Source organism: Ascaphus truei, chromosome 7, assembly GCF_040206685.1.
Source record: "Ascaphus truei isolate aAscTru1 chromosome 7, aAscTru1.hap1, whole genome shotgun sequence".
Taxonomy (NCBI): Eukaryota; Metazoa; Chordata; class Amphibia; order Anura; family Ascaphidae; genus Ascaphus; species Ascaphus truei.
Window position 1 is genome coordinate 30595099 of NC_134489.1, and position 144179 is coordinate 30739277.

A 144179-nucleotide genomic window follows, 5' to 3' on the forward strand; every position below is an offset into this window, starting at 1 on the left:
AAAATAAAAGGGGCCGCGGCTGTATGAACTTGGACTCTTTCAATAATTTCCTTCATTTAGCAACTATATATAGCAACTTATAAGGATTATACTGTCAAACAAGGCTTTAGGGCTCCAGTACCCTGGAGTCTCTTTAACCTCCTGGACTCTGATGACCCAGAACTTAGCTAAACTTTGTCAAACTTTGTCAAACCTGGACAGCATGGAGCCGAAAACTGCGCACCCCCTCATCTCCGGTTCACTAACCGGATAGTAACGAGCTCATTCTCTGCACCATTCTAGGGTAATGGCTTGTCACGAGCCTCAGGATGATGTCTCTTCTACATTTGTGGTCTTCAGATCTTGGGCCCAGAGCTCAGTGGGCACGGTCAATTTCAAGGTCCCTCTCTTGTAGTTCAGGGCTAAGTGTAGTTAGGAGATTGTGTAGATATGGCCTTATGGCGTTAGTGGTGAATGACTCTGGGACATTTATTATCTGCAGGTTTTGCCTTCTGTCCCAACTCCTGTTCCTCAAGGATATCTATAAGGTAACTTATTTCTTTACACAATCTCAGGATTTTGTCATCCGTGATACTCTGTATCTGGAGCACTTCATCCATTTTTGTTTCCAACTCAGATGTTCTGTGAGCAAGGGAGTTGATCTCTGCTTTTAGCTCAGTCACTGCACCTTTTAAAGCTGCAGTTCAGGCAATATCCTGCATGTGTGTTTTTTTTAAATAAATCAGTTCTGTAGTAAGAAAAAATACTTTTAGCATTTTCGGTTTAAAAAACAACAATTTTGGCTCCATCAAATGATGTGCCAAACTCCTGACCTACCTTTTGGGCAGAGGGGCTATCCTCGGGGGCTCCTGTTGTGCGCTAATGTATTTTGTTCACTCCTTTTTACATTTTCCCCTTTTTTATGCTGTTTTTTAACCCACGTTGTATCCCTCTTGTAGCTACCCTTGTTTTGTCTCCCTATCCCTCCTCTTCCCCCTCCCACGGACAATCGGAGCCCTTCAGACGGAACTAACTGGCATGAAAACTAAAAGCACAACAGACAGATCCACCAGAGATATGGTTAAAGGTGAGTATATGGGTCTTTACACTAGTTACTTCTTTCACCATTACACATGGCGTTAACCTTAATATCTCACAATGTAAAAGGCTTTAATAGTCCAATCAAAAGAAAATTAGCTTTTATGGACTACAAGACTTCAGTAGGAACAACCCACCTAAATTCTTAGACATGGGCTTCTCCCAATATTTCACTTCATTAGCCTCAGTCAAAAAAAGAGGGGTAGCCATTCTGTTCAGTAACCGAGTACCATTTGTCACCCAGACAATTAAACAAGATGCTGAAGGCCGCTTTATCATTTTATTAGGAATGATCCATGAACAGCCTATCACATTGGCCTCCCTCTACGCCCCCTGTATACAAGACGCAACTTTCTTTGATAAGTTTTTCAGAATACTAAATTCAGTAGCTAAAGGCTGCGTCATAGTGGCAGGGGATTGCAATATAACAATGCAATCAGCAATAGATAGGTCAGGGGGAGGTGACTCTGGTAATAAAAAGGCGCAAACCGCTCTTCACAGAGGCCTAAAAGATACCCAATTAGTGGATATATGGAGAGAGCTCCATCCATCTACCAGAGATTATACTTTTTATTCCCACCCACATACCTCATACAGCAGAATTGACTACCTCTTTGTTTCATGCCACCTGGTTCCTATGGTCATTCATACAGAGATCCATGATATTTCATGGTCTGACCACGCACCAATAGAGCTAAGGTGCAACAATATCCGGGCCAATCGGCCAGGTGCAAACTGGAAACTTAACGAGTCTATTCTTAAGATACCTGAAATATGTGACGCAATAGATCGAGAAATAGTTCAATTTTTCAAGATAAACACAGGCTCTGTGGAATCCCATATGGTTCTTTGGGAGGCTCATAAAGCAACCTTAAGGGGCATATTAATTAGCATCACAGCTAAGCGAAAACGAGAAAGAGACTCCAAAATTAAAATGCTCCAAACCAAACTACATTCTCTTCTTTTAAACCAAAAGACCAACCCTGATCCACAAACAACACAGGATCTAAAAGATACAAAAATTGAACTGAATATGATATTGACTTCCAGGGCGGATAACTCCCTAAGTTGGTCCAAGAGGAAGTTCTATGAAAAAGCTAACAGGCCGGATACGATGCTAGCACGAGCACTAAAAGATAGGCAATCTCAGTTTAACATCCAAGCTATACGCTTAAAATCGGGCATACAAACGGCCAACTACAAAAAGATAGTAGAAGAATTTGTTTCATTTTATGGTTTCCTGTACGACGGAAAGAAAGTGGCACATAATAACACGAGCAGAGCACTGAGAGACTTCTTGGCTAGCTCAAAGCTGGGGAGATTGACAGAGCAGGACAGAAAGGTTCTGGGCGCCGACTTCACATTAGAAGAAGTGTCACAGGGCATTAAAGAACTTAAACCATCAAAGGCACCAGGGCCAGATGGTTTCTCCGGGCTATACTATAAGAAGTTCTCTAATTCACTTGCCCCACGGCTGCTCCACATGTTCAACGCTATATTATCAGGAGCTTCAATCCCTGGGATATGCTGCGGGCGTCTATATCTCTAATACACAAGCCTGGCAAGGATCCGCTGAATTGTAAAAGCTATAGGCCAATTTCCTTAATCAATACCGATATAAAAATGTATGCTAAACTGTTGGCCAACAGATTAAGTCTAATCCTACCCAGACTAATACATCCAGATCAGGTCGGCTTCATCAAAGGGAGGCAGGCAGCGGATAACACCCGGCGATTTATTGATCTGCTAGAATTGGCAAATAAAAATAATGCTCAAACCATGTTCTTAAGTCTGGACGCCGAAAAAGCTTTTGATAGGATTGAGTGGCCATATCTAAAAGAGACGCTAGCAGCATTTGGCTTTGGGGATCGGGTGAGTGGAGCGATTATGTCACTGTACTCAGGCCCATCTGCCAAGGTTATACATCAGGGCTTCCCCTCACTCCCATTTCAAATTCAAAGTGGCACAAGACAGGGGTGCCCTTTATCTCCCCTCCTATTTGCCCTCTGTATCGAACCTCTGGCAGCACGCATTCGAGATAATCCGGATATCTCAGGGTTAAATGCATACGCTCAATTCCATAAAGCGGCCCTGTATGCAGACGATATCCTATTAATCATCTCAAAACCCCTCACCTCATTACCAAATCTATTTGACCTACTAGACAAATTCTCCAAGGTCTCTGGGTTTAAAATAAACCAATCCAAATCTGAAGCTCTGAATATCACTCTCCCTAGACATACAGAGAAACTACTGAAACTAAATTTCAAATTCAATTGGCAAAAGAAGTCTATAAAATATCTAGGGATTCATATCACCAAAGATGCAAAAAGCATCTATAATGCAAATTATCCCAACCTAATTTGGATTTTAAAACAAGACCTAATCAGGTGGTCTTCCAGGAAGATTTCTTGGATAGGTAGGATACATAGCGTTAAAATGAATCTACTTCCACGTATCCTATACCTCTTCCAGACACTACCAGTGGCACTCAAACTGAAGGATAGACTCTCACTTCAGTCTGCAATATCTAACTTTATCTGGGGAGGGAAAAAACCGAGAGTAAATAAATTAAATATGAAAAGACCTACCTTAGCTGGTGGCTTAGCGGTACCCTGCCTGTTATCATATTATAAAGCGGCTCAAGTAAGTCATATTATACAATGGCATTCAGACCCTACATTGAAGAGATGGGTGGAATTGGAAAGTGATGCTGTCTCCCCATTAGAGCTCAGCAGCCTGATTTGGTTACCTAAAACAGCGAGGAAACCCGCTACCCTGCTGCTCACCTCAATGACCAATTCTCTATTGGTTTGGGAAGCAACGAGAATTCAAAACTCACTCACATCAGGATGCTCTCTGATGTCCCCCATTTGGAACAACCCGAGTTTTGCACCTGGCCTAATTGGTGGCAGTATTTCTATCTGGAAACTAAAAGGATATAATAGATTCAAGGATATGGAAGGATATAATCTAAAAATCAAAACATTCGACCATATCAGACTAGAAAAAGACATTCCCCACACAGAATTTTATAAATACCTCCAGATTAGAGCATTCTATAACAAATCCGCCCCATACCCTCCCCTGACGAATTTCAAAAAGCTCTGCCGGGTAGAAACCGACACTAAGGGACTTATATCTACGATCTACGGAGAGGTAGTCGAGCCTGCTACATCCAAACAACAAACACCTTCATTCCAAAGCCAATGGGAGTTAGACTTAGGGGAAACCCTAGAGGATGAGGATTGGGACTCCATATTCTTAGCCACCGCAAAAAGTTCCATATGCACCACACTGAAGGAGAACACATATAAAGTCCTTATGAGATGGTACCTCACCCCACTCAAATTATCTAAGTTCGCTCCTGGGTCCTCCCCTTGTGTCCCAAACAATGTGGAGGAACAGCTGACCTGTTACATATGCTGTGGTCTTGCACGCTGATATCCCAAATCTGGGAAAAAATCAGAAATTGGATCCAGAGGATTTTTGACCTCTCTATTCCCCCAGACCCTTGGCTGTTTCTCTTGAATAGACCTTTGAAGGGACTATCAATGTCACATGACAAATTAATTGCACATTTCGCAATAGCAACACGGTGCGAGATCGCAGCATTATGGAAACGCCCCGATATTTCAACTATCCCAAATATTCGGAACCGTATTTGGTTTATTTGCCAGATGGAAAAGTTAACAAGTTTAGTTAATGACACTGGTGACAATTTCCTAAAAGTCTGGACACCTTGGTTGGCACAGACAGACATCCCCTGGGTAGAGCGTGACACAATTTGGCTATGATAGTAAGAGATGCGTTCTCCTTCGGAAAGGTAAAGCAATTAACCCCACACAATCGCTGAGATCAACTACTTAAAATGTAATAGGGCTTCAGATAGCACTACAATCCTTAGGTCATAGCTGCAACCTCAGGAAAAGTTTGCTCAGTCGTGTCCTCCCTACCTACTACCCATACCTCCTCTCTCCCTCCTACCCCCCCCCTTTTTTTTATTATTAATTGTTCCCCTTCACTCACACGGCCGAGTAGGGCTCGAAAAGCCATGAAAATATAATATGCGTGAATCAAGGACTACAGTACATATATTATTTTGAATGTTGTATACATATAATGTCTACTCTGTATATCATGTGTTTGTTCACTAATAAAATACAAGTTATAAAAAAAAAAAACAACTTTGAAAGACCAATTTTCTTGTATTCTATTTTTAAAAGCATGCTTGTTGCTATAGCAACCATTTACATTCCCAATATTTAAAGATGTCGCCAAACTTTGCCGATCAATACACGGAGAACGAATTGACCGGCAGCTATGCAGCTCTTTAGGTAAGTAGAGATTGCCCACATGAAAACTATTGAAGTAAAACTAAAAACTAAAAAAAAAAAAGACTGAACTGCAGCTTTAAGTCATCTTGAAATGACTGGTGCATTTTATCACACATCTTAGAAAGCAGATCCTCCAAGTATGCTCGCATTATTTCTTCACCTTCCAGGGTGCTTGAGTTCATCCATCCCTGCTCTTTGCTTTGAGGGGCTCCATGTGCTGTGCCTGTGCCATCTTGGGCTCCACCGCCCTTGTCTGACGGGCGTTGTTGTCCTCTGAAATACCGGAACACGTCTTGTGTCAGCTTTTTTAGTTTTCCAGCCATGCTGGGGAGGCTTTAATAGTTCTGCAGGTTGTTTTTTGTACTCATTGGAGGAGGGGAAAGTCCTATTTCGGATGCCCTCCCGATGCCACCGGAAGTGTCCTCTTTGGACATTTGTTATTAAATAAAGTCATAGTTTTAGTCAGATTTCGGCAGTGGTGATTATTGATTTTGAATCTTTCCCTTAGCTATATATATGAATAGCCACGCCCCCCCACCCCGCTCTAACAGATTTGCTGGACAGCCGAGGGAGACTTAGAATGTCCATAATTTGGGAGGTGAGTCACATTGGAAGCTCAAAATAGTTGTGTTGACCTACAAATCCGCAGCAGAATGTCCAGTGAAAGTTTTGTTGTGCTATCCGGTGCCGTTTCTGAGATTTCGATATTTCGGACATACAAACAAACAGACGGAATCCAACTTAGAATTATAGTATAGATTGTAAGGATATATGTTTACTCTTTGCCATTTAATCTCTTTTATTTGGGATCTTTGGGGTGGTGTCTTTCCACCCAAGGTCCTCTCTGGTGTCCTGGCCCCACTTTTCTGTAATGGGGGAATTTTGACTGTGAGTTTGCAGATTGTGATTCTCAGAATTTGTCCGTGGAGGTTATTAATTTTTAGTATGAGGTACCTTAGTCCAGATGACTCCACTTTGCCAAATGTTTTAAATTTAATCCGATGTCACCGGAAGTCTCTGTAATATGCTTTATTTAATATGTTGCATCTAGTGGTAAGTAATTCTGACCTTAAACAAGTCCATTTTAGTTTTTGTGTATGAGCTTTATATGGTGCCTGGTCCTTTAAATGGTGATGAGCTGATGACTTATCACTCACCCCGTTTCCCTCTATCTGCAGAGCAGATCTCTTCGGCAGATGTTTCTCCTCAGGGTTCTCTTGAGCCGGTGTCAGTTCCGGTAGACCCGTCGGCAGGAGCACAGACAAGTCAGCCTTTCTATGCAAGGGCTGGGCGCGCGCACGGCAGGGAGAGGGGAGCCGACAGACAGCGGCGAAGATTAGGAAATTCATATTTTCGTGCCGCAACCGGCTCTGAATGTATGTATATGTGCGTGTGTGTGTGTATATGTATGCATGTGTATGTATGTATACAGTATGTGTGTGTATGTATGTGTGTATGTATTTGTGTGTCTACACAAATGTAATAAATATATTTATACCAATATATATATATAATATAAATATATATATATACCAATGTTTTTTTTTTAATAAATAATAAATTACACATACATACACATACATACACATACATACACACATAAACATACATACACACATAAACACTCCCCTTAAGGGTGTCGCTGGTCTGTTTATCACATACAGCCAGTCTTCACACAAGTGTTTTTATTGCTATTTTTATTGCCATTTTCGATCGAAACGGAAAACGGGCGGGCACTTCCGGGACTACTATAGGGGGCCTCATTTGCCGCGCATGCGCACTACGCAGATCATCACGCCGACAAGCGTGTGAAGCAGAGACGCAGCGCAGCCTCTGAATACAGCCCCAGCGCGCGGGGCTTGTTCCTGAAGACTGAGATTACCCCCTTCTTCATCCCATTTGTTGCCCTACCAATAGAAGTGACGATTGTGATCTGGACCATTAAAGTTTTTATATATGTAAGTGCATATCTGTACCATATATGTTTGAGTAAACTTAGATTTAAGATTTCTTTGTGAGAAAAAATTACTTAGCTGCATAAGCAGCTGCAGTAAAATTAACATGAGCAGACAATTCACGGGCCACATCAAGACCATTCACAGGCCTAATTTGGCCACAATTCAAGAGCACTGCTATTGGCGTATGTACAGTAGTGGAAGGATGTTGCTGCCCTAACATATTTAAGGGGTGATTTCCTAAAGTCCCCAGTTGCTGATAAAAAAAACAGCACAAAATGTATCAAAGAAAAGGAATCCCATTAAAAGCAAAGGGAGTTTTTCATTTGATAAATCGACTGTGACGGTTGGGGTAGCCAGTTTCATAATAAAGATGAAGCCTGACTGGTTACCCCTGAAAATCATGGGTCCCCAGTAGCTTAGCAGCACCATAAGACCGGGTGTATTATACTGTTACCCTCATTCAATAAACCAGGGATTTTGGGAGTGGGAGTTTAATGGTGAGTATTTGGGTAAAAATTTATTTAAAACATGTGTGCAAAGTTGGGGGGCAAAGATACTGGTTGTCCCCCCATTTTACCTGCCAACTCCGTCTGGTCTGCGGGTACGCGTATGCATGTTGTCCCTGTTATATTTTCCCCTTAAAATATTGTATTTTCCCGCCCCATGATTAGTTTAACAATTTTATTCCCAAGCCCAGGTTAGAGGAAAAAATATGTACTTTTAAAATGTATGTTCATCTCTATACAGACAGTCCTGGTAATCCGATAAGTAGCCAGGATGTCTGCATAGAGATATGGGATCAAAGAGAAGGGAAGTCGAGAGGTGTCAAGACATTTGGTGAGCGGTGAAGGGCGGAGTACTGGGTTTGGAGACAAATGCTCCCCGCGGGGGAGACTCTTTGTTCTCCCAGACTCGGGGGAGCCTACCCAGCGGGAGGTATGGGGCTAGCAAGGGGAATCAATTGCCGGTCGGCACAGTTCCTATTGGCCAGTTCGAATCTCCCACTTGCCGGATTTCTAAGCCTCCTCGACACGCCCCCTCATCTGACGGGGACAGCAAGACGAGTCCCCGGCTCAGATGGCTGTTGCCATTACGATCCATTCTCTGATGGTCGCCAGCTCCTTCTCCATGTTGAACATAAGACAGCGAGGTCTATGTAAGGGGACTGGATACTCATGTAGAGTTTATCTCCCGGCTAGCCAATGAGTTCCCGGTGGGTATAGGTGTGCAAAACCCATATACACAGAGAGATGTTGGATCTACTTATCTGAGAGCAGTTCTACCAGAAGTGTATGCCCGATGTCGGTGAGTGGGTAATAGATCATAAACTCGGTGACTTTCACGGGGCTGCCATGATGGCAGATGAATTTGTGACATCCAAGCCACAGTGTAGGAAGAGAATCCTACTCCCTGCTGTGGTGCCCGCAGTCCGGGCACCAAAGCTGCTGATCCGTCCTCCGTTACCCCAACGTGGAGGACAAAGACACCTGCAATGGAGAGGGCAGAAATTGTGCATGACCGTCAGTGCTAACAATGCAACCGGACCGGGCATCTGCAGCTAGATTGCCCCAACCTTCACCGTACCAGCAACCCCAATCTGGGGCAACGTACCCCAGCAGCTAAACCAATTGCCTATGTGGGATTGGCACCAACAGCAGAGCAACAGGCAGCCGTGCAGCAGGTACCCAGGCGGCGATCCCTACAGTGGCAACCGGCAGAGAGGCGGAGGACGCAGACGGGCATCTTATTTCAGCAGTCGGGCTGCAGGTCAACAATGTGTGGTAGAGGCACTTGTGCCCGGTGACCATAGGAGATTGGCAGGTGGCCGTCTGATGGACACCGTGCTACGGTAAAACTCTTGTGCGATCTGATAAGGACAGCCAGAGCACCTGCTCCCAGAGACGGGATTGCAGGTGAGAATGTCGGATAGTTCGACCAGGTCTCTACAAGTTGCCTGATTGTTCTTCGACTGGGGTGCCGGTCGAGGGGTGAGGGATGTCTGTGTGTTACCTGGATTGGACACCGATATCTTGTTCGGCAATGACCCGGGGCACTTTATATGCAGAAGATGCTCCTGTGATGTAGTTACAAGGAGCCAAAGTCAGGCGGTTGCCCAGGCAGAGGAGCCTTTGGTACCTCTGCCCACTGAGTAGATCATCGCTCTCCAGCTTTTGGAGCCAGCGTATCTGGGGGTCCCGAGGAGACAAGGCAGGTAAGCCAGACCGAGTCCTTACAGTGCCTTGACATACCTTCCAACGTTTCCCTCGACTTAGTGACTGAGGGCGGGCTACCAGAGCTCAGTAAGCGGTTCAAGGAAGCTGTATTTTTAAATCCGATTTAGACTGTGGGCGTACTATTCTGCCACAGAGAGCGGTCGGAATGATTCCTCTGGCACCATGGGCTCTTCTACAGAGATGAAGCCGCTGAAGCTCCGGTCTGAGTGTGGACATATAGGAGACAGCTAGTTGTACCCAGGAAGTATAGGCAGCAGTTACTGAAGGTTACCCATTCCATCCCACTAGCGGGGCATATGGGGGTCACCTGCACCAGTGCCCGACTACGGATTTCTGGAATTATGGCCGGGGGCATCTCAGGAAATATCAGTGTTCTGCCGCACCTGTGATGCTTGCCAGTGGGTAATCAATTCGGGTGACAATGCGAAGGTCCCCCTGAGACCGCTACCGATCATTAACGAGCCCTTCCCGAGGGTAGCTGTAAATATAGTGGGTTCGCTTCTGATATCTAGTCGATAATTGAAGCGCTGCATCCTCACGGTGGTTGATTTTGCAACCAGGTACCCTGAGGCTGTGGCACTGTCCTCCATCGAGGCATGAAAAGTGGCAGAAGTTCTGACAGAGATTTTTTACTAGGGTAGGTTTCCCAAGTGAGATCCTACCCGATAAGGGGACGCAGTTCATGTCTGAACTGTTCCAGTGTCTCTGGGCTACATGCGGGGTGAAAGCCCTTCTGCCCTGCCCCTTACCACCCCCAAATGAATGGACTGTGTGAGCGGTTCAATGGGACATTGAAGCAAATGCTGTGAGCATTTGTAGAAGTTGAAAAGGGAGATAGGGAAGCTTGTCGTCTAGAGTACTTGCTATTTGCATACCGAGAGGTACCGCAAGAGTCTACCGGCTTTTCCCCTTTTGAGCTTCTGTATGGGCGCCATGTCCGGGGACTGTTTGACCTGTTCCATGAGGGATGGGAAGGGGAAACTACCAATACTGATGCTTCTGTGCTCCAATATGTGGTAGAGCTCAGAGACCGGCTAGAGAGACTTATGGGGTTAGCACAGGCTAACCTCCATGCAGCTCAGGCCAAGCAGAAGCATTGGTATGATAAAAGTGCCTGTAGCAGAGAATTCATCCCAGGGCAGCAAGTGCTTGTTCTGAAGCCCACTCGGCAGAATAAAATTGCTAGCTGCCTGAAATGGCCTGCATACATTATACTGGTGGATTAATGAGTGTAACAATGTAGTGAACTTCGATCCAGTAACAAATAGGCATAGGACTTATCATAAAAATATTCTGAAGGAATATCACACAAGTGAGCCGGCTGTGCTGGCTATCTGTAGTACCATTGGGGGATCCGGCAAAGCCAAGCTCTGCCCGATCTCCTGGGGGAAGCTCAACAGGGGAGCACAGTAGAGCAGGAAGAGATAAGTCCCCAGCTCGAAGCTCCCTAGCCGGAGCAAGCGAGAGCTATGCTAAAGGAGTACCAGGTCCTATTCACGGATAAGCTGGACAGGACCCATCTTACCAGTCACCCAGTCCACACCGGGGATCACAGACCTCTCCATAAAAATGCTTACAGGGTTTTAGCAGAGGTGAAGCGGAGCATAGAGAGGGGAGGTAGAAGAGATGCTATCCCAAGGGGAAATAGATTGGTCTCAAAGTCCTTAGGCTTCACCGGTAGTCCAAGTGCCCAACAAGGATGGGACCACTCAGTTCTGTGTGGACAACTGGCAGCTCAATGCTTAGAACATCAAATGCCTATCCCATGCACCGCATTGGATGAGCTCTTAGATAAGCTTGCCGGGGCAAGGTATCTGACTACCATGGATCTGTCTCGGGGGTACTGGCAGATCCCTTACCCAGGAGGAGCAGGAGAAGTCAGCTTTCATTACCCCGAGTGGCTTACATGAGTTCTCAGTTATGCCATTCGAGATGAAGAATGCCCCGGCTACCTTCCAGCGTCTGGTAAATCGCTTACTGGAAGGGATACAAGGTTTTGCAAGGGCATATCTGGATGATATAGCTGTGTTTAGTAATACTTGGGGGGCACATCTAGAGCATGGAGCGGTGGTGCTAGTGAGGATCAGGGAAGCCAGGTTAACACTCAAGTGCCTGGTCGGCATGGCGGAGGTATTGTACCTCGGTCACCGGGTGGAAGGGGGGTACCTCAAACCTAAACCTGCTAAAGTGGAGGCAATTGTTAACTGGCCAGTTCCCCATACCAAAAAGCAAGTGATGGCATTTGTAGGTACCGTCGCCTACTATAGAAAGTTTGTGATCCAGTATAGCACCCTGGCAAAAAACCTGACTTACTTGACTCAGAAAAAACTCTTGGTTCTGGTAGCCTGTCTTACGTGTGTGGGGAGGGATTTCTGGCTCTGAAGCCCGCTTTGCAAGTGCTCCATTATGGCAGCTCCCGATTACAGCAAGCGGTTCCTGGTGCAAACCGATGCCTCGGACTATGGCATCAGGCTGTCCTGAGCCAGGTAGGTGAGGACAGGGAGAAAACCTGGTCATCTACCCCAGCTGCAAGCTGCTGCCTCGGGAGGTGGCTTATTCCACAATCGAAAAAGAATGATTGGCCATTGTCTGGGCATTAAAGAAGCTCCAACCCTACGTCTATGGATGAGTCTTCACTGTTTTCACAGATCACAACCGCCTGAGTTGGTTACAGCGGGTGTCGGGGGAGAATTGAAAATTGCTCCGCTGGAGCCTTGCCCTGCAGGAAGAAGCATCTAGCTACGAAACGCGTAGGATTATTGCTTTTATTGGTACCTTTTATGTCTATTTAGCAGAGAAAGGGAATTCCCTAATAGGGTGCTCCAAAACAATGCCTGGTGGGGTTATGCAACAGTATTATTGCTTTACCCAGTGTGATTGTTGGGTAACAATGTCTATTTATCTCTAAACAGTTTGATAGTTACTAAGCTTCACTTCGTGTCACCTTGCACCTAAGCTATACCGCTCGGGTGTCTCCCGTCGGAGGTACGCCCCCTGTGTGACGTCACACGTATGCGCAAAGAGTAACGTCACTGTCAGCTGACGGACTACTAGGCGCAGACGCCAACATGCCATTGTGTCCTGCCAGGATCGATATACTCCTGAATGGACTGAGAGACTCGGTCTTAACGCACACATAGTGTGCCTATTTGGAGCAAAGACTTCCCTTCACCATCACGGAGGCTACGACGGAAGTGACCTGGAGACGACCTTTATGCTGGTGATTAACCGCAACCACAGAGCAAACGACATCTGGAGAGTGCGGAGGTTCACTTACCTGAGGCATCCCCTTCCATCGTTTATCCTGTTGTCAGCTGTGTGGTAACTTGTGTAATGTTACACGAAATGCTTATGTTCTATCTTTTTGATGTACAAGGAATACTTACCGTTTTTTAAACACTAAATATGTTTTGATATACTTCACTTTTTGCGTTTTGCGCTTGTTTTTTTGTCTTTTGCCCTGCAGGAGTTTGACTTTACTATCCAGCACAAGAAGGGCTGTGGGCATGGCAATATGGACATACCGAGTGACCAAAGAGCCACCAGGACATGCAGGCTTGGGAAGCCACCTGATGTGGTAATTGCCCAGAGCCTTCATCTTAAGGGGGGAGGTGTGACAGTAGGGGTAGCCAGTCTTCATAATAAACGTGAAGCCCGACTGGTTACCCCTGTATTGTATTGTATTGTATGTCTTTATTTATATAGCGCCATTAATGTACATAGCGCTTCACAGCAGTAATACATGTGGTAATCCAATAAATAACAGATAATATAAATAACAGATCATGGGAATAAGTGCTTTAGACATTAAGGAAGAGGAGTCCCTCCCCCTGAAAACCGTGGGTCCCCGGTAGCATAGAAGCACAATAAACCAGGGACACAGTGTGTGTTATAGACTTTCCTGTTGTGCTATAAACCTGGGATTTTGGGAGTGGGAGTTTAAGGGTGGATATTTGGGTGGAAATGTGCTTAAAACATATGTACATGGTCGGGGGGAAAAATTACCAGTTGTCCCCCCATTTTACCCGTAGACTGCATCTGGTTCGCAAGTACACGTCTGCATATTGTCCCCTTAATATCTTCCCTTTAGTACTGTATGTTCAGCCCGTAATTGTTAATATAACAGTTGGAGTCCTGAGCCCAGGTTAGAGTAAAAATTTAAATTTTAAATTGTGTATTCATCTATGTCTATACAGACAGTCCTGGTAATCCGTGAGGTAGCCAGGATGTCTGCATAGAGATCGGGGATCAAGGAGGAGAAGGGAAGTCAAGAGGTTTCAGAACATTTGGTTAGCAGGGCAGGGTGGAGTACCGGGTCTGGGAACAAGGAACCCCTGAAGGGTGACACTTTGATCGCCCAAACTCGGTGGAGCCTATCCAGTGGGCAGTATGGGGCTGCCTTTGGAAATCCGTTGCTGGTAGGCATTATTCCCATTGGCCAGTTTGAATTGTCCGCTTGCCGAACTCTTGACACACCTCCTCCTAAGATGCATACAGCCAGACGATCCCTCAGCTTTGATTGGCTGGTAAAGCTACGATCCGTGCTCTGATTGGTTGCCAGCCACTTCTCCATTTTGAATATAGAACAGGGAGGTCTATGTAAGGGGACTGGCCAATCAGAGAACCAGACTTCTTGGAGTTTGTGTCGGTGAGGCTCTGGTGGGCTTTTTAAACGTGCTATGCTTCAAATTGTAAAGCACTCGGCACGGAGTTGCCGGAAAACCTGCCTAACTGAGACCAAGTTCTGAGTTTGCGGCCAAGTTCCAGCTTTTGCCTTGCTCGCATTACCTGGTATAGCCAGATATCTTCCCCGAGGAGGGTACCTTGAAGTTTCTGGACATGTAGCGGACAGAGTAAGCCTTCCAAAGCTGGCGCTCTGCACCTAGTTGAGACTAGACTGACCCCATGCCCCAGTTAAGTGTGTATTCTACTGTATTTTGTGTATAATTGTGTGTCTGCTGGTTTCACCAGAATAAACCTCATTTTATTCCACTACCTTTTCCTGCCTAGTGATTTGATCCCGGAAGGTAAATGTGTTAAAAGTACTGATCTCCTGTGACACTGAACATGTATGTGTCCAGTATTACTTCTCTGTACATAGTGACCTCACCGGTTTGGGGGGCTGCAGGATTTCCCTGAGCAGGGCTGTTGCTAGGAGGCTGGGCAGATTCCTCTATCTTGATTGGCTGTTGCTTGGTAATGCAGCCAACCAGGAGGAAGTGTCAGAATCCTAGGAATCCTAGGATTGTTGACAAGGAAAGGAGGAAACAGCATGGAGTGGAGACAGGTGTGAGCAGTGGTCGATATGCTATTAGGCCCACTAGGCTGCAAAAATGATGGGGTTACAAATTTTCCCTGCTTCTATATGATGATGTCACGGTCTTCGGGCTCATTGCCTCCCACAAGCCTGGATTGGAGATGACGTCTTCATGGGCGGAAACTACTTATAAGCAACTGCACAGCGCTACAAAAACGTTTCAATTATTTTTGCACATGCTCTGCAGTTTCTTATGTGTGGAGGGCGGCAGGGAGAAAGCAGAAAGCAACCGAGCATCAGAGAACAGTACGGACCTCCACTAAGGTGAGTGGGGAGTGGATGGGGGGTGTCCCTGTGTCCCTGTGTCATGTACATGTACTGTGTGTCGGTGTTACTGTACCACTGCAAAGGGAATTCTCTCCTGGGCACAGGGTTGCCACCACTCCGGGTTTGACCCAGAGACAAGGTGTTTCGACCATGTATCTCTCGGATATGGGTTTATCTGGAAAATATACGTCTGGCAGCGGCATCTCTCCCTGCAAATCCAGTGAACATGGCTGCACAACGTTAAATGGCTCCGTGTTGCCATGACAACGAAACGCCATGTTGCAACGACAATGGGCTGTCACATGATGCCTCAGCGCCATAAGGCATCCTGTTGCCAGGGCAACTTGACGCTGATGCCAAAGGTAACAGAGATAAAATGAATAAAACATTTTTTTTAAATATTATTGCATAAAGTCTCTGGTCAGACTTCAATGGAAAGTGGCGTCTAGTTGCTGCCTCTCCTGCCGGTTCATACCGGAAGCTAAGCCCGATGTGCACGGGACCAGTGTGGGGGGCATCAGAGGCTTCCTACGGGCTTGTGTGGTGAGATTTGTGTGCACAGACCCAACAGAGCAGCAGCGTAATATTTTGTGTGTTTGTGTGTGGGATTCCGTTTTGTGTGTGGGATTATGTTTTGTGTATGTGGGAGGGGGTCTTCCGTTTTTTTGGCTGTGGGGGGGGGTAAATTCCGTATTGTGTGTGGGGGGTGGGGGGTCTGTGGGGGGGATTGTATGTGTGGTGGTGGTTTTCGTTTGGGGGGATTCCATTTTGTGTGTCTATGGGGGGTGGGGGGGAGAATACCGTATTGAGTGTGTGAGGGGATTATGATTCGTGTGGGGGGAATTGTATGTCTGGTGGGGGCTTCCATTGGGGGAGGGATTCTGTTTTGTGTGTCCTGCAGGGAGTAGGGGCATTTTGTGTGGGCTGCAGGGGGGGGTACCATCTTGTGTGTACTGCAAGTTCCGGTGCCATTGTGCCATTGCGTGTGCTGCAGGGAGGAGCATTTTGTGTGTGCTGCAGTAGCTGTGCCATTGTCTCTGCTGCGGGGGGGGGGGGGGGGCATTTTGTGTTTGCTGCAGGTGTGTTCCATTTTGTGTGTGCTGCAGGTGGGTGTCGTTATATGTGTACTTGCGGGGTGGGGGGTTACTGTATCTTGTGTGTGCTGAACGTGCGGATTCCAGTTTAGGGTTGGCAAAAAGGTATGGGCCTATGGACAGCAAAATTGTAAATCCACGTGTGTGTGTGTGTGTGTGTGTCGCAACTTTTATCATTGTGTCCAGTATTTTTGGAGAAGCCACCTGGCAACCTTAGCTACTGTACATAGACATGTTAAACATTCAGTGATAAAAAACAAAGTCAGTTTTATTATTTAGATACAGAAGAGACTATATTCTTCATTTCAAAATATTCAAGAATCACCTTCACAGTCTGTTAATAGCAGTTGTGGTTCTCCTGTCAGCCTACTTTTTCTGGGTTAGATAGGCTCTAGTGTTCATTTCAGGCCTGAGAAGTATAATGTAACATTTAGGAATAAATATACAACCCAGTAACCCAGCACTGGAAGCCAGGATGGCAAATATCTCTACAGCTACTGTGTATCTGCCCTTGCTGCTCATATAGGCTGGGATGAAGGAGATCCAGACACTGCAGAACACCAACATGCTGAATGTGATAAACAGGGCTTCATTAAAACTATCAGGCAAGTTTCTGGCTAAGAAAGCAACAATGAAACTAATAAAGGCCAGAAATCCCATGTATCCAAGTACACAATAGAATCCAATCAGTGACCCTTCATTACATGTAAGTAATATCTTCCCAATCTGATCTTCCATGTTATAATATGGGAAAGGAGGGGAGCTTCCCAGCCAAACAGCACATATTAGAACTTGAATCAGAGAACAGAAGAGGACGATAGAGTTAGACACTATGGATCCCATCCAGCCCCTGAACTTGCTGTCTGGCCTGGTGACATTAAAGGCAATGATTACAGTCACAGTTTTGGCTAGAATGGAAGAGACAGAAATGGAGAAGGTGACCCCAAACACTGTTTGTCGCAGAATACAGGTCACTTGGAGGGGGTGACCAATGAATATCAGGTTACAGAGGAAGCACATCTTGAGAGAGAGAAGTAGAATGTAGCTGAGGTCTCTGTTGTTGGCTTTCACAATGGGAGTGTTTTGGTATTTGATGAATATTCCCATAACTAAAGTGGTGAGAAGAAAGAACAGAACAGATATCAAAGCCAGAGATGTACCCAGGGGATCTTCATAGGACAAATAAATGTTTTCTTTATCAATGCAATCGTCTCTGTTACTATTTGGCCACTGAGTTGCTGGGCATTTGACACAGGTACTCATATCTAAAAATGGAAAAGCACAATTCCTTTAGTGAAAAGTGTATTCAGTACAAATTCACAACATTATTTAACACATTTCTAGTAACTTACAGAAGAGACATTCCCACCAAATATGAAATCATAGAGTTAAGACACATATGCCATTGAATACTTATACGATTCTTTGTTCATTATGAATACATCTGAAAGTTTTATGACTGGTCCATGAAGTATGGTGTGTATAGCGTGATTGAACAACATATTTATTTATATGCAGTTACCCTAATAGTTATACTCCTCTAACCCAGGAATTGCCAAAACAGTTGTTATCTGTGATTGATAGGGCAATTACAGTATTGTCAGTTTTATGCTTTGTCATTCTAAGATTTTGATTCAGTCCTTCTTTTCTATTTCTAACTTCAGGCATGAAAGAGTTAAAGGATCAGTTTCTCCTACAGAATCAACCTGATACCTGACCCTGAGTCTGCATTTGTTTATCTCCAAACAGATTTCATGAAAATCTGTGCTACCCATGCCCCACTACGCAGAATAAGAGTACAGGGGGCCAACCTTCAGTGTGTTACATCTGATCTTTTTGCACGTTACCATTTTTGGGATGCGATGTGGAAAAGATACAAAGTAAATTGCACCACTAAGGATTGAAATAACTACAGATGTCTATGGAATACATCCACAAGGCAAACAAGACTTACAAAAGCGCAATATTACTCTGACAATCTTTAGCAAACGTCACCAAACGCAGGAAACTTCTGGAAGGTCATCAACAATATATTCCAGCCTTCTAACAATCAACAACCATCTAATATCATAAATGATAACTCTACTCTGACAAATCCCCCTGATATTGCAAATGCATTCAATGAATACTTTGTGGGGTGTGCTACTTCTTTAATATCAAAGCACACCCCAACTACAATCATAAAGTTCAACCTGGGAGAACCCCCATAATCCCCTTCGCTACAGTGCTTACAATTTTCAATTTGTCAGAGTACCGTATTTGAAGATGAGATTTCACAGGTGCTCACAGTATTAAAATTAACCAGTTAATGTGGACCTGACCTACTGCAATCAAAGTTCCTATGACAGTGCCCCAGCCATTGCCATACAGCATACCTACATCGTCAACTCTATTTTGACTTCAGGCCATATCCCATAGACCTGAAAAACTCTAGAGTTGTCCCAATCTTCAAAAGTAGGACGTAAACAGTGTCTATAACTAAAGACCAATCTCCCTTCTCCCAATACTATTCAAAGTAATGGAAAAATGTGTCCACTCCCAATTAAGTGATTACTATACCAACACAAATTTCCTTAGCCAACTCCAGTCTGGCTTTCGCCTAAACCACTCCATGGTAATTACCCTCTTAAAAGTTTGCAATGAGATTCAGCGTGGAATGGAACTGGGACAACTACTGTAACTTGTACCATATTCCTAGATTTTGCAAAGGCTTTTGATACCGTTGATCATGTTATCGTGTTAAACGCTTCAGTACTCTGGAATAGGGGAGCATGCTTTAAATTGGTTTCACTCATACTTATTGGATGGATCCAAATTTATGTCTATTTCAGGCTCTAACTGCAGCCACTATAATATCACCTATGGGGTCCTGCAAGGCTTTGTTCTGGGGTCCCTACTCTTTTCAGTCTTCATTAATGATTTATCTACAATTTGTAAGGGAACTTCAATGCACATGTTTGCAAATGACACAATCTTATATGCACACAGCCCTTGCCTCACTGACCTTGGGCACGTAATTCAATCTAATTTTTCAATACATTAATTCTGGATTTTCTAAAAGAAAACGGTTTTTAAATACAGACAAAACTGTATCGATGGTATTTGGGACTAAGGCTACATTTCTAAAGCTTCCAACGACAGACCTACAGATCAGAAAAAACTCTAACACCATTCTTGCCCCTATCACTAGTTTTAAGTATCTGGGAATTTGGCTTGACATATATCATATTTATACTCGGACATCCAAAACATATGCCCAACTAGGTATACTTTATAGGAACATCTACCCCCTCTGTATCTAAAACTCTCTCCCGCCTTAAACCTTTCTCACTTTCTGCCCCGCACCTCTGGAATGCCCTTCCCCTCAATACCTGACTAGCACCCTCTCTATCCACCTTTAAGACCCTCCTTAAGACACATTTGCATAAAGAAGCATATGAATAGCACTGGATAATCCTAGACACATGATACATAAAGCTTGGCCCCCCGCAGACGCACTTATTAAAATTCCCTCCTACTGTCTCTTTATTTTCCCCTACCAATTAGATTGTAAGCTCCTCGGTGCAGGGACTCCTCTTCCTTAATGTTACTTTTATGTCTGAAGCACTTATTCCCATGACCTGTTATTTATATTATTTGTTATTTATATGATTACAACATGTACTGTATTACTACTGTGTAGCGCTATGTACATTTATGGCACATATAAATAAAGACATGCAATACAATACAGCTTCCCAAACTCACCTTACTAAACTAAACACCCTCTATAAATCAATATTCCCCTTTAATGAAAAGTTCAGTCCGCGCTCTGGCTCTTTAAACTTGGAGTGTTGGTCCCTCTCAGTTCTCTTGCTGCTTCTGTGTTTATGAGGTGTCTCCCCCACCTCCAAATGTGGTCTCCACCGGAACCCCGATGGTGATACCAATATCAGCAAAACAAGAAAAAACACAAAAGCGCACCAAGATGAGAGATAGATATTGTATTAGCAACAAATAATAAAATTAGTAACTTACATATAAAATTTCTTTAATAATCCCCGATTCTGGTGTCTATCACAGGAGTAGGGCATCACATAGGAAGTATGAAGGGTAATCTCAGTTCTGAGAGATCAGACCCGCGCGCTGTTGTGGCTGGCGGTTTTACTACCCACCACCAGTACACACTCAAGTGTACCGTTCCTGCTTATTTCCGATCGTTTCTATGCTATCAAAAACGGACAGGCATCCTAAGGACACCTATTGAAGGCCCCGGTTCCTGCACATGTGTGCTACACTCTGCACCACGCTACCACACGTGGAGGACAGGAGAGTGAACAGAGACAGCCCCAGCGCGCGGGTCTGATCTCTCAGAACTGAGATTACCCTTCATACTTCCTATGTGATGCCCTACTCCTGTGATAGACACCAGAATCGGGGATTATTAAAGAAATTTTATATGTAAGTTACTAATTTTATTATTTGTTGCTAATACAATATCTATCTCTCATCTTGGTGCGCTTTTGTGTTTTTTCTTGTTTTGTCAATATTCCCCTTTGTACTACAATGTAATTACAACAAACATCACTGCAAAATGATCAAAGAACTAGATTACGCAAAGAACATTTTTCCTGTCTTCAAATACTTTCTGGGAAAGATACCCACCTATCTGAACAAACTCCTGACCCATACTACACGCAGCACTTATACCTGAGATCTGACTACAAAAGACTGTTCATGGTCCCAAGATTCAAAAGGAATCCGACTGCTCCTCCTCCTCTTATCGTGCACGTGACGTCTGGAACAACCTACCTCATACTCTCAAACCCATCTCCAGTATAAGAAATTTGAAGACTTCAGCTGTCTCTCATTTTATTCTTGTCTGTAACTGTTCTATATGGCCATAATCATATTATCTCTAACTGTCCATGAAATGTCTGTAAATTGAATGTATAACCTCATTTCATGTTCATTTAAAGTAACCATGTATCTGTCACCATAACTCTGTGCCCAGGACATACCTGAAAACGAGAGGTTACTCTCAATGTATTATTTCCTGGTAAAACATAACAAAAATGTAAAAAATAAAATCAATACTTGTTTTTTACACCTCAAGGAAAATTAGGGGCTCCTGAGATTACCGGTGAAGTTACTAAATTAAACATCTATCAGAAAAAACAAAATGGCTGTCAAATCTTATCCTCACTCTGGTATCTTAGGCACAAACCTCGAATGAAACCTACTGCACCATGACCAGAATAGTCTCTGGAGCTGAAAAAGACAGCTCTTTACAAAGGCTCCCCATCTTCATAGGAAAGTATGGAAGACGAGGTGCCAACAAATCAACGCATGGATGCTTCGTCCGGACCAATACCAGAACGAATGCTCGTCTATAATGGGACAATCTGCTATGGGGGTGATGACAGTGTTTGGAAGACTGTACATGGGGAAGGCTTAAAAGGAATGGGAAATTCGAACTGGCCAATGAGAATCTTGCCGATGGGGACAATACCCAGCAATGGTTCTCAGAGCCAGCCCTGAATTATCTCCTGTAGAGATCAGCTCCTTTGAGACTGGATCAAACAAAGGTTCCGGTTTTTTTTTTTTAACAATCTTTTTTTCCTTCTCTTGGAGGCATATATAAAGAAAAAATACAAACAGTTGTTACAGTCGGGTCAAAACAGAGAATGTAGAAGTCATCGGCACATGACTGTTGGATAAATTAGATGCCCCAATAAATCCTTTTCCTGATTAAATAGTAGAAAGAGGGGGGGACACAGAGTGGGAAGATAGGTGGTGATGACTAGAAGAGGTAGGGGGGGTCTCTCCGATACTTCCAGGGCTATGGTTGTTTAGTTGTTGGCTAGGACCTGTAGCAGGGGTGGAGCTCCTGAATCGGGCCAGGGTTCCCAAGTGTTGTAAAATTGGGGCATTTTTTGTTTCAGCATAGCCGTGAGTCTTTCCATATTCATAACCGTGTTTATCCTGTTCACTACAGTCCTCCTTGATGGGGCCTTTATTTGCTTCCAGGCCGCCGCGACTGAGCATCTCGTCGCCGTTAGTATGGCGGAGGTCAGCCTGGTCATGGGGGCTGGGAGGTCCTCTATTGGTTTTCCCAGCACGTATGTCAGGGTGTCCAGGGGGATCTCCAGTCCTAGGGTATCATCTAGGAGTCTTTGGACTCTGGTCCAGAACTTCTGGATCTCCGGACATGACCACCAAATATGGGCCATGTCACCCTTTTGACCACATCCCCTCCAGCACAGGTCATCTGTGCCGGGGAAAATCTGGCTCAGTCTGCTCGGGGTCAGGTACCACTGAAATAGTATTTTATAGATATTTTCTTTTGTGACGGAACAAATTGAAGTTTTGGAAGTTGCTTCCCAAACTTCCTCCCAGTCCTCAACGTCTATTGGTGTGTTGAGGTCTGCACACCATTTTTGCATGTGGGCATGGGTGGGTGGGGGGAGGGAGGTCTCGGTTATTTTGTAAATTCCAGAAATTAGTCCTTTCTGGTATTCTCTTATTCAACAGAGGGACTCATATCTGGTCTGCGGGGGGAATTTCGAGGTCGGGGATAGAGCTCCAAGGAAATGCCTTACCTGTAGGAATTTGAAAATGGGGAGATTGGGGGCTGTAAATTTAGTTTTGAGCTCTTGGAAGGACAGAGCTTCGTCATTCTCCAGCAGATCCGCAACCATACTAATGTCTAGGTCCTGGAATTGACCGAACTGGGTTTGGGAGCACCCAGGAGGGAATTCTGGGTTTCTGAGCATGGGGATGAGTTGGGAGGGGGATGAAGTTAGGCCATATTTCTCTCTGTTCATGAACCAAGTGGACCACGTGCATTTCATTGCTCCGAGCTCAAGCTTCTGAGGTCTCTTTTCTTTGTACTCCTGGGACCATAGTAATACCGGGAGGGGGATGGGGGATGCGTGGTGGGACTCTATTGCTAGCCAGCAGTTGGAGCTCGGGGGTTATTCCAAACCACTACTTGCCTCAGCTGAGCCGCTTGGTAGTATCTAACTACAATAACTAGGTAGATCCCAAAGATCTTAGTAATGGCCTCTATGGCATAATTAAACACTGAATATAGTGCTACTAGGTTCAAAATTTTAACTGCAGAGGCACCAAAGCAAAGGTCGCTGTTAATACAAGCCTGGCGGTGAGATTCCTCTGCTTATCCTACATCTAGACGCTGCCACTTCTGATGGCGTCACCTATGACGTCATCACGTTAAGATTATATTTGAATAAAACTTTTTTGTTTTTCCTGGCTAGTTTGGTTCAGATGGGATCATTGGACCTATTTACTATATCATTTGATAGGCCAATGTTAGTCTGCTCACTATACCTTATACATTGAGTGCTCTACTGTGAGGGAACCTTTTTTGATCCTTCTTTGGGATCTACCTAGTTATTATAGTTACATATCCCTCTGAGCACCTTTGGTTTATTTACAATTACACCCACCACGTATTTGGATGAGCGGTTGTTTCTCCTCTATAGTATCTAACTACGTCAGGGACCCCCAGTCCTCCTCTTGTCTTTGCGGACAGGAGTACAACCTCGGGACCCTAGGTTTGCGTTGTCTCCATATGAAGCGTAGGATATGCGACTGTATGTTTCTTAATTCGGCTAGTGGAACTGGGACTGGGAGTGTTTGGAAATAATACAATAGGCGGGGGAGGATATTTATTTTAGCGGACACAATTCTGCCAAACCAGGAGATCTGGTATACGTTCCAAGCGTCTAGGTCTCTTTTGATTTGTTCAAATAGGGGTGGGTAGTTACCTCGGTACAATGAGCTGTATGAACTAGTAATTTTTATTCCCAAGTATTTTATGTGGGAGGTATTCCATTTGTACTTATAATATGACTGTAGGAGTTTCCAAATGTTATCTGGGAGGGAAAGGTTGAGCGCTTTGGATTTATCCGTGTTTATTTTATAGTCTGAGACCTGACTGAATTGGTCTAATAGTTTCTGTCGACTACGGAGGGAGATGTGTGGGTCAGCGAGGGTCAGAATAACGTCGTCCACAAAAAGGGATATTTTATAGTCTTTATCGGCGATTGATATGCCTTTGATGTTGGGTTCGGCTCTAATTTGGGATCTTAACGGTTCAATGGAGATTGCGAAAAGTAATGGGGAGAGGGGACAGCCCAGCCTGGTTCCATTTCTTATCTGGATTGGGTTTGAGTGTCCTCCTGGGAGTTTTAGATATGCGGTGGGGTTCTGATATAGGGCCCGGACAAACTCGAGGAAGGGGCCTGAGAAACCGAATTTAATCATGGTCTGGTCGAGAAAGGTCCATTTGATCCGATCGAAAGACTTTTCGGCATCCAGGCTTAGAATTATGGCCAGGAGTTTATTGTGATGCACGTGGTCAATAATATCAATGATTTTACGGGTGTTGTCAGAGGCCTGTCTTCCTGACACGAAGCCCACTTGGTCTATATGAATTAGTCTGGGGAGAATAGGGTTTAATCTGTTTGCGAGGATCTTGCTGAAGAGTTTAAGGTATGTGTTAAGCAGGGAGATCGGTCTGTAATTACCGCATTGAAGCGGGTCCCTTCCTTCTTTATGGATAATGGCAAAGTTGGCAGCTGAAATTGTGCCCGGGATCGGTTCTCCTTCTAGGAAGGAGTTGAACATGTCAATTAGGTAGGGGGAAAGGGACGCTATGAATTTTTTGTAGTAGACATTCGAAAAGCTGTCTGGGCCTGGGGTTTTGGCTATTTTGAGGGAGCTTATGGCTTGGGCCAGTTACTCCTGCGAGATTTAATGGTTCAGGGTTGCGAGCTCCTCTTCAGTGAGAGAGGGTAGATTGCATCACGCCAGGTATTGCGAGGCAATATCTGCGGTGTCTTTTTCTAGGTTGGGGGGGTGGAGATTGTAAAGATCTTCGTAGAAGGTCGCAAATTCCTGAGCAATTTCTTTCTCCACATAGGTAATCTGGCCACTTTTTGTGCGGATCCTCGAGATTTGGGCTTTTATCTTAATACCTCTTAATTTTGACGCTAGGAGTTTGTCTGCCATTTTGCCCCTGTCGTAGAACCTTTGGTTGGTCCATTTTAGCGCTCTCTCTACCTCTTCTAATTGGGATAGTTTTAGCTCTGATCTTGTTTTGTCAAGTATTCTAAATAGTCTTTTGGAGGGGGCCTTTTTGTGTTGTTGCTCGAGGGCTAGTATCTTATCCGTAAGTGCTTTTTGTAATTTTAGCTTCGTTTTTTTCTTGTGGGATGCTAATGAGATTAGGTCTCCTCTGATTGTCGCTTTGTGTGCTTCCCAGAGCGTTGACGCTGCTGACACTGACCCTCTATTTATTTCAAAGAATGAGGCCAATTTTCGCTTAATTGATTCCACTACCTGCGGGTCATTGAGGAGGGAGTCATTAAGTTTCCATTTATACGTGGAGCTCTTGAAAAAAGGCAGAGAGAGGGTCAATTCGACAGGGGCATGGTCAGACCACATAATTGGGCCTATGTTGGAGTGGGAGGCTGCCTGGAGAACGTTGGTGGTACCTAGCAAATAGTCGATCCGCGAGTAGGACCGATGTGGGGCTGAAAAGAATGTGTAGTCCCTCTGGTCTATGTGCTGGGCCCTCCAAATGTCTGTGAGGGAAAAGTTATGTATAATCTCTCTGAACGTTTTCGCTTTTTTCTGAGTCTGGGCTGTGTGGGTGGTAGTGGGCATATTAGATTTGTCTTGGTCTGGCGAGAGAACCATATTAAGGTCCCCGACCACTAGCAGGGAGGCGAGTACTGATTTGTCTAAGGAGTCCAGAAGGTCCTGTAGGAAGTGGACCTGGTTTTCGTTGGGGGCATATACAGTATAGTAATGATAGAGATTGGAGTTCCTGACAGGGAGCCTTGTAGGAGTAGGTACCTTCCCACCGGGTCTCTAGTTATGCTAGCGGGGACAAAGGGGACATTGTTTTTTATTAGTACAGAAACTCCTCTTTTTTTATTGGGGGAGGAGGCATAGAAGGCCTGAGGAAAGGCGTGTTTGAACGTATTAGGGGGGTCGTTTGAATTAAAGTGGGTTTCGTGAATACAGATAATATCGCCCTTGGTTTTTCTAAGTTCCTGTAGTGCTAATTTGCGTTTCTTAACTGAGTTGAGGCCCTTAACATTAAGGGAGATAATTTTAATTGACGACATTATTTGGGGGGATTGTTCCCAGAATTGAGTGCTCTGGGCCTCGTGTGTTTCCCATGATGGGGGTGATTTGGTTCCTTAAGGGGGGAGGGTGGCCATGTTTCCTGCCTCCTGGTCCTCACAGATGAGAAAGATCGGGGAGTGGGGGAGAGGGCTTGGAGGGGGAGGGGGGGGGGAAGACCCACATGGGGAGAAAAAAAAGCGGGCTTTCGGGGAGCCCAATAGAAATTTCCTTTGGCACCGTGGTGGCAAAGGAAGGGGGTTCAGAACCCCTGGAGATCCTTCCGGGGCGCCAATCATGGGGCACTGCCAGGCTGGGAGGTCCGACACCCTCCATAACTGGGTTAAATGGGGAGTCTACCTGTGGCCGTGGTGGGGGTAATAACTCGGGAGAACTACGAACATTCCCAATGGTGGGACAGTGTGATGCTGGGGGGGGGGAGGTAGCTCTTTGAGCCATTGGCTTTTGGTAACCTTAGTGTTGGGGGCTGGTTGGAGGGATAGTGCTTGGGGGGAGGGGTGGGGGGGGGAGGGTTGGGGAAGGGGGAGGGGGGAGGGGGGAGAGGGGAGGACGCGGGGGAGGGGGAAGGGAGGGAAAGGGGAGGGGGGAGAGGAAGGGGGGGAGAAGAGGGGGGAAGAGGGGGAGGGGGATGTGTGGACATGGGGGGCTAGCCTTGGCACAAGAGCAACCCGTTATCTTTACACCATTTACAACTGAGGTTGGGCGCAGGAGGCCCCTGGTGGTAGATAGATTTACAGTGGCGGGCTTAGATTGCCCTTTAAATGCTGTAGATCATGCTCGGACAGTTCAGGGACCAGGTTGAGAAAAAGTTTTTTAAGGTAAGGCTGGATGATTCTGGCGGGACTGATTCAGGTATTCCTCTGAATCGTAGGTTCTGCCTATGGTCCCGATTTTCGTGGTCCTCGAGGGCATTCTTGAGGTCCGCAATCTCATGGCCCATCCTTGCCATGTCGTCCTATGTATTAGAGTGGGCTTTCGAGGTAGTGTATATTTGTGTCTCAATTGCCTCGGTTCTTGCCGTTACGGTGCCCAGGTCCGCCCTGATATCGCGTAGGATGTCTCTAAGTCCTCCAGATATCCCCTCCTCATCCTGAGGAGCAGCGACTCAAAGAATTCTTTGTTAAGTTCCTGCTGAGCTGGGACAAGTTGGCCGAGCATTGCGGCCTCCGCGGCGTGCTCGTGCTCCTCGCCGCCATCTTGTGAGTCTGAAGACGGCTCCATCTGTCGCTGAGCCGGCTGAAAAAACTTCGTGACGGGGTTCAGTGTTTTTTTTTGCTGCTTCCCTGTCATGACCAAGGTCTTGGGGAGGGTGCTGGCCACTTTTGGGGGGTAATTTCACCGTTTGGGGTGCTATTTTGATTAGCTTTGTGGGGAGGGTGTCGGGAGCTCTTTGACTACCCTGCCATTCACGGTGACGTCACCGGAAGTCTCGGTTCCGGTCTTTTTAATCATTGTCCACAGAAAAAGTCAGCAGCCCTTACCACTGCACAATTTCTGAAGCACTTCAACTCCCACATTTGAATAGCAGGCCAGGTCTGTTTGTGTGCAGGCTGATTAAGTGAATTACCAGCGCTGAACACAGAGAAGACTGAAAATAACAGCATAACAAAAGTTGGATAGACGTTACAGAGCACATTAACAAGATGGATACTAGTTTAACCCCTGAGTAGCCATCTAGACACATAGGGGCAATGGCAGGGCTTAACCTTTATTATAATAGCCGCATTGCCCCCACCGTCACAAGAATCTCAGGAACCTATGGGTCCCCAGAGTTGAAAATAGTGATGTTCATCTCTGGAGGACCCCCGGTTCCAATCCTTTAAAGGTTAGATGGGATGCACGGCTCCTTTAATATGCAGCAAGATGACAAAAATGCAGCTAATAAGAGAACTGGACCATAACTAGTTTTCAATGTAAATTTTTTATAAAAATGTATATTCCAGGACAACTCAGAAATACAAAGTGTGTGTATATGTGTGTATATGTATGTATGTATGTATGTATGTATGTATGTATGTATGTATGTATGTATGTATATGTATACTGCTGCGGCAGACTTTATTCTAACAAATCACCGTTTTTTACCTGTCTGGTTCCTGGAATGCGACGCTGTTCACCTGGCGCATGCCGCGTTCATTTTGCGCTCCCAGCCACGGGTCATGCCCGGCTGACGCGCGGTTGATGGGTTTATTGATAATGGTTCGGATTTTAATAGGCTGCAATGCTTCGAGTGTCCGCCAGATGGCAGAAATTCCTGAATTGTAATGCGCCGAATCAGTAATGTGCCGGCTTGCAGGTGTTTCGTTTAAAAAAGATACTGTACCACAGTGTACTATTGTAACTTGGCCTTGGCCTTGAGACTGAAGGAAGAGTTGCAAAAATGTATCAATTTAGGCTTTTCATATTAAAGAAAGACAAAGACCAATTTTGGTTACAGTATTCTCCAGAGACCCGCCCGCCATGAGTGTTCAAGTGCAGCCCGCTTTCCAAAAACCCGATATGGGCTGCGATTAATGCAACAGATGATAAGATGGCAACAGTAGCTCAAATTTATCCGGATTTTATCGAAAACTATGACTTTTACAATTTTTTGCCAACTCCTCATACGTGGAAGCGTGCAGTAAGGAAAAGGTTATGTAGCGATCCCTGTTTTCATCGTATTGAGTCCCAATTTGTTGGAGGGTATTGGTGTGTATCACCGGATTTTTCCCGTATCTATGATCATGGAGGCGGCAAAAGGCGAAGGGTCATGTTAAAACCAACTAAGAAGCGACAGTCGCTGCCAATCAATGCACCAGCACCAGCACCAGCATCGGCTTCCAATGACGGTCCCACCGTCAGTGACAACCCTGAGCCTGAGCCGGATTTCGAATTCAGTTTTGATGAAACTTGCATGTATCTAAGCGATTTCCAGCCTCACCTGCTGACTACAGGTGGACTAGTCCCGCTGCAAACTATCGACGTGGATGATGAAGAAAGCTGGACTGGCAGTGGACCGGTGCCGGCACCAGCTGAATGGGAAATTCTATGGTGAGTACTGTATTGTTGCCGTATTATTTTGGTGGGGCTGGCTGGGTACTTCTTTAGGGGGCTCACCATTACTGTACATTAAAACTTTTCTTTTTGAAAAGAAAACGGCTAATGGGGGGATTTTGATGGATAATAATGTACTGTATGCTGATGTTTTCCGTCCGTACAGTATACTGTGTAATAAAACCGAACAAATAAAACTATGCATTTATTCTACATGTTCAGTATCGTTTCATTATGTGTCTTCCACAGTATACTGTACAGTTGTATACAGTACCTAACATCTGGGGGCAAAAATAATTTTATTTCTAGGTGCCCTAGAACAAAAGTTCCCACGCCAATTGACCGTGAACTTGACCGAGGCCCTAAGTAGTTCCCACGCCAATTGCGCAAATATAATGTAAAATAACCCGTTCTGTGGGTCTGAGCGGGTTGAAAGTCGCCTGGTCCTCATGAGGAAGGACCCTTGCCATAGTGGCAAAATATCAGCCTTGCACGACCCACGGAACCGGAGATACCAAAAATACAGTTTAAAAGCACATTACCAAAGTGGCTTTTTTTTCTGCCATGCAAGTCAATGGCAGAAACCTGAACTTTAACATTACCCTGACTCCGTTCTGTTGCCACGAGAGGGTCGCAATTTGCCATGCAATCCTGCCGCAGCTAGGACTACACGGTGACCGAATCTGAGCCTTCTAGGTTGAATAGAAACGGAGTTGTGGATTCCAGGTTTCTGCTCATTCTGACTTAGCCGGTTCAAAGCTTTGTCCGCCATTACGTTCAATGGTAGGACCCTCCTCGCTGGCGTGACCCTTTCTCGTCGCCATTACTGCTTGGATCCTGTTGGGGTCAAGTGAGGGGGTTCCTAACATCTGGGGGCAAAAATAATTTTATTTCTAGGTGCCCTAGAACAGAAGTTCCCACGCCAATTGACCTAGTTCCCACGCCAATTGACCTAGTTCCCACGCCAATTGCGCGACCAGGCAGTAAAAAAACAGTGCAGCAAGCCTCGACATTTGTTACTCTGTATTTTGTTATACAGTACAGTACTATCAAAGGAGCGCATGGAAACAATGCACAGTACAGTAAGACAAATCAACATGTTCTTTTATTGGTGCAGTCAGTTCAAAAACATTTAGTTACAAATACAGTACAATGTTGAAGCATTTTAAGTAACATCTCCTTTATTAAAGAAACACAGTACTGTATACAGTACAGTACAGTGGGATGGTGCGCAACACTGTCAGTCAGACCTGCACCAGTTCAGTCCTAGAGGGCAGCAAACATGGCAGGTTTTCAGGGCAACATTGAAAACCGTGCCTGTTTGCGGCCCTCAGGGACTGGAGTTGTGCATGTCCTGTGTAAAAAAACACACAAGATCTCCTTTGTTTAAGTACAGCAGGTACTGTAGGGCAAAACATGTGCAGTACAATACAGTTCAGCACAACAGTATGGTCTCACTGAAAGTCCTCCACATTGTCCAGCCATGGCCGATTCCATGCATGGCGCAAAACGCCATTAATGCAGTCTCTAACACCTTTCATTACAGGATCTGTAACTGGATAAAAGCGCCGCATTTCTTCCACAATTTTTTTCCTTAAATTGACAGGAAGCGCCTTTTTTTGGCGATTCCCATCGTAGTTCACTTTGAACACCCACTCGCAGTACAACGAGTAGGGAACATGGTGCTTAAAAATGATCAAGGCATACTTGTGGGGTACACCAGCACTCCTCACCCTATACTTTTCCCTGAGCGCCGGTGGCAGATCGCACAAGGTGATGTCGGGCACGGTTTCGATGCGAGCGGGTGTAGGTCTTTTGGGAACGGGTGTGCTTGAGGCGATGGGCGATGGTAGGTTGTCTGGGAGGAAGCTTTCCTCCGGTCGTGGTTGCCGGGTTGTCTCCTGGCGTGGTCTTGACGGGGTTGTCATGTCCTCCTCAATGGCATACATGTACACTGCATCTTCTGGTGGAGGGGGTGCGCTTGGTGATGGAAGGGGGACGAAGGTCCCATTCATCACATCCATGTCACCCCCCTGCTCCGGCGTCGGGGAAACAGGGGCATTAACACCGAGCAAATAATGTATGACCGCTATGTCAGCCTCTATATTCTCCATCCGTCGATCCATCCGTTGTTCCATTTGTAGCATCCGCTGCTCCACATTTAGCATTGTCTCCAGAAGCAGATCTATCTTTGCTAGCACAATAGAGTTCCCGGGGAGATCCACACTTATCCCATTCAGGATCCGGTCTAATGAGCTGCTTGTGCATGGCATTTGGACATCTGGGGGGATGGGTGCAACGGAGGATGAGATGGGGGTTCCATAGAGAGAAGCGGCATTGATGGAGAGTGGAGGAGGGGACCTGTGGATACCCGGTAGAGGAGAAGCGGCATCGTCGTCGAAGAGGGATGGAGAAGGTGATCTTTGGATTTCCGGGCGAGAAGCAGAGTCGTCTAAGCGCAAAGGAGACAGTGACCCGTGGATTTCAGAGGCGGCAGCGTCATCAGATGGAAACGGAGAAGATGGGGGTGAAGATTTCCGGGACAGCTACAGCAGAGTCGTCGAAGCATATGTGAGGAAGTGGTCTGCGGATTCGATGGGTTGGCTGCCATTCGTTTTGCGTAGAGAGCACATCACCGTATATCTTCTTCACATATTAAGGCTGACGTCTAAGAAAACCCTTAGCCTTTGGGGTCAGCAGAAGGTTTTCTTTATTGGCCTTAGCCTGTCGCTTTGCCCTTGGCGTGGAAACGGCAACCGCCTTTCGCTTTTTCAGCATGACAGGCACGGCAGAGGTGAGTGGGTTCTTGTGTCCATAGAACCGGGGATGCTCCATGGAAGCAGGTGGCACAATGCAGTAGAGAATCTGGACAAGGGCAAGTTCAGATAATGATCATCAAGTGGTGGGCTACGCAAAGTGTGTGACCATTTATGCATGGCGACCAGGTACAGGTGTTGAAAGTGGGCGTACTCTAATGTGAGTCATTAACGTATAAATACACCATCCATTTTGTGGATTCACTGCACATAGAATACACATCGACTAAACATCGAATATACATTCTTGTGTTTGTATTTCTTTCTACTCGCAGCAATGCCTGTTAAAAAGATTTCAAAGGATCTCAGCATGCGAATTAAAGAGATGTACATGAGCGGACACCGAATTGCAGATATCCAATGCTGGTTAGCTACTTCTGGCCTCGTTGTGCTATCAACCACCGCGATCTATCATGCATACGGAAAAAACAGAGACCGCAAAAGGGCACCAAGGGTAACTAACGCATAAGTAAATTTATAAAACTTAAAAAAAAAAATATAGAAAACTGTACTGTACATCTACAGTACAGTTCTGTATCTACTGTAATACTGTTGTTATTTCTGTTGATTTATATTACAACATACAGTAGTTTGTCTATTTATATTTGTAGTACAGCAGTATACATTTTTTGAATATTTCAATTAATCTTACAACGGTATACAGTATATAGGATGTATATTTATATTTATATTACAACAGTATATTTATATTGTATATTTATATTTATAGTACAACAGTATATATATTTTGTCTATTTATATTTATAGTACAGCAGTATACATTTTTTGTATATTTCAATTAATCTTACAACGGTATATACTGTATAGGATGTATATTTATATTTATATGACAACAGTATATTTATTTTGTATATTTATATTTATAGTACAACAGTATACATTTTTTGTATATTTATATTTGCTGTATATTACAACATTACATTTATATACATTTTATATTGCTGCATATTAATAAAACAATATAATTTCTTTACATTGTAGGGAGACAACTCTTCTGGTGGACAAAATAAGTGAGGAGAATGATGAGAGGAGTGCATTAAGGGTTAAAAACACTCTGCAGGAAAAGCACAATCTGACTGTATCCGAGAGCAGCATAAAGAAGATGAGACGCATCATTGGATGGAAATATGGACGTGTGAGGTTAGTACTGGACAGTACAGGAGGTAAAAGTGTTGTTTCGCAAACTGTACTGCACTGTGCCGCTAAATTTTTTTATTCCTTGTCATTACAGAGCGTACCCCATGATACGGTACACAAACAAAATCAAAAGAGTGCTCCAGGCCCAGGCATGGATCGACAGCGGGGAGACTTTCCAGGATTGCATCTTCACTGATGAGTCTACTGTGTCGCTGGAGAGATTTGCAAGCTTTGCGTTCCACAAAAAAGGCCGCATATCTTTGAAGCCGCGGCCAAAACACCCTGTGAAGCTGCATGTATGGGGTGCCATCTCTAGGCGTGGACTGGGATGCATTGTCATCTTTGAAGGTAAAATTTATCAAATATAATGTCGCCTAATGCACTGTACTTGACTAGTGTTGCCTTACCGTATGCACTGTACTGTACTATTGTGCAGTTTTTTGAGCACTTTTCTTTTCTTGCTATAGGAATCATGAATAAAGCTTTCTTCCAAGACAACATTGTGCCCGAGAATACATCACACGCGACTTCCCCAATGGTCACCGCTTCTACCAGGACAACGATCCCAAGCACACCGCGTCAACGGCGCATATCCTTGAGCGCGGCATCAACTGGGTGAAGACGCCAGCGGAGTAAGTGCAGTAGACCGTGTCCCATTTTTGTTCCCCACTGTTTTTAGCTCTTAAACCAAATGTCCTTTCTTTCCAATGACAGATCGCCAGACCTCAATCCGATCGAAATGGTCTGGCATCAGCTGAAGGACCATATCCGGAAAGTGGCGTAACCCTCCAAAAAGGACGAGTTGTTGAAAGGCATAATCAGTTTTTGGAATGATGTACTCACCGTGGAACGCTGCAATAAATATATAGACCATATTGCCACTGTGTTGGCCATTGTCATCGCACGTAATGGGCAAGCATCAGGAAAGTAGTACAGTGCTGTAGTATTGTAAGTACAGTATGATACAGGTAAGTATGGCACAGATTTTTTCTTTCCAGATAGTCAGAGTATACAGTAGTTAGTTTTTTCTTTACAGAGAGAGCAGCACCAGCCATCAGGTTACAGTACATAGAATTTAACAGTAGTCAGAGTATACAGTAGTTCCAGTATACAGTAGACTAGTTTGACAGTACTACAGTAACTGCCTACTAACTGCTCCATTTTTTTCTTTCCAGAGAAAGCAGCACCAGCCACCTACAGTAGTTCTGCCATAATACAGTACAGTACGCACATACAGTACAGTACAGTAACTGAACTAAGTTTTTGTTTTCTTGTCGTTCCAGGAAAAAGGGTGGCCTAGGGCGAGATGGGGGCGTTGTGTCTCGTTAAATCTGCTTGTACAGTCAAATGTACAGTATATAAACAGCAGTAATGATGTACACAAAACCTCTCCTCTCTCAATGAACTACTGTACTGCAGACAGAATGAGGAAAAGATAAAGGAAAAAATAATATTACTATACAGTATTTACAGCAGTATATATTATACAGTACATTACAGAACTGTATATAGTATTAAATAATATTCTTATAAATGTGCATTACTCATGTTTCCCCATGTTTTACAAATGTTTTCCAAATGGTTATCCAATTTCAAGCTGCCAAAAGAACTTAATAAAGACTGCATTATGTATTATTCTCTGGAGGTGTGTGGCTGAAAGAGTTAGAAGCACTGTAATTTCAAAAGGCAGTTCATCATAAAAAATAATTTAATAAAGGCTGCAGTATGTATTATTGTGTGTTGATGGTTAGAATTGCTTTGCACTTGAAATGTTTCAACATTGTACAGTATTTGTAAATAAATGTTTTTGTACTGACTCCACCAATAAAAGAACATGTTGAATTGCCTCACATTGTTTCCATTTGCTCCTTTGATAGTACTGGGGGGGACTTTCAACCCGCTCAGACCCACAGAACGGGTTATTTTAAATTATATTTACATCTCACATCTCTCCAAAACCCCTCACATCTCTCCCAGCCCCCCTCACATCTCACATCTCTCCCAGCCCCCCTCACATCTCACCGAGCCCCCCCCTCACATCTCACCCAGCCCCCCCCTCACATCTCACCCAGCCCCCCTCACATCTCTCTCAGCCCTCCTCACATCTCTCCCAGCCCCCCTCACATCTCTCCCAGCCCCCCACATATCTCTCCCAGCCCCCCTTTCATATCTCTCCCAGCCCCCCTCACATATCTCTCCCAGCTCCCCTCACATATCTCTCCCAGCCCACCTCACATATCTCTCCCAGCACCTCACATCTCACCCAGCCGCCCCTCACATCTCACCCAGCCGCCCCTCACATCTCACCCAGCCCGCCTTTACATCACTCCCAGCCTCACTCACCTATCTCTCCCAGCCCCCCTCAAATATCTCTCCCAGCCCACCTCACATATCTCCCAGCCCACCTCACATCTCACCCAGCCCCCCCTCACATCTCACCCAGCCCCCCTCACAGTCCTCCCTCCCCCTCATGCCTACCTGGGTGGAAACAGGCACGGGGAGGGCTCCCCGGTAGTAGAATCTCTTGAATCATATCATGAGTGAGGAGCGCTCTATAGTAGCAGGAGACAGGAAGTTCTGGGTCAGGCTGCTAGATGGTGCACCTCCCCTGCAGTCCTGCTATGACTCTCACTCAAGTGATTCTACTACGGCTAATACTTGAAGGCAGCGCATTCCATCTCCGCCGCTGCCATATACCATCTCCCCCTGCCGCTTGTTAAGCACCGGTTGGCCAACATCAGAAATCCAAAGAACAGGTTCGGCTGAATCCCACTCACGACCCCTCCCTTAGTAGCCACGCCCCCCGCCCCCTGCTCCCTGTCTAAGATTATTGCTGAACAGCCGAGGGAAACTTAGGATGTCCATTATTTGTGAGGTGAGTGACATTGGAAGCTCAAAATATTTGCGTTGACCTTCAAATCCGCAGGAGAATGTAGTTTTGTTGTGCTACGTGGTGCCGTTTGTGATATTTCGATGCTTCTGACATACAAACAAACAAACAGACGGAATCCAACTTAAAATTATAGTATGTATATATGTATATATATATATATATATATATATATATATATATATATATATATATATATATATATATTTATATATATAGAGAGAGAAGTACAGAGAGTGCACGTCCCATAGTGTAAATCAGTAATTTAATCAATAAAAAGAAAGAAGATTACTGATTTACACTATGGGACGTGCGCTCTCTGTTCTTCTTTTTCTATAGTTTTCCTGTTGGAATTGGTTATTCCTTTTGAGAGCAGCCGTGGATCCCTGATCATCATTTCTAATTCACCTGGACTTTTATTGGACTTGTACTAAGGGCTGGACTTTTTTCAATTTTTTGTTCTCCCCCCCCCCTCCCCCTCCCCCTTTTTTTCCCTGTTTGATATATGTTATTATATTTTTATCTGCATGTTTTTTAATATTTTTTATATTTTTTCACTTTCATGGTTTTTGTTATATTGTTAGATTGTTAATCACATTGAATTTGTATCATAATTATACACATTATTTACACGTTTAATTTGTTACCTAGTTTCACGAGTGGCGCTACAGAAATTTTTATTTTATATATATATATATACTAAGTTAAGTTATGGTGGGTAAAAAAAGTGACAAAAACCTCCACAGCAAAGCATATAACAAATGGAAATATTCCTGTATGCTCATTTGCATGTCTTAGACATGTCTGCAACCCTGCCTTTTACCATTATCACCCAGCACACAGCACTTCCACTGCAGTAAAGGATTCTGGGAAATGACATACAAATGGCCACACAGTGTCACCTTTTGCTTCAAAACCATTTTAACATGGTTCCCTATAGGCTTAAGCTTGCTGCATGGTCACAGCTTTAAGCACAGTCAAGGTTAAAGCAAGCTTAAGCCTATAAGGAACCATGTTAAAAATGGTTTTGAAGCAAAAGGTGACACTGTGTGTCTATTTGCATGTCGTTTCCCAGAATCCCTTGCTGCAGTGGAAGTGTTGTGTGCTGGGTGATAATGGTGAAAGGTGGGGTTGCAGACCTGTCTAAGACATGCAAATGAGCATACAGGAATATTTCCATTTATTATATATATATTTCCATTTATTATTCTATATATATATATATATATATATATATAATTTGTACATTTATTTACTTATAATATTGCATCTATAGCATTTTTTTTATATAAGGTCATGTGTCACAAAGTTTAAGCTTAAGCTACCACATTCATTCACTCAAATTCTTGGAGGCACTGCACCTACAGTACAGAATATGGAAAATGGGTTTGAAAGCATATCCGGCATCATGAGGAAGTGGGTATGATTACTTGAGCATACTCTATCCTACATGTACAACACTTTGACAGCAATAAGAACATTGAATATTATAGTTATTACTTTGGGGGACATAGCGTAAACTGAATGTTTCTCTTACCTGTTTGATTGGAGAACTCTCCCTCTGGGCAGGGAATACAGTCATAGCAGCAGGAGGGCTGTCCTATCCGTGATGACTTTCTGTATCCAGGAAGGCAGCTTTCACTGCAGACAGAGCGTGGGGTCTGTGTGACAAACAGGAGAAGCCAAATCAGTTTGCACTAGTTCACTAAATGTTTATCACCATATCATTGAGTCTGACCATACAATGCTTGCCAATCACCGAATCATGCTTTCTAACTATCGTCAGGTCACTGCTGTGGTGCAGTCCTGGTATTGTAATCCCAGTTGCAGGTCTGTTGGTACAGTATGCTACATTTAAAGACTGTGTAGTGTGTGTGTCACACAAGGGACCTAGAATCATTTGGCAGGTTTATTTCAGGTATTTTTTACCATCTCAATAGCTAGACACTGGGGAAAGTATATATGGAAAGCAGACACGTACACTGCTTTGTCATAATTTTGTGTGAACTGCTCTAAACACATACAAAATGCATCTATCTATATGTTCTAGTTACCTAGTAGAACTAAAGACAATTTCTCCATGCAGTGCAATTTTGCAACTGTATCCCCTCCTTCTAAAGGGATACTAACATGGGTATTGTTTGCTGGTCCACACTTGGGTTGCTATGGGGGAACCAGATGTCACGAAGGGGTATATAAGAAGGTGGGACTATTCTAGAAGGTGAGGTTCCAGGAGGACATGAGGAGAGGAGCCTTGAGGAGAGTGATAAGTAATGTTTATAAAGTAATAGTATATACTAGGCCCCCTTGTTAATTATGTTGCAGATAGGCACAGTACACGTTAAAGGATTCCCAAAAGTTGGAATGGAGTCCTGAATAAGTAATTAAAAGGCATTTGGCACCCCATAGAGAGCCTCAAGAAAAGAGGGATCTCCGGTGGTGCCGGCAGATCAGTTCTAACCACAGATCAGCACTAATATTCCTCATCAGTCTGTGTGGAAGTGGCCGTTCCAAATTAGGTACCGGGTAGAGGAGAAAGACTAAGAGTTAGAACCAGAAAAACCCCAGGTGGCGCTCAACGCTCAGTGATTACAATCAGTGAATAAATGTGAGAAAAAAATCTGGGCTGAAAATTCACCCTCTTCATAAATGTGCAATAACAAGTCATGATATCTATAAGTGAATAAATACTAGGAGGCTAAGGGGCCTATTCACAAAGCAGTGATAAGTGGTCTAATGCACGATAAATGCCCTTATTGCACGATCCTGCCTGCTTTCCAATTCACTAAACCATGATAACAGTGCAGTATCATGCTATAATGGCTTTTTAACAACCATTAAAAGCCTGGGGTCAAAAAGTCGTCCGACAAGCCAAAAAAAGACAAAATAGCTATATTTTTTGCCAGTAAGAGCTATTCACTCAACCGTGATAAGCTTATCGTACTTTAAATCCTGCAATATTATGTCGCCAGCTAAAGGCTGGCGCTAAACATTTGCAAGATGCATAGAAGCGTTTTCTTTCTTTTTTGCTGCACGGGATTGATATCAGAGACTGGCGGGGTCTCCGGGTGATCCCCACGGGTGTCCAGGGGCCTACGGATGGTCCCTGTGGGTGTCAAGGGGTCTCTTGGCTGCCCCCATGGGTCCGCGCCGGCCTCCGGGGGTGCCCACTGGCATCTGGGTTCAATCTTGTGCAGAAAAACTAATTGCAGCCAGTTTCATTACCTTAGCGCCTAACCACTAAGGTAATGAAAGGGTTAAAAATCAGGCACTGCATTGTTGTTGGTACAGGGGGTGGGTAAAGCTTTTAGTGGCCCCGGGGCGGGTGTTTAGGCTTTGTGGGAGGGTGGCAGTAGAAGTTAACCCCTTCATTACCTTAGTGGTTACAACCGCTAAGATCATGAAGGGGTTAACCCCTCTCGCTACCCTGCTGCAAGGCCTAAACACCCACCGGGGCCACTATCACATTCATCCACCCCCTGTAACAATAATAGGAATGGGTAAAAGGGCTATTAACCAAAAATGGCTAATAGCACTTTTACCCATTACATTTTTTTTACAGTGAAATACATTAAAATAAATACAACCTCCCCAATCTCAACACATACAGTACAGTAATGGGCAAAAATACTATTATATGGATAATAGCGCATTTCCCCATTAAAATAAAAAATAAATAGAATAAAGTAAATAAAACTTGCACTTACCCCTGCCAGGATGAAGGCCATCCTCATCACTGTCCTTGTCGTCCGTTGGCAGCAATATAATAAAAAGTACAATCTAATGGCCACTAAACCCTTAATCACTTTGGTGGTTAGTAACCGCTATAATAATAAAGAGATTACCCCCCCTCCTCCGCTACCCACCCAGGAGGCCTAACCACCCTCCCCGGGGCAACTACGCCCACCCTCTACCATTGATTGGCACAGTGGTACATCATGCCCATATAATACGGGCATGATTTGCCACTGTAGCAATAAATGGGCATGCTAAAAAATAAACAACCACCAAAAATATTACATTAAATCAAAGCAATCACCATAAGAAACACACCAAAAATAATTAAAATGCAAAACAGCTCAAAAATACCAGAAATAAATAAAAGCAAACACCAAAAAATAATTAAAAAGCAAAACATCAACAAAATACCAGAAATAAAAGCAAAAAATAAAAAAAAACATAATTCATAAGCAAAACACAGAAATAAACAATAATTACAAAAACAAATCAACAAAGAAACATAAGAATGATACAAAGCCATCTACAAAAATACATATCAAAGAAATAAAAGCAAGCATTGGCCAAAAAAATGCATTGCTTGTCACTGTATTTATCTATAGTCTTAAGGGGGCATAGATAAATACATGGGCAATCAATGGGCAATCAAAAAATGTAAAATTAAAAAATACAATCAAAATACCTGAAAAATAAAAATTACATGCATTCAATGTTTTTCTTACCTCTAGAATTCTTCACCCTCTGAATCCCGGTGTATCAGAAAGCTCTTGATGCGTGACGCAATGATCCTTAACTTCAAGTAAGTTTTTTCTTCCTTTCTTCTGTTCTCTTCCTTCTTCAGTCTTATTGCTTTGTAATCAATTCAAGGGGGTGGATGTTGTCCTGTCGTCTTCTTGAGGTCAAATGAGATGGAACAGGCCTTATATAAGGCCTGTGACATCACATTTTACTGTCAAATGACACACCTCCAATCTGATTGGATGGTGTACAATATAACAGAACTTCTTTTCTTGGGAAAATGATGTGATGTCATGTGAAGAGAGGGAAGCCAGCCAATAAGGCAGGCCGTGCTTCCCTCCCTTTAACATGATGTCACCAAAACAAGATGGCTACCATAACATGTTAATCCAACCAATCGGATTGTGAGATACACCTCACGTTATATATCCCCAATCTGATTAGTTGTAGTACACCATGTGACAGATTCCATTTTTTTCAGGATGTATCATCACTCCCTTTTGATGATGTCACATCCTTTAAAATAATGGAATATATCACATGGTTTACTACAACCAATCAGATTGGGGATATACCATGCGAGGTATATCTCACAATCCGATTGGTTGGAGTAACATGTGATGGCAGCCATCTTGTTTTTAACGATGTCATCTTAAATGGAGGGAAGCACAGCCTTCCTGATTGGCTGGTTTCACTCCCTTTACATGACGTCTCATACTTTACCCAAAAAAAGAGGTTCGGTTACATGGTACACCATCCAATTGGATTGGAGGTGTGTCAATTGACAGTCAAATGTGACGTCACAGGCCTTATACATGGCCTGTTTCATCTCATTTGACCTCAAGAAGACGAAGGGACAACATGCACCCCCTGGAATGGATTACCAAGCAAAAAGAGAAAACTGAAGAAAGAAGAGGATAGAAGAAAAGAAGAAAGAACTTACTTCAAGCTGAAGATCATTGTGCCATGGATGGAGAGCTTCCTGATACTCCAGGATTCGGAGAGTGAAGACATTTATAAAGGTAAGAAAAACATTGAATGTATGTCATTTTTATTTTTCATGTATTTTGATTGTATTTTTTTTATTGGCCATTGATTGCCAATGTATTTATAGCCTTAGGGCTATAAATAAATACATTGACAAGAAATGCATTTTTTGGCACATTCTTGCTTTATTTCTTTTATATGTATTTTTGTTGATGGATTTGTATCAATTGTGTTTATTGTTTTTGTAATTATTGTTTTTTTTTGGTGTTTTGCTTTCTAATTGTTGTTTATTTTTGGCTTGTTAATTTGGTGGTTGTTTTGATTTAATTTTATATTTTTGGCGTATTTATTTTTTAGCTTGCCCATTTACTGTAATAGTGGTAAATGGGCATGATGACCACTGTGCCAATCAATTGGTTTCTTGGCATTTGTAATTTGTATTTTTTTCTGTAATTTGTTTTATTTTGTGCCTGTTCTTTTTTTAGTTGCCCATTTATTGCTATAGTGGCAAAGCATGTTTTAACACTGTGCCAATCAATGGGTAACGGGGGTAGCGGTAGGGGGTAGATTCCCCAGGGAGGGTGGTTGGGCCTTGCGGGTGGGTAGAAGGGGGATGATGGGTTAACTCCTTAATTACTACAGTGGTTACTAACCACTAAGGTGATTAAGGGGTTAGGGGGCCATACGTTTGTATTTTTATTGCACTGTTGTTGCCAACAGAAGACAAGGACGGTGATGAGGATGAGGACAGCCTTCATCCTTGCACACCCACTCTGCCCCCAATAAGCCTGCTATTGTGCCTTAATCCCTTCATTGCCTTAGCGGATAGCCGCTAAGTTAATGAAGCTGCTTTAATTTTATTTTTACTAATAGTATTGGTGAGCAGATGTCCTGATCTGAACCTCATTGAATTCATCCTCGGGGACCCCATGCTTCCTGTGATACAGGTCCCGGTATGTGGTGACGGTATCCCCGCAATGTTTAAATTCTCCCACGCCATGCTGTAGTTTTAAACGCACAGGGGATACCGGCATCCCATACTGGGGCTGTTTCTGGGAAAGCAGGGGGTCCCCGAGGCTGAAATTAAAGCAGTTCAGCTCAGGAGATCCCCAGCTCACGTACACTATTAGTAAAAAATAAAATTAAAGCTGCTTCATTACCTTAGCGGCTAGCCGCTATGGTAATTATATGTTTGGGGGTTTTGATACCAGTGTGCAGGAGCAGGGGGTCTCCTGAGCTGAACCACATTGATTCCAGCCTCGGGGACCCCTACTTCCCGAGATACAGGACCCGTTATAGGGTATTGGTATACCATGCAGGATTTAAATCCCCAGGTCAAGTGATATGGAGGATTTAAACATGGGTGGGATACCGGCACCCGGGTCTGTGTCTCGGGAAGTACGGGTTCCCGAGGCTGAAATCAATGCGGTTCACCTCAGGAGGCCCCGCTCCCGCACACGTATTAAAATTAATATTGAAACTGTACGATTGCCTGGAAGAGCCGTGCATAGAGACGCAGCGTCTCCATGCAGCTCTTCCGAGCTGCAGTTTCAACTATCAGTTGCCGTTCGCCAGGATTATAAAACGATAGAATTTAGAAGAATAAAAAAGCTGTTCGATGGTGCATTTTTTAAATCAAACTTTTAAAAAACTTGAATTTTTTTCTAGGTGAATACCATTTTTACGAACATGTTTTATTGCACGATAAATCAATGCAAAGTCGCATGGCAATGCACTGATTTTATCAATGATTTTATAAATAAATGGATACTATTCTCCTCCATTCAAACCCACAGCAATAGAGACAAGTTCCCATTGTCTCTTCTAACTGAATTCTCAAAGATCGCGACTCACCCGACCCCCTGGGAATTACTAAAACATCTGTCTTTATGCCCAAAAGATTGCATTTCATGTACGCCTCGAATGTAGAGGGTTGCTTTTTACCATAAAGTGTATTTGTATAACATATACCATCTGCACTATTTCTATTCCTCTTTTCTTGTTGAGTAAACTTGGATTTCCTGGTATCACAGCTACCGAATTGCAACTGATCTGGGATATGTTTCATTACACCACGCCATTGTGAGTATAACTTGGAGAGCATCACACTGCATGGATATCACCTGGCACATATAATATTGCCCAAAGTAGTTTCTCCCTGGATACAGTTCCCTGTTCCCCAGGATTTATTGGAGAACAAGTAAGAGTATCAGGATTCTCATAGGCACCTAGAGTAATTGGGTTCTGAAGCAATTAGGGGGGCTGGATCCACACTTACTCAGAGCAACTAAGTCAAAGAAACTTCCTTTGAGTGTTAACAGTGGGCACTAATGTAAGAACTGTATTCATGTATGTCTATTATGAAATCCAGTACAACATTGATAACGTGTATGATCGGTCCCTGCCTATGGGGACACGTATAAATGATTGCGGTACTACAAAGATTCCTGGCGTCCATTATTCTACAACCTTGCTACCGCATTGCAAAGCCACCTGAAACCAGCCCCTGAGTCAAAGTATCCCATGTGGAGTATATACCAAAGTAATCTCCCTAGAATTCTGGGAGGGAGGGTTACACAACTATTTGATGTCAATGTTTGTGCACTAGGCATATCTCAAGTTGTCAACATCTGCAGCTTCGCACATACACTGTGTTTAAAAAAAATCAACCGTGTGGGTAATTAGTTGATCAATCAGGGCTGTAAAATTACCATGGTAAATCCGCTACCCCACTGGATTGTCTTCTCATGAAGTATGAATTGCTCTTCTGCAGAAGTCTGCGTGTTAATTCCCCCGACTCTTGTACCAATCAAAGTCTCATCAGGGAAAACAATCCAGTTGATAATATCAAAGCCAGAAGTCAAGTCTCCGTTTTCATCAAAAAACACTTCATCTCCTGCACTGTTTGTAAAACGGACCTTCCTCAGGTACTTATTGAGCTTAAGAAATAAAAAATAAATAAAAACAGAAGAAGCATTATATAAATATTGATAACCTCAGTGTGCAAAATGTAGTGTAAATTAAAACTAAATGAGTCTGAAATGTAAGAGACATGAGAGAGAAGATGATTTAGACAAAAAAAATTGTTAGATTATTATTTAACCAACAAAAGATCAGTCACAAAACGAATAATGGGTCTATGTATTTACGTAATTAATTTTGGTGCAAGGACAAAGGATTTTCACCCTGCTCCTATGCATCAAAGCATTTTGTTCCAATGTTATTTCATCAGCCCTAGCTTGCACATTAGGGAATAGTGACAAAAAAATAAGGGTGCAAATTTCATCCATGATCATAAAAGGGAATAAAAAACAGTAATAGTGCAACACTGCATTGCAATTTAAATAGAGTTCAGATTATTCTTTAGATGTTAAACTCACGTGTTCCACGTGACAATCATGCAGTGGGGTTATTTTGAGTAACCAACAAGTAGACCATCAAGGTGATTGCTTCACATCTCATGGGATGATAAAGGGAGGAGAATCTCACATATAAGGAAAAAAAGCACATATAGTGTAAATTGCTTTAATTATTAAACAAACACAAAGTAATGCACTTACAAAAGGGTCTTTGAAGTGACCATTCGGACCACCCTGGGTCAAAACATAGGAACTGGACAGACATCACTCCCAAGACAGCCCTTGATCCTGCTGCATGGCTGATAAGCAGTCACTGGGCTGGATAGTTAGAACCTATTCTAGGCTGAAGTCCACCAGCTGTCAATGAATGCCCTACAAAGTTTCTGTAATGCAAGAAGCTGCCCTACATGTTTCGGCCACAATAGACTTCCTCACGGGCTAATCTAATGGAATATGTGGTCCCACTCCTTTTTAAATGTTCCGCCGCAGCCGAGATGCACATGCATCGCGTCATAAATGCTGTCACGACGCTCTTCGGTGTCCAGCGCGTCATTGCAAGTTGACATTCAGTGATGTCACGACGTTGCCTGGAGGCGTGGGCATAATCCCTCGGCGGTTCCCTCGTAACAATGTTAGTTGTTTGTGCTAGTGTCATGGAGACTATCACTAACCCCCAAAAGGCTACCGTACACTGCATCATCAGCCATTATCAAGGTTACTATCCTCTAATACAGCGGTGCGCAAACTGGGGGGTCGTGACCCCCAGGGGGGGCACGAGACTGCCTGCGGTGTGGCGCGGGGTTTACAGAGGTCCCGCACTTCCCAAAGGCACTTAAATTAAGTGCCGGGGGAGCTGCAGAGCCACTGTAAGCCTTTACTTACCTTGGCTCTGGCGGCTTCCTTCCCGCGTCGCCATGGCAACGCGGCGTCAAATGATGCTGGAAGGTCCTGTGACATCACGTTGCTATGGCAACGTGATGTCATGACGCTGGAGCGGAGGTAAGTAGGGGTGAGGGGGGGCGCGGGGGTGAGAAGACCGTCGGCAGGGGGGCGCAGGGCAAAAAGTTTGCGCACCACTGCTCTAATACACGCTATGATATCCATATATAATAATGCAATACAGATTATACAGATATCTAAGAGCAACACCATTAAAAATACAGCAACATAATAAACACAGTTTTACCATTTGTACTTAATACAAATGAATCGGCAACCCCACCCACTGGAATGTTAATGAGCCATGGGGACACAAAGAAAAGATCTTTTTGTTCACCGATGCATCAGATTCAACCTCACCCACTCCAGCGCACAGCCTTTGGCTCAGCCGAAGGGCAGTCAAAGGGCGTGAGCTGTTTGCTGCCGTTCGCTGATGTTAGTTGATGTTAAAGCTGCTCTATTTCTATCTGAAACTCCCAAGCCATTTATCCCCTGTATCCAATTTTCCTACTGTATCTGTCCATGAAATGTCTGTGAATTGACTTTATAACCCTCTTCTTTTATTGTAACCATGTATTTTTTATAACTCTGTGCCCAGGACATACTTGAAAACGAGAGGTATCTCACAATGTATTACTTCCTGGTAACACATTTTTATAAATAAATAAATAAAATAAAAAAAATAATACATATTTAAGATAATGGTAGCATCTAAAATACAAAAAAAAAAATCAGTGTTAAAACACAATAGATGCCACATATTAAAAATTGCAAATTTTACAACAAATCTATTGTCATTGATTCTTAAAGACAATTAATATATATTGACCATAATTTTAAAAGTTATAAATATAGCTTACCACTAAAATTACTTAGCAAACAAAAAAGTAAAATCAATCAAAATGTCTTCACAACAATATCTAAACATGCTAATTACTAAAAAAAGCAATATATTGATAAAAAGATAAAAATGTTTAATAATGGTAGTATATATTTTAAACCAAAAAGGCATTTATGTCAAAATCGACGTTTAGGTCTTCCAGTTGCAGGGTCTTAAGACGATAGATCCAAAAGGATTCTCTCTTAGACAGTGCTATTGTACTATTCCCACCCCTCCAGTGGGGAAGCACCTGTTCAATACCCATATATTTCAGACCAGAGGGATCAAAACGATGATATTTTTTTAAATGTAGGGACACATTATATCTCTAGTCCTATACTTATGTTGTGTATGTTTTCTAAAATTCTGACCCTAAGTGGGTGAATGGTACAGCCCACGTACTGATTTCCACAGGACAGAAAAGAACATACTTCACATATGAACTTTTACAATTAATGAAACTCCCTATTTTAGATGTTTCCTTAGTTACATTAGAGATAAAGGAATCGGTCTTCTCCACCCGAACCTACAGGCCTTACATTTATCACATTTAAAAAAACATGTGGTTTAGTTGGTAACCATATTCCATCTTTTACTGCCACTTCTTTTTTTATAGCACTTGGTGCCAGATAGTCTTTACTAAAGCAAGAAACCTCAAAGACAAATTGAGGAATATCCAGTAAATAGTCTTTAAGAATATCATCCTGTTTCAAGACATGCCAATGTAAACGTATTATTTTCTGTATTTGATAGGACCCTATTATATTGTGTTATAAATGGAATAAAATTTGTCTTATACTCTCTTTTTTTAGGGATACCTAACAGGCAATCATGGTCTAAGTTTGAGGCTCTATTTTTGGCTTCTTTAATTAGTAAAGGATTGTACTTTTTCTCTAGAAACCTATTTTCTAGTACCTGTGCTTGCTCCTGGAACATATTAATCTTTGAACAATTTCTTTCAATATGCCTGTATTGGCCATAAGGTACATTTTTAAGCCAATTCCCATGATGACAACTCGTATTTAGAATAAAATTGTTACAGTCTACACTCAAAGTGAGTCATGGTATGTATAACATTCACTTCTATATATATGACTAAATCTAAAAATGGAATTGAACTGGTACTGTGGATCCCAATAAATTTAAGGATCCGATCATTAGAATTAAGATAATCTAAAAATTCTAATAAAAGTGCCTCAGGTCCATTCCAAATGAAAATAATATCGTCTATGTAACCCCGTGTAAGGAATCCACACCCCAGTTTACTGCTTACCTTGCCTCACAGACCTGTGCAGTCCTTGAACACTCCCTCTGGTATCTACTGCAGCTGTGCTAGCTATCACTGCAACCTAGCCTTGAACTCACTCATTGGAGCAGTGCCTTCACACCCTCCTCCGGGGATTGGCTCGCTGGCCTTTAAGTACTGCATCCCCACAATCCTCCTCGGCCGAGCATAGTCCTTCCTGGATGTCACTGAGTGTTCTGCCACAAGCCCCTGGCTTGTTATCTTGTTACTCTCTGTTTTGTCCTAGTTCCTGTCTCCTGTGCTGAAGTGGAGTACTCTCCTTGTTTGACTTCAGCTCCCTGTTTCCTGAGACCGGCTGATAGTCTCACACAGCAGTCAGTTCCTGTATCCTGTGCTGAAGCAGAGTACTCTCCTTGTTGACTTCAGCTCCTGGTTTCCTGAGACCGGCTGCTAGTGTCACGCAGCGGTCTGTTCCTGTCTCCTGTGCTGAAGAGGAGGTTTCCCCAATGTTGTCTTCAGCTCCCTGGTTCCTGGGGCCTGCTGCTCATTCTCTATTTCAGGGGCCGTGTCCAGGTTCCGGCGCTGTAGCGGAGGATTCTCCAGCCCGCTCAGGACTCTTGCGCTGAAGCACTGATCTACCACTGCTGCCAGGCGGTGTGCCCACTCCGGTCTACCTATCACTTCCTGAGACCAGTACCATGGGCCATGGTCGCCGCACGTGCAGAGTCCACTCCTGCGCTCACGCTCTAAGCTGAAGCGGGGAACTCCTGACTACCTGTTGCCGAACTCCTGCTTGAACAACGCTTACCCTGATGTCTCCAGTCCTGACCCTGGCTTGTCCACTGACGATGCTGCCTTCTCCAGTCCTGACCCTGCTATGTACGACTACGAACTGCGTAATCCGGATCAGCCTGCGCGGTCTAAGGTCAGTGCTTTTACAACCCCAACCCAGCCACGCGGTCCGACCCAGGTTTGTGGCGAGCATTACCGTGACACCCCGCCATAGGACCAGGTTTGCCCCATACGGATTGTGATGGAAAATAACATCCTCCTCCCAAATACCTTGGAAGAGGTTCGGGTAACTTGACGCAAACCTGAGCACCATGGCGGTGCCATATTCCTGCAAATAAAAACTACCATTAAACCAAAAAAAAATTGTGTGTTAAGATATAATTAATACTGTCTGAAATGAAATTAATTTGAGCTAGATCCAATTTCTGTTTAGCAATAAGGATCCTCTTAATTGCATCAGAGCCTTTAGGGTGGTCTATAACTGTGCATAAAAAAGACACATCCAACGTACACAGAATATATTCTTCTTTCCACTCTATCTCTTTGAGCAAATGAATTGTGTCGTATCCTTCAGACGGTAGATTTATCACATATCCTTGAAGGAATGTGTCTATATATTCGGATAGGTTTGATGTTGCTGAACCAATACCCGATGTTATAGTTCTACTTGGTGGGCGTGTTGGATCCTCATGCAGCTTAGGCAAAAAAATAAAAACTGGAACTTTAGGAAAAGGGATTCATTTTTGCCTCTGTTAAGCAAAATTTCCAAATCTTGCAAGAATACTCTAGACAGCAACTTGTTAACCGTTTATATGTTTCTGAATCACCTAAAAGTCGAAGTGATTCCTCAATATAGTATGTTCTATCCATAATTACCGTCACCGCCTTTATCTGCTGTTTTAATTCTATATCTGTGTTTTCTGATAAATTTTAAAGAACCGGATTATGTTTCTGGCTTAAATTATTATTACTTTTAGTTGTTTTTTTAGCCATGGATTCAAAATAATTTATAATAAGGTGATAAAAAGTGTCAACAAAATTACCCTTATCTTGATAAGGGAAAAACATTGATTTCTGCTTGAGGCTTGTATGTACAAACTAATCCCTAGTTCCAGTAATTGGAACATTACGTGGATCTGGTGAGTCAAAAATGTCTTTTTACAGTAAGGTTCCTTAAAAATTTGTTTGCATCAATAAACAAATTGAACAAACTAAAATTGGCAGTGGGCGCAAACTTTAAGCCATTAGATAGGACAATTAATTCGTCCTTTGAAAGTATGGTCTTACTAATGTTACAGATTCCTTCTGAATTAATTACTTTGCCCTTTTTAGCAGAGTTTGTACCTCCTCTAGCTCGGGACACTGCGCCTCCAGGCAACGTCATGACGTCACTGAACGTCAACTCGCGATGACGCGCTGGACGCCAGAGAGCGTTGTGATGTCATTGATGACACGACGCATGTGCATCTCGAGTGACGGCGGAACATTTAAAAAGAAGGGGGACCGCATATTCATATATAATCAATGAACATGATGGAGACAGTGACAAACTTACCTTTATTGGTATCGAGCCCTTCCTTGGGGCCCAAAAAAAGGAGATTGAGGCAAGAAGTTATTACAAAAATAATGTAATGGATTTACAGTATACACTTAAAACACTCAGTCTCATGGGTTTGAATGAAGGGTTTATCTTTTCTCCATTCACGTAGAAGTGGCATTTTCAGCAGACATTTAAGATATGTCACTATATACTACTGTAGCAGGAGGGGATCCAGGTATATAGTGTAAACTTAGATGTCCGTTTTGACCTACGGGGTGGACAGATCAGGTTAGTTCATTTCTACATTATACACACTGTATATATGTCGGTTGAACATGCTAGTTTTTTACCAATCTAATAATATGTGAGTATATCTTATCTTTGTATGAAATCCCCATATAAGTACATCATAGCCCTATATGTATCTCCTATATCAGATCATGATATGAGATACTATAGCATTGTTCTGGATTATATATATGCCCTTTATGCTTGAATATTATTAAACACTCTGTTATGTTGGATAATGATAGTCTATTTATTGGGCACCTTTTAAATCTCACCTGGATGGTTATGGTCACCTCTAGCTTTAAATATGGTTATTTCCCCGTTTATTAATGTTTATTGATTTTAGTGCATGGAGCACCTTTCAATTGGCTATGATTCCCTGAACTACGGTGATTGGGTACATTTAGAAAGACTCCCATTGGGGAGGTATAAAGGACACCTATGCCGTTACAATGTATGCCTCCTACCTTGAGAAAGCGCGAGTCCCGAGCTCGAAGCGTACGTCGGGCATGACGTCATCTCATTGACGTCTTGGAGGATGTGGGCAGACTCGTTCATGGTCGTCAGGAAACAGGTTGTATAGCGCTATGCATTTTTAAGCAACTGTGGAACACATTTCTATGTGGCTAGCTGGTGATAAACACGAGTAGACAATTTGTAACTATACAATCTACTTAGCTACCCAATAGTGCGCTATTGACTCAATAGACTAACATTTTACATATTGTGTTACTACACTTATTATTTGGGTACTATTTGCCACATGTTGCTTTATGAGCTCTTAAATGTATCAACATTATACCACTATATATGCGATCTAAGCATAGTACTGCTATTTTTGATTACAACTATACAGTGTGCTCTGTCTGGTTAATTGTGGGTTGATGTGGCTATATAAACAGATGAACATTATCCATCATCCACATTACTACATAAATGTGAGCTGGGCACATTATTGGCATTACTAGTGACAACTATTTAAATTGTTATGTGTGGATAATGTGGCAACACACAGAGGTATATACCATCTATTACCCCTGATACACTAAGATATACTGAATATCTGTACTCACATGTTTCTAACTATACACAGGACGATTCTGTTGCTATAAGTAAATACATTAATTATAATAAGAGAAGATTATCCTACTCTAGTTCTTATCACAATAGCAATAATGACCACTTATTAGAGATTTTATTTCATCCCACACATTGTACCTATTCACATTATTGCATCGATTATTAATATCAATTAATAAAACTTTAATATTTTGGCCATTTGTAGGCTTTTATTAGCAATTGTCCTCCTACAATGCTGGGAGCATTTGCTATCTGGAACTTTGTACTCCAGTAGCCACTTTAGACAATTTTGTCTGGGAGTATTTAACCCCACAACATTATGTCAGTCCTGTGAGTGCAGCAAATAGGGATCTTTCGGAGATCTTGTGATCTCCTCTCTTTGTGTTTTTGTTCAGAATATTTGTCCCTATGTGCACTAGCTGTGTATACTAGTCTTTGATTACTATATAATTAGGTGAGCGGTTTACCAATTTGTTGTGTAAGGGACCCCATATTCCATTAGATTAGCCCCTGAGGAAGTTTACTGTGGACGAAACGTGTAGGGCAGCATCTTGCATTACAGAAACTTTGTAGGGCATTCATTTACAGTTGGTGGACTTCAGCCTAGAATAGGTTCCAACTATCCAGCCCAGTGACTGCTTATCAGCCATGCAGCAAGATCAAGGGCTGTCAAGAGAGTGCTGTCTGTCCAGTTCCTGTGTTTTGATCCAGGGTGGTCCGAAGACTCACTCCAAAGACACTTTTGTAAGTGCATTACTTTGTGTGTTTTTTTTTTAACAATTAAAGCAATTTACTCTATATGTGCTTTTTATCCTTATATGTGGGTTCCCCTGCATTTTTCATCTCTGGAGGTGTGAAGCAATCATCTTGATGGTCTACGAGTTGGTTACTCAAAATAACCCCACTGCCTGATTGTCACGTGGAACACGTGAGTTTAACATCTAAGGAATAACCTGAACTCTATTTAAACTGCTATACAGTGCTGCACTATTACTGGTTTTTATTCCTTTTATGTTTCTGGATGAAATTTGCACCTTTATTTTTTTGCCACTATTCTGTCTAAATTGGGTTTGAGTCCTGTTTGGGAGCTGCATTTTCTATTAAGGATAGTATATATTTACTTGATTATCACTATTCACTTTGGAATTTATGTTTGTTTAGTGTTTTTCAAATATAGAAGCGTTATTTGCGCTTGAATTCTTTTTCTGCACTTTAGGGAATGTCAGTAGGAGGAGTCAGAGAGAGAGCTACATGGTGCACATATTACAATGAGATGTATCGCAGTCTGCGTCTCTGTAACATTCTAATGCATTTTATTTGCCCACAAAAATCCTCCAAGTCAGAAGTGGTATAAATCTAACTTTGTGCAGCACGTGTTCTTACATATGACACAGCTCTGCTGCAAAAGTCCCGTATACATTGCACAGCCTCCAAAATGATTTGCTGAAGTTTAGACAATGGGCGAGAGAGAGACACCTGCAGCAGCTTCTAAGGATAGACTGAAGGGTGCACTAGGGGAAGAATTATTGGCAGAAAAAAACAGGGTCAAAGCCAGATGACCTCTCCATGGAGGAGTGTTGGCAGAAATAAAATGCACTCACTAGGCTATCTAATGAAGAGTAACTGTGAGGAGCTAAGGATTCGTAGTCTAGTAGGTAGCCAGCATGTGATAGGTGTATCAAGTGAAAATACTACAATGAACTTAGTGGCTAGCTCCAGACATGAAAATATGAGTAAGCCAGGAGGCTAAAGTGAGTAACTAAAATGTAATACAGGTAGTTCTCGCTATCCAACATTTAACTTTACAACGAATTGCATATCCAGCGCTTTACAATGCAACCCTAAGGGCCTTTTTTCAACGCCGGAATGCGTTACCTGACGCTGGAATGCGTTATCTAACGCTCACCGCCACTGATTAACATGGGACTCACATTACAGCGGTTTCACTATTCAACGCTACTTCAGAACGGATTCCGTTGGATAACCGAGGACTGACTCTACTTTAATAGGTCCTACTGACAAAATTAAAATAAAAAGGGGACACGGAATGACACATACAAACAGGGCATGTAAATAGAGATGGGCGAATTCGCCCAAATCCATTTCCCAGGTTTTCTCACATTTTTCACCCACAATCTGTTTCGCGGTGTAAAATCTGCAAACAGATTTGGTCAGTTTAAATACAGGCGGATTCATCAAAAACCACCATTGATCTTACAACCTGTTGACGGATTTGTAGAATCTAATCCGTGGATTCAGCAATCCGTTTGTGGATTCTTAAGAATTGCAGAATCCACGGATTTGATTCTACAAATCTGACCATGGGTTGTGGAATCCGTGGAGTGTATTGGTAATAATAATTTAACAATCTGTGAGACGCTAATCGAACTTTTGGAGATTGAGCTGCTGAAATCTGTGGACCAAAGGAACCGGCCGATCCACTGCGGATCCAAATCTGCCCCCAAAATTTGCCCACCTGTTCATGTAATATACAGTGCATACTGGTAGAGTTGATACCTAAAATGTAATTGTACTGCACCCTTCTCTGAGTGACCCCGGAAAGGGTGTGACACTAGGAATTATCCGTGAGGTAAACAGACCTGAGCAAATAAGGGTCTATATGACTTCTACAAACTCACAGGGTAGTGTAGCGGCAGGTACGATGTTGAACAATCTCCTGCACCACAACTAATGTCAACCTGTTTTTTCTGCCTTTGCTGAAGTTTGCAATGATTGAAAGTGATGGAAATTAACCCACAGTTTTGTGAATTGAAGGCCAAGACATTATCTATTGAGCAAGGCCGCCTATTGAGCAAGGCCGCCTTCCTTTGATGGAATGGAAAAGAAATAAAGAAAATATAAAGAAGAGGTGAAAAATCCGGAAGAACTATAGGAATTCTCATTCTATTAACAATTAGACTACTTCAAAACTTCCTGTGCAACATATCTGCTCTTGTTTAGCATATACTGCAGAATTTGGTTGGGTTGTGTCTACTTAAAAAACAAAAAACTATTAACCTCTTATAGATCACTAGGTAGAGAGGTTCATGTCATCTTAGACGTAGGAAATATTTTTGACAGAGTGAAAATGGAGAAAAAATAACAAGATACAGTACTTAATACATATTGTTAACATACTGTACAGTATGTGCTTTAAGTAATTCCTATTCTAACTACTTTATTTACACATTCCTCATATCAGTCACTGGTGCACTGCAGTCAAATAGAAGAGAATTTCATTGATACTTTAATGCAGCTCTATCCTAAACGCTGCTGCCAGAATCACTCTACTATTTCCTAAATCTATCTCGGTGCCTCACTGTTGAAATCCCTCTACTGGCTTCCTATCAAATCCTGTATCACACATTCAATTTTCCTCCTCACTTTTAAAGCTTTAATTTAATTTCTCGCTATGCACCATTGTCACGGTAAGACCAGCTTATTACAAATTTTAATTACCGGGATCATTAATTGAGCAAGCAGAGAGATAAAAATAAATGGCATTTATTCACCTAATGAATGCAGACAACAATGTTACACAAAAATACAGTAAAAAGACACACTTACGTTTGAAAACTGGGATAACAAAACTAATCTTTTCTAATTGCAAACCCACAGCAAAATATTCCAGGCCACTTCTGAAAAACGGGCTGCAGGGGGTGGGTGGGTGTTTGTGAAAAACGGGCTGCAGGTTGTGAAAAACAGGCTGCAGGTTGTGTGTGAAAAACGGACTGCAGGTTGTGAAAAACGGGCTGCAGGGGGTGGGTGGGTGGATGTGAAAAACGGGCTGCAGGGGGTGGGTGGGTGTGGGTGAAAAACGGGCAGCAGGGGTTGATTGGTGGGTGGGTGTGAAAAACGGGCTGCGGTGGGTGGGTGGGTGATTGTGAAAAACAGGCTGCAGGGGGTGGGTGGGTGTGAAAAACGGGCTGCAGGAGGGTTGTGAAAAACGGGCTGCAGGGGGTGTGTGGGTGGTTGTGAAAAATGGGCTGCAGGGGGTGGGTGGGTGTGTTGCGCTGCCCCCGTGGGGGGGGAGGTGTTGTGTCCCGGAGCAGTGATGGCAGCAAGGTGGTGTGTGTGATTATATATATGTGTGTGATTATATATATATGTGTGTGTGTGTGTGTGTGTGTGTGTGAGAGTGTGTGTGTGTGTATATATATGTGTGGTATATATATATATATATATATATATATATATATATATATATATATATATATATATATATATATATATATATATGTGGTGTACGTGTGGTGTATATATATATATATATATATATATATATATATATATATATATATATATATATATGTGTGTGTGTGTGGTGTATATATGTATATGTGTGTGTGTGATGTGTGTGATGTGTGTGGTGTGTGTGTGTGGTGTGTGTGTGTGTGAATATATTTATCAAAGTTGCACAATGTTAATAAATAATTTATTCTCACAACATGTCTTTTTTTTAATTTTTTTTAAATATTATATAATATATACACACTGTGACATAGTCCAAAGATGTTAGGCAGCTTTCTGCCCCATTTTAGAGCAGAAAGTGCAGGAATAGTTAATGATCCGTTCCACAGCTTCCCATTAACTCAGGCAGCTGGATGGAAAATCCAGACCACAGATTACAATGGCTCTAGTTCTCCCTCACCTGCTCTTCTAATCACATGCACAGGTACTTAGAGCAGAGAGGTTTTGCATTTCACTCTCTCTCCTTAGAGCCTGGAGGCTGGGGGTATCGCTGCTCCCCTGTTTCCAGTTTCGGGGTTGACGGCCCCTCCAAGTATCACAGTACCAGAGGATTTGCCTGGACACGGGACCGAGTTCCCACCACGAACAGATAAGACAAAACAAATGTTTACTGCTGTTGCTAAAAGACTGTGCTGTATCTAAGTGACCCTAAATGAGAGGGCATTGTTTTAAGCTGGGGAACCAGGTTAGTTGGCTAGCAGCTGTTAGAGAGACTGATTTTGATGTGTAGTTAGATCCCTGAAAGGGATAGGATTTTGTTTATATAATTTGGTTTCTTTTTACTTGAAATAACAGTGTGGGAAATACTGTAACAATGAAATGAGTGAACTGCTGAATGAAAGTATCTGAGTACCTCTAACCTACACATGTTAAAGCTGCAGTACCTTACTTGGATGAAAATAAAGCAGGCAGAAGCCTGAGTTAAGCAGCTTAATACTTTGCATGATCCTGTTTTTGTATTAAATAACCCTAGAAGACTGTGTCGGGAAGAACCCAGACAGACATCAGCACTACAAAAGAGGGGCGTTTGTCACATATGGTGGAGAATGCGGGCAGACACTAAAAAAGTCTGTGGGTTTGCAAATAAATGCGGGGGTTTAAAATGGCCGCCGAGCTGAACTAAAGTACAGATGCTATGAGTGAAGTCTGTCCCACTGTGTATATCAGTTGTGCTTCTAGCATACACAGAGAATGTGCGAAGTGTGGATGCAATAGCACCCTGAACCCAAACAGAAAACCAAAATGTTTTGCTGAAAAAGAAAAAAAAAAAATTGCATCTAGCAAGTGCTGTTTGTAAAGCTAATGCCTTTTGCTGGAGTGAGTGAATTTGCAGCTAGCAAGTGCTGTATGCAAGTTGCTGAAGTGAGTGAAATTGCAGCTAGCAAATTGTCCCTGCCGGGTTTCTAAAATGGCCGACGTGAAATGTTTGTTTTGTAATGTACATAATCATGAAAAACAGTGTCCCTTCAGGCCATACGATGATGATGATGACGACTCGTATGTGGCCCCTGGAGGAGAGTCGTACCCACAGATGAATTTAGTATGCTGGGCCTGTCATAAAGTAGGTCACATGGAAGATGTGTGCCCCAAAATTTTCAAAGACAAACAGCTGCAAAAGCAAGCAACGCCCTATGAGTGCAAGCAAGATGTGGAAGCTGATACCAGTGAGCGTGTGCCCAGTACCACTGATATCTCTGGAGCTAATAAAGCAAAAAGAAAGAAGAAGAAAAAGAAAACTGTTCCTCAAGTCACAGGGGAAGTGACCGAGCCACTTGAACCTGCGCTGTCAGGACATGCGTCAGAAAGGCGCCGAGATGTGCTGCAGACCGGAGTGACCGGCAGAATTGTCACGGGAACAGTGGCAAAGGAAAAGGAGGAACAAAGGGAAGCTGAATCCTTGAACCAGGATAAAGAGGCTTTGGTTTCTGCACTCCAAGCTGCCCGCCATAATTATGAAGTCCTGTGGCAGGATTTGGTGAAGGAGCGAGAATGGAGCAAGAAGGAGCGAGAATGTTGGATGGAAGAGCGAGAATCGAACGCCGAATTACAGAGGTGTATACTTCCAGCTTTACAGGAGTACGAGGCTTTGAAGAAAACAGAGTCTCTCTTACGGAGTGAGCTGGAAGAGGTGACGACTAGGCTGGAAAAGGCCAACACCGTAATGGCTATCCTAAAACAGAAATACGGGAAGGCTCTACAAGAGGTTCACGCGCTCAGCACAGAGGTGCAAAACTCACGCCTGGAGGGCCACGGTCTGAACACAGAGCTGGGAATGTTGAAGCAAACCCATGAGATTGCCCTGAGTGAGTTAGAGACTGTAAAGCAAGAAAATGAGACTCTGAAATTGGAAAATTCAGATTTGACTGACCAAGCAGAAAAAGTAAAGAAACAGTTGACTCAGGAAAAATTAGAAGTGCAGGAAGCACTACAGAATGCATTGATGCACACTCAGAGCCAGCACCAGGAAGAAATGGACGCTCTGAGAACAGAATTGCGACATATATGCACAAAACAGAATTCTCTCGTGGAGGAACTTAACGTTTTGAAAAAGGAGAAAAGCGTTAGAATAATTCAGAAGCACTGCACAGCTCTTATCCAAGGAAGAAGGGAAAGAGAAAATTATCGGCGTAAACGCGCCGCAACTATCATCCTACAGGCTGCCTACAGAGGGATGAAAATTCGTCAGTTTAATCGCCGGAATAAAGCAGCCTGTGTACTTCAATCATTCTATCGTGCCCGCATGGTACGAAACAGGTTCCTCATTATGAAAGGAGCAACTATAAAGATCCAGTCTCTGACTAGGATGACACAGAACAGGATTCACTATCAAACCCTGAGAAATGCGTCACTGGTTATACAGCGGTATTTCCGCCTTTATAAATGTAGGCCTCAGGAAAGAGAGGCCCAACACTACATGCCTGCCGGCTGCAAAGGTAAAATGCCACAGGGTACAGCCGGAGTTAGTGAGAAACCCATCAAGGTAATCAGTGCTTCATCTTCTAAATACCATATAATTGCCCCAGAGGGGAAATCCCAAATCTCTGAGAGTGATGGTCTTGAGAAAATACATGGCAGTAAGAAGTACCATAAAGGTTCAAAGGTTGCAAAGCAAAAGCGACGAAGGTCAACGCTGGCCTTGAATTTTTCCGGATCTCGCCACTCTGGGCCACAATATAAAGACAAAGACTATCCGGCCCCAGAGTTCTGTCAGAGGCTAAAGAAACAGTCCAGTCATTTGCAGGTTGCAGCAGCCTATGAAATAAAGTCAGGAAATGTAATGGACTGGAAGTCAAAGAAAAAAAAAAAAAAAAAAAATATGTGTTTGGGGAATTGACCGATATTTATTTTTGTTATTACATGTGTGGACTATGTCACGGACACTTAACTATGCAAATAAGCTATTGTAGTTAAGGTATATTAGGCCTCTAGCTAGAATAAGCATTTTGTCAATAGTACAATGTTATATTGGTTCTCTGTGTTGAAAATGTAGCTAAACTACAAATTAATATACAGGGTTGATGGCCCTTTCAGTTGGTAAATTATATAATGAGGTTCATATTCTAGAGTAGAACAACCCAGAGAGGTAATAGAAATTGTCTGGTTTTCTGAATATATTTAGCATATCCTGGGTTGTAAGAATGTGTGCTAGACACTTATTTTTCAAAATAGTTCCCTAATAGAGAGCAACAAAATATGTTTGCCAAATATAGTCTCTTATGACGAAACCTATTGTCCATAATTGCCGTGGGAAAAGTTCATATTCGTGTCATGTGAATACTTAATGTTGTACTGAGGAGTTAGCTCAAGTATTTCAGGTAGGACGCTCACCCCAGTGAGGTCCATGGCCGCTCACCCCAGTAGGTGTGAGCTGGGGAGGGGGATATGTGACATAGTCCAAAGATGTTAGGCAGCTTTCTGCCCCATTTTAGAGCAGAAAGTGCAGGAATAGTTAATGATCCGTTCCACAGCTTCCCATTAACTCAGGCAGCTGGATGGAAAATCCAGACCACAGATTACAATGGCTCTAGTTCTCCCTCACCTGCTCTTCTAATCACATGCACAGGTACTTAGAGCAGAGAGGTTTTGCATTTCACTCTCTCTCCTTAGAGCCTGGAGGCTGGGGGTATCGCTGCTCCCCTGTTTCCAGTTTCGGGGTTGACGGCCCCTCCAAGTATCACAGTACCAGAGGATTTGCCTGGACACGGGACCGAGTTCCCACCACGAACAGATAAGACAAAACAAATGTTTACTGCTGTTGCTAAAAGACTGTGCTGTATCTAAGTGACCCTAAATGAGAGGGCATTGTTTTAAGCTGGGGAACCAGGTTAGTTGGCCAGCAGCTGTTAGAGAGACTGATTTTGATGTGTAGTTAGATCCCTGAAAGGGATAGGATTTTGTTTATATAATTTGGTTTCTTTTTACTTGAAATAACAGTGTGGGAAATACTGTAACAATGAAATGAGTGAACTGCTGAATGAAAGTATCTGAGTACCTCTAACCTACACATGTTAAAGCTGCAGTACCTTACTTGGATGAAAATAAAGCAGGCAGAAGCCTGAGTTAAGCAGCTTAATACTTTGCATGATCCTGATTTTGTATTAAATAACCCTAGAAGACTGTGTCGGGAAGAACCCAGACAGACGTCAGCACTACAAAAGAGGGGCGTTTGTCACAACACACACACACACGCACACACACAGCTACCAAGTGACACACACACACACACACACACAGTGATACCCGCCTCCCAAGCGCGCTTGCTGTCTCCTCTGACAGGACAGCAAAAAGCTCCTGGTAGAGCGAGCGGCAGCAAGCGAGAGCGAGCAGCAGCACCTAAGCGCTTACTATGTCCCAGGCCTTCGATGGAACTCTTAGAACACCAAGAATCTGACCTGTGTCAGGATTTTTCAAACCTCTGGTGTCCAGGTCCCAGACAACCTGCAGTCCAATCAAAAAACCTTAGCAACCGCATAACAACCAATCTAAAACACTCATACAGGGTTTCCCACCCCTGAGCCTTTTCCCCGGGCAGCTGAAATAGCCCCCTCTGCCCCTTCTCCCCCCCACGGTGCGAGGCTCCACAGCGGCTGGCTGTTTAGCAAAGGGTGTTAGGTTGCCTTGTTTCATGCCAGGATATGGGTGCTCTATAATAATGGCAGGGCCCATATGGCCTCACACCTAGGCATCTCTGAGCCCTTTCAAGTATGGCCCCTGGACAGACACACCGGAGCCGAGCTTGGTAACCATCTGTGCCTTCCAGAGTCTATAACTTAGAAAGCCCTCAGCTCATATACAGGTCAGCAATATCTATACATATTAAACTATTCCCGTTTAATAAAAGATTTGGTGTCCTGTCTGCTGCATGCAAAAAGTTGAGAGTTCCTATTCTGGTGTCATGCATGGAGTGAGTGTAAATATTCCTCTACAAATCACTAGCCTCATTCCTGGCACACATTAGAAATATACTTTTAGACACTGCAAATCTGCTCAGCTTCATAACCTTAGCGTGAGCATATTCCTGAACCCCTACTCTAGGCTCAGGATACCTGGGCATGTACAGTATGGGGGTACCTCTGCTATTCTGGGGTGTCCCATGCTATACTAAGGCCTCTGTGTATACTGTACCTGCAGATATCTTTTAACCCCTTCATACCCATTTACCTTGTCTGGAAGATGCTGCAGCAGGGACTCTGGCAGTGAGTCGTAAGAGCGTTTTCAGGGTACAAGTTTGGCGGAGTAATGCGCTTAGCAGTATCAGAGGATATCACTCAATCTCAGTATATAACTTTTGGGGTATCCCATAACCCGGAACCCCGCTACATAGACGCATTCTGCAAAGACTTTCTCCGCCAAACCCACCCTGAAACTTACAGCCTAGAAATCTCCCGATCCCAGCATCCCCGGAGAGGAAATAAAATCACATCATTCTTTAATGTCGCAAAATCAGTATACAGTTCCAGTAATAAATTTTTGACATCTGGGTCCCAGAGCTGACACTCTAAGACCCTAACACACGGGTCAGGGTTTACCAAGTGGGCCTGAACTTTATTACAAGCCCAGTTAACCTCTTCCCTGCCACACCTCCCCTACTCAATTGCAGGCTGTGTTACAATCGCCTCGTCTGGCGGTTTAACTGGCCTGTGTCTTGAGTATATTAGTTTGTGAGGATTGTCCTGGTGGGAAAGTCCATCGGCATTGCCGTGCGCACTGCCTTCCTTATGCTGGATGGTGAAGTCACACTCCTGCAATGCAAGAGTCCAGCATAGCAACTTGCCCCTCTGATGGAGTACAGCACCGAGAACATAGTCAGAGGCATTGGTCTGTATCAGGAACATTGTGCTGTAGGCGGGTGCAGCAAGCATGGGTGCACTAGCCAGTGTTGCCTCCAGTGCTTGACATGCTGTGTCACAGGCAGAGACCAGGCTACCAGAACTGAGAGTCGCTTTTGGGTCAAGTCAGTCAAGGGTTTAGCCAAAGCACTGTACTTGGGAACAACCTTCGTGTGGTACACTGCAGTGCCTGCAACCCCCATAACCTGCTCTATTGCCTTTCCCCCTTCTGGTTCTGGCTTTGCGTGCCCTCCACCCACTCTGTGCCCCAGATACAGTACCTCTGCAATACCCCCTACACACTTTGTATACTTCAGTGTCAGCCCTGCCTCCCTGATCCTCTGCAGCACTGCAGCTACAGAAACAAAATGTAAGTCCCATGACTTACCAACTCCATCAATGTTATCCATATATGCCCTTGCAAACCGTTGCATCCCTTTCAGTACCCTACTGACTTGGCGTTGGAAGGTAACCAGGGTATTTCTCAGTCCAAATGGCATCACCAAAAATGCATAGAGACCACTGGGAAGTATAAATGCTGACTTCTCCCTAGCCTTGACTTGCACTGAGCTTGGTCCCTGTTCCTACCCGCTCCCCTGTGCCCCCCTGCCTAGATTCCCCCAGGAGGCAGGCAGAGCATTGCTTGCCAGGTCCCCCATCAGTGTGCTACAAATAGCCACACTCTGCTGGAAATACTCCTTACACATGTTAACATGATAAGCCCTATTTCTCTCTGTCTCACCATCTTCCTGTACACCAGGCCTGCACAACATACAGCCCTGGCCTCTCTGCGCGGCCCGTGATGACTCTGGCCGGGCGCCAGTTAATTAAATAAATTTAAAAAAAAACAAGTTTAAAAAAATGGCGGCGATTCCTCATCCCTCCCCCTCCCTCTCCCTCCTAGCCCTCCCTCTCCCTCCCAGCCCCCTCCCTCTCCCTCCCAGCCCCTGGTTTTGCGGTGCGCGGGGGCAGCAGCAGCATGAGGAGGATGCGGCAGCCGTGTGCTTTTTTTCTTCAATAGTAGGCTGCCGGGGAGGTCAGAGCATGCCGGGGGCGGGGCTTAGTCCCGGGGAGAGAGGATGTGCTGAGCTTATCTAAGAGAGATGTGTGTGTGTGTGTGTGTGGGTGTGTGGGGTGTGTGGGGTGTGTGGTCTGTGTGGGGTGTGGGGTGTGGTGTGTGGCGTGTGGCGCGTGTGTGTGGTGTGTGTGTGTGTGTGTGTGTGTGTGTGTGTGTGTGTGTGTGTGTGTGTGTGTGTGTGTGTGTGTGTGTGTGTTAGAGAAAACCGGGCTGGTGGGGGGTGGGTGTGAAAACCGGGCTGGTGGGGGGGTGGGCTGCTGACATGTGAGGGGGGGGTGGGCTGCTGACATGTGAGGGGGTGGGCTGCTGACATGTGAAGGGCAGGGGGGGAAGTGATGTGAGGTGCAGGGGGGGGGAGAGAGTGATGTGCGGTGCAGGGGGGGAGAGAGTGATGTGAGTTGCAGGGGGAGGGTGAGAGTGATGTGAGTTGCAGGGCAGGAGAGAGTGTCATATTGAGGGGAGGGGGAAAGAGTGTCATATTGAGGGGAGGGGGAAAGAGTGTCATATTGAGGGGAGGGGGAGAGTTTCATATTGAGGGGTGGGAGAGAGTGTCATATTGAGGGGAGGGGGAGAGTCATATTGAGGGGAGGGAGAGAGTCATATTGAGGGGAGGGGGAGAGTCATATTGAGGGAAGGGGGAGTGTGTCATATTGAGGGGAGGGGGAGAGTGTCATATTGAGGGGAGGGGGAGAGAGTGTCATTAAGGGGAGGGGAGGGAGTGTCATATTGAGGGAAGAGAGACATGGGGGGATGCTGACTTGTGTGGGGGGATGCTGACATGGAATGGGCTGGGGGGATGTACAGTAGAGGGGGGTATTGTATGTTTCATGTGGAGGGGGTATTGTGTGTTTGATGTGGAGGGGGTATTGTGTGTTTGATGTGGAGGGGGGTATTGTGTGGGTGAGGGGGAGAGATGGGGGTATGAGAGATAGATGGGGAGTATCGTAAAGATTGATAGTGAGGGGTTCTGTGGGAGATATGATGATGATGATGATGATGATGATGATGATGATGATGATGATGATGATGATGATGATGATGATGATGATGATGATGATGATGATGATGATGATGATGATGATGATGATTATTTAACCCGTGCAGCCCAAATTTTTTTTCCTTGGAGCAGTTCGGCCCTTCTCATTTTACGAGTTGGGCAGGCGCCTGCTGTACACCATAGGTGTACTCATTCATTTTCCTGAAAACCGGGTACGGTCCAGACCAGACAGCCTTTAATTTGTTCTGCGGAGTGGGCTGCAGAACAAGTCCCTTCTGTCCTGGAATTAATAAGCTGCTAGGGGCATTGTAATCACACCAAGTCTCCCTGAGATCAGCCTGTGCCAACCCCATAAGCATTTCTAACTGGTCTCTGAGAGCTGCCACAGACTGTCGCACAGATGCATCAGTCTGGGTAATGTTCCCCTTCCACCCCTCACAGAGTAAGTCAGGAGGTTCCTGGACCCTGCGGCCATATAGCAGCTTGAAGGGAGAGACCCTGGTAGATTCTGGCAGTACCTCTCGGTATGCAAAAAGCAAGTGCTGTAAGTGAATCTCCCACTCTGTTCCTTCAATCCCTATACCTGCCGGAAGCAACTGCTTCAGGGTCCCATTGAATCTCTCACATAAACCGTTTGCCTGGGGGTAATAAGGGATGGTGTGCTGGTGCTTTACCCCGCACACACCCCAGAGACCCTGTAACAATTCACGCCTGAATTGTGACCCTTGATCAGTTAGAATCTCACTAGGGCAACCTACTCTAGGAAAAAGCTCTAACAATGCTTCTGCCCCTGCCCTCGCATTGATGGTGGCAAGCGTCACAGCCTCAGGATCCTGGGTAGACAAATCTACCCCCATGAGCGTGTAACACTGATTATATCATATGATATAATCAGTCTCCATCCAGTCAGCACCTCACTGTGGTTAGCATAAGCTGTGCGGGTTTTTCTTGTGTGTAGCATGTAACACTGGCCAGACCAACTGTGGATCATGAGGGGTCCCACTATGTCTATAGCTACCTCTTGGCAAGGTTCCAATATTACCTGTAACGAGTTCAGGGCTGGCCTCGCATGATCACCCACCTTCCCTACCTGCTGCCAGACATCCCTGGCATGGTAAAACTCTGCCACAGCCCCTGATGCCCGCAGCCCGTAGCAAGGCTGCAACTGCTGAACTCTCTTGAGAGTGGCCCCCTGATGCTCTGCTAGTGGTATGAAATGGACCCCGTGTAACAACGGTTGCCTACACTCCCTCTGTACCCTTGATGTCTTCTACCAGTCCAAACCCTATCTAAACTGGTAGACCCCAGCTCTGCACACAAGAGCCCGCGGTGCCAGGAGTCCCGGTCTGACCCACTGGCCGAGTCAGACTCGGACACCTGAAGCCTCCTGCACTCCTCTCTGGGCTCAGACCGCACCGCACCCCTAAACTGTGTCCCTAATTCTGCCCCCCCACACTTAGTCTCAAAGTCAGGGAACCCAGGAACATGTAAAGGGCAAGGTAAGTCAGTATACTGTCGCGACTCAGTCTGGCTTACCTGTCTGGTCTCCACAGAGACCCTTGGAACTGTTGGTCCCAAATGCAGGGGGATGGTGGATCCTTCAGGTGCAACTCCTGATCGCTGGCTCCTTGTAATCGTTGCAACAAGAGCCAGTTCTGCCGTAAAAACGCATGTAATATGTCCCAGGTCATTGTCAAGGCGGACCTCAGCATCTAACCCAGGCAATACCCCCTCCTCCATGCACCCCAATCGAAAAAGACCCGGGCAACCGGTGTGAGCCGCAGCCCATCACCTGGCAGGAGCATCTGCACCCCCGGTCCGGGGAGCAGATCCTCTTGTCTCGCCATATCAGGTCGGACCAGAGTAACAGGGACACTGGAGTCATGCAAGCCAGCTGCTTGGCAAACTCCCATGGTCACTTGGCACAACGGTGCCCACTGGACATCGCTGGGTGGCACCTGGACTGGTGAAAACTGATGTCCCTCCATCTCTGCTGCTGTTTCCTGGGGGCCAAGCGCAGATCTCTCTGTGGACATCCCTCTGTGGGTTGATTCCATGGCTGGACATGACTCCTCTGTGTGTGCCAGCCGCACACGGGCGACCGGCCTCGCAGCTTGAGAACGTTGCCCCTGATGGGGTACACTGGAGCTTCCCTGGTCCTGACAGATTGGGTTTGACTGACTAATCTGGTGGGACTGAGAGCACCCCCTCCCCAGGATAACCTCTGCAACTTTGGGTGCACTTCCAATGACTGCAGACTGTACTGTAGAATCCTTTGAGGTGTGCTTTTTGCTGCCCTGGCCAGTGTGGCCAAGTCGCGGGCAGCCCTCTGTCCCCACAGGGTGAGCAGAGTGGCAATTCTGGGCGTAGAGAGACCGCTAGCCATTGGGGCTACAGCGGTTGCACTCTCTATCAATGGCCCCCCAACAGTGCCCATGTGGTGACCCGCTCCCTCCCCTTGTTCTTTCATGCTCACCAGTGCTGAATTAACCTCTTGCATCCTGGCTGTCCCGGTGGGCTCTGCAACTGCAGATGAGCTGGGGGCTACCCGGGTCCATGTGACCCCTGTCTGGGTAACCCTTCTCCTCCATGAGGGAAAAAGTGCGGCAAGTCCTGGGGTGCCAATTCCCTCCCCATGTCTTTCTGTCTCTACCAGGGCTGGATTAACCTCCTGTTCCCTGGTTTTCTGAGAGACTGTTGCCACTGCAGTTGTGAGTGTCAACTCCTCTTTTGAAGCTGTAACTGCTTTGTGAGATTCCAAGTCCTCCAGATGTGTCTCTGACCGACCGTCTGTCGGTAAACTGCAGCTTTTACACTGGTTAACAATCCTGGTGCATTGCTTGTCCATGTTCGCCCGCAGGCACTAAGCTAAGTGACAGGGAGAACCTGTGCTTTTTTCTGCTTTGTGTAACGTGTGTACGCTATCTCTTGCTTTGGGAGCTCGCAATCTTCGAGTTTCCCCCTATGGTATAAGACCCCGCAGGATTTTATAACATAGGCTCAATCTATGCCACACACTGCCACCATTAAATAACGCTTGTCACAGTAAGACCAGCTTATTACAACTTTTAATTACCGGGATCATTGATTGAGCAAGCAGAGAGATAAAAATAAATTGCGTTTATTCACCTAATGAACGCACACAACAATGTTACACAAAAATACAGTAAAAAGACACACTTACTTTGGAAAACTGGGATAACAAAACTAATCTTTCCTAATTGCAAACACACAGCAAAATATTCCAGGCCACTTCTCCAATTGGACTGAATCTCAGGTGAATCACACAAGACGGAACCGATGAAACTCTTAGATGGAACTCTTAGAACACCAAGAATCTGACCTGTGTCAGGACTTTTCAAACCTCTGGTGTCCAGGTCCCAGACAACCTACAGCCCAATCAAAAAACCTTAGCAACCGCATAACGACCAATCTAAAACACTCATACAGGGTTTCCCACCCCTGAGCCTTTTCCCCGGGCAGGTGAAATAGCCCCCTCTGCCCCTTCGTCCCCCCACGGTGCAAGGCTCCACAGCGGCTGGCTATTTAGCAAAGGGTGTTAGGTTGCCTTGTTTCATGCCAGGATATGGGTGCTCTACAATAATGGCAGGGCCCATATGGCCTCACACCTAGGCATCTCTGAGCCCTTTCATGTATGGTCCCTGGACAGACACACCGGAGCCGAGCTTGGTAACCATCTGTGCCTTCCAGAGTCTATAACTTAGAAAACCCTCAGCTCATATACAGGTCAGCAATATCTATACATATTAAACTATTCCCGTTTAATAAAAGATGTGGTGTCCTGTCTGCTGCATACAAAAAGTTGAGAGTTCCTATTCTGGTGTCATGCATGGAGTGAGTGTAAATATTCCTCTACAAATCACTAGCCTCATTCCTGGCACACATTAGAAATATACTTTTAGACACTGCAAATCTGCTTAGCTTCATAACCTTAGCGTGAGCATCTTACTGAACCCCTACTCTAGGCTCAGGATACCTGGGCATGTACAGTATGGGGGTACCTCTGCTATACTGGGGAGTCCCATGCTATACTAAGGACTCTGTGTATATCTGCAGATATCTTTTAACCCCTTCATACCCATTTACCTTGTCTGGAAGTTGCTGCAGCACGGACTCTGGCAGTGAGTCGTAAGAGCGTTTTCAGGGTACAAGGTTGGTGGAGTAATGCGCTTAGCAGTATCAGAGGATATCACTCAATCTCCATATACAACTTTTGGGGTATCCCATAACCCGGAACCCCACTACATAGACGCATTCTGCAAAGACTTTCTCCGCCAAACCCACCCTGAAACTTACAGCCTCCCCGGAGAGGAAATAAAATCACATCATTCTTTAATGTCGCAAAATCAGTATACAGTTGCAGTAATACAGTTTTGACATCTGGGTCCCAGAGCTGACAATTTAAGACCCTAACACACGGGTCAGGGTTAACCAAGTGGGTCTGAACTTTATTACAAGCCCAGTTAACCTCTTCCCCGCCACAACCATCCCGACTCTTTTACACTTACTGACCCGCACCTCTGGAATGCCCTTCCACTCAATACCCGACTAGCACCCTCTCTAACCACCTTTAAGACCCACCTTAAAACACACCTGCTTAACAAAGCATATGAGTAGCTCTGTGGCTAACACAATACATTTGATACATAAAGCTTGGCCCCTTGCAGACACACTTAACAGAATGCCCTCCTACTGTCTCTGTACATCCTTACTACCTACCAATTAGATTGTAAGCTCTTTGGAGCAGGAATTCCTCTTCCTAAATGTCACTTTTATGTCTGAAGCACTTCTTCCCATTATGTGTTATTTATATTATTTGTTATTTATATGATTGTCGTGTGTATTACTACTGTGAAGCACTATGTACATTAATGGTGCTATATAAATAAAGACATACATACATCTCTAAACTTACTTTTGGGATCAATTTACCAGCTTTCAAATTAAATAGGTTCCTGCTACAGCATATATCTGCAAAGCCAACGGACTGTTTACATTTCCTGGTTGTGGTTAGACATTTGTTAAAGTGCGATTGTACTTGGTGTACTAAACATTGCTCCTATATTATTGGGTAACAAAACTCAAAGTGTTCTAAGTTTCTGGTGTATAAACATTTTGAAAGTGAGGTCCAAAGAGATTTGTTCCAATGCTAAACATGGTTTTAATTCAATGAGATCAAACAGTCTATGAGGCATTCTATCTGTACCCTGTATACAGAAATTATAATAGATGCATTAGCCTGTATATCAAAGCTAGCTTACCTCCCAGGGCTGCACATCACTTAGAGTCAGGGTTTTTCCTTGTTCGTTGTTGTAAGAGTACATATTGTGCAAGGCGTGTGCTAAAGCATACACAGCATTATATATACTGTAGCTATAGACTGAGATATCTGTGAGAAAATTCGGATAGGAGGAGTTCTCAATCTTCTCATTGCGAGTGCATCTGTCAGGATCATACATGGGTTTAATTATCCAATTACATGAATGCAATTCAAACCATGCGTCTAAAGTCAAATTGTGTTCTGGCAAAAGGTCAGGGTTGAAGGTTACAAGGAATTGCTCAAATCCTGGGATACCTTTATAATGGGGAGTAAAAGCCAGGCTCCCATTAAAAGGTGCAAGGGATAGAAATTTAAAAAACAACCCAGAGGACACATCCCATTCAGATGCGATGATCCAAACCTTTTCTGGGAAAGGGTAAGAATTGATATACATGATTAGGTTTATAGAAGACATGTAATCGGAATTACCATAAACTATAATCACTTGGGATGTAGACTTTTCCATACTATTGATGATCTGTATCCTCCTGCTGTGCTCTAAGTTCTTATAAAGAGGTACAAACTCATTGAATTCAACACAGCCCCCATTCTGTGTGATCTGTTTCTGTAGCATCTGACTGGCCTTTACACCAGACTCATCGTCTGAAGCAGTATTCAACCCAGGTCCAGCCAAAATGCTTTAATAATTTGACAATGCCCAGGAATTGGGCTGATTCACTTGGGACCGTGCGGTAGACAGAAGGAAACTGAACTTTATCGCTCAGGATCGGATCCAACGTGGCGTAGCTGATCTGGAAAATAATGTGGTGGTCAGTGGTCAGAATCCGTTAGTGAGAACCTGCAGGTGAAAGATGTTCTGCAAAGTGCAAACAGATCTGTTGATGTAATCCATATAATTGTTCGTTTTGGTGTGTCTTAGAGCAAACGTGAATCTCTCTCTCAACTTCGCATGCTCTATAGCGGAAATATGGCATGGGGCATATCTGTATGTGGGTAAGGGTATTAAAAAGGTAGAATAGTCAGAAGCTTTTCCTGACATTCTGTAGCCTATTGGGGGGGTTTGAGGACCGGAGTTGAGCACTCTTGCCTTAGAGAACACTGTATATACTGTATTACCGCAATACCATGGGGTGTGTGCGTGGGTGAGTAAAACAACATATCCACAATATGTGCCACCATACAGTATGCCAGAGAAAGCTTCTTACTATTCTACATTTTTAAAACCCTTACCCACATACTGATATGACCCATATATTTCCTCTTTAGCTTGTGAAGTTGTGAAACACTATTCCAGCAAAACAAGGAGAGAGAGAGAGAGAGAGAGAGAGAGAGAGAGAGAGAGAGAGAGAGAGAGAGAGAGAGAGAGAGAGAGAGAGAGAGAGAGAGAGAGAGAGAGAGAGAGAGAGAGAGAGAGAGGAGAGAGAGAGAGAGAGAGAGAGAGAGAGAGAGAGAGAGAGAGAGAGAGAGAGAGAGAGAGAGAGAGAGAGAGCGCGCTCCCCAATAGGTCAGGTTTTCAGGATGTCCCAGCTTCAACACAGGTGGCTAATTCTTTGACTGAGTCACCTGTGCTGAAGCAGGGATATCTGGAAAACCTGACCTGTTGGACTGAAGTTGAGAACCCCTGTATTAATTGGAAAATATGACAGAAAAATAAAAGGATGAGTTATACAGTGGAAGATTATCGACTGTATACTCATCAATACAGTATGTTTGGATTGTTTTGCATATCTTTTTTAACTTTACCTGTGGTATCTTGTACATCCCGAATATTCTGGCCAGGTCGAGTGTAACTTTGGAAGAAAGTCATCAACAAAAGCCACAATGTTTCGTGAGTGCTCACACCTAAAGTTGGGTATGGAGCTTGACTTTCCAAATAACATGTTAATCGCACCCAATGTTGACTTTTCTTCATTTAAACAAGTGTCACTGATATAGAAACCAATGGAAGTGTTTGCAAGGAGCTCAGGATCCCTGTTAATTTCATTGATTGCAAACACAAAGGCCAAAAGATTCTGGTAGTTCTTCAGCTTTAATCTACAATAAGAGGAGGACCAATATAAGTGAGTGGAGTTCACTAGTTACTATTACCAATACAAGTGATCATACTGTACTTTGATCATGGTGCCAGTGGTAGCATGGAAGTAGTGGGCACTAGAGATGGGCAGAACACCGATATTTCACAGATATTTTAGGCCAAATCCGTCTCCCCACACCAAACAGCCCACGGACTTGGCATAAAAAAATCTGTATCAAAAAATAGAGAAGGGGGGAAAGGGGAGTGCTTTTGGGTCAGCCTGTTTAAATAGAAATAAGGTGCAAGCCAGGTTAATTTATGGGTAAATACGGAGAGGAAAGAACCTTTCACAACTAGCACTCTTTAAACTATGGGTTTGACGGTAAATGGAGTTAAAACTTAACCTTTAATAAAATAGCTTATAAAATGTAAAGTCCCAATGTAGCTACTGTATGGAGTATATCCCTGATAGTAATGGAGACGGACTGACAAACATGAATCCTACACACTCATAACAGTAAGCATGACACAGCTACTAAGTATCAAAACTAGGAGTCCCAGGGTACCCAATTTTGATACAGTAGCTTTTGACTAAAACACTTTTGTACCATAGGATTATGTTACAAAAAAATATTTTAAGTCCATACTGTATGTACAATATATGTTGCCAACATCCCACCCTCTCCTGAATACTTTAATATTGTGAAACCATAAATAAAGAGATTTAAATTAAACACATGGCAGAAATGTCTTTAACCCCTTTGATTATTAAATTTACTAAAGAATTGAAAGAGAATGTCTTGAGGCACTTATTCTAGGTTGGCCAATTTCATCATCTGTGTAGTATTTATGTAGTGGCCATTATACACATAGACAAGACAGGCTTAACACCAGCCTGGGGTAGGTGATAACGTTTAGTAATATGTTGCTTTTTCCTTTATAATTACTTTATGCTAACAGATCATCTCTAAATGTACCAGATTTATCAAAGATGCAATAGGACTTTTACTTTTAATAAACACAGTAGGTGTTATGCACTGGTTTGCCCCAGTTGTGCAGTTGGGGAAACTTTGATAAAAAGACTGCTAAACATTATTGATTAAAGAGCAATGCATCTCTGCTGTGAAATAACGGATTCCAGGCATAGAAATGAATTTTGCTGATGTTATCAGATTCTGCAGTGAAGATAATACAGGGAAAGATGATGGGATCTAATGATGCAGTGATATTGATATAGACATGATGAGAGCACGTCAACTTATATCATGTACATGTATTAGAAATTTAATTCTATGTAACAAATACCAGTGAAAACAATCCTAGGGTCTTTTCCATGATCTGTAACAGAAATTGCCTGTCTTTTTTAATTAGTGGCATTTGGAATCTTCCTCCTCAGTGTTTTTTTAAGGTTCTGTGTCTTAGTTAGTGTCAGCCTCTTAGTGGGAATAAAAGAGGGATAGAAAAGGAGTTATTACCAGTACATTGAGTCTGGATTTTTTTGTCAAATATTAGTATATATTTGAAAAAAAATTGTGCTATTTCTCAGGTCCTCTGGAGCATCATTTGTTAACACACTGCACTGTACATATGCACTGTACTGTACGTGAATGAAATCCGTTTATAGGTCGCCTGGACTCTCGAATATTATTAATGTGCAACTGTCAAAAATTTTATACATACCGTATGATAAATAAGCCGAGGTTTGTACATGTGGAACTTTGAGGGCAACTGCAATATTTACATCATGGAAAGGAAACACTTAGCTTGAAAAGAAAAACACAGTATACTCACACACGACATAACTTGTTATATTCAGGTGGGATATCAAATGGGTTCGTGTTATCCATGGTCGAAATACGCACAGTGACGAGTCCTCCGATGATGACGTCTCCGTCCTTGAAATGTTGGTCTAATGTCTGAATTCTGAGAGCGCAGTCTGAGTTGACAAACATGCCGACCACATAGGGAAGTATTAACAGCACCAACACAAGAAAGAGAACTAGGAACATCTCTGATGATGTGCGCTGTTGACGCCTGGTGGGTGCCATTTCCATATAAGAATTAGCAATCACCAAGGCAGAAATCTTAGAGAGTACTGTATGTTAATCCATTTACAATATAATAATAAATGAATGCTGCTGGAGTTAGACTTAAATCTGTAATATCTAAACTCTATTTAATACGCAGTTACACACACAGTATTGGAAGCAATAACATGACCTACCATAGCAGGCAGTTTCACTGAAAATAAGAGTTCCTTATATATCTTTTTAAACTGTTCAGATGGGACAGGTCTGATGCAAGGGTATATTTTTCTTGTACATTATAATTAGGGGCAATTACATACCAGTGGTGACATTATGCATCTTGCTGACATAACCTATTAATTAAATGCAGAGCTGCATGTCACTCACAACCACAGAGGGAAATACATGGCTATGTCCAATAGCCTTCTTGTAAACAGTCCATAGTGAAAAGTCTCAGGCAGGACAACATCTCCCAGAAGAGATGCTGACAGAGGAATAATACACACCTGAGCTCTAAGCTTAAAATATTTCCCAAATTACAAAGTTTAATGCTTCATTCACGTTGCAGAGAAACAAAAGAATGAGGTTGATCAACTTGGTACCACAATTATATAAATATGAGGAAGCAATAATAATGTGGGTGCAATGCTTGATTAGAGGGCTTATCTGAATACAAATCGGAGTATAAAGAGGTGTCCCCCAAAAGAAAACCAGTTGTACTGTATGCACACCACTATGCTAAAATATAACTTTTATTAATACTAAATAAAACTACAATCAATAACCTAAAATGAGTACATATAGTGTTGCTGCACAGAAGTTTACACGAGACACAGATAACAGAATAATGGCTAAATATGCTTAAAAATAAATCAGTATGTCTCAAAAGTAAGCACTGTAGACAGCCTGCATAGCCATACAAGGCTGTGATAGCTAGAAATAAATAGGGACGTTTCTTTTATTTTTTTTAATTTGTTTGCTACATATTGCAAATGGTTCCAATATTGAGTACCCGTTGAACCTATTATTGATGCACTGTAGGGACTAGCTAAAGTCATGTTAGTCAGTTTAGAATGCAGGTGCAGTGCCTATGAATCACACTTGCCATTTCTATCTGTGCATTTTGGTATCTTTGATTCTGGGTTAACTGTAACTCGTTTAGCAGCACTCGGAGCCTCTCTCACTATGGGAACTATGATCTGTTAAATGTCCGGTACACACTGTTATTTACACTGTGGGTATTAAGTATTTTTCACTCTGATGCAGTTTTACTGGCTGTAGCAGGATTTAGGGCCGATTCGGCTAATTCAACTGAACCCCTGCATTCTATCATAGTGATAGCCCCTGTGTTTCTTGTTGGAGTTTCCTCTGTTTTCAAACCAAAGGCCTGTCAACTTGACCTAAAGAATGTCCCACCTTAGAGGAAGCTTCTGTATCATTGGAATTATCATGTCATCAGGCCCAGTCATCAAGGAGACAGTGCCACTAATAGTGTCAACAACTCAGGCCAAAAAGCTGTTTTGCTCACAGCTCTTGTGTCCTGAAAAAACCTTCTGTTAAACCAGTGGTTCCCAAACTTTTTCGGTTCAAGGCTCCCCAAGGCGATCAGGATTTTTCCGCGGCGCCCAAAGTAAAAACAAAGTTGTATATACATACCTAACCATTGCAGTGCGCAGTTGGTGTCTCTCTCAGACACTCTCACACACTCTCTCTCTCTCTGACCTCACCCTCTCTCTCTGACCTCACTCTCTCTCTCTCAGACCTCACTCTCTCTCAGACCTCACTCTCTCTCAGACCTCAGACCTCACTCTCTCTCAGACCTCACTCTCTCTCAGACCTCACTCTCTCTCAGACCTCTATCTCTCTCAGACCTCTCTCTCTCTCTCTCTCTCTCTCTCAGACCTCACTCTCTCTCTCAGACCTCACTCTCTCTCAGACCTCACTCTCTCAGACCTCACTCTCTCTCTCAGACCTCACTCTCTCTCTCTCTCTCTCTCCGACCTCACACTCTCTCTCTCAGACCTCACTCTCTCTCTCACACATTCTCACTCTCACACACTCTCTCTCTCTCACACACACTCTCACTCTCAAACACTCTCTCTCTCACACACACTCACCCTCTCACACACACTCACCCTCTCACACCCTCTCACCCTCTCAGACACTCTCACCCTCTCAGACACTCTCACCCTCTCAGACACTCTCACCCTCTCAGAAACTCTCACCCTCTCACAGACACTCTCACCCTCTCACAGACACTCTCACCCTCTCACAGACACTCTCACCCTCTCACAGACACTTTCACCCTCTCACAGACACTCTCACCCTCTCACAGACACTCTCACCCTCTCACAGACACTCTCACCCTCTCACAGACACTCACCCTCTCAGACACTCTCACCCTCTCACAGACACTCTCACCCGCTCACAGACACTCTCTCTCTGACACTCTCTCTCTCTCTCAGACACTCTCTCTCTTTCAGACACTCTCTCTCACACAGACACACTCCCTCTCTCACAGACACTCTCTCTCACAGACACTCTCTCTCTCTCTCACAGACCTTCTCTCACAGACACTCTCTCTCACACACACACTCCCATATATACACACACACACACACACCCATATACACACACACACCCATACACACACACACACACACACACACATACACACCCATATATACACACACACACACACACCCATATAGACACACACACACGCGACCAGCAAAACCACCCGCTCCCCCCCCTCCTCCCGTGCAGGCAGCGGGAGTGCCAGGGACAGTGGTGGGGAGAAGAAACCCCCCACTACCACCTCCATGCAGGCAGCGGGAGCACCGGGCACGTGGGGGGATCAGAGGTAAGCGGGGACCTGAGGGACACCCCCGCTCCCATATCCTACCCCGCAGGCTGACACGCGGTGACAGGGGGAAGCGGGGACCTGAGGGACATCCCCGCTCCCATCTTCTGCCCCGCGGGCTGTCACGTGCTGACAGGGGGAAGCGGGAACCCGAGGGACATCCCCGCTTCCATCTCCTGCCCCGCGGGGTGAGGGTTGCTGCGGGGGTAGGGTGATGATGCGCCGATGCTGCTGGGGGGTGGCGGTTTTGGCCGGGGGGGTGGGGTGTTATTGCTGCTGGGAGACATGTCTCCCGGCGCTGCTCCTCCAGCGCGCGCAGGGAGAGCCGGCGCCGGGTTCAGCGTTTTTGTTTTTTTAATTTGCTGGCCCTTGTTTCCCGCTGCTGGCGGCCCTGATCGCGGCACCCCTCTAGCCAAGCCACGGCGCACCAGGGAAAATGAAAGAACTTCTTTCTAGCCAGTATTGGTTGGCCATGATGTAAAAGAGTATGTCCAGTCATGTTAGGTCAACAAGGCAACAAGACACTTTGTGCTAAATCCTGTGGTCTTTTGCCACCACTACCTATCCCAAAGAAGTCATAGAGTTCTTTACCTATGGACTTTATTGTGAAGCTCCCACATTTTCAGGGTTACAAAACCATGTTAGTAGTTGTCGACCAATTTCACTTAGATGGCACACTTCATACCTATAACTGGGCTTGTCTTAGATCAGGAAGCATGCTTTCAGGGCTGAGGGAGCATATATTCACCGACCAGAGCCAAGAAATAGAGTCCTGTAAGGCCTCGGTCCCACTGCGCTCGTTGGCGCGGGCGGCTAAGTCGCGTGTTCCCCACCAGCAGGGGAATCCTCGCGAGCCGGTCCCGGTCCCCCCTGGCTGCACAGCTGACTACACGCTGTGGCGCGTCAGCCGCTGGAGACACCAGAGAATGGTGTTTCCTAGCGTTGACGCGTGATGTGTGTAGCTGTGAGCCAATGGGGAGGGGAGGCTGAGGGAGGAGGAGAGGCTTCGGGAAGCGGGGAGGAGTGTGGAGTGAAAGCAGGTGAGTGCCTGTCTGTGTGTGTGTCTGAGTGCGTGCGTGCCTGTCTGTGTCTGTGTGTGTATGTGTGTGTCTGAGTGCGTGCGTGCCTGTCTCTGTCTGTGTGTGTGTGTGTATGAGTGCGTGAGTGCCTGCCTGTGTGTGTGTGTGCGCGTGTGTGTGTGTGTGTGTGTATGAATGAGTGCCTGCGTGTGTGTGTTTAAACTTACTTTCCACCTCCAGCCCGAGTCCGTGGAGGGAGGGGGGGAGAGTAGCGGGTCCCTCCGCTCAAGCCACGCCCCCCCTCCCTGTCAAACCGCCCACCACCCGCCCACCTCCCGCTCCGGCTCCCGCTCCCTACAGACCGCATATCGCGGTCTGTGTATCTCAGCGCACCGCCTGTCAGCAGTGCGGGTGCGCTGACTCTGGGAGCGGGGCCTTAGCCTTAGAGTTAATGTAGTAAGATTGCAGGCAGATGATCAGATCAGTAGGTGGCAGAAGTGCAATCTGGGTCACAGGCTAAGGTCAAGGCAGGCGGCAAAGGTGCAGAGCCGGGGTCACAGGCAGGTCAGCCACAAACAAGAGTATAGAAGTGTAAGGATCCACGCTGCGGGTATACCCGCTTCCAACGCCTCCTTACCTTTTTTACAGGCCGTCCGGGCCCCCCTGGCAGCGTCCCTCGCTACTGGCGGTTTTCTCCGTGGCTGCCCCCACACTTCCGGGTCCCGCACATCACCCTTACGGGCGCGCGCGTTCCCAGGCTTCCATTAGTTGGCGCCGGGTGCCCGAATTCGCCTCCTCTGACGCGGTGCATGCACCTTGCGTGTCCCTGCCCCTGCCCCATCAGCTACGCCTCCCAGGTCCTTCTTCCCTATCTGATCCTTGCCCTGTCCGTCCCTCCGCTCCTCCCCTTGCTCAGACCTCTCCCAAATCCTCTGGTACTTCTATCCTATCTGGGTCTTACTCGGGCCGCTCCGCTGTCCCTCCCCTCACTCTGATTGGTCCAAAACTCCCACACTTTGCCCTCCTATCAGGTCCTTCTTTGGGCCGCTCCTCCGTTACTCCCCTTCCGCTGATTGGTCCCAGTCCCCTATTTTGTCTCCCTTCACCATTTCCTCTTTGCTCTGCATAGCTTCTGTACTGTACCTTGGTGCTGTCTGCTGTTGCCTGGCCTCTCTTGTCTTACAGTGTCTGTTCCTGTCCCTGGAAATACTGCTGACCTCCCTGGATTTGACCTTTTGCTTTGGACTCTACTACGCTGACCTTTGGAACCCTTTGGACTTCGCTTTGGACTTTCTACGCTGCAGATTTCTACAATCCCTGGACACGGCTCACGGACAATCTACTACGCTGCTCTCTCCACTCCACGACCCAGGCTTACGGACACTCAACTACGCTGCTCTCTCCAACCCACAACCATTTGCTTACAAACTTTACCCTTCTTCGCTGGAGCTGCCAAGTATGGTATCATTTCTATTTTTGTTACCCGGACCATCTATGCTACTTCACACTCCGGCCGTGCCCCCGTTTACTGTTAGGTGTGAGGTATTACTCCTTTCCACCTCAGTCCCAGGGTCTCATCTGGCTTGTGGGCAGGCCGAGCGTTACATTATGCAGAGCCCAACAGACCCAGACCCTCCTGACATGGAAGATACATTAACCACCATTTCCAAACACTTTAACTTTTTGGATAACCAAGTCTCTTCCCTTAACCAGCAAGTTAATACCCTCTCTCTTCAGATTGCCCAGGGCAATGTCCCCACTTCCTCTCCCATAGTATCCCGTGAAGGAACAGGGTCCTCGGAGTTGTGGATTCCTACGCCCAGTAAATACGCTGGGGATCCGCTCGCATGCCGCGGTTTCTTAAACCTGTGTGAGACACAATTCGAACGTCACCTTCTCGCTTCCCCACGGATCGTACTAAGGTAGCTTATGTATATTCCCTTCTCACCGGGGATGCCTTGGCCTGGGCTTCACCAATCTATGAGTTGAAACCTGAACTCACTTACATCTTTTCTAATTTCAAAAGAGAATTTCGTTTAGTCTTTGACACCCCAGGATGCAGTGATATGGCAGCGTCATCCTTGTTCCATATTTCGCAGGGTCGGAGATCAGTGGCACGTTACGCTCTGGAGTTCCGGAGTATCGCAACAGAGACTGATTGGAATGATGGGGCTCTCTCTGCCGCCTTCTGGCAGGGGCTTTCGGAAACCTTAAAGGACGAGTTGGAGGCTTCTGAGAGGCCATCCTCACTGGAGGCCTTAATCGCTTTGTGCGTTCGGGTGGATCAAAGACTTCTGGAGGGGCGGGCTGAACATCAACGTCCTCGTACTGCTATCTCTTTGATTTCTAATTCCAGATCTCCTCTCCCTGTTCTGCCCGCATTGGAAGCTCCGGAACCAATGCAACTGTGCACTCATCACCTTCCTTCTACGGAGCGACTACGTCGGAGAAATGAGGGCCTGTGCTTCTATTGTGGTTCTTCTGGGCACATCCTGCCACGTTGTCCTTTGAGGCTGGGAAATGCCAACGCCCAGTGAGGTATGGGGGAATCTCACTGGGTATCATCTCTGCTTCTCCCTCTCCTTCAGAGCGTCTTCCTAAACGTCTTCTATTATCGGTCCTCCTAAAGCACGCCAACATTCAGACCCCTGCTCGGGCCTTCCTTGATTCCGGTTCTGGAGGGAATTTCATAAATCAGGCGTTTGCTACCCAGCACAACATTCCACTCCGGGAGAAGGCCTTTCCGGTCGGATTAGAGGCTATTGATGATCGACCCCTGCAGCCAGCTTTCATTACCTTGGAGACACTTCCCCTAGAACTTTCCATGAATTATGGACATTTTGAACTTATTTCTTTTGATGTCATCCATTCTCCATCGGTTCAAATCATCCTGGGCTTACCATGGCTGCAATTACACAATCCCATCATCAATTGGACTGCCAAAGTTCCTGTTCTATGGAGGTACTCCCAAGTAGAAGTGTCTGCTCCACCCGCTGCGGTACTGGTTGACTTGGAGACCTCGACCCCACAAGACGTCACCCTTCCGGACGTCTATTCGGAGTTCCTGGATGTCTTCAGTAAGGCCAAATCCGAGGAGCTTCCCCCTCATCGCCCTTTCGCCTGCCCGATAGACTTAATTCCGGGTGCCCCATTTCCCAATGCCAGGTCTTATCCATTATCATTACCTGAGACTGAGGCCATGTCCGAGTATATCTCTGAAAAACTTTTAAAGGGCTTCATTCGGAAATCTAGTTCTCCCGCAGGAGCAGGATTCTTTTTTGTAAAGAAGAAGGATGGAACGCTTCACCCGTGCATCGATTTCCGTGGCCAGACAAAATTACCATCAAAAATCGCTACCCTTTGCTTCTCATTCCAGAGCTCTTCGATAGGCTGCAAGGCACAACCATTTTCTCCAAACTTGACCAACGAAGAGCATACAACCTGATTTGCATCCGCAGTGGAGACGAGTGGAAGACCGCGTTCAACACACGCAGCGGTTATTATGAGTACCTGGTGATGCTGTTCGGGTTGTGCAATGCTCCTGCAGTCTTCCAAGATTTTATGAGTGAGATTTTTCGTGACCTATTGAACTCTTTTGTGATTATCTACTTGGATGATATCCTCATTTTTTCAAAGACCCTCGAAGATCACATTCTTCATACCAAGATGGTGCTCTCTCGTTTACGGGCCAACAAGCTCTATACCAAGATGGAGAAGTGTGTCTTTCACCAATCCTCAACTACCTTCCTGGGATACATTGTTTCAGATCAAAGCTTCACCATGGATCCGGAGAAGCTCAATTCCGTACTCAAATGGCCTCAACCTAACTCCTCTAAAGCGATTCAGCGCTTCCTCGGCTTTGCAAACTATTACAGGAAATTTATTGCTGGGTTTTCTACCTTGGTGGCACCCATTACGGCCCTTACCAAAAAAGGGGCCGATCCGTCCTCATGGCCATTGGAGGCCACTTGGGCCTTTGAATCTCTTAAAAAAGCCTTTGTCTCGGCTTCTGTTCTGTGACATCCCGTTCCCACCTTCCCCTTTACTTTGGAAGTTGACGCCTCCGACGTAGGAGCTGGTCGGCTCTCTCTCAAAGGACCACCCCCGAAGCAAATTACACCCCTGTGGGTTTTTTTCTAAAAAAAATTCTTCTGCAGAAAGAAATTACGACATGGGGAAAAGGGAATTGTTAGCCATCAAGATGGCTTTACAAGAGTGGAGACATCTCCTGAAAGGAACCAAGGAACCCATTTCAATCCTGATGGACCACAAAAATCTTTCTTACATTGAAGGTGCTCATCGTCTTGGCCCTCGTCAAGCTCGTTGGGCGCTGTTCTTTTCAAGATTTAACTTCACCATCTCTTAAATTCCTGGGACAAAGAATATCAAAGCGGATGCATTGTCCCGCCAGTTTATCACTGAGGAAAAGTCACAAGAAATACCGGAGAATATTCTCCCCCCCCCCAATTTTTTTATCTCTGCCGCTTCCTTTGACATTTTAGATACGATTCTGGAATCTCAAACACAGGTCCCCGAAAGGCTGGAAGTCCCCGATGGTCGTCTTTATGCGGCTCCACGTTTTCATCTCAAAATTCTGGAAAGGGGCCGTTCCTCCAGATCTGTTGGCCATCCCGGGTTTAAGAAGACCAATGATTTGATTCGGCGTACCTTTTGGTGGCCCAACATGTCAAAGGACATCAGAGCCTTCACCTCATCGTGCCCAGTCTGGGCACAAAATAAGTCTGTCTGTCAAAAATCTTCCGGTCTTCTACAACCTCTCCCGGTTCCGGACCGTCCTTGGAGTCACATTTCTATGGACTTCATCATGGATCTTCCCCCATCTAATGGTATGACTACCATTCTTGTAATTGTCGACAGATTCTCCAAGCAAGCTCATTTTTTCCCCCTCAAGTGTCTTCCAATTTCAGTACTTTGGCCGACATTTTTATAAAGAAATTTTCCGCATTCATGGTGTCCCGTGGTCCATTGTCTCAGATAGGGGTACTCAATTTGTTTCTAAATTATGGGGTGCATTTTCCCAGAGGTTGGGCATTACCCTTCTCTTTTCCTCAGTCTATCACCCCCAAACGAATGGGCAGACTGAACGTATGAACCAGTCCCTTGAACAGTATTTGCGTTGTTTTTCTTCGGACTCTCTGGATAATTGGGCTGAGTTACCTCCTTGGGCAGAATTCGCAATCAACTCTCTCAAGAACGAGTCTACTCAAGAATCACCATTTTTTGTAAACTACAGATTTCACCCTACTCGTATTCCCATGCGTCCTTCCAGGTTCCAGGTAATGTTCGCATCTTTGCAAATAATTTTTCAAACCGGGATTTCTGTGCAAGTGTTGTGATGTATCCAGTGTTGGATATAAAAAAAAAATGCCACCTGTAGGCACTTACCTGGTGCCGACCTCATCCCCCGGCGCTGCACCATCCCATTGCCATGGCAACATGATGCCGTCTGACGTCACATTGCCAGCCGCGCATGCTCAATCGGCACTTGCCGCCCCCAAATGTTGCCGCCTTAGGCTCGGGCCAAATGGGAGATCTGCAACTGGGTGTGTCCTAACAGATTATACAGCATATCAAAAGTTGAATTTGAAACTAGTCTTGGTCCCATGTGCAAAAAGTTGGTTACTACAGTAGACCTCACCAATCTTATTAGTATGCAACAAAAAAAAGGAATCATTTTTTTAAACTTTGTAGTGCAGTATGTAGTATGGCTATCCAAATATAGTCTGAAGAAGCTATGTTAGACACCATAACATTTATGTTTATTTTGTCTACCTTTAGAAAAATATAACATTTTCATAGATTTCCATCTGCTTAGCTCTTTTTTTACATACAAAATGGCATAGGGTTCCAAAGTAGCATTAGACAAGTTTTGATGCACCACTTTTCTCATGTAATCACAGTAATACACCCAGACACCGTTTCTATGTTATGAAAGTAGACAATTTCTTGATTGGGCCACTTTAAAATGTCATATAAAGGTCACTGTTGATTTGCCCCTTCCTATAACAGAGAAACATGTTGTGATATATTTCTATCAATCCAAATTAGTAGCAGGGAACTACAGATTTCTGCAAAAACAAAACTACTTCTTTAGCCAATGTTCTGATGTTTCGGCAGATACAACTGCCTTTTCTCAAATGTAGCTGGCATAATAACACCCCTCAGTGTCTCTTATTTATAGCGCAAACAAAGTCCACAGGTGTCCCTCATTCTTTATCAGCCCCCTACTGTCCTCCGCGACCATCTGGTCTTGCCGCCATCTTGTGGTTGGCTAAAGACGTCCTCATGATATCCTCCTAGCCTCTGCGCGCCTGGTTAGCACGTGACGTCATCACGGCATCCCTCCATCGTCTGCGCTGTTTGGGCCTCTCCAAATCCTATAATCCCGCGATTCTTTGGTGCGTGTGACGTCATCCTGTGGGTGGGTCTGTATTCATGGAACTCCTCGTCCAATCGCAAAGTTGTCCTCTTTGTGCATGCATCCATTCACTCCACGGGTGTCATAGATGCGCAGTTGTTCTCCTTCTCAAATAGGTGGAAGTCTACAGCAGCTTCACTGACATCAAAATTTGGAGGACAAAGATGTGATTTATAAGGTTGATTCTAAATCTCATATAGCACAGACAATCACTTAATGTGATGAACAATATTAATAAAAAATGTTACTTTTAAAAAGAAGGTTTATCAATTATGGCGAATATTTTTTGTGAATTTGAATCCGCCTCGGATCGGCCGGTTCCTTTGGTCGACAGATTTCCGCAAATCAGTTTAAAAAAGGCCAATTTTTTTTTTATCATTGACAATCCAGTTTGCAGACTCCACAATCTTAAAAATCCTCTCACAGATTGCTGAATCTGCAGATTGGATTCTACAAATCCGTCAACGGATTGTATCCAATAGCGTTTTTCTATTAATCCGCACAAATTGAAACTGGCACAATCTGTCGACAAATTTTACATCATGGAACGGATTATAAAAGGAAACTTGGGAAATTCGCAAAACTTATTTTTACAGTTTCGTCCATCTCTGTAATTCTTCTTCTGTTGGAGGAGATTTCAAACTAGGATGAAGGTGGGAAGGACAAGCAAAAAGTATTAGACTAGACAGAATAGATAACAATGGTGAAATAGCAATGTGTCATGGATGTGGAGTGTGGGGGAAGTGTGAGTTTAGCAAGCAGGTAATCACCCATCTTAAATGCAGATATTACTCATAAACATCTAAAGACAAAATACTTGGAGTAGAAAGGCAGGAGCAGATAAGATAACAATAGAACAGACTGTTAAACCCCTTAAATGCATGCTTGCTAATGCAAGAAGCCTGACAGATAAAATAGGGGCTCTTGAGTTAATAGCTAGAAGGGAGCAATATGATATCATAGGTTAAACCGGATTTAAAACCCATTATAAGGGAAGATGTTTATGAAGGGATTCATGGAAAATGTGATGACTTTGTGAATAGAAATTAGCAGTCGAGGTAAAAGAACAAAGAAAACGTTTGTAGGGATATGTTATAAACCATAAAATATCAGTGAGATTGAGGAAGTGAAAATACTTTTGTAAATGGAGAAGGCAGCAAAACTAGATCATGTTTTCATTATGGGTGATTTTAATTACCCACACAAAGACTGGAGCTATGAGATTAGCATTACAACTAAAAGAAACCGGTTGTTAGTAGTGCCCAATTTCTTGACATGAAAACAAAGAGGCAATGGGGGAGCAAGGGATTAGGAAAGCATATACAATCACTTTTAGAAGTTGATGGAAGTCTTGATTGATTACATGCAATGGTGGGTTATTCAGATACACATAAATACTTACACGGCCATGTGTAAGCAGACACAATGTTTGGTAACTTTCATAGGGCAAAATCTCTCTCTCCCAACAGTGACAAATGATTTGTATGGTGACTGGGTATAAAAAAGTGTACAACACTGTACTCACACGGCCCAGTGTGAGCAATTGCAGGGATTTGGTATCTTTTTAGGTTGGCATTAACCCGTCCGTATCTGGTAATCAGCACAATAGGAGCTGTATTCAGGTTCCAAACTGGTGCAGGACTCTCTTATTGTCAGGTTGGCTCTCCCCCCGGTGTTGTGATGTATAGATTACAGGTGGACCCCTGGCCTCCTTACGTGGTCCAGGATCAGGTGTTGTGCACAGCTATCACAGCCGGTCCCGCGTCCGGGATCAGGAAGGGAGACTCTCCTGCTCGGCTGGAAATGCTGCACAGTGATCTGACTACGGAAGCCTCGGTGGGTCAGTTTCAGCAGATGATTTAGAGCAACGTGTTTCGCCGACGGATCGGCTTCCTCAGGCTCAAATGTTGACGTGGATGGGGTCTCTAAGCTTTATATAGACCCTCTGATCAGTTAAAATGCTAATAAAGATAAGCTGTGTGTCATTTAATCACTTAGGTATTGGGTGCAGCTTGGCTATGTAATTACCAATGGCCGCATCTATACTCATGCTTAAAATCAAGTGTAATCCTATTGCAAAACATGTGTAAACTCCTAGCAAACATGTATAACAAATAAATACCTCCAAAGCTGGGAGGGGTCTTTAAATAGGGGTTATAATAGTTTGGAACCATGACTATATCTTAATTCATGATAAAACACCTCTTAACTGATGTTTCTATATAGTGCCTCCTTGGGTCCATCTCTTTGATCTTTATACATACTGTATCCATCAAAATTACAATTTTAAACAATCACCAATAAAATCTTTAAACAGTCTCTACTTAAAAACTCAGTAGGGTCTTTTCATTCATGTAGATATTTCCATACTATCCACATATTTTGGTTATTCAAATTTATTAGACATTTATATGACAAAAATCATATTTTATTCATAAATATTTAAATTACTCCTTTCTGAAAAATGGTCTAAAACATCCTTTAAAATTTATTAATACAAACTTGCAATAAATACTTTATAAAAATACTATACAAAAATACAAATAAAAAATCACAAATAAAAAATCAAAAATACATAAGCTTAGTGTGATTATGGTCTGTGTGCTATATAGCAAAATTATTATTAATATGTTAAAAATGAAATCATCGTAAATTGATAAGATTGATACAAGTGCGAATGTTCACTGTGCAGCATTTCCAGCCGAGCAGGAGAGTCTCCCTTCCTGATCCCGGACGCGGGACCGGCTGTGATAGCTGTGCACAACACCTGATCCTGGACCACGTAAGGAGACCAGGGGTCCACCTGTAATCTATACATCACAACACCGGGGGGAGAGCCAACCTGACAATAAGAGAGTCCTGCACCAGTTTGGAACCTGAATACAGCTCCTATTGTGCTGATTACCAGATACGGACGGGTTAATGCCAACCTAAAAAGATACCAAATCCCTGCAATTGCTCACACTGGGCCGTGTGAGTACAGTGTTGTACACTTTTTTATACCCATTCACCATACAAATCATTTGTCACTGTTGGGAGAGAGAGATTTTGCCCTATGAAAGTTACCAAACATTGTGTCTGCTTACACATGCCCGTGTAAGTATTTATGTGTATCTGAATAACCCACCATTGCATGTAATCAATCAAGACTTCCATCAACTTCTAAAAGTGATTGTATATGCTTTCCTAATCCCTTGCTCCCCCATTGCCTGTTTGTTTTCACGTCTCTTTAAGGGCTCTGGATTAACCCTTTTTTCTGGGGTGGAAGCAGAAGGGATTCTGTTGCTGGCTCAGAGAATTAGTGAGCCACAGTTGGTTTGACGGTTCTATTGTAAGCCTATCAGTGTTAAATAAACTCAAGGTAAGCGCCTGGTCTTTTTTGCACCAATTTCTTGACAAACTGGAAAAAGGATTAGCAGAATATATTTCAAAGAATGAGACAAGAACAAAAGACGCAACGAAAAAAGAATCAAAACTACCCATGAATATTCTAGAGATCAGAACGATGTTCAGAGGACTGACATCGTTTTCCCAAACAATGAAGACCTCAGCAGTAAAGTTTCACTCAGACAACATGAATACAGTGTGCAAAGTTGTGGGGAAGATCAGTGTCACAGGAGACCAGGTTATTTACATATTTTTACCGGGATCATTCATTGAGCAAAACAAGGTAATTAAATAATTGTAATTTATTTGGTAGAAATTCGCTTACACACAATGATACAAAAAATACAGACAAAAAGACACACTTACTTTGGGACTGGGGTTGAAAGCTAGACTTTCTGGGGGGCAGGGAACTTTTGGGGTGAGTTTTACCCTGACAGGGACTTAGCCCGGAATCTCCTGGAACCCAAATCAGCATAAAGTTTCACATGCCACCGCTACGTTCTTTTTTGAGAATTTGGTCCCTCCTGACCATGAGTTACTCCAAATCTCCTGGAACTCAACCATAAAACTCAACTTGGCATAAAATCCCAGCCGCGTCCGCTTCGATCGTTTTTGAGAATTTGGGCTTAAAAGTCGGGACTTAGACTTTAGCAGGCAGGCTTTTCTGGCTTGAAATCTAAGCCGGTTGCTTTGCTATTCGCGCAGAAGCAACTTTGAAAAGTCTGCCAGCGCTCTTACTACCGAAGAACTACAATATGATTGGCTCAGAGATTGTTATAGTATTCTGAGTTTCATTCACAAAACTCAGCAGCCAATCAATGCGTGGGAAAATTCCCAAGCGACCAATCAGACCCAAGCCGGCTAGAAAAGCCGAGTCAACAGGAAATCTGAAATAGCCTAGGAACAAGCGCAAACTTGCCACTTTTCTCCCTGGCTATCTCAATGCCACCCGCTGGACAGGCTACTCCAGGTCTGGCTGAGAAAGTGGCATCGGTTCTGAAAGTGGGTTTAATACATTACTAAGTCTCTGGGTATGGGGAATAGTATAAGAAAGATGTACTTTTATTCCTATCAGCCTTATTCCCCTTACACTATCTCTTGGGACTTTATCTGGAATCTGAGAGTCCTCCCTCAACCTTGCATACGGTTGGGGCACCCACAAAACCGATACAGGTTCTGGGTCACCTGGGCATTCGCTGGGGTACTCCCCTTAACCTAGGGATCCCCTCAGCTACAGGGACCCTTGTACATCCCTTTGCCCCATTCACCTTTCTCGGCTATGTTGAAACAGGGTACCCTAGTGGTGAGTCGCGCTTGTGTTTTCAAGGGGAGATATTGCAGGGACAATTTGCCTACATATATCCGAGAATCAGGCATGATTTCCGGGTACATTTTTAGGGGAACCGACAACTCCGGACCCCAACTACCTAGACACATTCTGACAACAGTTCATTCGCAAAATCCCCTTTGAAACTCATCCCCTAGCAACCTTTGCTCGCTGGCATGCCCGGAAAGGTAAAAACACAAAATATACTTTTTAATACAGGTGAAACATTGAAACAATGCAATGTTACTGGGTCCAACAGCTAACTCTCTTGAACCCTTATACACAGATCAGGGGTAACCTAAACAGGCTTAGCCTTTATTTGAAAGCCTGGTTACCCCCTACCATCACACCTCCCCTCTCAAGATGAAGGCTCTGTGGCAGTCCCCTCATCAGGTGGCTCTGCAAGCCTGAAAGTCCTTGAGGCTCTTGGATTTCTGGGGATGTCCTGTTGGGAGAATCCATCGGCAGTACCATGCTTAATACCCATCTTGTGCTGTTTGGTAAAGTCAAACTCCTGAAGGGCAAGGCTCCAGCGAAGTAACTTACCGGCGCCTATCGGTTAGCTCGGACAGTCTGTTTGGACATTAGTTCTGAATGTAAAGAACGCATTATGTTTAATAAAGTATATTTCACTATACTTCTGAGTCTTGGGGAACAGAGGACAGAAAGGGAAAAAAGTAGTTTTATTTGTATCTGCCTTATTCCCCACACACTTCAGTGTGTCAGTCAGTGTGTGTGTCTCTCTCTGTGTGTGGTGTGTGTATGACTCTCTCTGTGTCCTGCCCCACTCTCTCCTGATTCTCCCCACCCCCGGTGGAGCTGTGGGCATGGGGGGGGAGGGGGCTCTGTCTGAGTCTCCCCCTGGTGGAGCTATGGACATGGCTGTGTGTCCTGCTGCAGCCAGGCCCCTGGCGGAGGTACGGGGACACGAAGGGGGGGGATGCTCGGCAGCTCACTGGGGGGGGGTGCTGTTATGATAGGGGTAGCAGGGGGACTTAATAAAGAGAAATCCCAGCTATTACTGATGGACTGTTTCAGTCAGAAAGACTTTGTTACCCTAAGAACCTCAACTTCTGTCAGGTCTGCGGAGCCACCTGCGGAGCCCCAGAACCTTTATCTTGAGGGGGGAGGTGTGATGGTAGGGGTAGCAGGGGGACTTAATAAAGAGAGATCCAGCTATTTACCCCTAAATCCATGTAACTTGGCCAGCTATGTAAGGCTTATTTCAGCCAAATGTAATTTAATATCAGAGGAAGAACAGTGAATGTATTATGCACCATGTCTGTAAGAATGCATATCAAAGCATGTATTCTGTCTTCCCTGTGACAATTCTTTCCCCAATCAACATTGTTCTGTGATGTGATTTGGGCGAGCTGTATGTCTTTTACATAATTACCTTATGTCTGTATTTATGTCTGTGTTACCAATTCTCCCCCCAGCTAGATACAATAGTTTGGTATTGTATGGTGATGGAATTAACATGTTAACATTGCAAATATAAATTAAGTTATGTGGCTCTCATTTGTATGGAGGGAGTTTCTGTAAATCAACTCAGTTGAAGTTCTCCTTAGAAATAGATCAGAACAAAGGTAGGAGATTAGTTAAATTAATCAGTTACCAGGTCTGAGCCCCAAGCACTGTTTCTCTTGGCTGGCTGCTTTTCTCAATGTTAAAAGATAGCCATCAAGGGGTATATAAGGGGTGCTGCTGGACAGAGCATTAGTTACCCTCAGAGGGAGAGACACTCTGGGAGGGAGTGTGGAGATTCCCTCAGAAGTCCACCAGAAGTCCACCTCTGGGAAGAAGTGTGGAGTTTACTGAAGTCCATCTCTGGGAAGGAGTGTGGAGATACATTTCAGAGAGGCTGCTGTGTGCAGCACTTTGATAGCCTGGAGCAGAGAAGCGGACAGGTTAAACCCATTTGAAGTGGGTCCTTGCACCTAGGAAAGGTAGATTTCATCCCCCAGGCTCCTGTAAATAAGTATATTTTTGTATTTTGTATTTTTGTGTTTTTCTGAGGATTTATCCAAAATAAACCTCATTTTATTTAATTACTGTGTTTTTCCCTGTCACTGATCCATTAAATATACATGGTGGTACAAGTCCTGGTCTACCGTGACACCTTTTTCTAGTGGCAGCGTGTGGGATTATAGGGCTTTGCATTATAACTTCCTGCGGCGAATTATAGGACAAAGTGAGCTTGGAGATTGCAAGCTCTCAAAACTAGTAGTGTCGGAAAACACGTTTTTACAAAATCAGGAATCACACTCTGTTCTGTGTCACTTAAGTTTACTGCCACAAGGCGAAGATGGCTTCCAGATCAGAACGGTATCGGTCCTGGAGTCAAGAAGCAATCGTTGCCAAGTGTGAGACCTTTGGTCTGCAAAAGGAGGGCCGCAGCAGAGCTGAGCTGATAGCCATACTGGAGGAGCATGAAGATGCTGTGAGGATTCGCCATCCTGGTGGCTGGAGCCCATCTTCTCATCTTACCCCGTCAGCCATGACAGGCACTCAGGATGTGCAAAATCGCGAGGGTCCGGCTGCACGCACATGCGCGGTTGGCGCTTGGTCTGCCCCTCCGTTGGCTCTGCCTTCGGTCTCTGCCCCTGCACTGACATGCGTCGCGTCCGTTCAGCCAGTCTACCCTCCAGGGATGTTCCCAGGTACCAACCCCGTTCTAGTGATGGGCATGCGTGGTGCGCGAGTGACACGCGGTCTAGTGGCCGCCATCTGATCCCGATAACATGCGCAGGACAGCTCTTCTCTGGACCCGCCTCCAGACTCCGTTCTCGCTTGGCGGATGGGCATGCGCAGTGCACGAGTGGTGCGCGATCGGGTCGCATCCCCTGATGTCGGTGACGCATGCGGGATGTAGCTCCGCCCCCGAGTCTAATCTGGCTGCACAATAGGGCGCACCTGCGCGACCAGCAACCTATCAGTTTTCCTCTGCTTGCTCTGCCCTGGCTCACCATTGGAGGAAGGCTCCTTCTATACCTGCTTTGCTCATTCACTCATTGCTGAGCATAACCTTGTGGGTCCGCCGTGCCTTGCTTTGCTTGCCGTGCCTTGCTGCATTCTGCCTGTGCCTTGCTGCATTCTGCCTTGTCCTTTGCTGTTCCTGCCTACCTGCTGCTGCCTGGCCCTGCTACCTTTACTGGACTTCTGCTCTTCAACTCTCCTGACATGGCTTACGTATGACCATTCTACCATTTCCACTCCTGACCTTGGCAAAGTACTCCAACGACCCGCTACTCTCCAATCCTGATCCGGAAAGTATAATGACTATTCTAACTTCTGTACTCCTGATTCGGCTTGCAAGACCATTCAACGCCCTCGCAGTTGTGGGTTGGCGTTTTATACTATTCCCTACCTCAGCCTTGCGGTCGTGTCTAGTTTGTGGTGAGCTACAGTACGCATTACAGATGCCCTTGCCAGTGCTAACCCAGCAGAAGCTGTTGCCTTTGCGGAGAGCAGAAGAATGGAGCCAGGGGGACCAGTCCAGGTCGCCCTGGTGGCTCAAGGCGTACCTGTGGTCTCAGGGACCCCAGTTCGTCGTTCACCTGAGGATATGGCGGCTATAGTAGCCATCCTCGGGCCAGGAGCTACTGTTGCAGACAAAATACAGTTGTTGCAGTCCATGGTGCATCGCCCGGCAGCTTCCATGCCCAGCACCCCTTGGGACGATACTCAGTACCGTCCCACCAAGATAACTCAACAAAGTTTTGAGAAATTTATTGATGGGGTCACGGATATCGATGGGTACCTCCAGAGCTTTGAGAAGCAGTGCCGGTGGTACTCTCTCCCACCAGCTGAGTGGGTCAAGTTCCTGCCCCCCCAGCTGACCGGCCGGGCACAGGAGGCATACAAGGAAAGCAACTCAGATGCTAGTGAGGATTATGAGTACGTGAAGACGGTCCTGCTACGGCAGTACCGCATTACTCTCGATACCTATCGGGAGCGGTTCCGGTCAGAGGACAAAACTTGCAAGGACACTCATGGACTATATGGCCCGGATCGTTCACCAGGATAATCGGTGGGTAGAGGGGTACAATGCCCGTACCTACGCAAAGCTGCTCAACCTGATGTTCCGTAAGCAGTTCTACCACAGATGCTTGCCAGATGCCCGGGAGTGATGCCTTGACCACAAGCCGCAAACTGCGAGGAAGCAGCCACCCTGACAGATGAGTTTGTGACCACCCGACCCAGCATAGGACGCGGGTGGCACCACCGACTACGGCTACTGCCAATCAGGCAGGTAAGCCAGCAGCCACTTAAAATGCTGTCCAACTTGGAGGTCCCAGCCTAGCCAAGCCTGCAGGCTTCACGCATGAGACGCGGTGCATCTTTGTAACCGGACAGGGCACATGAAGCCTCAGTGCCCCGACCTGCGGCATTCCAGTTATTTCCCTCAGGGGCCACGCACTCCAGCTGCCTATCCAGTCACCTATGTGGGACTGGCACTTACAGCGGAGCAGCGTGCAGGCATCCAGCAAGTTCGGCATTGGACTCAGACGTAATTTCTACCCTTTCAACGCATGGGTGAACAAAGGCAGTGCACTGCCTGCAAAAAAATGGAGGAGGCTAATGGTAGTAAAAAAAACTTATTTAATAAATAAAAGGATCAAACATGACCCCTGGAGCACCCAGAGAACACACACCTATGCGTTTCGGGCCGTGCGCCCTTTATCAAGGTGTATACATGCATTCCAATCTACAGCCACTAGAGGATGCTACTCCGCCATTGATTGAGTGTACTATACTCGAGTAGGATTAGGTAGCCAATGTTAATGCTACAGATTTAGCTACCCTACATGTCTTTTTGAACGTATGTGTTATTCTTTTAAAGGCAATACCACAAGGAGTGGTTTAATGGTCACTGATGCATTTTCTATGCATTTATCTCCATGTACTAACTTTATACGTTTTTGAGTGCTGACATTTAGATCAGTTAGGTGTTTTAATAACTGTTTAATAACTGTTTCCAGTCATATCAGCATGTGATTATGTCTGTGGTACTATAGGTAGTAATTGCAGCTGCTATTCTAGCATTGGGAAAGGTTTTTAACATATGGATTGCAAGGCAACTTTATTGAAGGGGTTAATAGCATTAATTAAGTCAGCCCTATAAAGGCAAGGTCTTCCAGGTATGAAGGATCAATCGATCCGAAACACGTTGTGCATGCAGAGACCTGGACCGAAAGTGCTGTTTGTCTGCACAAGGACACCGTAGCTGGCGCCTGCATCAAGGGATAGCAACCCTGCACACCGGACGCGGTGAGCAGGAACAAACTGCACCGGAGAGCGGGAGGCTGGCGTCGTGTGCCTAGAGCAGCAATTTAATGTGTGAGTTTCATGTTACCTCACTTTTGTTTCTAATAAATGTTTTTTAAATAATTTTGTGTGGCGCTGTTACCCACTTTGTGCCCTGAGTGGCTTTCAGTGACCAACGGAGGGAACAAGAGTGGGACTGACTGCCAAGGAGGAGCAGCTTAAAGATACCTATAGCAACACCCAGTACCACACAGGCCCGTGTGAGTACATTTTTTCTGCGCATTCCCCATCACCTCTGTGCTAATGTATTTGTTTAAATTTGTCTGATAATGATTTTGACCCTCGTCTGCGCCCCCCTATTTTCTCTCTTCCACAGGGCACCGGTACCCATGGACAGGGAAACAGGTAAACGTACCTAAGGAGGATACTCTTGTGACCCCATCACAGAGAGCCACAGTTAGGCAGTTGCCCAGGCAAAGGTGCAGTTGGCACCGATGCCCACCAAGGTGGTTTGTGCTACCCAGCTTACGAAGCCCACCCCACTGATCATCACTCCTTTACCATTAGAGCCCCCATCCACTGAGGACCTTGGAGAGAGCAAGAATCCTCAGCAGACTGATGGACTGTTTCAGTCAGAAAGACTTTGGGCTCTATGCAGTAAGCCCCGATAAAATATTTTTGGGAAGGGTGGCGGATAGGTGGCGGATTGTGTTTTTTTTGGCGATTTGCCCTCGCAGTATTCAGTAAGGGCCGAATCCATGCCTATCCCTGCCGAATCACTGCGAAAGCAAAGCTGCCGATGAACTGTGCCGATACAGCCTGGCTCCCAATATGCCTTCCGATAGGCCTTTTCTGGCGATAGATGTTTGCAGCAGAGAGAAACAAGCCGCTCTCTAAGCACAAACATCAGCAACAAATAAAGTATTTATAAACAACTTTTATTCATAGTGTACATGTGCAGGAGGTCTCCGGAGCTGAACCGCACTGGTTTCAGGTCCGGGGACACCCTGCTTCCCGAGATACAGGCCCATTTATGAGGTGCCGGTATCCCTCTGCATTTAAAGGTCCCGATCACGTGACCGCGACATGTAAACAAAGCTTAGGGATACCGGCACCTCATAAAGGGGCCTGTATCTCAGGATGCAGGGGGTCCCCGGACCTGAAACCAAAGGGCTTCAGCTCCGGAGACCCTCTGCACATCTACACTATGAATAAAACACACACATCAATAAAGACTCGTTCCTTACCTTTGCGGCTATGTGCTACGGTAACGTAGCAGCATGAATGTATTTTAATAATAGGGTACTGTGAGCAGGGGGTCCCTGAGCTGAACCGCGTTGCTTTGTGGACCAGGGACCCCCTGCTTCCCGAGTTACAGGCCCCGGAATGTGTCATCGGGTGACAGTGTCGCCGCCATCTTTATTGCACCCCATTCGCGCCGTGTCCGCTATAAAGATGGCGGCGACACTGGCACCGGTGCCCCAAACTGGGGCCTGTAACTCGGGAAGCAGGGGTCTCTGAGCCACAAATCAATGTGGTTCTGCTCAGGGGGCCCCCTGCTCCCGCACAATATTATTAAAAATACAGAAATGCTGCTTCATTACCATAGCGTATAGCCGCTAAGGCAATGAAGGGGTTAAGGCAGAATAGCATGTTTATTGGGGACAATTGCCCCCAATAAACATTGCAATAAACAACATACACCCACTGTGTATTTTAAATACATAAACAGCAATAAATACATTAAATACATATAGTACTCACCACCCATGTCCGGCTGCCACGATGAAGGCCATCCTCCTCTTCATCCTGCCCATGGCCCCTCTGCTGCTGCAAAACAGACACAAGAATGAAAACATCCAATGTAATGTCCCCTAACCCCTTAATCACCATAGCGGTTATTAACCGCTACAGTCATTAAGGGGTTAACCCACCCTCACCCACCACTCGGGACGCCTACATACCCTTCCACACTAAGCCCCCACTCGTGAGGCCTAACCACCCTCACCCACTACCCACAAGGGAGGCCTACCCCCATACCGTTGGTGAACCCCCCCCACCCCCAGAACCCACAATAAAAACAATACAGTGACACACAATAAACATCATTCTATTTATTAAATACATTACCCACCCCCTGTGCCCCCCCATAAATACAAGATTTATCCTTTTACATACAGGGTTCATAACGCAGCCCCACGCGAGTCCCCGGTGGGCTGGCGGGGCACCTGGACAGACCTACAGGGTACCAGCAGCCCTTTTCAAACAGGTTCTGGAGGCCTGCTGGTGGGTCCTGCCAGCACCATGGCCCCCAGGTGGTCTCCTTGGGTCACAATTGGGATGTCTGGGAGCCCCGGGTCAGACCCACAGGTGTCTGCGGGGCCTCGGGTCGTTCCCACGGGGGTCTGGGGAACTCACGAGTGCTCACTACGGGTCCGCGGTGCCCCCACAGAAGTGGGACCACACAGCTTCATCCCCGCAGACTACGGGTCGGCGGTGCCCCCACAGATGTGAGGCCACCGCTACATCCCCGCATGTGTCACCCGTGGACCCACCAGCCTGATACCCGTGGGATACCCGAGGAGACCCGCAGGTGGTCTCCAGAGGTCCCACGCAGAACCACGGAACAAACCCTGAATGTAAAAAAAATAAACCTGGCCTACACATTCAATAAATACACCCCCCCCCAACACCTACAGTACAATAATGTGCAAAATAACTATTATCCAGATATGGATAATAGATTAATTGCCCATTATTAAAAACATTAACTAGCATATTCAAATAAATAAAGTACTACTGACCTCATCAATACGAAGTGTCCGTCGCCAGCAACATCCTTGTCTTGCCCACAAAATACATAGCCAAAACAAAGCCAATACATTGCAAGTACATTCAGATATCAATTAACCCCTTAAACACCTTATCGGATAATAACCGCAAAGGTAATTAAGGGGTTAAGCCACACTGGCCCGATACCAACCCTTTACCCATGAATTTGTACAGTGGCTTCAACCTGCAACTATATATATATATACTGTATACAGATATATACTGTATATATATATATATACACACACATGATGAACCAATCTTAATATATAAAATCGAAAGGTTAGTGCTATCTGCGGTGAATCTGATTGGTCCTCAGCCTCTGGCCAATCAGATTGTGGGTCTGACGTCACCCAACTGCCACTGTTTTCCCCCTCGGCCACACACACACAACACACACACACACTGTCCCTCCCCGGCGCTCACTCACCTGCCTCCCTGGCACTCCAACTCACCTCCCTCTCCGGCGCTCCAACTCACCTCCCTCCCCGGTGCTCCAACTCACCTCACTCCCCAGTGGGGGAACAGGCAGTGGGCAGACAGGGTTCAGCTGCCTCGCGGCGCCGAGTGCCCAAGATGGCAGCGCCCAGAAGGACCCCCTTCCTCCCTCGCGGCGCCAAGTGCCTAAGATTGCAGTGCCCGGAAGTAGAGGTGGGGGGGGGGTGTGTCACTGCCGGAGAGTTGCGCTGTCCCTGGGGGGTGGAGGGCCGGGTGATGTGTCCCCCTTCTGCCCGATCATGGTGGCTGCCTCCCTGCCAATATGCGCCGCCACTGCTCCCTTCATCTCACAGACCTCCGGGGTGCCACAGCCGCACCACCCTCTCCCGCCCTCTTACCCGCCTGAAACACACCTCGGCGCGCACTTCACACTCGCCGCGCCCTTAACATGCCGGCGGGGGGAGCAGAGCTGTGACGGCTGCAGCGGGGCTAACTGTCATCACTCCCCCCCCTCCCCGTACCTCCCTGCCGCCTCCCCAAATGTTCCTCTCTGGCTGAGTTATGGGGGATGCCGGGACGCCACGTGAGGTATGGGGGGTGGAGGGGGGGTATGCTGGCCTGCCCTCTAGCTTCATGCCGTCGCATTACATATGGGGGATGCAGGGGGGGGATGCTGGCCCGCCTGCTATCTTCAGGCCGCCACCTCCGGTATGGGGGGGAGGGGGAAATGTCACCCAGTCACTCACCCACCAGGTCACTCACTCCTCACCCACCTAGTCAACCCAGTCACTAACACACTCACCCACCCAGTCACTAACTCACTCAACCACCCACCCAGTCACTAACTCACTCAACCACCCACCCACTAACTCACTCACCACCCACCCAGTCACTAACTCACCCAGTCACTCACTACTCACCCACCCAGTCACTAACTCACTCATCCACCCAGTCACTAACTCACTTACCCACCCACCCACCCAGTCACTAACTCACCCACCCACCCAGTCACTAACTCACCCACCCACTAACTCACCCACCCAGTCACTAACCCACCCACCAAGTCACTAAATCACCCATCCAGTCACTCACCCACCCACCCAGTCACTAACTCAAAGTCACTAACTCACCCACCCAGTCACTAACTCACCCACCCAGTCACTAACTCACCCACCCAGTCACTAACTCACTCACCCACCCACCCAGTTACTAACTCACCCACCCAGTCACTAACTCACTCACCCACCCACCCACCCAGTCACTAACTCACTCACACACCCAAGTCACTAACTCACTCACACACCCAAGTCACTAACTCACTCACCCACACAGTCACTAACTCACTCAAGTCACTAACTCACCCACCCAGTCACTAACTCACCCACCCACCCAGTCACTAACTCAAAGTCACTAACTCACTCATCCACCCAGTCACTAACTCACTCACCCACCCAGTCACTAACTCACCCACCCAGTCACTAACTCACCCACCCACCAAGTCACTAACTCACCCACCCACCCAGTCACTAACTCACCCACCCAGTCACTAACTCACTAACCCACCCAGTCACTAACAGAGTCAGTCACTAACCCACCCATTCACTAACTCACCCACCCAGTCACTAACTCACTCACTCACCCACCCACTAACTCACCCACCCAGTCACTAACTCACTCACCCACCCACCCAGTCACTAACTCACCCACCCACCCAGTCACTAACTCACTCACCCACCCAGTCACTAACTCACTCACCCACCCACTCACTAACTAACTCACCCACCCAGTCACTAACTCACTCACCCACCCACCCAGTCACTAACTCACTCACACACACACCCAGTCACTAACTCACTCACCCACCCAGTCACTAACTCACCCACCAACTCAACACAGTCACTAACTCACCCACCCACCCAGTCACTAACTCACTCACCAACCCACCCAGTCACTAACTCACTCACCCACCCACCCAGTCACTAACTCACTCACCCACCCACCCAGTCACTAACTCACTCACCCACCCAGTCACTAACTCACCCACCCACCCAGTCACTAACTCACCCACCCAGTCACTAACTCACCCACCAGTCACTAACTCACTCACCCACCCAGTCACTAACTCACTCAAAGTCACTAACTCACCCACCCACTAACTCAATCACCCACCCACCCAGTAACTAACTAACTCACCCACTCACTAACTCACCCACCCACTCACTAACTAACTCACCCACCAACGCAGTCACTAACTCACTCACCCACCCAGTCACTAACTCACCCACCCACCCAGTCACTAACTCACTCACTCCCCCAGTCACTAACTCACTCACCCACCCACCCAGTCACTAACTCACCCACCCACCCAATCACTAACTCACCCACCCACCCAGTCACTAATTCACTAACCCACCCAGTCACTAACTCACCCACCCACAGAGAGAGGGCAATGGGGAGCAGAGAAAGGGGGTGAGTGGACAGAGAGGGGGAGCGGGCCCATTAAATCCCGGGCAACGCCGGGTATATCAGCTAGTATACAAATAAATGTAGAAGGGTTATCAAAACCATACATATCCTACAAATAACACTTCTCCATACAGACACACTACATTAAAATCAATTTCCTTTAATAATCCTAACTGATCGTACAATCTACATCTTCAAATGCCAATTAAACACCTCACATTCCAATCAATACATTGCATTTACATTTTATATATGATACATACAATCTATGCACCATATACATTCTGCAAATGAATGTTAACAATAACAGTGCAAGCAAAATACAGATACCTCCAAACAAGTAAACTATTTTAACCATTAAGCTAGCCTTAACCTCAAACACAGAATACAATACCAAGGATTACATCTATCTAATTGTAAAATACTTTAAACTCACAATAAAGCATAGCAGCATAGCCAAATTAATTTAAAACACATCAAATCAAGCTTTTAAAACAACATAATTTCTTACCCTGTATGTATATATCTCTCTAGACATATATACATACATACATACATACAGTGGCAAGAAATGATATACCACAAAAAAAAATACACGTTAAAAAAGCATGTAAATTTTATTTAAAGTTCAATTAAATACATTTCTTTACTTCACTTACCATTACTTGGCCCCACCGACTCCCGTTGAACACCTTACTCACGTACAAAAACACCTGGCACAGGAACCCATAAAATAATAAACCAGAAAAAAATTAACATTACACTAAAAATCCACATCAATCCACGGGTCTTCTAATTGTAATCCATCTTCATCTGTATTCTTCTTTCTTTTACCTTCTTCCGGGGTCTTCTTCCCGCCTTCGGCCACGCCCTGGTCTTCTTTCTTCTCCGGAGGTCCTTCCTCCTCGGCGTCTGGCTTCAAAATGAGACGATATAGGTTTTAAAGGCCTATGACGTCACATTTACGTCATGGCTCCCACGGTCCTGATTGGGCCGTGGAAACCATTTGTTTCGGCTGATAAAAAATTTAAATTATGACGTCACTTAAAGGCAATGAAAGCACAGCCAATCAGAATGGCTTGGCTTCAATTGCCTTTAAGATGACGTCATGAAAAGAAACATGGCCGGCCTCACATGGTACGGGAGCCAATCAGAGCATGGGAACTCCATCCCTACTCTAATTGGCTCTAGTATACCATGTGACAGAGGCTTGGGGGAGAAAGAATGTGATATCAATGAAAACCTGACACATGGTACTAGAGCCAATCAGAGTAGGGATTGAGTTCCCACGCTCTGATTGGCTACCGTACCATGTGTGGACGGCCATGTTTCTTTTAATGACGTCATCTTAAAGGCAATTGAAGCCAAGCCATTCTGATTGGCTGTGCTTTCAATGCCTTTAAGTGACGTCATCATTTTAATTTTTTATCGGCCGAAACACATGGTTTCCACGGCCCAATCAGGACCGTGGGAGCCATGACGAAAATGTGACGTCATAGGCCTTTAAAAGCCTATGTCGTCTCATTTTGAAGCCAGACGCCGTGGAGGAAGGACCTCCGGAGAAGAAAGAAGACCAGGGCATGGCCGAAGGTGGGAAGAAGACCCCGGAAGAAGGTAAAAGAAAGAAGAATACAGATGAAGATGGATTACAATTAGAAGACCCGTGGATTGATGTGGATTTTTAGTGTAATGCTTATTTTTTTCTGGTTTATTATTTTATGGGTTCCTGTGCCTGGTGTTTTTTTACGTGAGTAAGGTGTTCAACGGGAGTCGGTGGGGCCAAGTAATGGTAAGTGAACTAGAGAAATGTATTTAATTGAACTTTAAAAAAAAATTTACAAGCTTTTTTAACATGTGTATTTTTTTTTTTGTGATATATCATTTCTTGCCACTGTATGTATGTATGTATGTATGTATGTATATATGTCTAGAGAGATATATACATACAGGGTAAGAAATGATGTGGTTTTAAAAGCTTGATTTGATGTGTTTTAAATTAATTTGGCTATGCTGCTATGCTTTATTGTGAGTTTAAAGTATTTTACAATTAGATAGATGTAATCCTTGGTATTGTATTCTATGTTTGAGGTTAGGGCTAGCTTTGGTTTTAACTGTTGTATTGTGGTTGGTACTTATATTTTTTCACATGCAAAATTGTTCTGTTCCAGGCATGAATTAGTTAATTGTTTAATTGTTAGGGATGGAATGTGAATTGTTTAGGGATGTAATTAATGAATGCGAATTGATTTTTGTTTACTTGATTGGTTAAAATAGTTTACTTGTTTGGAGGTATCTGTATTTTGCTTGCACTGTTATTGTTAACAATCATTTGCAGAATGTGTATGGTGCATAGATTGTATGTATCATATATAAAATGTAAATGCAATGTATTGATTGGAATGTGAGGTGTTTAATTGGCATTTGAAGATGTAGATTGTACGATCAGTTAGGATTATTAAAGGAAATTGATTTTAATGTAGTGTGTCTGTATGGAGAAGTGTTATTTGTAGGACATGTATGGTTTTGATAACCCTTCTACATTTATTTGTATATTGGTTCATCATGTGTGTGTTTATACATATATATATATATATCTGTATACAGTATATATATATATAGTTGCATGAAGAAGCCACTGTGCAAATTCATGGGTGAAGGGTGGGTATTGGGCCAGTGTGGCTTAACCCCTTAATTACCTTTGCGGTTATTATCCGATAAGGTGTTTAAGGGGTTAATTGATATCTGAATGTACTTGCAATGTATTGGCTTTGTTTTGGCTATGTATTTTGTGGGCAAGACAAGGATGTTGCTGGCGACGGACACTTCGTATTGATGAGGTCAGTAGTACTTTATTTATTTGAATATGCTAGTTAATGTTTTTAATAATGGGCAATTAATCTATTATCCATATCTGGATAATAGTTATTTTGCACATTATTGTACTGTAGGTGTTGGGGGGGGGGGGTGTATGTATTGAATGTATAGGCCAGGTTTATTTTTTTTACATTCAGGGTTGGTTCCGTGGTTCTGCGTGGGACCTCTGGAGACCACCTGCGGGTCTCCTCGGGTATCCTACGGGTATCAGGCTGGTGGTTCCACGGGAGGGTGACACATGCGGCGATGAAGCGGTGTCCTCACATCTGTGGGGGCACCGCCGACCCGTAGTCTGTGGGGATGAAGCTGTGTGGTCCCACTTCTGTGGGGGCACCGTCGACCCATAGGTGCGGGGATGATGATGTGTGGTCCCACTTCTTTGGGGGCACCGTGGACCCGTAGTGAGCACTCGTGAGTTCCCCAGACCCCCGTGGGAACCACCCGAGGCCCCGCAGACACCTGTGGGTCTGACCCGGGGCTCCCAGACATCCCAATTGTGACCCAAGGAGACCACCTGGGGGCCATGGTGCTGGCAGGACCCACCAGCAGGCCTCCAGAACCTGTTTGAAAAGGGCTGCTGGTACCCTGTAGGTCTGTCCAGGTGCCCCGCCAGCCCACCGGGGACACGCGTTGGGCTGCGTTATGAACCCTGTATGTAAAAGGAGTAATCTTGTATTTATGGGGGGGGCACAGGGGGTGGGTAATGTATCTAATAAATATAATGATGTTTATTGTGTGTCACTGTATTGTTTTTATTGTTGGTTCTGGGGGTGGGGGGGGTTCACCAACGGTATGGGTAGGCCTCCCTTTTGGGTAGTGGGTGAGGGTGGTTAGGCCTCACGGGTGGGGGGTTAGTGTGGGAGGGTATGTAGGCGTCCCGAGTGGTGGGTGAGGGTGGGTTAACCCTTAATGACTGTAGCGGTTAATAACCGCTATGGTGATTAAGGGGTTAGGGGACATTACTTTGGATGTTTTCATTCTTGTGTCTGTTTTGCAGCAGCAGAGGGGGCATGGGCAGGGTGAAGAGGAGGATGGCCTTCATCGTGGCAGCCGGACATGGGTGGTGAGTACTATATGTATTTAATGTATTTATTGCTGTTTATTTATTGCTGTTTATGTATTTATGACCAAGGAGGCGCGAGCTTCCCCCCCTCTCATAAAAACCCTCTACATAAAGACATACAAATAACAATAGGACCTGCCCCCTTGCTTCAAACACCCCGGTAACCAGCCCAGAGCCACTTCTGGGGGACAAGCACCTACCCCCCCCCCCAACTGCCGCCACCAACGGGCCTGTTTAACCCCCTTAAATCAGACCCGTACCGCCATACCCCTTATGACCTCTTCCAAACCTTCCTGTAAATCATTATTAAACATGTCAACCCCCACATCCGACAACTGTACCCCATCTTCCCTAAACCATCCACCTAATTTAAAACTAAACTGCCGGTGACGAATGACCCAACCCCCACATTGAACCAAGAAATTCCTCACCTTCCTGTTTAACCTCTTCCTCGTCTTGTTAACTCTCCCCGGGATACGCGCACCTTTCCAAACCAACCTGCATATTATCTCGGACCAAACTAATTGCACCCTTGTCCAAAACGCTAACATGCGCGCCAAATCTTGCTTAATCTGCTGGAATAAATCAATCGACCGCAATTTTGCCACATCATTACCCCCAACATGAATAATGATGATGTCCGGTGCCCTCCTACCCCTGGCCCTGGAAATTAGCAGTGGAAAAAGCCGTCCCACCGCATCCCTCTCATCCCCCACCACGTTACCTCCACCTGCTCCATACTCAAACCTAAATTCTTTCCGTAGGGGCGCGAATTCGCCCTCTTCCCCGCCCAGTGTACCATTGAATCTCCCACGATCCAAATTACCACGAAATCTGAGGAGGCAAAGACATGGTGGGAAAAAAGAAAAACAACAGCAGAGTGTTTACTCTATCGCAACATTCTCCCCTACCAAATCCGGCCTGATGTATGTCCGGTAACTGTCTGACTTCCAGCGCCCAATCCTCCGTATCTTTGCTACCGCGAGCCCAACGCGTGCTGCTTCCATCGCTGCCCCAATGCGAAAAGAATGCGTTCCATACTGCCCCCCTTCTAAGCCTTGCTGCTTGAGACACATCCGAAAGACCCGCAAATATTGAAACCTTGACAATGCCCCCCCCGTTCTTGTGCACTAACAGTGGACCCCCTTGTTCTGGCCTAATGGCCAAATAATCTTCCAACTCTTTTACTGGGCACACCACACTTCCAGGCAAGCCCTTCAACAAGATCCACGCTCCCTTTTCTTTCTGATCCGTTTTAGACCTCCGTCTTAGCAACCTCACCAAACCTTCTCCTAAACTTACGTCAGCCCGCTGCAAGCCACCCCCTCCTTTCTTGGATACACAAACCAATTCACCTGCTCGCAGAGCTGCAAAAAATGCTATGATGAATGTGGCCTTAAAAAGTACTGCCTCAAAACTGGAAGAGCATACCACGTCAGTGGCCCGCAACAAACCTTCCAAAATTACCGGCGTCACTGGTCTTCTGCCATCCCTGCTAGTAATCCCTTTAACCATGCCTGCTAGCACCTTCCTTACCACAAAACACTTGGACACATCAACCCTACCATTCAGCCTAAGGAAGAACAATATACCCGCCATCTTTCTCCCTATGGATCCACCAGCTAAACCCTTGACCCTCAAACTCATCATGTGACCTAGCAAAATGTCTACCTCCGAGATCTTTCCTCCCGCCATCCTTTTTCCTCCCGCCATCCTTTCCGCCTCCCGAAATTCTCGCCACGCAGCCACATAAGCACCCCACGTACCCGGGGTGAGTGAAGCCTTGATTAAATCAAACACACCTCCGTCACCAGATCCCACAAGACTGCTGGGCACCGTTCGCCCTGGGTCTCTGCCCCCGGTGCCAACCTCCGAAACAGCTCCATCTGCAAACGTGATAATGCATCAGCAATGTTGTTCTCCACCCCAGGAACATGCCTAGCCTTGAAACCTATATTAAGCTGTAAACACCGTAACACAAAATGCCTCAACAGAACCAACACTGGTGGGGACCGTGAACCAAAACTATTCACAGCCTCCACCACAACCAAGTTGTCAGACCAAAACGTCAGCTCCCTGTTAGTAAACTTGTCCCCCCAAAGATGTACAGCCACTAGTAAAGGGAAAAGTTCCAAAAATGTCAGATTCCTGATATGCTGAGTCCCTCGCCAATCCTCTGGCCATTCCTCCGCACACCAAGCTCCATTAAAATATGCACCAAACCCTAATGACCCAGCCGCATCCGTAAACAGCTGCAGCTCAGAGTTCCGCGCTGGACGCCCCCTCCACAACGTCCTTCCGTTGTAACTCTGTAAGAATTTTTGCAACAATCTTTATTATTTTTATATAAAGGACTTGTTCCTTGGCGTTGGAACTGTTGGGACACTCTCCTCTCCTCTCCTTCATTTTAGTAGGTTGAGTTGGTTTGACCGTGTGGTGGGCCCCCCTCCCGGGGTGAGGGACCTTCCTCCCCTCCTCGTGGTGAGGGACCCTCCGCCCACCCCCCCTCCCTCCGTGTGTTTTTGCCGGTTTTGCCGGTGCTCGGGGGGGGGGGAGGGGGGATGCAGGTAGGGCTGGTGTTTTTTTTCCTGCCTTTCGTTTTGGCCGCGCTGTTTGATTGGCGGCAGCGGCGGGGGGGAGGAGGCGAGGTGAGTGACTCCTACCTGGGCTGATGCATGGAGGAAGGCGCATCGGCTTGGAGGAGGAGGTTTTTTCTTGGCGCCGCTTGCGAGGGTGGTCCGGCGCTGTGGGCCCTGTTCCTGTCCTCCTATTGTGGCCGCTTGTGTGGCTGGGGGGGGGAAGAGAGGCTCTCCCAACCCACGCTTAGCCGTGCGGTTGGGGTAGTGGCAAGGGAAGGTCTGTGTGCGCATGGGTTTCATGTGGTCCCGCCTCCTGACGATGATCAGGGGGTGGGGGGGTGTTGGGGGGGCTGGGGGCAATGCTGTTGTTACGGCTGGGGGGGGCAGCTGGTGGTTTGGCTGGAATGGTGGGCTTTTGTCCCCCCCCTCCTCCCTCCTCCTCGGGGAGATATTGGCCCTCTTCCTTCCCCCCTTTTTTCTTTTCCACTCTTCTATACAGTGGGAGGTGGTCAGGTGGGGCTGTCCATTAAAAATAAATAAATAAATAATTAATTAAATAAATAAAAATATATTAAAAAAAAAAAAAGGTTTTAAAAAAAAAAAAAAAACGCTTTTTGAGGTTGGTCTTGGTTGTGGTTATTGGAAGCCAATCCTAAGGTTTTTCATGTCGTTGGTGACACCATACTTAAAAAAAAAAAATGACAGCAATGGTTGGTTGGATGTTAGGGCGCTAGGGGATGGAGGTGGGGGACGTTAAGGTGCTAAAGATACAAGCATTAATGCAGGATTTTGTGTGTTATTACAGCTTAAGAGCGGTTCTAAGTCTAATTCAAGTGAACTGGTTTTCGTGGAAAGATCAGCCAGGCAAGAGTTCAAGAGTAGTTTGCTGGCAGGATTTAGGTGGTAAAATTAAACCAGTGTTTGACGAGCCATTGGCTAAAATACAGCGCTAGTAGCGATGTCCTTTCAGGTCAGCACCATGCAGCTTTTGGCAGAGGCGCACAACCATGAGGAAGGATGGTTTCAGAAGCAGATGTGTGCACTAGTGCTGAAAGCTGGGAGTGATCAAGGAAGTTTGGGCAGTCGTGAAAACGCGAGATGACAGGGCGGTTCCCATGCTACCTGTGCTGCGGCGTGGCCATCATCAAGTGATGAAGGGGGTCCTAGTAACGGAGCACGGGAAGCGTTGGTGGTGCAGAAGGGTATGTCATGGCAGAGTTTTTGGAAATCACAACCTATTTGGTTAAAGGCTGGGGGACTTTTGGGAGGAGCCTGGAGATGGGTCCCCACAAAAACAGGTGTTGGACATGGGTCCCCACAAAAATAGGTGTTGGACATGGGTCCCTGGGAAAAACAAGGGTGGGACATGGGTCCCTGGAAAAACAGAGGTGGGACATGGGTCCCAACCTTATATAAAAAAGAAGAGCCTGGATGGAGGCGAGCAGTAGGCGGCTAAGGGTTCCCTTCCTCCCCCCACAAAAAAAAAAAAAAAAAAAGGGGGGGAGAGGTTGGGAGGGGGCCGACATGCTCGCCATCGCCGGTTACTGGTGAAAGGAAGGCTGGCAAAGGATGGTTGGTAAATAAAAAAAAAAAAAAAAGAGGTTGGGGGGTTTGGTCCCAGCCTAGAAGGGAACGTAAGGTAAAGGATTGGTCCTTTTTAAAAAAAAAAAAAAAAAAAAGAGTTTATTCAGGAATAAAGGTTAGCCTAATTGGGGGTTTTATATTTGCTTCCTCATTTACAGGTAAATCTGGAACGGCCGGGACGCGGTCGACCTCGCTTCGTGGCTGTCAGGGTTCTGCTCGCCACAAACCAGGGTCGGACCGCGAGGCTGAGGTGGGGTTGTAAAAGCACCGACCTGAGACCGCGCAGGCTGATCCGGATTGCGCAGTTCGTAGTCATATGTCGCAGGATCAGGATTAGAGAAGACAGCGTCGTCGTTGTACAAGCCAGGGTCAGAACAGGAGACGTCAGGATAAACATTGTCCATGCAGGAGTTCGGCAATAAGGAGATAGGAGAGACCCGCTTCAGTTTAGGAGCGCGGGGTTGGCCTTTGCGCGAGCGATGACCATGGCCCATGGTGCTGGTCACAGGAGATGGTAGGCAGACCAGAATAGCACACCGTCTTGCTGCACGGGTGCACCAGTGCTACAACGCAAAAGTCCTGAGCGGGCAAGGGAATCCACTGTTTCAGCGCAGGAACCAGGACACGGCCTCTCTATATTAGGGAAAGAGTAGGCCCCAGGAACCAGGAAGCTGTAGATACAGGGAAACCTCCGCTTCAGTGCAGGAATCCAGGAGACTACAGAACGCAGGGACGAGACCTCTACTTTAGTGCAGGAATCCAGGAGGCTGAAGGACGCAGGGACGAAACCTCTGCTTCAGCACAGGGGAACAGAAGCTGAAGGACGCAGGGAATACCTCCGTATCAGCATAAGGGAACAAGCGGCTTGAAGGGAGCTGAAGGATGCAGGACGTAACCTGAAATCAGCATTGGAGAACAAGCGGCTTGAAGGAAGCTGAAGGACGCAGGGCGGAACCTGGTATCAGCAAAGGAGAACAAGCGAGAGCTTGTGGCAAAACAGTTGACATCCAGATAGGACTATGCTCGGCAAGGAGCATTATGGGCAAGCAATACTTAAAGGCCAGCGGGCCAATCCCCGGCGGGGGTGTGAAGGTACTGCCCCTAATGAGTGAATGCAAGTATAGTTTGCAATGAAAGGCTGCACAGCTGCAGTAGATACCAGAGGGAGTGTGTATTGCTTTGAGTGAATCCAGGCTGCAGCAAACCTCAGGAAAGCTGTTCCAGAACTGCACCGGTCTGCAAGGTAAGGTAACCAGTAAACCGTGGAGCGGATTCCTTACAGTACCCCCCCCTTCACGCGAGACCTCCGGGCGAACATGAGCACTCATAGAGTTGGAGGCCCGGGAATTGTTGCTGAACCGTCTAGGATTGGGGCTAGAGTCGTACTCCAGAGACTCATGATTAGTCCTTAGTGTACCCCCACCCCCCGGTGAGAACTTTGGCCAGACAGGACCAACCATGGGCCTTGGGGACATTGAGTTGTTCCTAAACTTCTTTAGGTAGAAAGGGCATCCGTAAACGAGCAGTTCTTTGGTGAGTACAGTTCTAGGATATAAGATTGATGGAGGAAACATCCTTGGTACATGGCTTGCCTCGCAAAATGTCTTGGAAATCCAGGGCTGTGAAGAACCAGAGAGTTCCAGAGCAAAAACGGTAGAAGAACCCCCACTGAAAGCCCAGTCCTTAATAAAGAAACCTGAATCTAGGATCCGCGGCCCTGATAGTTGATCGAATACACCAGGAGAAACTTTGTAACAGAAAAAGTCTTGGCTGACCACTGCATGTTGGAATTTGCGAGGAATTTTTCCTCTAGAAGGCTCCCAGGTAATGGTTAGTAAGGGTATAGGCTGGTTAGAAGCATCTCCCGGTATTGGTATGGAAGGTGACAAGGCAAGCAGTAAACCAGGCATAGGGACCGAAATCTTGGGATACGTACAGAGTATTTCCAACTGAGAGGAAATAACAGGGGCAACCGAAAATTCCGAGGGACAAAACCATGGTTTAGCAGGAGCAGAGAAGCAAACAACAGTAGAGTTCTCCAATACTGGGAAATCTTCATTGGGAGATAATATTGTCAGTGAATCAGGAATAGTCCTTGGGATCTTCAAATCAGTAGCTTGAGAAAAAGGCAGAGCCAGGGTAGTGGTGGGAGGGAAGCTAACATCAGAAGCTGAAGTCTGTACCTCAGTGACAGGGCCCTGAGAATCAACAAGCAGCAAGTATGAACTATGAAAACTCTTAATGACATGCACCTTAGGAGTACAAAGAGTCTTCTCTAAAACTGCAATGGACCTAACCACAGGGGTACCTAACCTGACAAAAACATGAATAGGTGTGTTTTCTAGTGCAAAATCTCTGATCACAGGACTCCTAACCGATAGTGAGGGTATCTGGGTTTGATTAGGGAAAAAATCAGATGTATTGATAAGTGACATAGAAACACTTACTGAGATTCTAAATTTGCTGGACATGTGAGAAAAAATACCCTTTAAGACAGGAGCTTTAATCTCCCTCCCGAGTAACCCCATGTTTGCTGGGACATATTTAGACACAGTACTGAGGGACTGGGTTTCAGCAAAGGCAGGACAGCTAAAAAGCTCAGATTTAAACCCCAGGACTTGTAATATGTGCATGGTGTCCTCAGACAGTACTAAGGGAGTGACCGCAGATATGCTGATCCCCAAAGGATTAGCCTGGAGAGAGAAATCAGGAGAGCCCCCAGACAGGATACCCCTTATAGAAAGAGCCTCAGAATCAGAAGGAGAATCATTACCTCTCAGAGTCTCAAAACTAGTAAGACACAATTCAGCAAAAAGGAAAACAGTATGCAAGCTTTTTACTGATCTATATGAAAAAGCGTCACTTTTGGGAGAAAACCGTGCGTCCGCAAACATTCCTGGGAACACAATATGAACCCCAGGAGAGACATACAGACTACTGTATGCCTTTAACCCTAAGCTTAAAGAGGAGGAGAACTCAGACAGTACACGGGGGTTAATCATAACTGTACTGGTCTCTGAAGTAGGTATTTGGTAAGGGATGTCTGGGAAACCAGAACTTACTGCAGACTCCATAATGTGGGAACTATGCGCTGAAGCAGGGATCACCGCTATGTGGGCGACAGGCTGGTTCAGTGAAATACCCGGGAGAAGGAACTCTGCGACTAAGCTTAGGGAAAAACCTGACTCCTGAATACATTTAACAGGAACCAGAACTTTAGCCGAAGTCTCCGGAGACGAAACTGCGGAAACTTGAGCTGAAGCAGGGGATTTATAGCAAAGAATATCTAGAGACTCCGTACGGTTATGGGAATCCCTCAATGCAACCTCTGCTGTCTGACTTGTGGACTCATTCTCTGAGGCTACAACGAAGGCATTAACTTGGAGGCAGCAAGAATTTACAGGGGTTAATGCAGACAATGCCTGAGAGTAATACATAGGTAACCTTTTCTCTGTATTAGAAGAGAGCAGGAATCTCTCGTCTGAAGCTAGGGGCGTGACCGTGGCTGACAGAGAACAGGGATTTACCAAAGGAAACTCAGAGAGCTGCCCCACAGAGGTTAATACAGAATAACCCTGGGAACAGAACTTAGGGATTCTTTCTCTGACGGGGAAAGCGCGCAGGACTGTCTAGCAGAGTTTAAAGCTGGAAAACCCTCAAGACCTAGAGAGAGGGATTCAAAGCTAGAAATAGGAGAACTAAGGGACTTATTCTCTGATACAAGAACCTTAGTGTTAGTTAGTGACACATATGTGTTCTCCAAGGGGACCTCACAGTACTGATCGGCAGGGGTTAATGTAGACATATCATTAGTGTCAGGGAACCCAGGCATACAATCAGAGCTTGGGACTGTGGCAGTTACTACGTTGGGAGATATTGGTAATAGTTCTGTTTGGTCATCTCCCGGAGAGAGAGATACGTTCCCCGGTTTAGCAACAGGACTGGTAGCCGAGGGATACCGCCAAACGACGGCGTGAGCGGCTAAGAGACGATCCTGTTTTAACAAGCAATCATCCAATGCACGGGAAAGTAAATGCAGCGTCTCGTGAGCGAGAGCCACCATGACGGAAGGTTCCGGGAATACTATAGGAATGTCCAAGGATAAAGTCAGGGCATTGAGTGTACTACAGGCGTTGACCAGTTCCACAGGACACAGCTCCTCCCCAGTTAAAAGGGAATCAGGGGAGCAAGCAATGTTAGCAATGGCCAAAAGACGGGCCAGGTACTGTTTTAAGTCTCTGAGGCAGTAAGCCTTATAAACCAGATTATTACGGCATTTCTTTTGCAAGGGAGTCAAGCCCTCCAACATAAACGGATCTTCCATCAGAGGTATTATATCGCACAAATAATTATTCTCAAACTGGGACTGGTCTACAGGCTGGGACAGGTTTTTAGGAAAAAACTTACCAACCCACACCTCAGCGGGGTCCGAGTTTGTAGGGCCGAGCATACTGTCAGGGTTCTGCTCGCCACAAACCAGGGTCGGACCGCGAGGCTGAGGTGGGGTTGTAAAAGCACCGACCTGAGACCTCGCAGGCTGATCCGGATTGCGCAGTTCGTAGTCATATGTCGCAGGATCAGGATTAGAGAAGACAGCGTCGTCGTTGTACAAGCCAGGGTCAGAACAGGAGACGTCAGGATAAACATTGTCCATGCAGGAGTTCGGCAATAAGGAGATAGGAGAGACCCGCTTCAGCTTAGGAGCGCGGGGTTGGCCTTTGCGCGAGCGACGACCATGGCCCATGGTGCTGGTCACAGGAGATGGTAGGCAGACCAGAATAGCACACCGTCTTGCTGCACGGGTGCACCAGTGCTACAACGCAAAAGTCCTGAGCGGGCAAGGGAATCCACTGTTTCAGCGCAGGAACCAGGACACGGCCTCTCTATATTAGGGAAAGAGTAGGCCCCAGGAACCAGGAAGCTGTAGATACAGGGAAACCTCCGCTTCAGTGCAGGAATCCAGGAGACTGCAGAACGCAGGGACGAGACCTCTACTTTAGTGCAGGAATCCAGGAGGCTGAAGGACGCAGGGACGAAACCTCTGCTTCAGCACAGGGGAACAGAAGCTGAAGGACGCAGGGAATACCTCCGTATCAGCATAAGGGAACAAGCGGCTTGAAGGGAGCTGAAGGATGCAGGACGTAACCTGAAATCAGCATTGGAGAACAAGCGGCTTGCAGGAAGCTGAAGGACGCAGGGCGGAACCTGGTATCAGCAAAGGAGAACAAGCGAGAGCTTGTGGCAAAACAGTTGACATCCAGATAGGACTATGCTCGGCAAGGAGCATTATGGGCAAGCAATACTTAAAGGCCAGCGGGCCAATCCCCGGCGGGGGTGTGAAGGTACTGCCCCTAATGAGTGAATGCAAGTATAGTTTGCAATGAAAGGCTGCACAGCTGCAGTAGATACCAGAGGGAGTGTGTATTGCTTTGAGTGAATCCAGGCTGCAGCAAACCTCAGGAAAGCTGTTCCAGAACTGCACCGGTCTGCAAGGTAAGGTAACCAGTAAACCGTGGAGCGGATTCCTTACAGTGGCGCTGGTACGTCGTCCACGGCTCGCAAGCGGTCCGGGCCTCGGGTTGAGCTTGCTGTCAGAGGCTTGGAGGACAAGGGTCTTGGGGCAGGTCCCGACAGGCGGTTCAAAATACCGCCGGGGACTGGGGCATCAAAGGGTAAGCGTAAAAGAGTTGCTTGTTTGGGAAATAAGGGTGTTACCTTGCCGTGCATTGTTAGCTCCCCTGGGCCACAGGTGTTGGATTTGGGGTTAGCGGGCGATGCCGAGGCAAGAATGATTAGTGCGGTGGTTAAGGGCATTCAGTTAGCTTTATTGGGTACCATTGTGCATCACGAATGTTAGAGGGGAGTCAAACCAGATGTCCAAGTATTGGAAACATGTGTCAGGAGTAACATAGCGTGTCAAGGAGTGACCGGTGTCTGCTCAGGTTTTGGAAGCTTTGGAATTCAGATTTGGTCCCAAATAGCATTTGTTACTGACTTGTTAGTGTTTGAATAACAGCTTGTTGTGGGAAATCAAAATGTTCAAGTCTCAAAGTCAGATGGAAATAGGTGATCGAGATCAGAGAGGCTATTGCTGTGTGCGCATAAGATGGGGCCAGCTGCATACAAGGGTATTGAAAGCTCTCTTATAAGCTTTAGGAATATCATTGATGATCAGTTAGAAGAGTAGGGGCCTCAGAAAGGTCTTGCGGGACACCACAGGTCATATCAAAGGGGTCGGACATAGAGCCTGTGATGGATATATGCTGGGATATACCTGATAGGTAGAAAGGAAACCAGTTTTAAGCATGCTTTTCTATCGCAGAACTATGGAGTTGATTGGGCAAGATGACATGATCAACATGTTGAAAAGCCTTGTGAAATCTAGGGACATAACACTACTGAGTTGTCATCTTTCCACACCACACTTGAGTTCTTTACAAATTGGTAGCAGGGGGGTTACCAAGGAGGGTTTGGGGTTGAAGCCAGATTGTAACGGTTTAAAAAAAAAAAAAAAAAAAAAAATATTTGGCTTGGAATGGTTTTCGGTTAATTTGGGAGCGAAACAATTTCCATGACTTCGGATAGTGTTGGGAGAAGAGATTTTGGCCTGTCATTCGAGGCAGTGGTTTTTGTCCCCACTTTTGAAGCTTGGGACAACTCTGAAACTTCCAGGTCTCTGGTTATGGCCTGCAGACAGAGTAGAGGTGATTATGGAACCTATTGGTTTAGCAATAATAATAATAAAAAAACACATTTTTATCCTTGGGCCCAAGTATATTGGTTTAAGTTTTGTCAAGGTTTTAGAAAACAAGCAGATTTAAGAGACAATTTTCAAGTCTCAAGGTTAGAGCTCAGTATGTGGTCACGGTCGGAGAAGCTATGTGTGTTCATAAGATTGTTTGGTGGCATTCAATTTTGTTGAAGAGTATCGATCATGAGTAGGAATGGGGGTCCAGAGTTGGACATTGCAGTTCACAGGTGTTGGCCAAGGGGTTTGAGCCAGAGCTTGATGGATCCATGGGGGTTCCAACGGGATAGGAATGAAAGCAGGCTTCCTTATTCCAGCGCACTGGAGCTGGTTAAGCAGGATAACAGATCAACATGATTAACAGTATCAAAATCTAGGAACATTGCACAGGAGTTGGTGCAAGCTACACTGGTTTCAAGGTAAATTCTTAGCTTGGGATTTACCAGGGAGTGTCTGGGGAAATCCAGATTGAACGGGGGCTAGGAAAACCTGTTTTGGAAAAGTGTTTGCTCACTTGAGCCAGAGTGGAATGGGTAAGGAGAATCTGTGTTGGTACAGCGATCGTTCATTTTGGGACATGGGTCCCCCACACAAAAAACAGGTGCTGGACATGGGTCCCTGGAAAAACAGGTGTGGGATATGGGTCCCCCACAAAAACAGGTGTGGGACATGGGTCCCCCACAAAAACAGGTGCGGGACATGGGTCCCTGGGAAAAACAGGGGTGGGACATGGGTCCCTGGAATAACAGGGGTGGGACATAGGTCTCCACAAAAACAGGTGTGGGACATGGGTCCCCACAAAAACAGGTGTTGGACATGGGTCCCCACAAAAACAGGTGTGGGACATGGGTCCCCACAAAAACAGGTGTGGGACATGGGTCCCTGGGAAAAAACAGGGGTGGGACATGGGTCCCTGGAAAAACAGGGGTGGGACATGGGTCCCCACAAAAACAGGTGTGCGACATGGGTCCCCACAAAAAAAAGGTGTGGGACATGGGTCCCCACAAAAACAGGTGTGGGACAGGGGTCCCTGGGTAAAACAAGGTTGGGACATGGGTCCCTGGAAAAAACAGGGGTGGGACATGGGTCCCTGGAAAAACAGGGGTGGGACATGGGTCCCTGGAAAAACCGTCACACGGCGATGGGGTTTTGTTTTCTACAGTTTCAAAGACATTTTCAGATGCCGTGGAGGACCTTTATTCGAAAGGCTAGACGAGGTGGTGGGGCCTGGCATGCAGTGCGCAACACCGCTGGTTGGCAAGGGTAAGCAGTAAAGAATGGCAAGCGTGAGAGTGAGGTGCTACCCTCGCAGGTCAAGGTTTTATCACAACTTTTTTCAGGTTGCAATGCCGGGTGAGACAGATTTTGGAAGCAGGGACGATGAGCATACGTCTGGCACTGTTTTCACGAACGACAGGGCAGTCGGTTAACACGGGAGTATCAAGGGGGGCCCGACAAGGAATGGGAAGGTACACCAGGGGTCCGGTCTCAGGAACCCGGACAAGCAGCATGGGCACGGCAAAGTTTAGGGGTGTGTAGGGAGGCACCCACGACAGACATGAGGCAACCTTATAGGTTATTTGGTTGAGCGCATGGGTACACACACGCCTGAAGCAGCATCACCTTCAGTTGGCCCATTTTCAATTCACAGTGCTGGACGCAGCCATGTTGGCAGGGTCCCGACAGGCGGTTATCATCGCCGCCGGGGACAAACAAAGAGAAGTTGGGGGTGGGGCCCTCTCAAGCTCTTTCAGAAAACAGTGCGGGACATGGGCACAAGCGGTGCCAGCTTCTGCATCAGTCGGGTCCCGACAGGCGGTTCACATCATCGCCGGGGACTAGTACAGTATAGATTAGTGGGGTGCTGGGCAAAAGAGCTGGGATGTGCGCGAGTAGCCTAGGTGAAATCAACAAGGCGAGGGAAAGAAATTAACAAAAGGTGGGGAGCTTGATAAGACCTTGCGGGGGCGGGTTGTTTTTCAGCCACAGTCCAACCAAGAGATAAGCAGAGGGTTAAGGAGGAAGTGGTTCCATTTGTTGGTTGACAAGTTTGAAGTGCAGGTGGGAGGTGAGGAGGTCAGTGCAAGGTTGGCGTAGATTCCGTGGTAATTTGGATCGTGGGGGACTCAATGGTACACTGGGCTGGGAAGAGGGCGAATCTGCGCCCCTACGGAAAGAATTTAGGTTTGAGTATGGAGCAGGTGGAGGTAACATGGTGGGAGATGAGAGGGATGCGGTGGGGACAGCTTTTTTCGCTGCTAATTTCTAGGGTCAGGGGTAGGAGGGCACTGGACATCATCATTATTCATGTTGGGGGTAATGATGTGGCAATATTGCGGTTGATTGATTTATTCCAGCAGATTAGGCAAGATTTGGCGCGTATGTCAACGTTTTGGCCAGGGGTGCAATTAGTTTGGTCCGAGATAATATGCAGGTTGGTTTGGAGGGGTGCGCGTATCCCAGGGAGAATTAACAAGACGCGGAAGAGTTTAAACAGGAAGGTGGGGAATTTCTTGGTTCAATGTGGGGGTTGGGTCATTCGTCACCCGCAGTTCAGTTTTAAATTGGGTGGCTGGTTTAGGGAGGATGGGGTACAGTTTTCAGATGTTGGGGTGGACATGTTTAATAATGATTTACAGGAAGGATTGGATGAGGTCATAGGGGTATGGCGGTACGGGTCTGATTTAAGGGGGTTAAACAGGCTCGTTGGTGGTGGCAGTTGGGGGGGAGTAGGTGCTTGTCCCCCCAGAAGTGGCTCGGGGCTGGTAACCGGGGGATTTGAAGTGAGGGGGCAGGTCACCGGGACGTACTTCTGGGTGCCCCCTTTGCGTTGCCCAGCTCTGAGCATTCTGGCGGGGACAGGTGGTACGCTATCCCCATTTGTGTTTAATAAATAAGCCGCGGCCTTTTACCTCCATAAATGTGTCCTCTCGTTATTTGTATGTTTTATGTAGAGGGGTATGAGGAGAGGGGGGGGGGGGAAGCTCGCACCTCCTTGGTCATAGAGCTGGCCTTGCCCGTATGGGTGGCTACAGCAATTGACCGGGGGGTGCGCCCCCTCCCCCCCCCAGCTGGTCTGGTGGTCGCGAGCGCGATCGGGCAGGCAGTTGGGGCGGTTGGTTTTTAAATTAGAGCCAAGGAACAAGCAACTGTCACTTGTTCCTTGGCGTTGGAACTGTTGGAACTGTTGAACGCCAAGGAACAAGTGACAGTTGCTTGTTCCTTGGCTCTATTTAAAAACTAACCGCCCCAACTGCCTTCCCTGATCGCGCACGCGACCAACAGCCTAGCTGGGGGGGGGGGGGCCGCACCCCCCGGTCAATAGCTGTAGCCACCCATGCGGGCTAGGCCAGCTCTAAAATGGGCACATTCACTATTATCCCTTTGTGGATAATAGTAATTGTGGCCATTACTATACTGTATGTGTTAGGGGGGGGTTATTTCTTTATAAGTATGTATGTGTTTATTCTTTAATTTGGGGGGGGCACATAGTTGGTACTGCAGGCCTGCGGGTAACACCCGAGGGCCCCCGCCAGCCTATAGTATCTTTGATGTGCATATATGTGTATGTTAGGGGTTGTTGGGGTTATATATATATATATTTATTTATTTATTTATATAGAGATATTTCTTTATTTATTTCGATTTATTTATTTATTTAGTGCGGGCCTGTTGTGTGTGATTATTTTTTATTGTGGGTAGTGGGGGTGGGGGTGCTTGTTTTTGGCTCGCGGGGTGTAGCGGAAGGGCTTAACCCCTTCATGACCGTAGCGGTATAAACTGCACCCGCAACCCCCCCGCAAGCCCTAAACAAACAACAAGGGCCAAATATCCCCTTCACCCACCCCCGCTACCCACAATAAAGCTGGCACGGTGGGTTAACCCCTTCATTGCCTTAGCGGTTAGCCGCTAAGGTGATGGAGTGGGCTGTACATGCATTTTTCCTGCCTCGGATGCATGCCAGGGGGCTCAGGTGTGGGTATCAGCTCCGGACCCCCCCCGGCATCAGTCACAGGCAGGAAAAAGGGCTGATTTTTTCTAAGTGTCGCCCGGGCCGATGCTTCTCCTCCAGCAACTTGCCAACTTTAGTTGGCGGGAGGAATTCCCGATAAACTCTCCATTCTCGAGTGCCGATCAGCACCGAAGAGCTGATCGGGGCTTCCTGAATTCAGCCGGGTTCAAAAAGTGCCCATAAGTGGCTTATCAGCAGCCGGATGCCGATAAGTTTTTATCGGGAAGAAAAGTTCCCGATAATTACCACTTATCGGCGCTTACTGAATCTGGAGGGCAAAAAATGGCTATAAAATGCCGAAAAAGCCTTATCGGGGCTTACTGCATGAGGCCCTTTGTCTCACCCTAAGAACCTCAACTTCTGTCAGGTCTGCGGAGCCACCTGATAGGGTGACTGCCCCAGAACCTTTATTTTGAGGGGGGAGGTGTGATATAGGAGTAGCTGGGGGACTTAATAAAGAGAGATCCCAGCTATTTACCCCTAAATCAATGTAACTTGGCCAGCTATGTAAGGCTTATTTCAGCCAAATGTAATTTAATATCAGAGGGAGAACAGTGAATGTATTATTCACCATGTCTGTGAGAATGCATTTCAAAGCATGTATTCTGTCTTCCCTGTGACAATCCTTTCCCCAATCAACATTGTTCTGTGATGTGATTTGGGCTAGCTGAGTGTAATTCTATGTCCTGTCTTTTACATAATTACCTTATTAAGTTATGTGCCTGTCATTTGTATGGAGGGAGTTTCTGTAAATCCACTAAGTTGAAGTTCTCCATCGAAATAGATCAGAACAAAGGTAGAGGATTAGTTAAATGAATCAGTTACCACGTCTGAGCCCCAGTCACTTTTTCTTGGCTGTCTCCATTGCTCAATGTTAAAAGATAGCCACCAATGGGTATATAAGGGGTGCTGCTGGACAGAGCATTAGTTACCCTCAGAGGGAGAGACACTCTGGGAGGGAGTATGGAGATTCCCTCAGAAGTCCACCTCTGGGAAGGAGTGTGGAGTTTGCTGAAGTCCATCTTTGGGAAGGAGTGTGGAGATACACTTCAGAGGGGCTCCTGTGTGAAGCACTTCGATATCTTGGAGCAGAGAAACGGACAGGGTAAACCCCTTTGAAGTGGGTCCTTGCACTTAAGATAGGTAGATTTCATCCCCCAGACCCCTGTAAGTGCGTATATTTTTGTATTTTGTATTTCTGTGTGTTTCCAAGGATTTATCCAAAATATACCTCATTTTATTTTATTACTGTGTTTTGCCCTGTGACTGATACCTTAAATATAAATGGTGTTACAAGTCCTGGTCTACCATGAAAGGCACATCAATCGGGGCGGTGTTCGTGCATCATGGGTGTATTTGTGTCTGTCAGTCAGTGTGTGTGTGTGTGTGTGTGTCAGTCAGTGTGTGAGTTTGTCAGTGTGTGTGTCAGTCAGTGCGTGTGTCAGTCAATGTGTGTGTCAGTCAGTGTGTGTATGAGTCAGTCAGTGTGTGTGTGTCTCTCTTTGTGTGTGGTGTGAATGTCTCTCTCTGTGTCCTGACCCCCCCCCCCCAACTTTATCCTGACTCCCTCCACCCCTACCAGAGCTGCGGACACGGGGTGCCCTGTCTGAGTCTCCTGAGCAGCCCACTCTCTGTCTCCCCCCCGCGGCAAGGTTCACAGCCCCCACTCTCCCCCCGGCAGGTCTGCGGCCATGGCTGTGTGTGTCCAGCTGCAGCCAGCTCCCCCCGCGGAGGTACAGTGACATGGGGAGGGGTGTTCGGCGGCTCAGTAGGGGGGCATCACTCTGGTGGGTGGTTTTCGGCGCATCACTGCCCCCCGGCCCCCCCTCTCCTCGGCGGCAGTCCAAGCCAAAGGGGGGATGTGGTGGACGTGCATCACTCGGCAAAGGGGTGGGGGGGACCCTGGGCAGCAGCAGTGTGAGGAGCGGGGAGAGAGGCCAGAGCTGTGTGTGTCCATCCAGATCTGACTCCTCCTGGTGGAAGCTGGCAACACTCATGGCCTCTTCTGCCAGGAGTGATGTAATTTCCGTCACCACTGACTTCCATCTCCAATCAATACACTAAGGGTTAGCTCGCACTGCGTGCAGCGTGACGTGCGCACACTCATGTGCACGTTCAGCACTGTTTGAGGCTAGTGGATGAGAGTTGTCACACTAGAAACTGCTTGTGGCAGCAAAGTACAGTGTTGACGCTGTGTGTATTTTGCCGCCACAACCCAACGTGACATTTCGGGCTGCAGTCGCATCACATGAGCTGGTTCAGCCAATAAAGACGAACCAGATCCGTGACGCGTTCGTCATGCCCACCATCATGCCCCCAATCGCTGTGACCCAACTCCTGCAGCTAGTTCAGAGATAGCTGGGCTTCAGTGGCGCGCAGCCTTAGAAGGCAGTGTGAGCTCAGCCTTTCACCGCTAAAGAAGTTTCATTTCAAAATTAGTTTTGGGGGCCTTATGTTTTTCTTTCAGTTGGTCAAACAATGGGACATTACTGTCTCTGAAACTAGTGTCAGCCCACAATGAGATGTCTTTACTCGACATCTCTGGCTCACATGAGGGGATTGCAAAGATATGAAACTCCACTGTGCCAAGTGTTAAACATTATTGAACTATTTCCTTGCATTTGGCACAGATGTTTGATGGGTTCTGTGCGTCCATATATATTTCCAAGTCATTTTATACAAAGACCATTATCTTGCTAGATATTCTCATACTGTACATCAAAAGCATAAATAGGTTACTGAAGCCTAAAATAATGCTTCGCCCATCTTCTTTATTAACTGGGTTATTTTCTCTTCTGTTTGAGCTTCTACATCTGTAATTCATTTCCAAGGCTTCGTTCTGCCGAACTTGTTCTTTTGCAAACCTTGCCTGACACCTTGTGGCTATTTGCAGTATTGCATCTTTTAGCTTTTTCCCTTGTTCTTGAACTCCACTCAAATAGGGGTTAATCATTAAAGTGCGATAGTGCTGATCAGGCGCTTCCACATGGAAACTACTATTCAAGTGTAACATCCTTACCCTTATCTTAATTCCCCCCCCCCCCCCCCGTCGATTCCCCTGAATGAGGGAGAGGGTGTACAGTGAAAATGAGGAATATAACAATCCCAAACTTGTCTCTGTCTCATTAAACAGGGGTTGTGCCTGCAAAAGTTATATGTGGGTGCTCAGTGGTTACCATAATATTCTCAGGGCTAAGGATCCAACGCTGCCTCGTGATGAGGAATAAAACTAATAGGAGAGGGTGCCAGGAACCTTTTAAAGTTTAATTGAACAGCAGGTCTTGCAGAAACAGGGCAGGGATTCAGCCTATAGAAATAAGTACTTGTCAACTCCTCTCACTAAGAGACTAGTAGTGGCTCATCTCTGTAATAGAGCCTTTTTGCCCTGTCTGGTTGGAGATCCAGATCCATTACCACAGAAATCACTAGCAGCTCACCCATGTCTCTTCCCAATCCTGCAAATGGAGAATACTTGCTACAGTAGTGTAGGTTCCTTCAAGTATATTTCTTGTGTAGCCCTTTTTCTGACACCTCTCAAAGGGACTACTGGTCACTGTACACAACCTGCGGCTCCAGGAGATCTGAGCCTCCGGTAGCTGGGAGCCTGGGGTAACTATTCTAGCGCAGCGCCTCCACTTACCCAGGATCCCCGTCATGCAAGATTCCCCTGGGCAAGAAACATACCACCACAGCGCGTGCAACCAAGTTTTACTATGCAATCATACCTTATACTCTATATGACATCACACATAACATATTCTTATACTATAATGCTAGTCTTGGCAGCAATACCTAACACCGTTAAAACTGCTACGGTCCTTATACTATTGTGGCTCGGCCACACCTCTAGGGAATATTGTCCTGTACAATAGTGGCTCAGCCACGCTCTTATAGAGTATTGTCCTTGTATTGTATTACGTGGTATAGGCTCAGTCCTCTAGCCACTCGCTAGTGTCCCTAAAGAGTTTAGCCTAAGGCGGGATCAGCGCCTGATGACCGGTGTTGGTGCACTTGTTGATACAATATACTTTCCAGTCACGGCTGTGACCAGTACCTCTTCACAAAGGATCCGATGCCTCCGACCCTTGACCTCCAGAAGTCGCGGTGTCCAGCCATCTGGTCCCAGATGACTGCAACCGGCCGCAACTCTGTGCTTTGTCCCTAACTAATGTATAGTAGGGTGACAATCACTTCCACTACAGGGCGTCCCTGCAGTACAGCAGCCTACTGTGACTTAGGGGATGCTCCTATGGGCCTGCGGGGATAGCTGGCCTATGCAAGCGGGTCACGGACCCCCTGCACTCACACTACATCCTTCAGCTCCGTCCAGATCTCCTCTGACTAGCGTGGTCTCTCCCCCACGCTTCCCTTTCCTGCTCCCGTCATCATAGCCTTCTGATTGGTTCTTTACATCAGGTGACTGCCCAGGAGCTCATGGGAGTTGAAGTTTCTCCACGGAGCCTCTCTGCCTTAATCTGCACAGACACACAGCTATTGCATCAGCCACTGCCTGTCTGACTCTGCTCTGACACACTGCAACACTGTTGCAGACACTCCACAGGCCTCTCACTGAACAGAGTCAAACACCAACTGAACACACATATGAGGTTCCTATCACATCCTTACATTCTCCCCCTTGCAGAATCCAACGACCCCGCATGGGCTACACCTACATAACTATACACAGAATGTTATATAACCAAAAATAACGCAACACAGTACATCTTACTTATTGCTCTATATTAAGTTGCACAGTTCAGTGAACATTACCACTACCGACTGTACTCTGCGGCGAGCCCACTGCTGAGCCTCATAATGGGGTACCCCAAAGTGATCATAAGCCATCCTCATTGGAGGTTGACCAGCTCTTTGGCTTCTGCGAATTTGTTCTTCAGCTACCTCCTCTGGAGAGTAGCAATTCCCATTTGGCATTTCCAACTCTGCCCTTGAGGGGCTTGATAAGTCTACAAAGTCTCTTTGTGGCACAAAGCACAGGCTCTGTGGGTCTAGCGGCTGGCTCACTGGAGTCAGCGTCTCTGTCGTTGGACCAAGGGGCTCTTTACCCGTAGCTCCTTCGGGAGATGCCCCCGCAGCCGGAAGGCCCCTTTGAGAGGTTCCATACATAGGATTCTCAGAGGTGGCATTTATTACAGTCTCTGGGCCAACCTCTGTATTTTCATCTTCTCCATCTATTGAAACAGTGGGCACTTCCAATTCTTTGTCCCCTACTTGAGGTATGATTCCTATGCCATACCTTTACCCGGCCTTCTGAATCCTTGATGCGATACACCGGGAGGCCAGGCATCTGTAATTCTACCTCATACACCCCATTTCTCCACTGATCAGCCAATTTGTGCTTTCCAGGAATGCCTAAATTACGAAGAAGAACAGCATCTCCCGGGCGAATCTCTTTATGCCTCACCTTGTGGTCATAGCGTCTTTTGTTGCTTGCATATAATTGTGCCGCCATCTTTTCCGCCAACTTATAGGCCTGCTGTAGACTGTCTTGTAGTCTTTGTACATATCAGTAATGCGTCCTGTTGGATACCCCATCGGTAGATATCCGCAGTCGCACATCCACGGGCAGTCTAGCTTCCCTTCCGAACATCAAGAAGTATGGAGTATACCCGGTAGACTCGTGGCGAGTACAGTTACATGCATGCACCAGTGTCTCCACATGCTTGCTCCACTCCGTCTTGTGAGAGCCTGTTAGTGTTCCCAGCATGTCAAGTAGCGTGCGGTTGAACCGTTCAGGCATAGCATCTCCTTCTGGGTGGTACGGGGTCGTTCGTGACTTAGCTATATTTAGCAACTTCAGCAGTTCTCTAATGAGAGTGCTCTCGAAATCTCGGCCTTGATCCGAATGTAGCCGGTTCGGTAATCCATAATGAATTAAGTATTTTTCCCAGAATACTCTAGCCAGAGTCACCACTCGTTGATCTTTGGTGGGGAATGCTTGGACGTATCTTGTGTAGTGGTCCGTAATCATTAGTACATTACCAATGCCCCGGGAGTCTGGCTCGACCAAATCCATGGGGCAGGAGCTTTTCAAATGTGCCATGGGGGCAGCCCGAGTGGGGAGTGTCTTCCTCTGTATGCAGCGGGTACACTGTCGGCAATGCAATTCCACAGATTCTCTCATTTTCGGCCAGTAGAATCGGTCCCGAAGTAACCCGAATGTTTTGTCGACACCCAGATGGCCATGATCATCGTGTAGGGCCCTGAGGACCATATTCCGCAGAATCTTGGGCAGGAATAGCTGACGCCGGTCGGGATGATTATGGTAGGGTATGACCCGATACAGGAGGCAATTGTCCAGTTCGAATTTCCCGAACTCGTTCAACAAGAGTTTCACCAATTCTCTGGGGGCTTGCTTAAGAATAAAGGGGTTTCCTTGCTGCAGGGCTTGGCGAACTAATTCTACCACTGGGTCTTGAATTTGATACTGCACTAGCTTGTTCCAGGAGATGATTTTGTCTTCCGTAAGGTTCATTCACTCCAAGCCTCGGTAGGCCCGAGGGACAGCACGGGATTGACACCCTAATGAGTCGGCTACTCTTAGCTCCGAGAATGCGACCTGATCGTCGACTACTTTGGCTATGGAGTATAGAGCACGTATACCAGGCCCCGGAATTTCTTCCCACACCTCCTCATCCAGGACAGACTGGAGCCCCGGTCTTCGTGACAAAGCATCGGCCCCTACGTTGGTGGGCCCTGGTTTATACTTGAGGTTAAAACGGTAGTTGAAATAGAAGTGGTGTAGCAGTCAGCGCAAGGTGTTGAACTCAAAAAATAAAAGATAGTGAAATACACAAAATTAATGCATGTATTGGATAGACATAGTTGGTCTTAAGGTCAGAGGGGGGGGGGAAGGGAGAGGAGGGTGGGGGAGGGAGGGTAATGGAAGAGAAAGGGTGAAGAACAGATAATGGTGTTTATAGTGATACTAAAATAATGGAAACAATAAACATATGTTTCAATGACTCACACGGCCTTGTGTGAGGCTCTTCCGCCACAAACCATGATTGGGCCGTGCAAACCATGTGTTTTGGCCGATGCAAAAAAAAAATGATGACGTCACTTAAAGGCAATGAAAGCACAGCCAATCAAAATGGCTTTGCTTCAATTGCCTTTAAGATGACGTCATTAAAAGAAACATGGCCGGCCTCACATGGTACGGCAGCCAATCAGAGCGTGGGAAGTCTATCCCCACTCTGATTGGTTCTAGTACCATGTGACAGGCTTTCAATGACGTCATATCCGGTTTTTTTTGCTTTTTCATGTGTTAATTTTTTTTATGCATATCATTTCTTGCCACTGTATGTATGTATGTATGTCTAGAGAGATATATCCATACAGGGTAAGAAATGATAGTGTTGTTAAAGCTTTCTTTGCACTATTGTAAATGATTGTGGCTATGCTGCTAGCATAGATGTGTGTTAAATGTATTTTATAATTAGAGAGATGTAATTTTTGGGCTTCTATGCTGTACTGTAGGTTATGGTGAGGGTTGCTTTAGTATAATGTAATTTTTGGTGTCCTTTTTTGTATGATGTTAACTTGTTCTTTGTAACGATAACTATAGTTAATTGTGTAATTGGTATGTATGGTATTTTTTTTTCCAACTTTCAATTTTTATTGGAAAGTACAATTACAACCAATATTCCACAGCCCGTTGTTACATTTCCATTTTTGTCAAACTACATGTAGTGACAACAATTAGACGTGACTACTTGACACAGGACAAACAAAACCGGACAGACTTGACAGGGAGACAGGGATAGAGGGTGGGCGGGGGGGAAGGGGGTATGGGGGGAGGGGGGTAGTGTGTTTCCAGGCTCTGGAGAGGGTGAGAAGTTTTGTCTTGTTCGAGATTTCTCGGCCTACGTAACGAGTTCTGACTTCGACTGGTTTTGCAAGGGCTCTATTACCCATCGGATTATTATTCTCCTCATCACTATGGCTCCCGGGCAGTCTGAAAGCTGTGCGTCACTATGTCGTATTGTCTAATCTGACCATAAAGGAGAACGTATTTGGTTTCATTAATGCAAGATTGAGGCGGCGTCCACTCCAGGGGTTTCTTCCTGGGTCAACCATGGATCCCAAACTTTTAGAAAATTTGTACCGGAGTCATTAACTAAACTCGTTAATTGTTCCATCCGGCAAACATGCCAAATTCTGTTTCTGATTTTAGGGATAGTTGGTAACTCCTGCTGTTTCCATAGTGCTGCAATCTCACATCTCGTGGCGGTAGCAAAGTGCGCGATTAATTTGTGCGACGCATTTGACAGACCCTGGATCCGCCTGCCCAAAAGGAACAGCCACGGGTCCAGGGGGATCTCCAAATCGAGAATCCGCTGAATCCAATCTCTGATTTTTTCCCAAATAGGGGCCACTTTAGTGCAAGACCACAGCATATGTCAGAGATCTGCTGCCTCCCCACACTGTTTAGGGCAGAGAGGAGAGTAGCCTGTTACAAATTTCGCTAAGCGCGTCGGAGTATAATACCACCTCATGAGGACTTTATATGCGTTCTCCTTTATTGTGGTGCAGATTGAGCTTTTTGCCGCCGCCTGAATAATTCTGTCCCATTCGTCGTCCTCTAAAGTCTCTCCTAGGTCATATTCCCACTGCTTCATGTAACTCAGTCTATTGTCAATGGGCGACTTCTGGCAGATCACTTCCCTGTACATTCTAGACGTGAGTCCCCTAGTGTCCGTATCTCTGGAACACAGCTGCTCAAAATTTGTTCGTGCCGGTCTTATTGGCGTTTTGTTGTAGAAATCCCTGATCTGGAGGTACCTAAAAAATTCGCTATTTGGCATATTCTTAGAAGACTTAATTTGTTCAAATGTTTGTATGGTCCTTTTGCCCCCAGATCTTTTAGACGGGAGAATCCCTTCTGAGTCCAAATTAAGACATTTTTGCTATTCAGGCCCGGAGCGAAGTCTGGGTTGCCCATTATTGGTGTCATTACTGACGCCTTGGTTGTCAGGTTACATTTAAACTTCGTGGCCTCCCAGACTTTTAACGAATTGGCCATGGTCTGTAGCGGGTTGTTCATCTTGCGTACCCCTTCTCTGGGTAGCCAGATTAAATTTCGGATTTCAATTGGTGCACAACATCTCTTTTCCAACTCGACCCATCTCCGAAGGCTTGGGTCTGTGTGCCATTGGAAAATCTGCCCTAATTGGGCTGCTTTATAGTAGGCCTGCAAGCAAGGCACCGCTAGCCCTCCGCGTAGTGTGGGACGTTTTAAAATCCCTTTATTAATTCGTGGGTTTTTCCCATTCCAAATAAATTTCATAATTTTTGACTGGAGGGAGAGGATGTCCGCCTGCACCAATGGGATAGGGAGACTCTGGAAAAGATATAGCATCTTTGGGAGGAGGTTCATTTTCACGCTATGTATCCTCCCAATCCATGAGATATTCCCCTTCATCCAGGTTCGGAGATCCTCCCCCAGTGTCTTTATGATCTTGGGGAAATTTGCTTTATATAAAGTTTTGTATTCTCTCGTGAGATATACCCCTAAATATTTGATCGCAGAGGGTTGCCATTTAAACTGAAAATTGAGGTCAATCAGTTTTTCGATTTCTTTTGGTAAATTAATATTGAGGGCTTCTGATTTTGACTGATTGATCTTAAATCCCGAAATTTGGTTAAATTTGCCCAGTATGTTGAATATATTTGGGAGAGATGTGAGAGGTATTGTTATTGTGAGAATGACATCGACCGCATAAAGCGCGGCTTTGTGCATTTGGTCTCCCAATGGGATCCCAGAGATATCTGGGTTAAGTCTAATGTGTGCCGCCAAAGGCTCTATACATAAGGCGAACAGTAGTGGCGACAGCGGGCATCCTTGACGTGTTCCGCTTTTGATTTCAAACTGTTCTGAGGGGAAGCCTTGATATCTCACTCTTGCTGATGGATTTTTATACAGCGCCAGGATGGCCTGCAGGAGGCGTCCCTCAAAGCCAAATGCTCTCAATGTTTCCGAAAGGTAGGGCCAGTCTATTCTATCAAAGGCTTTCTCGGCGTCCAGACTTAACACCATGGATTGTATTTTTTCTTTTTGGGCCAGATCAATCAAATCTATAATTCTCCTGGTGTTATCTGCCGCTTGTCTACCTCCGATAAACCCTACTTGATCCGTGTGTATCAACCCGGGAAGGACACTACCCACCCTGTTGGCTATGAGTTTAGAGTATATTTTAAGGTCCGAGTTAATCAGTGAAATGGGCCGGTAGCTCTTGCAGTCTGCCGGGTCCTTTCCGGGTTTATGGATCACCGAAATTGAGGCTTGGAGCATTTGTGCTGGGAATGAGGCCCCTGCTAAAATTTCGTTGAATAATTTCAACATGTGGGGGGCAAGAATTTTTAAATATTTCTTGTAATATAAATTTGAGAAGCCATCTGGGCCTGGGGCTTTAGCTGGTTTTAATGCTTTGATGACCCCAGAGAGTTCTTCCATCGTGAAGTCCGACTGGAGTGCCTCCCTTTCACATCTCTTCAAAATGGGTAATTGCGCCTCTTTTAGGAAGGTCCGTAACTCTTCCTTTGTTTTTGGGGTGTGGGTGACCTTATCTCCGTTGTATAATAATTCGTAATATCTTTTGAATTCCCCTGCTATGTTCGCTGGGATGGCGGTAAGGTCCCCGTCCTGGTTTCGAATTGCGTGAATGTGGTAATTTGGAAGCTTGTTTTTTAGCTTATTGGCAAGTAGTGTGTCCGGCTTGTTAGCTTTTTCATAGAATTTCCGTTTGGACCAGGTCAATTCCTTCTCAGCCTGAGCGGAGAGGAGAAGATTAAGGCTATTTTTAGTGGCTATTATTTTGGTTAATGTATGGGCATTTTTATTTTTCTGATGTAAGGAGGAAAGCTCCGATAGCTGGTCCTCTAGTTTCAAAATTTTACTTTCCCGCTCTCTTTTCCTCTTAGCGGCCAGATTGATAATGACCCCCCTGAGGGTAGCCTTATGGGCCTCCCACAGAGTGGAATGGGTAGTCACACTCCCCTCATTCTCCTCGAAGTATTGAGTGATCCGTTCCCCTATTTCCAATTGTAGGGCTGGGATTTTCAACAAGAGTTCATTTAGTTTCCAGTTCGCTCTGGGTCTGTCTAGTGGGATGAGTGTGCATCGCAGCTCTATGGATGCATGGTCGGACCATGAAATATCATGGATCTCGGTGTGAGAGACCCCAGGGACCATTCTATTGGATACAAGGAAGTAATCTATCCTACTATATGAGTCATGTGGGTGTGAGTAGAAGGTGTATTCTCTCAGTCTCTGGTGCTGTTCCCTCCATATGTCAAGTAATTGGCAGTCACGTAGCCCTTTTTTAATTGTTAGTATGTCAGATCTGTGTGTAGTATTAGTGGAGGAGCATCTGTCAAGGTCCGTCCGTAGCGCCCTATTCAGGTCCCCAGCGACAATAATGTTGCCTCTGGCCACCTTGTTAAGTTTCCCAAAGAAGGTAGAAAAAAAACCTGGGGCCGTCTCGTTGGGGGCATAGATTGTTGCTAGGGTGATTGGAAACCCTTGGATTGCGCCTCTGACTATAAGGAATCTTCCCTCTTTGTCTTTGAAGGTCTTATCGGGTACGAACGGTATCCGTTTATGTATTAGTATGGCCACCCCTTTCTTTTTCACCTTTGCGGAGGACAGAAAATGTGTTGGGAAATCCCTATCCAGAAATTTTGGGTAGTTGTCTTGAGAGAAGTGTGTTTCTTGCAGAAACAGAATTTCTGCTCCCTTACGCTTATAATCTCGGAAGGCTATTCTGCACTTAGCTGGGCTGTTAAACCCTTTAGTATTATGTGATACTAGCCTGAGTTCCTTACTCATTTAAGAGCGTGAGATGGTCTCTCTGTCGGTGTCTGGATCTGCGAACTACCTTTGGGCCATGTTCTCGGACGCTTCTTCTCCTTTTACTGCGATACCTCTCGTCGCCACCTATAGAAAAACACAAGGGGGAGCACACAGAAGGGAACACTTGGGGGGACACAACACACAATAAACAAGACATAAAACAATAGAGTTCTCGTCGTCTCTGCAACGCCGCCTCCACGACGAGATCACCGCCTTTGGGTGGCTGGTCTCCTCTCCAATCGACCAGGGGGACCGTAGGATGAAGATCACTCACCCCTCTAAACCAGTCCCAAAGGGCTTCACTAAGGTCCAGGAGATCTCCCTTCCTCCCCCTTAGTGTGTGGCCCATACGGATTACTGAAGCAGGTCACTCCCTCCCTCTCCCGCCTCGCTCTTTCAGAGCTTGAATTAATAAAACCCAACATGAAATGAACTGAACCTGACTCTGTCCCTTGCTTTTTTAACACCGCCTTAGGGTATCCAGCTAGATCTGTGGTGTCTTAGCCTCATCCCCCTGTGATTATGAGCTTCCCCTCTTTTTCTCTTTTCTCTTGGTATGTATGGTATTTTAATTGTTTAGGGATGTAATTCATGTATGTTAATTGATTGATGGTGACTTTATTGGATTACATAGTATACTTCTTGTGATGTAATGCTATTTTAGTTGGATTATTGTATTGTTCACATTGATTTTCAGCGTGTACATGTAGCTTACATTTTATGCTACATGTATACAATGTAAATGCCAAGTTTTAAGTGGCATTTGAGGCTTCAGATTGAATGATTACATGAGATTTGTTTAAGAAATTGCTTTTTAAATCATTGAGGATGTTATGGGCAACATTACTATTATCCACAAATGGATAATAGTGCAGTTGTCCATTGAAAATACATACTGAACAAAAGGCATTACAGTAAATACATATAGCACTCACCCATGTGAGGCTGCCACGATGAAGGCCATCCTCATCTTCATCCTGCCCATGCCCCATCCACTTCTGCAAAACAGACACAAGAATAAAAACATCCAATGTAATGTCCCCTAACCCCTTCATCACCATAGCGGTTATTAACCGCTACAGTCATTAAGGGGTTAACCCACCATAACCCACATACCCTCCCCCAATAATCCCCCCACCCCCTGAGGCCTAACCACCCTCACCCACTACCCACAAGGGAGTCCTACCACATACCCTTGGGGCCAATAGCCCCGTCCCCTCAGCACATACAGTACAATAATGTGCCAAATAACTATTATCCACATAGGGATAATACATTATTTGGCTATTATTAAACACATTAAATACCGTAGTAAAATAAAGAAAATTCTTCTAACCTCATCAATAAGAAGGCCCCGTCGCCAGCATCATCCTTGGGTTCCGTTGCAAAAATAATAAATAGCCAATACATTGCAATGCCATTCACATACCAATGAACCCCTTAATCACCTTATCGGGTACTAACCTCAAAGGTAATTAAGGGGTGAAGCCATCCTGCAATGGCAACACCACTTATGCATAACATCCTCAATGAATTAAAAAGCAATTTCCTAAACAAATCTCATGTAATCATTCAATCTGAAGCCTCAAATGCCACTTAAAACATTGCATTTACATTGTATACATGTAGCATAAAATGTAAGCTACATGTACACGCTGAAAATCAATGTGAACAAAACAATAATCCAACTAAAATAGCATTACATCACAAGAAGTATACTATGTAATCCAATAAAGTCACCATCAATCAATTAACATACATGAATTACATCCCTAAACAATTAAAATACCATCCATACCAATTACACAATTAACTATTGCAACCGTTACAGAGAACAAGTTCAAAACATACCAAAAAGTACACCAAAAATAACTATATACTAAAGCAACCCTCAACAAGACCTACAGTACAGCATAGAAGCCCCAAAATTACATCTCTCTAATAATAAAATACATTTAACACACATCTAAGCATAGCAGCATAGCCACAATCATTTACAATAGTGCAAATCAAGCTTTTACAACACTATCATTTCTTACCCTGTATGTATATATCTCTCTAGACATACATACATACATACATACATACATACATACAGTGGCAAGAAATGAAATGATGTGTTTATTGTTCTGTATGTATTTTAAATGGACAACTGCACTATTATCCATTTGTGGATAATAGTAATGTTGCCCATTACTGTATTGTATGTTAGGGGGGTATAGGGGGTATAGGTGTTGTTGGGGTCATATATATATATATATATATATATATATATATATATATATATATATATATATTTATATATTTTATATATATATATATAGTTAGTGTGGGAGTGGTGTGTGTGTTTTCTTTTTATTGTGTGTAGTGGGGGTGGGTGAAGGGGGTATTAGCCCCAACGGTGGTTTGTTTAGGGCTTGCGGGTGGGTAGCGGGAGGCCTTAACCCCTTCATGCCCTAAAAAAACAATAAGGGCCAAATACCCCCTTCACCCACCCCCGCTACCCACAATAAACCTGGCACGGCTCTTTAACCCCTTCATTACCTTAGCAGTTAACCGCTAAGGTAATGAAGTGGGCTTTAAATGCATTTTTCCTGCCTCGAATGCATGCCGGGCGGGTCCGGTGCTGGTATTATTGGTGTCAGCTCCGGAGACCCCCGGCATCAATCCCAGCCAGGAAAAAGGCCTGAATATTTTCTAAGTGCCGATCCGCCGCTCATCCGCTGCCTCTCAGCAGCAACTTGCCATCTTTTTCTTGCGTGGCTGATTCGCCAGCAAAACACCATTCTATAGTGGCGAATAGCTCCGCTTAGCTACTCGCCACTACTAGAATACAGCGTGGCGGAAAATCTTTCATTTTTTGGCGGAAAGTGCCTTCTCGCCTCGCCACCGGCGGAAAAAAAAACCGCCAGCCAAACTGGCGTTTTTTTGGAATCTCGCCACTTTCTCGCCCCTTACTGAATAGGGATAGGCTTTTGTGGTGGGAAAGTGGCGAGAAGTGCCTTTCCGCCGCTTACTGCATGATGCCCATAGTGTGTCCAAGCACTTTGCACTCCAGCATTTAGGAGATCCATCTGGCTTACAATTTAGAGCTATAGAACAAGTTCCCCCGAATTGGAGAGGGGGGGACAGACTAACTAAGTTAGCCAAAAAAGAAACCTTCTGGATATATAAATTAAAAACTCTGGCTCCCCAAGTACTAAATATTGACATCGACATTGGGGCTTTTCTGTAGCAATCAATGAAAGAGTTTACATTCACTCATGTCCAAATTAACTTTTAACAACACTTTTCTTCTGTTTTTGTCCTCTCCCCCCACCCTCCACCCTTCTCTTTCTTTCCCCATTTTTAGGCCCATCATGTCGGCTTACTTCTAAAATGTTTTTATTTATGTAACCCCATTTCTGTAACCACATACATTGAAGTAATTGTTTTGTCCTAGAGGTCTATCTGATGTATTGTCCTCTACTATATATATATATTATGCACTCATCTTGGAACCACCTTCATTAATAAGAAGTTTGTGTTTATGTGATCTAACACAGAACTGATATTAACAATGTCAACTGGAGTACTAACATTGTTAATTTAAAATGGGCCACAAGAGGGAGCTGTCCCTATAGTAATGGATTTGTTTGCAGCACCTAAAGGGCATGATGTATTTGCAATACAAATTTTTTTTTAACTGATGGCAGCTTCTGCTCAATGCAAAGCCATCACGACAGCATTTCTGTACACATACATTATAGCAAATCTACTTACCTCTTTGGATAATTTGTCCTTTGAATGATCACTATAGATTAATTGTTTTTAATGCAGCATAATTTATATTTTTAATTGATTCCTTGTGTAATTGAACTTGCATCTTTTGTATAGATTCTAAACTTATGAAATTGAACTTGCATCTTGTGTCTAAATTTTAACATATTTGTGATATATTATAATACAATTTAATAAATGTTAATATATATAGTTTGACTAAGAATAATTGTTACGTTGTCCTCCATTTTATAAATTGTTACAAATTATTAACAACCAATATATATTCTTTTAATGTTGTGTAGCAAAGAGCTTATGCAGACGCAAGAATGTGAGGCCGTTTAAAGCCAGAGTAGATCTGACAGCAGTCCTTCTTAAGGGAAGATATCGATATATTACAGAGTTATGCACTTATGGTTCACTAAAGTTTAAACTCCAATAAGTGTTAGGTGCTGTGACATAGCATATTTATTGTGCAATACTAATTCATGTGTAAATATAGATTAGCCATTCTGTATACATGCATTATATGTACACCGGCCATAAGAGAGAGTCATTCCCACACTATGTGAAGGCATGATTCCTTACTGAAACATCAGACTTGCCAAAGTGCATCCTGTATCTACACCTTTTTGGTATGTTTCCATATGACCCCGTATTGAAGGCATTAAAGTACAAACGCCAATTAGATATTTTATGACATTTACTGCAACAGGTATAGTCAATCAGCTCAATAGAGAAGATAATTGACTTGCCTATATTTAGTGAAGACAGTGAGCATACGGCAAGAACCTGACGAAGCATCAATTGCGAAACGCGTAGTTCCCTGCCGGAGCTCATTGTGTGAGGGACCCAGCCAGCCGCCGGACTTCCGGAAAGATCCTCTCTCCCGGTCCCGCTGTCGGACGCGCTAGCGGGAGTTCAACTGGAAGGAAAGGGTCCACCGGACAGACCCACGGCTGACATCGGGCTGTTTGTTAATTTTGTGTGAGTGCTCCATAGTTTTTATATATATTCTATTTGTTGTAATAAACCTTTATCGCTACTAATCCAGGCTTTGCCCATTTCTTGGTACTGTATACGGGCACCTGGGAGAGGAGCCATCCATGCATTGCCTCCATTGGGAGTTATTGAGAGAAAGACTTGACTGACCCCTACCAAATTAACAACATCATTCACTGAGAGAAGGGGCTCACACAAGGCCGTGTTAGTTTTTCTTCTTGATTATTCCTCATTATTAGAGGATATATGCAATATCCCACTACCTCCTTTCTCCTCTGAGGGAAGAGCCTCACACAAGGCCGTGTGAGTCATTGAAACATATGTTTATTGTTTCCATTATTTTAGTATCACTATAAACACCATTATCTGTTCTCCACCCTTTCTCTTCCATTACCCTCCCTCCCCCTCCCCCCTCTCCCCTCCCCCCCCATCTGACCTTAAGACCAACTATGTATATCCAATACATGCATTCATTTTGTGTATTTCACTATCTTTTATTTTCTGAGTTCAACACCTTGCACTGACCGCTACACCACTGCTATTGCCGCTAGAAGAAAATCCCGGGCTTCATCTTCTCCTTGGTCCAGCCGCAGAATTACAACAAGGGCTAGTATACACTCTTTTTTCTTTGGTTTTACACTAGCCCACAGGCGTTATATTTTTACACGCCATATAAAGTAGGGAGCGCCCTAGATTCATCTTCTGTTAAAACGGTAGTTGGCTAGCGCCGCCAACCACCGATGACCTGTCGCATCTAATTTGGCGGACGTGTTAATGTACGTCATTGGATTATTGTCTGTCCGGACTTCAAACTGTACCCCATACAAGTAATCGTGTAACTTGTCCACTACCGCCCATTTGAGGGCTAGGAACTTCAGCTTGTGGACAGGATAGTTCTGTTCACTTGGGGTCAAGCTTCGACTCGCATACGCCACGGGGCGGAGCCCTGTGTCATGTTTCTGGTGTAGGTACCCATGATTATCGGGGCACTGGGGTGGTCTTGTGGTTCTGGACACACTAAGGCTTCCACTTCCATGGGGTGGTGCTTACCAGTGTTCAGCTGGGGAATGTCCAGATGTACCTTCACCACTCCATCGATGGGGTAATCTTCGGGACTCAACCCTCTCAACAGTAAAGTGTCAGCAGATAACAGCGGCAGCTGGTGTAAGTGTCGATTGTAGAAGGGCCGATACACTATGGTCACCTGAGACCCCGTATCCATCAACGCAGAAGCATAGACGCCTTCAATCACTACCCAGACAATGACGGTTGGTCCGATCCGATTACTCATCGAAGGCTGGGCCACTGCTCCGCCGTCCTGGGGAGTACACAGCATGGACTTGGCCGGTCGAGACGCCGTTTTCCGTAGGGAGGGGCAGCGCGCCCGAAGATGCCCCATCTTTCCACAAGCATAACACCGGAGTTGACTGAGGTAGGCATCATCTCGGACCGGTGGTGAGTTTCGTCCCAACACAGGGTGATCCCGGGCAGATGTCGGCGCCTCCGAGTCCTCCTTGTTGGGGTTCCCCCTCTCGGATGTCTCGGCTTTAGCTTCCGACCTTTTGGTGTCCTTGTTCCCACTCAACGCCTTCCTCCCTGGGGTTAAGTCACGCCCCAGCAGCACAGTCTCATGTGCTTGGACCCGGTCCATTAGGTCATTAAAAGCCAAGGCTTGTCCGGGTACGAGGCAGCCGCTGACACGTATGGACGCCAGATGCAGTGGCAGGAGCCCCCTCAGTAGCTGGGTGGTGCGCAGTCCGTCGGCATCCACCTTCGGCACCACCCCTTTCCTCACCAGAGTCCACAGATCCAGATGCAGACGTCTAATGAAGTCGGACACCATTTCTTCCTCTTTCTAAGCAAGAGCATGGAACTTGGCCACTAGGGCATAGGCATCCACAGGGACCCCATAGGTCTTGGTAAGGCAGTAAATGAGGCCTCAGCGTCTGGGTGATCGTCCCGATTGCAGTGCACCATGTGGGATGCTGGGGGTCGTAGAAATTCAACGATACGCTGCCTCCGGATGGCATCGATGCAGGACCATTCAGGAAGTACCTGTTCCGTGTGATCCAGACACTCTTCAAATCCAACTTCTCCCAGGGGCGTGGGTTTGTCACCTGAAAATGCCTTTAACTTCTGGTATTGGTGGGCCTGTGTGGAGTGGTGGATGGCTTCTGCAAGCACAGGGATAGAGGCATTATCCAGCAGGCTAACCCCTACTGGGGAGTAGGCGTCTAGTCTTGACATACTGATTCTACTTAATGTGGGCCTCATGGCGGAGGGGGTGAATGAAGTGCCTAGGCCCATTGCAGCAGGCCATCGAGGGTTCAAACTGTTCTCAGGGGTGCGGTCAGAGCTGCTAGTGACGGCGCCTAACGAGCCAGGATATCCCCTCAGTGGTGTGGACGCAGCCAGTGGCTCAGTGGAATCCACTTGCACTATTGGACAGTGTATGCCGGGAGCCTCGGGTAGCAATAGTACTAAGGGCAGGGCTTTGGAGGATATGTCCTGTTCAGTGACATATAGTATTTTGCGCCAAATCTGTTCCCGGTCGTAATAGTGATCTTGCACTCGGGCAGTGTCCATGAGCGGGAGTTTCCTGACATGGTCAGTCACGGTGCCTAGGGAGAGGATGGTGGGAACATGTCCCAGGCCAAAAGCAGGTGTCAGGGGAATTTCATGCCACTAGGCCCACTTGCGCACCTCGGGCTGCGAGGGCACAAACATGATGGAAAAACAAACTTGTTGCACAATTGAGAAAAATATATGGGGCACCCCAGGTCTAAGATCTCAGCAGCGCCTCCAAATGTAGCCCTTTTTCTGACACTTCCCAAAGGGACTACTGGTCACTGTACACAACCTGCGGCTCCAGGAGATCTGAGCCTCCGCTAGCTGGGAGCCTGGGTTAACTATTCTAGCACAGCGCCTCCACTTACCCAGGATCCCCATCATGCAAGATTCCCCTGGGCAAGAAACATACCACCACAGTGCGTGCAACCAAGTTTTACTATGCAATCATACTTTATACTCTATATGACATCACACATAACATATTCCTATACTATAATGCTAGTCGGCAGCAATACCTAACACCGTTAAAACTGCTACGGTCCTTATTCTATAGTGGCTCGGCCACACCTCTAGGGAATATTGTCCTGTACAATAGTGGCTCAGCCACGCTCTTATAGAGTATTGTCCTTGTATTGTATTACGTGGTATAGGCTCAGGCCTCTAGCCACTTGCTAGTGTCCCTAAAGAGTTTAGCCTAAGGCGGGATCAGCGCCTGATGACCGGTGTTGGTGCACTTGTTGTTACAATATACCTTCCGGTCACGGCGGTGACCGGTACATCTCCACAAAGGATCCGATGCCTCCGACCCTTGACCTCCACATGCCGCGGTGTCCAGCCGTCTGGTCCCAGATGACTGCAACCGGCCGCAACTCTGTGCTTTGTCCCTAACTAATGTATAGTAGGGTGACAATCACTTCCACTACAGGGCGTCCCTGCAGTACAGCAGCCTACTGTGACTTAGGGGATGCTCCTATGGGCCTGAGGGGATAGCTGGCCTATGCAGGCGGGTCACGGACCCCCTGCACTCACACTACCTCCTTCAGCTCCGTCCAGATCTCCTCTGACTAGCGTGGTCTCTCCCCCATGCTTCCCTTTCCTGCTCCCGTCATCCTAGCCCTCTGATTGGTTCTTTACATCAGGTGACTGCCCAGGAGCTCATGGGAGTTGTAGTTTCTCCACGGAGCCTCTCTGCCTTAATCTGCACAGACACACAGCTATTGCATCAGCCACCGCCTGTCTGACTCTGCTCTGACACACTGCAACACTCTTGCAGACACTCCACAGGCCTCTCACTGAACAGAGTCAAACACCAACTGAACACACATACTGTATGAGGTTCCTACCACATCCTTACATTTGTAAGAGTGTTTCTCTGCTGAACACCGGCCCCTCCTTTGGGAGCCTGTACTGCCAGTTTCCACACATTCTAGGGAAAACCTCTCTATAAGGGTACTTCCCTGACATAAAACAATAAAAGGATTACTACTTAAACTATTTACAAGTGAGATCCCCTCATCAAAACCTCCTGGAATCTGAGGGAAAAACACATCCCCGGCCCTTATACAGTATAACCTAGATAGGTGTAAAAACCCACCCCGGTTACTGGGCAGAATGCAGATAGACATATGTTGCACAAAGATCACTCCATATCATGTGACCATTCTAGCGGTTTCTGGAAACCAGGCAGTGCCATCAGCGCCACCAACAGAAATCATGGGGCCCGGAACAAATGGAAGGAGCAGCCTCCCCCCAACCCATAGCGCACCGACCACGTAAAAAAAAAAAATTAGCGCGCAACTTTTACTTAACCCCCCAATACATATAAAAAAATGCACCCCCAAGACAAACAAAAATCAGATTTACGTTGTGAATAGGGGGCCGGTGGCTGCTACTGGACGGGGGCGCAGGTGGCTGCTACTGGGCGGGGGGCGGAAAGGCGCCGGTGGCAGCTACTGGGGGGGGGGGACGGACGGACGGCGGCTAGGGTTGCCAGGTGGCTTGTCCAAAAATACTGGACACAATGCTAAAATACCCCAACCTCCCCGCAATACATATATAAAAATACCCCAACCTCCCCGCAATACATATATAAAAATACCCCAACCTCCCCGCAATACATATATAAAAATACCCCAACCTCCCCGCAATACATATATAAAAATACCCCAACCTCCCCGCAATACATATATAAAAATACCCCAACCTCCCCGCAATACATATATAAAAATACCCCAACCTCCCCGTAATACATATATAAAAATACCCCAAGCTCCCCGCAATACATATATAAAAATACCCCAACCTCCCCGCAATACATATATAAAAATACCCCAACCTCCCCGCAATACATATAGAAAATACCCAACCTCCCCGCAATACATATAGAAAATACCACAAACCTCCCCGCAATACATATATAAAATACCCCAACCTCCCTGCAATACATATATAAAATACCCCAACCCCCGCAATACATATATTAAATACCCCAGCCCCACCAATACATATATAAAATACCCCAAACCCCCCCCCCCAAAAAAAATATAAAAATCAGACTTACCTAGGGGGGGGGGGGGCAGGGACGGTGGCTGGCGGTACTGCAGGAAGGGGGCCAGCCATGGGGGATGGCGGTGCTGGGGGGGGATGGCGGTGCTGGGGGGGGCATGGCGGTGCTGGGGGGGGCATGGCGATGCTGGGGGGGGTGGCAGTGCTGGGGGGGGGTGGCGGTGCTGGGGGGGGATGTCGCTGCTGGGGGGGGTGGCGGTGCTGGAGGGGGGGACAGAAGCAGCCTGGCAGCACCACGGTGGTCCGTGCACCTGCCCTCTCGCCAGAGATGTTGTTTAGGGCGCAGTCCAGAGGGGCCAGAATGGCAGTGGTCAGCTGTTTTAGGGTTGCCCTTTGGGGAGCTGGGGAAGGGGTGTGTGAGAACAGTGACAGACAGGAGTCCTGCTGCTCAGAGCATCCACCCCTGCCCCAGATATCCCCGCGGCGCCTGCCCAGGGTGGGAGGGGGTCTCATGGGGAGGGGAGCACGGGGCGCGAGAGGTGGGCTCGGGGAGCGACAGGTGGGCTAATCCCACACCTGATGCCCGGTGCAGGAGGCGCATGTGGGGGAAGTTGGGTTGGGGCACGTGGGGGAAGTTGGGTTGGGGCGTGCACACAGGGGAATCTCAATTGGCCCTTCCCCTCCGGTTCCGTCCGACGCTGGGAGCGGGGAGAAAGTGGGGAGAAAGTGGGGGGGTGGGCGGGTAGGGAGTTGGGGGGCGGGCCCACCGTCAGCAGGCCGGACACCCTGCTTGCCCTGCGCATGCGCGCGGGAGATTCGCCACCATTTAAAAAAAACGTTTGTTTTTTTGTTTTTTTTAACGGGCATGGCCTCTGTTTCCCCCTGTTGGAGGCCCTGAGTTCCATACACTAACCTTTAAAAGCCAACATACAGTAATAGAAACAACTTGTGAAATACTGAGGCCTGTGAGGATTAACCACTGCCTGCAGGGATCAGGACTGACTTGCTTAGGGTTTTAACTTTTAGCAAGGTACTGCACAAGTTAGATGGAGTATTTGTACAAATAAGAACATCTCATGGATTAGCAACATGACATTTCAAAGATAAAAGAAGATGTTTGAAACTTGAAGTGCTAGTCTATGGGGATGTTTTTGAAGTGAAACTTGTTTGCTGGCACCTGCCACAAACCAAAATCTCCTAGGACTAAAACTGATTCCTGGAGACGAAAATGCATCATTGTCATATATATGTAACACCTCTTCCCTACAAGAAAATAGAATGCACACAGTGCGCACCAGGGATTGAAAAGTGTCATTTATTAATATAAATGAAAATATAACTGAGTGGATCCAACCCCACCTCAGTTGCAATGGTTATACAACTAGGTACAGTTTCAATAAACATGCACCTTAGGATACATATGTTTTTTCTAAATCCATAAAAAGCATAACACACAATACAAGTTGAACAGAAATAAACAATTAAAAACGGAACAGAAGTTCTGACTAGAGTATAGTGAAACACCTATGGAAAACTGTCTAAGGCTGGCAGGGGGAGACGGAAACTCACACTGAAGCCAAGTGCGTGTCCACGGTAACCGTATGAAGATCCGGATCACGGCACCGCAGAGATGGAGTCACCGCATGGGCTTCTTGCAGGCGCCGTCTCAACCCGTCAGCAAACACGCGCAGGATGACCTGTCATGACCTCTATGCGTTTCGCACTACGTGCTTCGTCAGGAGGTCACGTACAGCGTCATCCGCGCGTATTTATGTAAACAACAGCCAATCAAGTGGCCTGGCCCAGAACAAACACCCCATGCGTGCCATGCACTTACGGAGTGTGAATCAAAGTTGTATGGGCAACAACCAATGCAATTGTATACCATACATTACAAACGGCATAAATGACCATAAACTTCAATAGACATACACAACCTCAGTAAATAAACAATTAGATGGATTAATTAATTCACTCCTTCCATACTGAAGTGCGAAATGTGAAACCTGTTACTGATCTAGCAAAGCAATGGTTCTACTGTTTCTGAAACTAATTTTCAAATTGACACCAGTGATCAAATACATATATGAAATGAAAAAAATGTAAATACCAAAAGAAAAAACAAAAAAGAAAAAACTCAAAAGTCATATAATCATCATAAATATTATCACCTTAAAAAGGGAGTTAATTCAATTAGCTCATTAAAACCAGTGGGATATCTAGTTTGGATTTCATAAATCTAATATTGTTCCCGTTTTAATAGTAGGTTGTCCCTATTACCCTGTCTAATATTCAGTGGTACACTTTCTAGTCCTTTAAATCTAATGCAGCTGGGATCATTGTTATGAATTTCTTTGAAGTGTTTTAATAGCGGAGTTAATGGCATACCTTTAGCTAGTATTTTGGGTATATTTTTCACATTTCTCAAATGTTCTAACATACACATCTTAAGAGGTCTTTTAGTCTTCCCAATGTACTGCAAATTACAGCTACACTGTAAGACATAGACCACGTGTGTTGTCAGACAGTTTATAAAGGTTTTTATGTTATAAACAGATTTTGTAGCACAAGACATGACAGTATTATCTTTACTGATATGATTGCATGCCTTGCACTTGCCACATTTGAATGTACCTTTAATTCCCAGATGTGTCCTAATATCACCAGATGTTGTGATGTTTTTGGTTACTTGACTTGGGGCTAGCAGGCTTTTCAAGTCAGGGGCACGTTTAAAAACTATACCTGGCTGAGATTTCAAATGGGGACCTAATATAGGGTCCATTTGAAGTATCCCCCAATGTTTCCGCAATACTTTTCTAACATTAGTATGCATATCACTGAATTGAGTTATGCATGGAGGTATATCTTTATCATTTTTACCTTTACTCTTTTCTACCTTTTTGTGATGGTATTTCAGCAAAGATTTCCTTGGGATTTTATCCATTCTTTTTAGCGAGGAATCTATTAATTCTTCATCATATTTTTTATCTAGAAACTTTTTCTTAAGAAATAAAGATTGCTCCCCAAACTCCTCGGTCTTCGAATCATTCCTTTTTAACCTCAAGAACTGATTGAATGGAATATTTTTGACCCATCTTCTGTCATGGCAGCTGAATGGGTCCAGATAAGAATTAACATTAGTAACTTTGAAGTGTGTTTTTGTTTGAATGGTGTTAGCTTCAATGTAAATCTCTAAATCGAGAAAATGAATACTGACCTCACTATTTTCACCACTAAATTTTAAATTAAACTCATTCACATTCAAGAGGGAAACAAAGTCAAGGTAGGTCTCCTCACTTCCCTCCCACACAATCAGAATATCATCAATGTACCTCCTCCACAGTTTGAGCTGTGGAGGAGGGCACCGAAGAACTACAGATGACTCCCACTGTCCCATATATAGATTAGCGAACGATGGGGCAAATGTGGTCTCCATCGCTGTCCCCAAGATTTGTAAAAAATAGATAGAATCAAACAAAAAATAATTGTGACTCAAAATAAAATTAATAGATGTGAGGATGAATTCAATCTGTGTTATAGGTAGGACTTGTGGTGTCATCAAATAGTGTTTAACGGCTTCTATTCCTTTTTGGTGTGGGATACTGGTATACAGGGCCTGAACATCCAAAGTGGCCAACCGG

General features: G+C 45.6%; 2 protein-coding genes across 2 annotated transcripts; both read right to left on the reverse strand.

The window, feature by feature from the left end:
• Positions 1 to 16614: 16614 nt before the first annotated feature.
• LOC142498892 (vomeronasal type-2 receptor 26-like) lies at positions 16615 to 70517 on the reverse strand. Its single transcript, XM_075607517.1, has 4 exons — positions 69867 to 70517; positions 44517 to 44744; positions 37880 to 38003; positions 16615 to 17549 (listed from the first exon to the last, which is right to left on the reverse strand). Exons 1-4 carry the CDS (start codon positions 70497 to 70499, stop codon positions 16651 to 16653), a joined length of 1884 nt encoding a protein of 627 aa, XP_075463632.1. The 5' UTR covers positions 70500 to 70517; the 3' UTR covers positions 16615 to 16650.
• Positions 70518 to 70544: 27 nt separating this feature from the next.
• LOC142498895 (vomeronasal type-2 receptor 26-like) lies at positions 70545 to 74115 on the reverse strand. The gene is made up of 3 exons (XM_075607519.1): positions 73692 to 74115; positions 71630 to 71920; positions 70545 to 70677 (listed from the first exon to the last, which is right to left on the reverse strand). The coding sequence occupies exons 1-3, from the start codon at positions 73952 to 73954 to the stop codon at positions 70647 to 70649; spliced, it is 585 nt and encodes a 194-aa protein (XP_075463634.1). The 5' UTR covers positions 73955 to 74115; the 3' UTR covers positions 70545 to 70646.
• Between the last annotated feature and the right edge of the window lie 70064 nt (positions 74116 to 144179).

What these genes read in the sequence shown, in the direction of transcription:
- LOC142498895 (XM_075607519.1), bottom strand. Translation starts at nt 73,954, where the DNA reads ATGGAAATGGCACCCACCAGGCGTCAACAGCGCACATCATCAGAGATG. An exon ending in TATAACAAGTTATGTCGTGT is followed by an intron (nt 71,921 to 73,691) that starts GTGAGTATACTG and finishes CTCTTATTGTAG; the next exon opens with ATTAAAGCTGAAGAACTACC. An exon ending in GGATGTACAAGATACCACAG is followed by an intron (nt 70,678 to 71,629) that starts GTAAAGTTAAAA and finishes ATTATTTTCCAG; the next exon opens with ATCAGCTACGCCACGTTGGA.
- LOC142498892 (XM_075607517.1), bottom strand. Translation starts at nt 70,499, where the DNA reads ATGCTACAGAAACAGATCACACAGAATGGGGGCTGTGTTGAATTCAAT. An exon ending in GTGATGTGCAGCCCTGGGAG is followed by an intron (nt 44,745 to 69,866) that starts GTAAGCTAGCTT and finishes TTATTTCTTAAG; the next exon opens with CTCAATAAGTACCTGAGGAA. An exon ending in AGAGTTCTCCAATCAAACAG is followed by an intron (nt 17,550 to 37,879) that starts GTAAGAGAAACA and finishes TTCCATTTTTAG; the next exon opens with ATATGAGTACCTGTGTCAAA.